The 144179-nt window shown below is 46.7% G+C and overlaps 1 protein-coding gene across 1 annotated transcript; it reads left to right on the top strand.

Moving 5' to 3' along the window:
* The first annotated feature begins 27937 nt into the window (after window positions 1-27937).
* LOC144806614 (uncharacterized) lies at window positions 27938-110834 on the top strand. The gene is given in 3 exon segments (XM_078672941.1): window positions 27938-29838; window positions 29840-30355; window positions 107026-110834. Coding segments are annotated over 3 exon segments (4041 nt in total). The 5' UTR covers window positions 27938-28605; the 3' UTR covers window positions 109318-110834.
* The last annotated feature ends 33345 nt before the right edge of the window (window positions 110835-144179 follow it).

Genomic DNA, 144179 nt, shown 5'->3' with positions numbered 1-144179 from the left:
GATGTTTCCAATTCTGGAACCACCTACTACCTGACCAAACAATCCCTTATGGTGTCTGGTTGTAAGTCAACCTTATTAGACAAGCTATCCTAGGGGTAGCATGGACTAAGCAGCCTAAAGGCTTAACTTAAGAGGTCGTGTTAAGCGAGCTGTTTTACCACATACAATCCTGTAATACCAAATGAAAGGACACCACACAAGTATATATTATAAAAATATATGTGTTTATTACTAAAAACAATCCCCAGTATTCTTTATGAATAAAGGGGCACAAGCGTTAAATCAAAAGCACTGTTTAAACATACAAGTTGCACAATTATGGATGAGGTGGCCCTCACTTGCATGTTTGCGCCTTGAACATGTCACATAGTCACAAACTAAGGTCACCTGTTTAATCACTAGCTGCCAGCTAAATGTGTTTATGGACCTCGCTACTGAAAAGCTTTTACAATTGTAGGCGGATGCCTTATGTTGTTCCCTTATTATTTTTTCCATCTGTACCCCAACAGGCTTCTGCAATTAAAACAGGCAATGATTAATACAGTCCTGATGATGATCCCGGTTTATTAGGAGCCAGGGGATTGAAACGTCGACGCTTAAACAGTTCTGCAGTTAATTCATCTGTATATTGGCCTGTAGATACTGTATGTCGAAGATTGCTGAGATTGTGTAACATTTTGCAAGCGACAGTTGGCTCCAACGTTTTTTGCATGTTAAACCCTTTTCCTGACTTGTTTACTTTGCTTACTATATGTTTTCTGACTTTGGGATAGGTACAGGATTGTGCCCTATCTAAATGTGTGTATGTGACCTCCCCTAGGTCAATTGATTTCTCCATGATCATACATTAAATATTTCCTCACCCGGCTGTGTGGAGAAAATTTTATTATAGTACTGATTTCGGTCTATAATTTCATTGTTTATTTTATTGAACTATCCTTAGGACCTTTGTTCTCTATAATAATTGACTACCCATGGTCCAGGGTATCCATTGGGCTCCCTTGTTTACTTAAAAAACCATCAAGACCATGAGCACAATCCACTCCGGCTCACCGTCAGACCCTTTCCCGCACCACGTCTTCAACAAAGCAAGCAGCTCCATCGCACCCCACCTATGCAACTTCATCAATCTCTCCCTTGAGACCGCGACCTTAACAGAGAGCTGGAAACACGGCGAGTTCACCGCCCTACTCAAAAAACCCAAGGCAAACCCAAGAGACCTCAAGAACTTCCGACCCATCTCTCTGCTCCCCTTCCCGGCCATGGTCATCAAGAAAATTGTTAACAGACAGCTAACCCGATACCTCGAAAACAACCGAATCCTGGAACCTTCCCAGTCAGGGTTCCGCAGCAACCACAGCACCGAGACAGCCCTCATCGCCGCCACCGACGACATCAGGACCCTGCTAGACAAGGGGAAGACTGCAGCCCTCATCCTCCTAGACCTCTCCACCGCCTTCGACACAGTCTGCCACCGCACACTACGCGCATGCCTCCACGCCGCAGGGATCCGAGACAAGGCCGTGGAATGGACCACCTCCTTCCTCTTCGGCAGAACCGAGAGCGTCTGCCTCCCCCCGGTCCATTCCGAAGACTCAGAGATCCTCTGCGGCCTACCTCAAGGATCCTCCCTCAGCCCGACACTGTTCAACATTTACATGGCCCCGCTCGCACACGTCGCCTGACAGCACGACCTCAATATAATCTCCTACACCGACGACACTCAGCTGATCTTCTCCCTCACCAAGAACCCCATCACCGCCAAAGCCAAATTCCATGACGGAATGTAGGCTGTTGCCAACTGGATGAAGATCAGCCGTCTGAAGCTGAACTCGGACAAGACGGAGGTGCTCATCCTCGGCTCCAACCCGTCAGCCTTGGCGACTCCTGGTGGCCAACGGCACTGGGGGCAGCCCCGACCACCAACCTCCACGCACGCAACCTGGGAATCATCCTCGACTCAACACTTCCAATGACCAAGCAAGTCAACATCGTCTCCTCCTCCTGCTTCAACACCCTCCGCATGCTCCGCAAGATCTACAGATGGATCCCGACAGATACAAGAAAGACAGTCACCCAGGCCCTCGTCAGCAGCAGACTCGACTACGGAAACGCCCTCTAAGCGGGAGCCCCAACCAAGCTCATCAATCGACTACAATGCATCCAAAATGCCTTGGCACGACTGAGCCTCGATGTACCACATCACCCCCACCTGAGAAACCTACACTGGCTCCCCGTCAACAAGAGGATATCCTTCAAGCTCCTCATCCACGCACACAAGGCACTCCACAAGAACGGCCCAGCCTACCTCAACAGACGGCTCTCCTTCTACACCCCCAACTGCCAGCTACGCTCCGCCGACCTCACTCGCCACCGTCCGTCGCATCCGAAGAACGACCACCTGCGCGAGATCCTTCTCCGACCTCGCCGCCAAGACATTGAACACCCTCCCACTGAGCCTACGACAGACCCAAGACCTGCTGACCTTCAGGAGGATACTAAGACCTGGCTGTTCGATCAGTAGCGGCCCCCGGCTTAACAAATGACTGATTGATTGATTCTCTAGTTGGCATTTGCCAGGGGATGTTCAGATACATTGGTTGAATTAAACCTTGGAGCAGCACTTGTAGCGTTGACTCTTGGAGTCTTGTAGTGTGTGCTGGAGGCGGTAGAACTGTCTTAATGTTCCATAGAGCTCAGAAAATCCAGACTCTCCATCTCAGAGCTCGACCTCTGTGGCTTGACCAGTAGAACTGCAATAAAGAAGATGACCTTGACCAGTTCTACCTCTCCCAACCTTTGAACGGATCCATGAGGAAATAAGTCCTTGTCTGGAAAGCAGATCCACACAAGGAGCAGCTGACAGAAGACCCTGCCTGGGAGGAAGATCTGCACAAGGCGCAGCTGACAGAAGGTCCTGCCTGGAAGGAAGATCTGCAGAAGGTGCAGCTGACAGAAGCCCCTGCCTGGAAGGAAGATCTGCACAGGGCACAGCTGACAGAAGGTCTGCCTGAAAAGAAGATCTGCACAAGGTGCAGCTGACAGAAGCCCTGCCTGGGAGGAAGATCTGCCCAAGGCGCTGCTGACAGAAGTCCTGCCTAGAAAGGAAGATATGCACAAGGCTCAGCTGACAGAAGTCCTGCCTAGAAAGGAAGATATGCACAAGGCGCAGCTGACAGAAGTCCTGCCTAGAAAGGAAGATCTGCACAAGGCACAGCTGAGAGAAGTCCACCCTGGAAGGAAGATATGCACAAGGTACGACTGACAGAAGTCCACCCTGGAAGGAAGATATGCACATGGCACAGCTGACCGAAGCCCCTTCCTGGAAGGAAGATCTGCACAAGGCACAGCTGACAGAAGTCCTGCCTAGAAAGGAAGATATGCACAAGGCACAGCTGGCAGAAGTCCTGCCTAGAAAGGAAGATATGCACAAGGCGCAGCTGATAGAAGTCCTCCTGGAAGGAAGATATGCACAAGGCACAGCTGGCAGAAGTCCTGCCAAGAAAGGAAGATATGCACAAGGCACAGCTGATAGAAGTCCTCCTGGAAGGAAGATATGCACGAGGCGCAGCTAACAGAAGTCCAGCCTAGAAAGGAAGATATGCACAAGGCGCAGCTGACAGAAGTCCTGCCTAGAAAGGAAGATCTGCACAAGGCACAGCTGAGAGAAGTCCACCCTGGAAGGAAGATATGCACAAGGTACGACTGACAGAAGTCCACCCTGGAAGGAAGATATGCACATGGCACAGCTGACCGAAGCCCCTTCCTGGAAGGAAGATCTGCACAAGGCACAGCTGACAGAAGTCCTGCCTAGAAAGGAAGATATGCACAAGGCACAGCTGGCAGAAGTCCTGCCTAGAAAGGAAGATATGCACAAGGCGCAGCTGATAGAAGTCCTCCTGGAAGGAAGATATGCACAAGGCACAGCTGGCAGAAGTCCTGCCAAGAAAGGAAGATATGCACAAGGCACAGCTGATAGAAGTCCTCCTGGAAGGAAGATATGCACGAGGCGCAGCTAACAGAAGTCCAGCCTAGAAAGGAAGATATGCACAAGGCACAGCTGACAGAAGTCCTGCCTAGAAAGGAAGATCTGCACGAGGCGCAGCTGGCAGAAGTCTTGACTGGAAGGAAGATCTGCACAAGGCGTAGATGACAGAAGTCCTGCCTAGAAAGGAAGATATGCACATGGCACAGCTGGCAGAAGTCCTGCCTAGAAAGGAAGATCTGCACGAGGCGCCGCTGGCAGAAGTCATGACTGGAAGGAAGATATGCACAAGGCACAGCTGACAGAAGTCCAGCCTAAAAAGGAAGATATGCACAAGGCACAGCTGGCAGAAGTCCTGCCTAGAAAGGAAGATCTGCACAAGGCGCAGCTGACAGAAGTCCACCCTGGAAGGAAGATATGCGCAAGGCACAGCTGACAGAAGTCCAGCCTAGAAAGGAAGATATGCACAAGGCACAGCTGGCAGCAGTCCTGCCTAGAAAGGAAGATCTGCATGAGGCGCAGCTGGCAAAAGTCCAGCCTAGAAAGGAAGATATGCACAAGGCGCAGCTGGCAGAAGTCCTGACTGGAAGGAAGATATGCACAAGGCACAGCTGAGAGAAGTCCACCCTGGAAGGAAGATATGCACGAAGCGCAGCTAACAGAAGTCCTGCCTAGAAAGGAAGATCTACACAAGGTGCAGCTGGCAGAAGTCCTGACTGGAAGGAAGATCTGCACAAGGCACAGCTGACAGAAGTCCTGCCTAGAAAGGAAGATCTGCACGAGGCGCAGCTGGCAGAAGTCCTGACTGGAAGGAAGATCTGCACAGGGCGCCGCTGACAGAAGTACAGCCTGGAAGGAAGATCTGCACAAGGCGCAGCTGACAGAAGTCCTGCCTGGAAGGAAGATCTGCACGAGGCGCAGCTGACAGAAGGTCTGCCTGGCGATGACCTTAAAGCAGTGAGAGACCAACAAACCACAAGATCCGTCAAGCCCAGCTAGCCACACTGGACACAATGTACACCAAAGGCCTCATTTAGATTTCAGCGGATGGTTTATTCCATCACAAATGTGACAGGTATCCTGCCCGCTCCATTAAGAATGCATTACATCCTGTGGCAATTATAATAAGGCAGGCAGGATATCTGTCACGTTTTGATAATGCCTTGCCGTCGTTTGCAGAGTTTTACTCCGCGGAACTCCACGAAGTGCCATGGAAACTCTGTCGCACTCTGCAGACTTCCGCTAGTGCAGAGTTTATTAAGTTGCACTGCTCTCACTGATTTTTAGTGCCAGTACTATAAAAGCCTGCTTTAACAATTGCATCATTTAATGATCAAGAATGTCTTTTTTCAATTTTCAATCTTAGAAAACAAATATATATACTGTGTGTACAACAACATAAACAAGTATTATATATACTATTATATACAATAAATATACAACACATTTGAAATGACAAATTTTTCACTTATACCACATCCATACTTCTTTCATCCTTCCCAAACATACTACAAACAAAACAATCCCAAAGGGCACCAAAATCCAAATATAAAATGAAAATAGATTTAAATCCAAATCATCAATGGTCGAAATTATTCTGAAATGATGTTTAAGGCACTTTTTTTGTAACAAATTCTTGACAAAAAAGCGGATTGAGATGAGCTATGGTGATTCCTTAGAAAGGGTGACCTGGGATAATGGTCGACGCGTTTCGAACCCTGAAACTTGTGGGGTTCTCATCAGGACCAAGAAGACTCTACAAAAAACAAAACATAACCATTTGTAGGTGAACTAAAAAATTAACTTAAGTGTGCCTCCCCAATGGCGCTTCCCCTACCTTGAGTCTTTGCTACCATTCTCCTATGTAGTGGTGGTATATGGGAATCTAAAAAAATTGTTGAAAGTTCTGATTAGGTCCTTCTTTACATGACAAACATTGCAGGTTAGTCATATTCATGCATCACATCTCTTATTCTCTCATTCTCTACCCCGACACTTACCCCAATGGGAGGAAGACGATCTGATGGCGGACACACAGCGTGGGCGGCTCGCCTAAGGCTGTTGAGTAGTTTGGATGATCTTTTTCTGTAAGGTTAAAAAAGTAACCACCAATTACGGACTTGTGACCTGCGTTAGCACTTGGTTAGCGCCGAACTGGAAACGCGCTCGCATATTGAAACCTTTCTTTGCTGAGCTGCGCGCCACAACCGGTATTAAAATAGAAGTGATTCCACAATTTTCTTTTGCTTAGCGTCCTGCTTTCTGTTAAAGCAATCTCGGACTTGGATGCAGTCTTACCTGAATCAAGCAAAACTTTCTGAGTTAATCAGAGTCCTAGTTCGACAAAAACGTCCTGGTGAGCCATGGCACAGATTGAATTCAGTCAGTGCCTGAGTGAGTGTGGAAAATTACTTCCTGTATGTCACATGATCGGTCTCACGTAGCAAAGCATTCTGGGACCAGAAGTCCAATGTATATAAAAGGTGGTTCTAAACGAAATGAAAATGTTTTTAAGGTCGTCCTATTGTACCATAGATGGGGCTGTCTGTGTGGGTGTAGAACAATATTCCCTTTATATCGCATAGTCGTTGTTGCGTGAAGCATTGTGGGAACTGAAGTCCTGTATGTCCTGAGGTAGTCCAAATGAAGTGACTGTTGCGCACGGGCAGTGGGGGTTCTTAGAATTCAAGATATTGCTTTAGGTGAATGTTGCGAGGCACAGGTAGGTGGGCAGTTCTCATGGTGAACCCAATATTTAGTATGAAGGAAAAATATAAAGGTTCGCAGTTCAACACTTCTCAATCAGTATTCATAGTGTTAGAAAGGCAATGTATATCTTGATGTTATCATCCAGGGGTGCCTTCTGAAAGTTTTGAGGAGGGCCCTCTCAAAGCTTGAAAATTTCTGAAATTTCATTGAGGCCATTTATTGCGGTATTATATTTCATAATTAACAGAGCTTCCCGCTGGCTCAGTCTGGCATCCAGGTCACTGCCGCGTTTGTCATTTTCGATTTTTGATATTACCGTCCATGAGAGTTCAGATTCCTTATGCTCATTTGACATCCAATGGTTGACGAGTGGTGCATTTGCCACATGTCTTCTTATCCGAGATTTGTGCTGGGTAATCCTTTGACGGATCTCTTGCGTGGTCTTCCCAATATACAGTTTTGGACATGGGCATAATATCCCATAAACTACATTTTTCGTTTTGCAGTTAGTAAAGCTTTCATGCTTCCAATGAGTGCCTTCAAAAGAGAAAACTGATCCTTCTACTGTTTGCTCACAGCATGTACAGGTCCCACATTTATGATGTCCCAATATTGGAGGGAGTTGAAGCATTTGTCTGAGATTGAGTTGTTGTTCATTGGGCAATGCTGCCCTGACCAGATGGTTTGCCACGTTCATATCTTTCTTAAATGCAAACAATGGCAATTCCGAAAAGTCCTCATGTAGATCTTTAACTAAATGCCAGTTGGTATTGATCATTTTCTTTAGTTGGTGTGCATTGGGACAAAAAGCTGTTACGCACACGATTCTAGTGGATTCCTGTTTTTTCTTTTTTTCAAGCAGCGAGTCCCTGGGGACCCACCATGCTCGTTTAAGGGCGTGTCTCACAAGTTTCTTTGGGTACCCTCTTTCAACCAGTCTTTCGACGAGCTGGGAGGCATGTGCAAAGTACTCATCCTTACAACAACAATTCCTCCGTATCCTCAAGAATTGTCCGAAAGGCAAATTCTGTCGTAGACTTCTTGGGTGGTAACTTGTGTAATGGAGGCTTTTATTTCTGTCCGTTGTTTTCCGATATAGAGTTGTTCCTAAGCCGCCATTTAAGGGAAAAACTTTAACATCCAAGAATGTAATTGCTCGATTTGATGATTCCGCAGTGAATTTAATGTCCTGTGTTTTTGAATTAATCCAGCCGACAAATTCCTCCAGAAGTTCTTGGGATCCGGTCCAGATAAAGAAGACATCGTCTATGTACCTCATATATTTAGAAATGCTGTCCGAGTATGGGTTGTTATTGTAAATGAATTTTTCTTCATATAGTCCCATGTAGAGAACTGCCAGCTCAGGTGCAAAGGGGCAGCCCATGGCTACTCCTTTTACCTGGAAGAAGAATTCGGAGTCGAATGTGAAGAAGTTTCTCTGTAAAGCAAATTTTGCTAAATTTAACAAAAATTCTGTGGGGACCCTTCTGGGGCGTGGTCTAGAATCCAGAAAAAACTCCAACGTCTCCAATGCTTGTTCTTGTGGTATTTGAGTATAAAGTGAAGTGACGTCCATTGTCACCAATAATTGATTTGTAATGTCAAACTGTACAGTCTTTATTCGGTTCAAAAAAGCTGTGGTGTCTTTCAAATGAGCTGGTACTTCGTTGACAAATGGCTTCAGAAAGAAATCAATATATTTCGCCACTGGTTCTATGAGAGAATCACAGCCCGAAACAATTGGGCGTCCTGGCAGATTTGTGTCATCTTTATGTAACTTGGGGAGAACATAGAACACCGGTATTCTGGGACTTGTATTTTGAAGGTAGAGAAATTCTTTAGGACCAAGGATCCCACACTCAAAACCACTTTGAATGATCCTGAAAAGTTCGGATTGTAGATCATTTGTGGGGTTCTTTCCGATCCGACGATAACAGTTGGTATCATTGAGTTGCCTAAATATTTCTTCCTTATATTTGTTTACATCCCAGACCACTATTCCTCCTCCCTTATCTGCCTGTTTTATGACCACAGTTTTGTCATTTTTTAATGTCAATAGGGCATCCGTTTCACTTTTTTGAAGGTTGTATTTGATGTATTGCTTTTTATGTTCAATTGCTGATATTCCTGAAAGCAAAGTCCTTTCAAATGTTAAAACCTCTTTTGGAATTTTATACCCAGGAGGGATAAAGGTAGATTTCTTTTTAAGTCCAGTGACTTCCAACATATTGGAAGGGGGAAAATCTTTAAAGAAAGTTCTGAGTCGAATCATACGGCAAAACTCCATTGCTTCCAATTTCATCTTAACGAAGTTTGTAGGTTTTGTGGAAAAGTAAATTTTGCCATGTTGTATGTGCCTACGTGTTCCCCATCTTATGTTATATGTGCATGATCGATATGCATGTATTCCCTCCTGATCGATTAAAGACGCAATTACAGTTGTGTCCATCTCTAGTATGCCAGTTTCCAGTCATCGTGAAAGCAACGAATATTAGGCCTATGTAAACCTACGTTGCCACATTTCACAGTGTGCACGTTAATTCATTGAATTGTCCCCGTTTCTAGGCCTCAAAAGGGCCCGGACTCAGATTCAGCTCCTGTCTCCTGAACCCTCTCCGAGGAGCGATACAGCCCCCACCTGCATCCCTGACCCTTCACTTACTTCATGCCTCGCAGTGCCCGGCCCGGCCTGGCTCTGCATCCCAGTCTGCCAAGAGTATGTTATGCTTCTAGTTATCAGTCCAGCCCTCCTTCTCTGCATTCCTAAGCTACTGCATCGCATCAATAGTTTCCGTCATAGTCTAGCCTTTATGTCTCCATGTAAGAGAAATACTGTATTAATATTCATAGAATATTCCTCGCACACGCAACACATGTAGAATTATGCATGCACCAGTCTTAGTGTCTAGTAGCCTTTGCCCTGATAACTTTTGGATTCTATCAATATGTACTCCAAACACCAGATACCAGATATGCCTTGGGTACATGTCGCTCTGACACTCTAGACTTTAGTCTCCTCTTCTAGCGCAGATGTCATAGCCCCCAGTTCTCCCTGGTAACACGTCATTGCCCGTTTGCGCGCACCACTAGGTTAGAGGTCCCAGCTGCTCAAGTAGCCCCCTCCATGTTTCCGCCCCGTTTATGACATTTCTGTTACGTTTACATCACATGTCTATGTATACGCCCTGTACACGCCTTCTTGTTACATCATTTTGCCCTTATCTTTCGCGACTGCTACGAGTCACGCCTACTGCTACGCCTACTGTATTGAATGTAATGCAATTGTTTTAATATATATATACTGTGGACTGTTACAAAAAGTTACCCATCCTCTCTTGTCCTTTCCCGTTTCCTGGCAGCTGCCATTCCGTTCTATTGCAGGCTGTCCTGTTCCTGTCCTTTATGCCTGATTAAAGCCTGTCGACTCAAGATACCTCGAATCCTGACTCTTATTTATTGAGCTATCTGTTTTATTGATTGTATTAAAAAATAGTACCGGTAATTAATTATTTATTTACCACATAATGGCTCCCGAATAGGGACTTGCCCTTTCCCCACGCGCCGGCGAAGCCACGCAGGCCCCCTGACCCTCTGCAGCCGTGACGGAACTCTACTGCGCACCGGCAGATATTTCTGCTTCAAGTATCCCTCAGGCCCACGGAGGAGACGGAGGTTGCGGTCCAGCATCCAGACGAGGCGGTGAGGAACGCGGCGAGTCCCGACCAGAGCCCAAGCCGAGAGTCCAAGGTCCGAGGTATCCGGAGGCCCACCTGTAACTGAAGTCCGAAGTTCGTAGTCCGTCGTCGTAGCAGTCCAGTCCGAGGCCTTCCGTTCTTGCTGCCCGGTGAGTACCATTGCTGGGGTAGTATCTAGACAGGGTCAATTAATTTGTCTCTGGTCCGTGGGTTTGGGTACGCAGATCCAACACGAAGTGTTCACCTAGGTGGACGCGGGTCCTGACGTGTCTCTTTATGGGACCGGTAAGTTTCGTGCTGTTTTAGCAGTGCATCTAGTCATTCTAGTAAGTTCTGTTCTCGAGAAATTCATGTGTTCTGTCCGAATTGTTATTTTAAATGTTATTTCATGTGTTTTCAATGTCGTGGTATGAGTGATTTGTTTTTCCAGTTATTATTGTGTTTATCGTGTATTGTATTGTGTCCAGATTCCAGCCTAGGCAATGCCTCTATTCTCGAAATTACGTCAGTTAAAAACCAGAAAAGGATTGCTCGAGGAAGCAGTTCCTGTCCCGCCTAGGGACAGTCCAGGTCATTTTATGTATCATAAGCATGGCCTAAGTGCCATATTATATCTAGACTTATGGGTGGATTACACCAAGGAATTAGAAGAGAAATATAGATGGCCCGTATCAGGTACGTGGGATGCCGAGTGCATCATGCGAGTAGAAGAAGTATTATGGAAAAAGAAAGCCAGACAGTCCCAGAAAGACGCCATCGAGTTATGGCGCAAAGAATCTCATAGAAGAACCGAAAAAGAAATCAGAAAAACAGAATTAAGTAGGGAATCCTCAGAAAGAGCCCAAGAAAGGGAATTGATCGAAGTAGGTGAACGAGTTAAAGCCGAACAGTCAGACAGACAGAGAAATGCCCTTATTAAGGGTATGTATCCTCTTCTTGCCGAGGGCTTGCCGAAAGCAACCCCGGAAGCACCATGTAATTTTCCGCCGCCATTAGTTCCGATCAAGCTACGTCACAAACCGACCGCAGCTGATATTTTTCTCTCGTCCTATTTGGACGACACAGTCCCAGAATATGCAAATCCTGTTCCGCCAGCTCCCGTAAATAATGTAATTCCTGTTCCTCCAGCCACCGGGGCACCCGTTACAGCACCTGTTACGGTACCCCCGGTCCAGCCTACAGTACATGTACCCGCTACATCAGTCACTCTCCCAGCACGTACAATACCCGTCGACAATTCTAGTCTAGGGGCCACGGGGGGAAGTCCTCCTGGAACCCCGCCTCAACACAGACGTCTAACGTTACTCGAGCTACATGAACGAGCGTTACAGCGTTCGCCCAAGCTTCAGTCAGTTGCAGATATCAAGCGAGCCCTTACCGAATGCCGTTATGATCCAGTCCCAGGCGATGATGATATGGTCCTGTATTCATTGCGTGTAAGACGGGTGACCGAATATTTGGACACCCTGCCGAATATGAAAGGATATCTAGACAGAATATATCGTTTCATCCGTACAGGAGTAGATCCAGAAAGTATTGGCAACGCCATGGTCCAAAGAAAAGTCGAGATTCAGCTCATGCTTTTAAAGTTTCTAATTAATTGTTTAATAAGGGAACAAGATTATCCGGATAAAGATCCGGAAGAAATGAAAGTCCTGACCAGGTGGAGTGACCATATAGCCGAGGGAAGACACAAGACACAGAACTGTATAGAGAGTATGTACAAGAAAATCCGTAGGGAAATAATAAAGTTACACGAGAAACGAGAAGCAGCACAAGTAACCGAGAAAGAAGACAACTCTGATACTGAAGAGGTAGACGACGAGAATCCCTCCAGAATAGCGTATGTAGGTAGAACTAGACTTCCCGACCGACATTCACGCCTAGAACACAAGAACGTTTTCCCTTCTCCAGCACCAGAACAAAGTTCTCTTGAGCAAGTATTTCAAGTTACCGATCACATTCTGAAATCACGAATCGGTTATAGTGAACTTAGTACCATGCATGAACAAGAACTAGCCCGATCAGCAGTCCGATGGACTACTGATTCTACCACTTTTCCAGACGAAATAGTGGCACGAATGTTTCTGAAACTGCCCCCAGCCGAGCAGCGACTGGTGGGTATGTATATGATCCAGCACCTCATTACACTGTATGAGGGACAGCATTCTGATCCAGGTCCGTTACATGATGTTCTGAACGAGTTACTCCAGTATAGATGGAGAGGTCTAGGTACTGATTTAATTAGTATCATTCTAGAACAGCGCCACAAATATCGAACGTTTCTGAATCCGCATTTTGTTCGTGTCTCACCTCCAGAAAGTAAATCATTTTACATAGATAGACAGCATCCGTTACGAGAAGTACACCCAGTTAGGACAGCGGGTGGTGAGCTAGAACGAGTATTTGTTTACACCCCTATCACAAAGATGGAACTCTTAGAGATGAAAAAGTTAATTCCCTGTCACGACAAAGATCCAGCAGGGTTCCATCGAGAATTAAAAGACATGCTCCGTATGGGAGAATACACGTATCCTGATATCATTAAAATGTTAAAGGTCCTGTTGCCCGCAGGGGTATATGAAAAACTCAAGGAAAAAGAATGGGAGGTGGGAGAGAAAAAGATAGATTGGACAGCTCTAGAAGCTGAAGATAATTCACGAGTACCAGGTACCGGTCTTGGGGGTAAAGTTAAAGAATTGCCCGAGTTATTGATACAGGTTTTGCCAAGGTTACTAGCCACGAAAAAGGAAGATTGGGATGCAATCTCAGCTTGTAAACAGAAACAGGATGAAGACACTAGTGATTTTTATTCTAGATTTGAAAAATGTTTTATTATTATCAGTGGTTTGAAAACAAGTAGTGAATCGTACCCTCATCTTTTTGTTACCAAACTAGTCGAGAATTCAAGTCCACAAGTTAAAAATCGAGTTTTGAAAGTCGAAAGTACCTGGCAAGCTAGTACTCCGTCGCAAATGCTTCAAATGCTCCAGTATCACCAGAACAGAATCAGGGAAGAGCAAGAACACGAAAGGAGACGTATGAAAGACACGAAAATGAAAGTATTAGTTGCACAATCTGTTCCACAAGACAGTCAGAAGAGGGGTCCGAATCAAGCCAGTCATCCTGCAGCTCCCGTTAAAGGGACTTGCAATTACTGTAAACAGCCAGGTCATTTTATAAACGAGTGTGCAGTTCTGAAACACAACATAGCTACTGGCAAGACTAAAGAAAGACCACGTCCGCCTAGACAAGAACAAGTTTCACAGACTTCTCAGCCACCACAGAATGCACAACAGACAGTTCCAGCACCGCAGCCTATCGCTGCAACACAGCATGTTACACAGCAAATGTACCAGTATGCCCAGACAGAGTATCCAGAGTATCAGCAGTATTCATGAAACAGCCTAGAGAGGGAGGTAGGCTTGCCTCTCATCGAGATACCTGTAGATCAAGAGGGTCCCTATGTACACAGTCAAGTATTAGGGAAAGACAGAAAGTTTTTGATTGATACAGGGGCAAGTAGGACTACTATCAGTCATGACGAGGTTCCAGGGGCTCCGCTCTCAGGCTCTAAAAATGTTTCCCTTGGATTTTCAGGAAAGCCGATTGTTAATGAAATTTCGAAACCAATCACTCTAGAAGTTGGTCCATTGTCCCGAACTACTGATTTGTTACTTACGAAATCATGTCCAGAAAATTTGTTAGGCATTAAAACATTAAAATAATTAGGTGCAGTAATTTGCTGCTCCCCAGAAGGGGTCAGATTGTTTCTGAGAGACTTTAAAGATCATTATGTATTACGTGATTTTGATCCAAGATTATTGAATGTACCACAGCATTTATGGGCGCACGGTCCAACTGATGTAGGTTGTATGCATATCACACCCCATCGTGTGACTCTCAAGCAAGGTATAGTTTTGCCACGAATCAGACAGTACAGATTGCCACCTGAGGCTGTAGCAGCCTTATCCAAAATTATTGACGAACTTATTGTTCGAGTGGTTGTAGAAACTGACTCCAATGTATGTAATTCTCCTATCATTCCAGTCCTGAAACGTACTGATCCAAATGCACCTCCAGTATATCGATTAGTGATTGACCTTCGAGAGCTTAATAAATGTATCATACCGCAGTACCCAGTAGTCCCAGATATTTCTTCCCTATTGACAGCCATTGATTCTGAAGCTACATTCTTAACAGTTATCGATCTCAAGAACGCATTTTTCAGTGTCCCCATTCATCCAGACAGCCAGTACCTTTTCGTTTTTTGTTTAAATGGAAGAAGCTATAAATTCACACGAGCTCCTCAAGGTTTCATAGAAAGTCCTAGTATTTACAGTCAAGCACTTAAGAGACAACTAGACAATATTCACATGCCAACTGACACTGCCCTGCTCCAGTATGTTGATGATCTACTGATCACAGCCCGTTCTGAACGTGACTGCGAGCGTGCGTCACTCACGGTTCTGTATTTTCTAGCCGAGCAGGGGCACAAGGTGTCCCCTTCCAAATTACAATTCTGTGTCCAGCAAGTGGTCTACTTAGGACACTTACTGTCCAAGTGGGGTAGGCAGTTGACACCAGACCGTATCCAGTTAATAGCGAGTCTTCCACAGCCCAAGACACAGAAGGAGGTACGAGCTTTTATTGGCCTCACTTCTTATTGCAGACAATGGATTCCTCAGTATGCATTTCTAGCCAAGCCACTGATACAGTTAACGACACAGGAGGCAGCCGTATCGACTGTCCTCCCTTGGACCCAGGAACATACACTTGTTTTCAATGAATTAAAGAAAGCCTTATGCCAAGCACCTGTTCTAGCAACACCGAACTACAGTAAGCCTTTTACACTTTTTGTCACAGAACGTGATGGTACTGCATTATCTGTTCTCACACAAGATCAAGCAGGACAGTACAAACCCTGTGCTTATTTTTTGAGCACATTAGATCCAGTAGCCCAGGCTCTGCCTGCGTGCCTCAAGTCAGTTGCAGCCACAGCTCTAGCTATCAGACAAAGTGATTCCATAGTATTAGGACACTCCCTGACAGTACAAGTTCCACATTCCGTGGAAGTTCTTTTAAACCGAACACAGACTCAGCACTTGACAAATGCACGTTTAACAGGTTATGAACTGACACTGTTTCAGCCACACATAGAAATCAGACGCTGCAACATTCTAAATCCTGCTACACTGTTACCGTCAGTTACTTCAAATCCTGCCACACATGAATGTGTGGAAGTTGTTAACACTATGACAAAGCCAAGACAAGACCTGACAGACATTGCATTACCTAATCCCGACCTGACACTTTATGTGGATGGTTCATGTATGAGAACAAGTACAGGAGAACTAGTAGCCGCGTATGCAGTGACTACTGAAACTGAAGTTATAGAAACACATCGTATTGACACCCTGTCTGCTCAAGCAGCAGAGCTAGTTGCTCTGACCCAAGCCTGCATACGTGCCAAGAACCTGAAAGTAAACATATATACAGATTCACGTTACGCATTCGGAGTCGTACACGACTTTGGAGTGCTCTGGCAGGAGAGAGGTTTCATGACTTCTCATGGAACCAAGATTCAGCATGGTCTCCTCATTCAAGCTCTGTTAGAGGCAATACATTTACCGACAGCTATCGCTATCATGAAGTGCAAGGCACATAAGAAAGTTACTGACATCATTTCCCAAGGTAACTATCTAGCAGATCGAACAGCCAAGCTTACAGCTCAGACCCCAGACATTCTAGTTAACACGACACAGACACTCACTCCAGATCCGACTACTTGTATGACAGTCAAGGACCCTACACAAGATGTCATAGACATACAGTTACACGCTACTCCCGAAGAAATCAAGAAATGGTCCGAACAAGGAGGGGTCCAGACAGATCAAGGATGGTTGACGAAGGGAAAAGCCACATGGTTTCTCCCCGACTCTATGGTTCAAGTCATTATTAATACCGCACATAGTCCAGCACATCTAGGAGAAAAAGCTATGTTAGACAGTATTCAGAACCTTTGGTTCAACAAGCACTTACGAGCTGCAGCCAAGCAGAAAGTCCGTACCTGTATGATATGTTGTCAGTTCAATCCAGGTAAAAGTGTCCCGGTGGAACAAGGTGGATTCCAACCTCCTGACCACCCTTTTGAAGTCCTCCAGATGGATTATATTCAGATGGAGCGATGTCGAGGTTTCAAGTATGTCCTCGTAGTTGTATGCGCTTTGTCCAGGTGGACAGAAGCATATCCAGTTCCAGATTACACAGCCGCGACCACTGCCAGGCAGTTGGTTCGTGAGTTCTTTCCCCGCTATGGACTCCCTAGGGTCGTGTATTCAGATAACGGCCAGCCATTCTCATCTGAGCTCATGAAACATGTTTCCCTTCTGTTAGGGTACCAGTGGAAGTTCCATTGTGTACGCCATCCTGAAGCAGCCGGTCTCGTAGAGAGACATAATCAGACTTTGAAAATCCGCATTGCAAAAGTATGTAGAGAAAAAGGTGTAGACTGGCTGGTTGCCCTGCCAGTTGCTTTATTTTATATGAGGATGGTTGCACATTCCAGGTCAGGTCTGTCCCCGTATGAGGTCGTATTCGGCCGCCCCCCAAACATGTGGGGTACACCTAGACCCCGCAGTATTACAGATGTTTCCAGTAATATGCTGACAGATTACCTAGCTTCCTTGATGTCTGCCCTACACTCTTGTCGTTCACAGGTTGCCGCCGCATTTCCAGACAACACCGAGGTGAAACCGCATGAAGTCGTTCCCGGTGATCACGTATTTGTCCGGAATTTTGATCGTTCAAGTCCGCTGGAGCCCCGCTGGAAGGAGCCTCGCATGGTGTTGCTTACAACAAGGACCGCCGTCAAACTTGAAGGCAGGAAGGGGTGGGTCCACCTGGGCCATATCAAAAAATTCCATGGATTACGAGAAAAGACGTTTGCTAAGGACTGCCTTATTCCTAAAGACTGCCTAAAAACAGACTCTGAACTCAAGCTTCCCCTGTTAGAGAAAACTCCGCAACAGGAGTATAAGGAGAAGCTTCGGTCTAGTAAAAAAAAGTCAGCCAGTTTAATTGTCTAAGTCCCTCTCGGGTGAAACGGTTAGACAGGTTCCTGACATGTATGAGATAGACCCCCATAGTGAGAGAGTTAGTCAAAACTCTAAAAGATGTATTATCATTTTATTTTTCTTGATATTTTTGAGTCTTATGGTTACCTGCACAAGTTATGCTTTACATTTATGTTTTCCAATTTCACATGTACATATGTTTTCTAATGCTACAGTAGAGCACACATTTAGTGATCTGCCTCCTCACGAGCTATCCTATCGTCTTGCTATGCGAAATAACACATTCATTCGAATGTTACACTATTCACACCAGACCAGCAATGCCACTAATTGTTGGGTGTGTGGTCGACTCCCCCCTTTCCAGACACCGAAGGGAGTTCTGCCACTCTTTCCTTATCCGTTTTCACATAATGGTTCATGTGGAGCATGGCCCACTTTAACGTCATCCTCCAATGATATGTCCCTTCTGAATAGAACATGTTTTCCAGACAAGCAAGGTCTCTCCCATAGAACAGGGTTAGATCTAGAAAATGAAGTATATGATTTAGGTAATTATTCCTCGAATTTCATGGTCCTGAATGTTCAGTCTGATACTCCTCCAGATTTGCCTGCTATTTCAGTACTACCGGTCAAAGGCGAATTATGTGTCAGAAAGAATGGTTCCGCACATGTAGGACATAGTGATTGTACTACTACTGTCGAGTATAGTGACAGTGGGAAATCTATTTTTAAAGCCTCACGTCATTCTTATTTTGTTTGTGGTCAGACCGCATATGTTCGTCTGCCCCTCGATTGGGATGGAACATGTTACATTGCCTTCCTACTGCCACCAGTTTTTCTAGCCCCATCTGATTATCACAGAAACACACATCTAGTACACGTCAGACCTAGAAGGGAGATCGAGTCCCCAATTGTCGATCAAACTGAAACTACCCTAGAACAGTATCAAGACTTCAATAAAGGTTTCTTCTTCTTTATAGGACCTATCCAGAATAGTAAGTTAATACGTAGGTTAACCAGAACCCTTGAAGCAGTAGTGAATGAGACTACTTCTGCTCTAGGTAACTTAACTGAAGAGCAATCTGCTATGAGATTTGTCGTGCTCCAAAATCGTCTCGTTCTTGACGTCATACTGGCCGATAGAGGAGGAGCATGTAGAGTCATCGGATCTAGTTGCTGCATTTTCATTCCTAATAACGCGCCGTCTGTTTATTCAGCTATAACCAGACTTCATAAAATTGCCCATCAGTTACACCAGAATCCAGGCACCTGGACATGGTCCGGTTGGCTCTGGAGTATTATATCTGCCTGGGGATGGAAAGTATTGTCATTCCTAGGTATTGCAGTAATGATCATATTCAGTTGCTGCCTCTGTATACAATGTGGCCCTGCGATTTGCGGCATGTGTGCTACCTCTTGTATTCCTAGTCCTAAATCCCGTTCCAAGACAATTCGAGACGAGCAGATGATGCTATATGAAATGATAGATGGTATCATGAATATTGATGTTTCCTGATGGAAACGTAGGGCACAAGGAGGGAATGTGGAAAAGTAAATTTTGCCATGTTGTATGTGCCTACGTGTTCCCCATCTTATGTTATATGTGCATGATTGATATGCATGTATTCCCTCCTGATCGATTAAAGACGCAATTACAGTTGTGTCCATCTCTAGTATGCCAGTTTCCAGTCATCGTGAAAGCAACGAATATTAGGCCTATGTAAACCTACGTTGCCACATTTCACAGTGTGCACGTTAATTCATTGAATTGTCCCCGTTTCTAGGCCTCAAAAGGGCCCGGACTCAGATTCAGCTCCTGTCTCCTGAACCCTCTCCGAGGAGCGATACAGCCCCCACCTGCATCCCTGACCCTTCACTTACTTCATGCCTCGCAGTGCCCGGCCCGGCCTGGCTCTGCCTCCCAGTCTGCCAAGAGTATGTTATGCTTCTAGTTATCAGTCCAGCCCTCCTTCTCTGCATTCCTAAGCTACTGCATCGCATCAATAGTTTCCGTCATGGTCTAGCCTTTATGTCTCCATGTAAGAGAAATACTGTATTAATATTCATAGAATATTCCTCGCACACGCAACACATGTAGAATTATGCATGCACCAGTCTTAGTGTCTAGTAGCCTTTGCCCTGATAACTTTTGGATTCTATCAATATGTACTCCAAACACCAGATACCAGATATGCCTTGGGTACATGTCGCTCTGACACTCCAGACTTTAGTCTCCTCTTCTAGCGCAGATGTCATAGCCCCCAGTTCTCCCTGGTAACACGTCATTGCCCGTTTGCGCGCACCACTAGGTTAGAGGTCCCAGCTGCTCAGGTAGCCCCCTCCATGTTTCCGCCCCGTTTATGACATTTCTGTTACGTATACATCACATGTCTATGTATACGCCCTGTACACGCCTTCTTGTTACATCATTTTGCCCTTATCTTTCGCGACTGCTACGAGTCACGCCTACTGCTACGCCTACTGTATTGAATGTAATGCAATTGTTTTAATATATATATACTGTGGACTGTTACAAAAAGTTACCCATCCTCTCTTGTCCTTTCCCGTTCCCTGGCAGCTGCCATTCCGTTCTATTGCAGGCTGTCCTGTTCCTGTCCTTTATGCCTGATTAAAGCCTGTCGACTCAAGATACCTCGAATCCTGACTCTTATTTATTGAGCTATCTGTTTTATTGATTGTATTAAAAAATAGTACCGGTAATTAATTATTTATTTACCACAGTTTCGAGGGGACGAAGGATAAACCTTTGTTCAATATGGCAATTTCTGATGAGGTCAATGTGCGTGTGGACAGATTGAAAACTGAGTAGGTTTTTAATTCTTGTAATACTGTCAGCGCGTTCTCATTTCCCATGGTTGTTGGTTGTAGCGCATCCGTCCTCGTCCTCTCCGTTGGCCTCTCCCTAAAAAAGTAGTTTGATTTTGTTGTTGTTGTTGTTGGGGATGAGGTTGCTGATCTTGTTGGTTATCCCTTCTGTTTTGTTTGTTCCTTGATCCACCAGAATCAGACTCGCCTCCTGATGAGGATGATGAAGTGTCCGAAAATGTAAGGAATTTGTTCCGTGATCTCCCTTGGTTATCTCCAAGGTAGCGTCTTGATTCTGATCTTAAATAGAAGTCTTTGTGCAGATACGGATATTCTGATTCCAGAGAGAAATTCTTTTTGTCAAGATCAAATGTATTACTTTTCTGATTTACTGTAAAGTCCTTAAATTCTAAAATCTCTTTTTCAATTTTATCCAAAAGGGCTTTTGAGTCCGTAATTAATTGGTTGTTTTGGATTTCAGTTTCCAACACATTGATTTCCTCCAATTGTTTAAGTGAAATTCTGTGTGCCGTTTCAACAGTTAAGACCATGAGGTCTCTGCTGCATTTGGTCTCAATGCAGCTAAAGTTTCTTTTATATTCCGGGTCGTCCGTGAAAACCACTGGAATATTGTGTATTTGCAGTCCAGTTGGTATAGTCCCTGCCTTCAAATGTAACAACAAAAAATGTCCGTGCAAATCCGTCCGGATTTGTTTTTTGCATAATCTAATTAATTTTTCGGATTCGTTCTGAGTTTTAGCTGAGGTGCTCAATGTAGCAGAAGCGAACACCGGGGGGGCACTAATAAGGTTACGAATATGCTCTTCACTATAAGCGAAAGTATCTTTTTCAGCCATACCCAATATTCAGATATTCCACATAAAAATTGGTTAATGACAAACAAACATACAAACAAATGACACTTACTACCACAGTGGGCCCTACTAATGGGACATGTGTATTACGAACCTATAGCAGGGTTCTTAACTGCCTATTTGAAGTGGTAGCTTGTCACACTTCAAAGTAAGCCTCGCGAGCAGCTGCTCGCTCTTAGACCAGAAACCGGGAATGGGCTTTGGCTCTTAACCAGTCAGGCTAAACCGACCAAACTTTAGATAACAAAACGTGTGCCAGGACTGATAGGTTTTTTAGAGACTATTTACTCATGACCTCTATGAACATAACATAAACGTCTGCTTTAACAATTGCATCATTTAATGACCAAGAATTTCTTTTTTCAATTTTCAATCTTAGAAAACAAATATATATACTGTGTGTACAACAACATAAACAAGTATTATATATACAATTATATACAATAAATATACAACACATTTGAAATGACGAATTTTTCACTTATAACACATCCATACTTCTTTCATCCTTCCCAAACATACTACAAACAAAACAATCCCTAAGGGCACCAAAATCCAAATATAAAATGAAAATAGATTTAAATCCAAATCTCAATGGTCGAAATTATTCTGAAATGATGTTTAAGGCACTTTTTTTGTAACAAATTCTTGACAAAAAAGCGGATTGAGATGAGCTATGGTGATTCCTTAGAAAGGGTGACCTGGGATAATGGTCGACGCGTTTCGAACCCTGAAACTTGTGGGGTTCTCATCAGGACCAAGAAGACTCTACAAAAAACAAAACATAACCATTTGTAGGTGAACTAAAAAATTTACTTAAGTGTGCCTCCCCAATGGCGCTTCCCCTACCTTGAGTCTTTGCTACCATTCTCCTATGTAGTGGTGGTATATGGGAATCTAAAAAAAAATTTGAAAGTTCTGATTAGGTCCTTCTTTACATGACAAACATTGCATGTTAGTCATATTCATGCATCACATCTCTTATTCTCTCATTCTCTACCCCGACACTTACCCCAATGGGAGGAAGACGATCTGATGGCGGACACACAGCGTGGGCGGCTCGCCTAAGGCTGTTGAGTAGTTCGGATGATCTTTTTCTGTAAGTTTAAAAAAGTAACCACCAATTACGGACTTGTGACCTGCGTTAGCACTTGGTTAGCGCCGAACTGGAAACACGCTCGCATATTGAAACCTTTCTTGGCTGAGCTGCGCGCCACAACCGGTTTTAAAATAGAAGTGATTCCACAATTTTCTTTTGCTTAGCGTCCTGCTTTCTGTTAAAGCAATCTCGGACTTGGATGCAGTCTTACCTGAATCAAGCAAAACTTTCTGAGTTAATCAGAGTCCTAGTTCGACAAAAACGTCCTGGTGAGCCATGGCACAGATTGAATTCAGTCAGTGCCTGAGTGAGTGTGGAAAATTACTTCCTGTATGTCACATGATCGGTCTCACGTAGCAAAGCATTCTGGGACCAGAAGTCCAATGTATATAAAAGGCGGTTCTAAACGAAATGAAAATGTTTTTAAGGTCGTCCTATTGTACCATAGATGGGGCTGTCTGTGTGGGTGTAGAACAATATTCCCTTTATATCGCATAGTCGTTGTTGCGTGAAGCATTGTGGGAACTGAAGTCCTGTATGTCCTGAGGTAGTCCAAATGAAGTGACTGTTGCGCGCGGGCAGTGGGGGTTCTTAGAATTCAAGATATTGCTTTAGGTGAATGTTGCGAGGCACAGGTAGGTGGGCAGTTCTCATGGTGAACCCAATATTTAGTATGAAGGAAAAATATAAAGGTTCGCAGTTCAACCCTTCTCAATCAGTATTCATAGTGTTAGAAAGGCAATGTATATCTTGATGTTATCATCCAGGGGTGCCTTCTGAAAGTTTTGAGGAGGGCCCTCTCAAAGCTTGAAAATTTCAGAAATTTCATTGAGGCCATTTATTGCGGTATTATATTTCATAATTAACAGAGCTTCCCGCTGGCTCAGTCTGGCATCCAGGTCACTGCCGCGTTTGTCATTTTCGATTTTTGATATTACCGTCCATGAGAGTTCAGATTCCTTATGCTCATTTGACATCCAATGGTTGACGAGTGGTGCATTTGCCACATGTCTTCTTATCCGAGCTTTGTTCTGGGTAATCCTTTGACGGATCTCTTGCGTGGTCTTCCCAATATACAGTTTTGGACATGGGCATAATATCCCATAAACTACATTTTTCGTTTTGCAGTTAGTAAAGCTTTCATGCTTCCAATGAGTGCCTTCAAAAGAGAAAACTGATCCTTCTACTGTTTGCTCACAGCATGTACAGGTCCCACATTTATGATGTCCCAATATTGGAGGGAGTTGAAGCATTTGTCTGAGATTGAGTTGTTGTTCATTGGGCAATGCTGCCCTGACCAGATGGTTTGCCACGTTCATATCTTTCTTAAATGCAAACAATGGCAATTCCGAAAAGTCCTCATGTAGATCTTTAACTAAATGCCAGTTGGTATTGATCATTTTCTTTAGTTGGTGTGCATTGGGACAAAAAGTTGTTACGCACACGATTCTAGTGGATTCCTGTTTTTTCTTTTTTTCAAGCAGCGAGTCCCTGGGGACCCACCATGCTCGTTCAAGGGCGTGTCTCACAAGTTTCTTTGGGTACCCTCTTTCAACCAGTCTTTCGACGAGCTGGGAGGCATGTGCAAAGTACTCATCCTTACAACAATTCCTCCGTATCCTCAAGAATTGTCCGAAAGGCAAATTCTGTCGTAGACTTCTTGGTGGTAACTTGTGTAATGGAGGCTTTTATTTCTGTCCGTTGTTTTCCGATATAGAGTTGTTCCTAAGCCGCCATTTAAGGGAAAAACTTTAACATCCAAGAATGTAATTGCTCGATTTGATGATTCCGCGGTGAATTTAATGTCCTGTGTTTTTGAATTAATCCAGCCGACAAATTCCTCCAGAAGTTCTTGGGATCCGGTCCAGATAAAGAAGACATCGTCTATGTACCTCATATATTTAGAAATGCTGTCCGAGTATGGGTTGTTATTGTAAATGAATTTTTCTTCATATAGTCCCATGTAGAGAATGCAATATAAAGGGAATATTGTTCTACACCCACACAGACAGCCCCATCTATGGTACAATAGGACGACCTTAAAAACATTTTCATTTCGTTTAGAACCACCTCTTATATACATTGGACTTCTGGTCCCAGAATGCTTTGCTACGTGAGACCGATCATGTGACATACAGGAAGTAATTTTCCACACTCACTCAGGCACTGACTGAATTCAATCTGTGCCATGGCTCACCAGGACGTTTTTGTCGAACTAGGACTCTGATTAACTCAGAAAGTTTTGCTTGATTCAGGTAAGACTGCATCCAAGTCCGAGATTGCTTTAACAGAAAGCAGGACGCTAAGCAAAAGAAAATTGTGGAATCACTTCTATTTTAATACCGGTTGTGGCGCGCAGCTCAGCAAAGAAAGGTTTCAATATGCGAGCGCGTTTCCAGTTCGGCGCTAACCAAGTGCTAACGCAGGTCACAAGTCCGTAATTGGTGGTTACTTTTTTAACCTTACAGAAAAAGATCATCCAAACTACTCAACAGCCTTAGGCGAGCCGCCCACGCTGTGTGCCCGCCATCAGATCGTCTTCCTCCCATTGGGGTAAGTGTCGGGGTAGAGAATGAGAGAATAAGAGATGTGATGCATGAATATGACTAACATGCAATGTTTGTCATGTAAAGAAGGACCTAATCAGAACTTTCAACAATTTTTTTAGATTCCCATATACCACCACTACATAGGAGAATGGTAGCAAAGACTCATGGTAGGGGAAGCGCCATTGGGGAGGCACACTTAAGTTAATTTTTTAGTTCACCTACAAATGGTTATGTTTTGTTTTTTGTAGAGTCTTCTTGGTCCTGATGAGAACCCCACAAGTTTCAGGGTTCGAAACGCGTCGACCATTATCCCAGGTCACCCTTTCTAAGGAATCACCATAGCTCATCTCAATCCACTTTTTTGTCAAGAATTTGTTACAAAAAAAGTGCCTTAAACATCATTTCAGAATAATTTCGACCATTGAGATTTGGATTTAAATCTATTTTCATTTTATATTTGGATTTTGGTGCCCTTAGGGATTGTTTTGTTTGTAGTATGTTTGGGAAGGATGAAAGAAGTATGGATGTGGTATAAGTGAAAAATTCGTCATTTCAAATGTGTTGTATATTTATTGTATATAATTGTATATATAATACTTGTTTATGTTGTTGTACACACAGTATATATATTTGTTTTCTAAGATTGAAAATTGAAAAAATAAATTCTTGGTCATTAAATGATGCAATTGTTAAAGCAGACGTTTATGTTATGTTCATAGAGGTCATGAGTAAATAGTCTCTAAAAAACTATCAGTCCTGGCACACGTTTTGTTATCTAAAGTTTGGTCGGTTCAGCCTGACTGGTTAAGAGCCAAAGCCCATTCCCAGTTTCTAGTACTATAAAAGCAGCACAAACGGCACTACGCGTTGTGCCAGAGGGCGCTGCTGCTTTCTGCAGCTCAAATTGACATTCTAATCGAGTAGCAGCTTCATCAACGAGAATGGCAGATTTCTACACTCGAGTGGTCGCGACCTACCGCAATGAGAAATCTCGCCAGGAGGAGGTCTAGTGCATTATATTTTCTCACAAGCGCTCGCCACCTTACCGTTGGAGAACTGCTAGAGAAAAAAACTCAGTTCTGCATTACTTCATGGAGTTTTTTGGAACTCCGCACTCTGGGCAAAAATTCGCGAGCTCCGCCGGCAGAGCTGAATTCTTCGCCCACCCCTAGTTTTGAGGCAATAATCTGTTGGACAAACTCTAAACTAGGACACAATAAGTGTTGTAGAAGAAGTGAGAACCACGGCCTTGTGAGTATCAGGCTGTTATTTGACTTCTGATATACCCCACAGAGTGAGTGAGCAGCCAGAGAGCAGTAGAGGGACCGAAGGCAGGAAATGAGATAAACTAGAAGATGTGAAATATGGAAAGGTGGAAATGCCGCATCACCTGTGGATAACTGAGACCTCCTCCCGCTCTGCCAAATGCCCATCCGGTCACAAAGTGGCATCCTGGGCCCCAAACGGACAACGTCATACCAGATGCCATGTAATGGTGGAAAAGGGGGGAAAAAAAGTAATATGCACACATCTGCTGCGGGGATATGGCAGGTAAATTATTGGGTGTGATGGATTCTCTATAAGTACAAAATGACTGATATTGTTGAATATTAAATTATATGAATCAACGTTTGTTTGCCATATCTGCGCTTATAATGTAAAGGACGGGCCTTACAGTGAACCCCTCGTTCGGTTTTACACAGAAGCCCCGGAAGGAGCTGCATCTTACAGAACTTTATCTACTTTAGGAAGAACTAAAGACCGCTTTTTAAAGTTGTCTTTCAGGCCAGAACCAGGCTCTGTAAGCTGCACTAGTTTCAGGGAGATGGACAGATGTTATGGTGATAGGAACCCCCCCAACCCACAATAATGTTCCAATCTTCTAGGGTAGAAGAAACCAGAAATGCTTCAACCAAGGTAGCTGTTGAAAGTGTCAATGGTGACTTATGAACAGCGAGGTAAAGACAGGAGTTGGTATTTGAGATGATCGTAAGTGAATCGGAAAGAATAAGAAGAAGTGTGTAAATGGAGTTACTTTCGTTGTATACTTCGTAAAGAGTTACTGGAAATTTTGCAGCCCAGCCTGATCCATCTCTTTTTCTAAAATCTATTCTTGTTTAAATTAAATCTTGACCATATGCGTCTATCTTAAGCAAAACCTCAAGCACTTGGGTGCCCCGTGAGCGCCTTTACTTTGCTCAGTTACTCTGTGAACGCTGGTAAATCACCTCCTTTTCAGACATTAATAAGATATCACCTGATCAACAGAACCTTTAGTTAAATATCTGTGTATGATGAAATATTTCTTGCTAATTTTTAAAGGTGGTAAAGAAGAAGAGGGAGATTTACTAATATTTTGCGCCGTATTTGCATCACAAAAGTGGCACAAAACAGCGCGAAATCTTTTTTTCCTAATTTACTTTCCAGCGCTAAATTTTTTTAGCGCTGGAAATAATGTAAAAGTAATGTGAAACTGCGCATAGCACTGCTTCGCATTACTTCACACATTGGGACCTGCCAAGGGGGGTGCATGGGCATTCCCGTGCAACCACCCAAGATTTCTCATGCTAAACCCATTTTACCAAAATCAGTAGATTGGGTTAAGCATGAGAAAACTGCACCCTTTTAAACAAGACACAAGGAAGGAGAACTGAATTAATTTCTCCTTCCTTCTCTGACTTTGCATGTGTGCTGCACTGTGCAACATGCATGCAAAGTGGGAAAAGCCTTCCCTCATGTCTGACATAGTATTTTGTACAGGAACGGTGTCCTTCCTGTACAAAACCGATGCTGGACTCACACACACACCCTAGCGCTCTGGTGCTAAGGTGTGTGCATGGCGCACGGCTGCTGTAATCAGTGCCGACGCAAGGGAAAGGGAAGGAGAGAGCCATATCTTTGAAAATATGGTGCTCTCCTGTTCCCTTCCTGTCACGCCACACAGCGCTGCCTCGCGGGGGGAGGGCTGTGCTGCATTGTGTGGAGATTTGGTAAATCTTCCCCGAAATGTCTTTTACCACTATTGTGAATTCTCATTCCATTATGTTTCAATTTAGTAATTTTAAATATTTTTACATCCAACAGAAAACAAGCCTTGAATGTGTGAAATGACCATCAATAATAAAGCGAATGCTGTAAATCTTCAATAATAGCAGAAATATTGAGCTACAGTATTCAGGAAAACATCAGCGCAGTCTGCGACAGAGGAACCTGCACACAAACTGACAGATCCCGGATCAAGCATCAAGGGCAGTTCAGTGATTGTAAGACGCTGAGCTGTGCACCTCCATGCCACAAGACGAAGAAATGACCTTAGGAAAATTAAGGCAACAACAATAACAAACCGCCTCCTGTATAAACAAGTGTCCAATATCATGGGATCTGTATGGTGTGATTACCGCAGAGCTCTGTTTTATAAAATGATGACAAGCCATCATTCCGTGCTCTAGGAGAATTGTAAACTCTTTCCTGACAAACCACAGTAACCAGAGAAAAGCACAACAGAGCAGAGCCGGACAACTGACGGGTAAAGGAAAGAGGAGTTCTTGTAGCTACAATACAATAGACTGTCCTAATTTGCACCGGTCAGAAGGAAGATACATCTTTACCCGCAATCGTGCATAGCCATAATCCAATCTAAAGGCACAATCGCCTACAAAGACACCTTCTACGTATTAGGAGTGTGGCAAATATTTGGTGGCTATCGCATTTTTTGTGAAAACAGAAATAAAACATGCAAAATACTGCACACATATAAAGTGTGTGAGAAAAACACAAGTGCTTTATAAGCCATGTCGGCCCATCAGGAAATGCAGTCATGGGATGTAGACAAATATGTACCCGACCCACAGACACTAACCAAGAAAGAAGAATCATACACATGCAGCAAGAGCTTTAGTTTGTCATCACTACGCAAGCTTCATCAGCACATGTACACAGGACAAAAACCATTCAAGTGCAGTGAATGTGTAAAGAGCTTTAGTAGGTTATCAGAACTACAAAGTCATCAGCGAACACACACAGGGGAAAAGCCATTCAAGTGCAGTGAATGTGCAAAGTGCTTTAGTCACTTATCAAGCCTTCAAAGTCATCAGCGAACACACACAGGGGAAAAGCCATTCAAGTGCAGTGAATGTGCAAAGTGCTTTAGTAGGTTATCAGGACTACAAAGACACCAGCGAACACACACAGGGGAAAAGCCATTCAAGTGCAGTGAATGTGGGAAGTGCTTTAGTCAGTTATCAAGCCTTCAAACACATCAGCGAATACACCCAGGGGAAAAACCATTCAAGTGCAGTGAATGTGGGAAGTGCTTCAGTCAGTTATCAAACCTCCAAAGTCATCAGCGAACACACACAGGGGAAAAACCATTCAAGTGCAGTGAATGTGCAAAGTGCTTTAGTAGGTTATCAGAACTACAAAGACACCAGCGAACACACACAGGGGAAAAGCCATTCAAGTGCAGTGAATGTGGGAAATGCTTTAGTCAGTTATCAAGCCTTCAAACACATCAGCGAATACACCCAGGGGAAAAACCATTCAAGTGCAGTGAATGTGGGAAGTGCTTCAGTCAGTTATCACACCTTCAAAGTCATCAGCGAACACACACAGGGGAAAAACCATTGAAGTGCAGTGAATGTGGGAAGAGCTTTAGTTGGTTATCACACCTTCAAAGTCATCAGCGAACACACACAGGGGAAAAACCATTCAAGTGCAGTGAATGTGGGAGGAGCTTTAGTTGGTTATCAACCCTTCAAAGACATCAGCGAACACACACAGGGGAAAAACCCTATCATTGTAGTGAATGTGACAGTAGTTTTCGCTTCTCTACAGCATTAAAGGATCATCAGCGAACTCACACAGGAGAAAAACCATTCAAGTGCAGTGAATGTTTGAAGAGCTTTAGTCGATTATCATACCTAAAAGAGCATCAGAGAACACACACTGGAGAAAAACCATATAATTGCACTGAATGTGGGAAGAGCTTTAGTCAATTATCAGTACTACAAAGACATCAGCGAATAAAACACAGAGGGAAAACGCTATAATTGTTCGGAATGTGACAGTAGTTTTCGCAGCTCTTCAGCATTAAGGTATCATCAGCGAACTCACACAGGAGAAAAACCATTCAAGTGCAATGAATGTGGGAAGAGCTTTAGTCATTTATCACACCTTCAAAGTCATCAGCGAACACACACAGGGGAAAAACCATTCAAGTGCAGTGAATGTGCAAAGTGCTTTAGTCAGTTATCACACCTTCAAAGTCATCAGCGAACACACACAGGGGAAAAACCATTCAAGTGCAGTGAATGTGTAAAGAGCTTTAGTCAGTTATCACACCTTCAAAGACATCAGCGAACACACACAAGGGAAAAACTATATGATTGCTGTGAATGTTTGAAGAGCTTTAGTCAGTTATCAACCCTACGAAAACATCAACAAACACACACAGGGGGAAAGCCACTCAAGTGCAATGAATGTGGAAAGAGCTTTAGTCGACGATTAGAGCTACAAAGTCATCAGCAAACACACAGGGGGAAAACATAGAAGGGCACTGAAAGTGAGAAGTGCTTTTGTCAATTTTCAATCCCACACAGCCCTCAGTGAATTCACTCCTTCATTTAACTCACATGGAAATAATCCTAGAGCTGCAGAGATTCCGGAAAGAACTTAAGAACATCAAAAATAATATTGACCCTTGTAAATGTAAATGTAATTTGTACTTGTAAAATGCACTAATACCCCAACTGGGGTGTCATGGTGCTGTAACGCATACCGCTGTGGAACCCTTCCTGGCTTTCCTGTGAAATGTCCACTCCTGGGCACCCCCAGGGTGAAGCCAGTCATCCCAGCGCTGTTGGGGCCGTTGTGGAGATTAAGCAAGCTATTGCCCAGAGTTGCAGAGTGGGACCCATGATTAGAATAGGCACCGAGGCGAGAATTATCAGGTCCGAGGAAATTGAGCCCAAGACCCGCCGAGGCGGGAATTGAACCCAGGTCCCGGGCCAGACCTCTGCATCAGGGTCTGCCGCTCTAACCATTGAGCCACATTTCTCCACTTCTGACCCTTCTGAGGACATAGAAAAGAGCAAAACAGTGCAGTTATTGTGAGAGGAATGAATTACAGAAAAAGATCCAATGCAAATTATGTGGGACATTGAAATACCAGATGATAAAAGACCCGAATAGCAGTAAAGAAGTAAAACAGATAACAGTATTTGCAGGATTATAAAAGTGTTTGTTTCCAGTGATTGTTCACTTCCGTACACATAGCAAAGTGACATTATGTACCAGGATACACAGTGGGAGACAAGCACAATGTGGATTAAAAGAAAAGAAACATTGTTGATTTTTATTTGGTGAAGAAGAGATACAAAGAAAAACATTTAATCGCACCTGATCACACAACCTGTAAAAGCAACACTGAACAATACTGGGACTAACAGTGGTATTTTCAGCTAACTTGTCGGATTAGTGATAAAACCTATAAACCCAACACACCCAGAGTGGACATGTTGTCAGGGATCTGGAGATGAGAAACTTCATTGGTAAAATGCATGTATTACTATTAACAAATGCCACTGCAGTGTAGATAAAGAATTAAAGCGAAGCACAGGTGTTCAAGAAATAACCTATTTTCAGATATAAAAGAGCATATACCTTGTTTTTAAGTAACGTTTGCTGCATCTCTTACACACTGTTTTCGGTCGATGGCTCAGCTCGTGTCTCGGGCCTTATAACTAAGTGTGACCCATGGCTCCTCCCCGACTTGGCTCTCCCTATTCATTTTGTGACTTGCCAAACTCTACTTTTTACCAGAATTGAGCCACTGTAAGCAGTAGACTCTGTTTGAAGAATGTGGTGAAATAGCGAAATCCCACATCAAAAGCATATATGTGCCAGGACAATCAGTTGCACTCCCAGCAACTCATCTTCCACACTTGATTGTCCCTTGTCCTCAAATGTTCTGAAGGATTTGTCGTATGAATGCCAGAAGTGGCAGTGACATTCATGAAGCTAAAGCTAACAGGAGTGTGTGGGAAATAAAGAGGGGGAGAGATAAAGAGAGTGAGAGAGACAAAGAAATGGGGAGAAAAAGAACGAATTGGAAGGAGGGGGAACGTACGTTATTTGTACTCATCTAAAAATAGAAGAAGCAGCCGAATACATGCCAATATGTGACATCACCAGAGAAATGGGCTGAACACCTGTGAATTTAATGTTTATTTTTAATACCTATAGACCCATGTCATGCCAATAAACAGGGCACAAGTAAGGAAAATAGTGAAGGAGCCCATTATCATATGCAAATCACAGTGACGTCACAGGTAGTGACATCACAAGAAGTGATGTCAGGCCCTTATAATTTTCACGTGAAAGGTTGATGGACTGTTTTAAAAACAATAAACAAGAAACATAAAATAATGTAAAAATAAGTTTTTGGTTTCAGTTTTTATACATCATGTGTTTTGCCCACTATTAGTTTGTAACTAAACTCGAAAAAGGACTGAAAGTGTAAATATTTTTAAACAGATATGTGGAACTTGGAAATTAAATTTTTAAACAGTTTTCAGCGAATAAATAAAATATGCTTTTAATTTGCGCTTGTTTCCTGACGTTATTCTTTATCCAGCCAATGTATTAAGCAATAGAAGGACTAATTGTGTCAAGTTCTCTGTTCCTCTCTTGCGCCACTCACACAAACAAACACTCAGAGGCCTGTGTCTGCAGTGCTGGGGCACGAAGTAACAATTACCAGTTGCAGGCTAAGGAGCTATGTGGAACTGAGTCCCGTTTCTAGATAATAGTTGGGGGACCGCTTCAAACTGTGGCTACCCCCCGACTTGTGCCGTGCTGATAAAGCAATAATGAATTTGAGTAATTTGCTTTGAATTGAAATGAGAGAAAGAGAAGAACAGAGCAAGGTGCAGGATATATTAAAGAAAATGAAAAAAAGAGACACAAGACTGTAACCTGTTCTGTGTACTAGCACTTTACGTAAACAAGTTGTGCTGTGCGTTGTGAACAGGCTGTCACCCCCTTTGTATGTAAATGAGCTTCTGTGACCAGACACCCCAGGCTCCCATCTCTTCTAGCGTGGATGATAATGTGAGCACTGTAAGGTAATCACAAACTAGTACTATATTGAGAAACAATCGGCTTCCAGGTCACCCAGCTGTTGTTATGCAGTTCTTTATTATTATTTTTTCATTTACAGCAATCCTCCAGGTTACTTTTTCTCAGTATTACACTTCAGGTCGCTCATTTGTCGGCATGGGTTTTGTCCTCACACTGGTCTAGGACGGGCCTTCTCAAGGTAGAAGGCACTGTAATAGGAATAATAAATCAGACATATATGAAATTGTATGTAAACAAATGTGTGCCTTTCAGTTATCAGGCACCACCAGACTTACATCTACACATGGAATTGAGCACCAAACTAAAGTGACTCCTCCCTGAATAAATATGTGCCATCAGTAATCGGGCTGATCGTTCTACTGATGCGCACAGCAAATACAGTTTCTGGCATTGTGCGCATAGGCCGAAATTTTAATTGCTGAAGTTTCACGCAGTTCCCCTGATGCGCACAGCTTATAAGGTATGTGGATATTGTGCACTGTACGCAGATCACTGAAAATCACCCTTAAGTAGTAACTAGGTCAAACATAGCTCGTACATCATGCAAAATGTCACTGCCCCTCCCTTCTTGTTGACATCTCCAGAAGTTCCTCCTCTCTCGTGGAAGAAGGTTTCCACACATTATGCTCGTGTCTGTGGCACTTCCTTAACTGCAGAGAGAAAAGCCTCATTGTTAATGCATTGCTTGGGCTCTGAGGGACAAGAATTCTTTGAGTACCTTCCTGAACTCTCTGATAGTGACTCCGGCACTCTTAAAGAATACGAGATCTGCTTCAACAAGTTGGACTTGCACCACCTCCCCAAAGTGAGTACTGTCCTTGTAAGATATAACTTCGGGAGAAGGATGCAAAGGCAGGATGAGTCGGTCGAACAGTACATAACTACCTTGTGCACATTGGCTTCCACATGCAATTTTGGTGCCGCTTTAGAGGATCGCTTAAGAGATTAGTTCATGTTAGGATGCGCCCTCGACAAAACGAGACATGCCCTGTGGCAAAAAGAAACACCATCGCCTTAAGAAGTGCTGACCATATCCAAAAGTCAAGGGCATTCAAAAGTGTGTGTTGATATTATACGCAAAGACAGTTCAGGTGATAAAAAGGAGAACATTAATGTCAAGGTGGTGGTGGATAGATTTGTTAAACCCAAATTGAGCACCACTTCAAAGCCCTTTAACACAAAGAATTTTCAGAGGAAGTGCTTCAGGTGTGGCAACTCTGGCCATATGGCCAACTTTAACCCGTTGCGTGCGTCGGACGGCCCCCTAACGTCACAGTGGGCATGTGCGGAGGACGACTAGGGGCTGTCCGAACTGCACCCACTCATTAATATGCCCGCACAGCGGTGAAATTCGCACCACTGTCAACGGGTTAAAGACTGCCCAGGTTGGAAGGCCATGTGCAAAAAGAGAGAAAAGGTCACGTATCAAAGAGCTGCAGATCGGGCCACGGGCATAAAAAAGTCAGGGAAGTTTATCTTTATGAAGAAGATTTGGAAGGAATCAATGTTCTCCCTGTCACAGGGAATGCTAGAGATGGCCCTCAGGAGCTAGTTTTGTTCAATGATGCTCCAGTGAGCATGCTCTTCGACTTTGGGGCCAAGATACTGCTAGTCCCCAAAACATTTTATGAGTGTAATCTGCTGGGCAAACTCACCCTGTTGAAGCCAGACATTAGACCAAAAGGTTAAGGTATGGTGACTATTGAGTTGCTGGGTTATTTCTGGGTCACAATTGATTTCAAAGGGAGAGTCATCCCTGGTAAAATCTATGTCTCGATGAAGCAGGACTCGCTCATAAGTTGCTTCCATCATCGTGATCTACTTAGCTGCCTTTATCCCAATGAGATCTGTCTGCCTAAAATAATTACCACCAGTTAGGGTTGTTAGTAATGCTAATCGAGACTGGATCAAGGAATTCCTTGAGGTCTTTGCTGGTGGACTGTGTTTGTTTCAAAAACTACGTACATTGGATAAAGGTCAAATCTAACTCTGTTCCAAAAACAGCTAAGGTCAGAAATCCACCTCTGTAAGTAAGGGAGAGCATGAAAGTTGAATTAGGCAATCTCTTAGCCAAGTTTATCATTCAAGAAGTTGAAGCAACGGAGTGGGTCTCTCCTGTTGTTATGGCCTGCAAAGCCAATGGGGAGGCTAGGCTCTGTGTCAGCTTGAGGGAGCTCAACAAAGCAGTTATTGTTGATCATTATGCTTTCACCCACATAACTAAAATGCTGTGTTCTCTTGAGTGGGCAAGGCATTTTTCTTTCTTGGACTTGACCTCCGCCTATCACCAGGCCGGCCTTCACTCCTCTTCAGAACATTCAGAGCATTCACACCTCTTCCCAGCACCTTACCTCCTGGGTAACACCCTTTGGTACCTTTAGGTTTCTAAGAATGCCTTTCGACTGATTTCTGCAGCCTCCATTTTTTAGAGGGCGATGGAGGGCATTCTTGGAAGCCTTCAGGGTTTCAAGGTGTACCTAGATGATGTGCTCATCTTTGGTGTGGATCTTGACTGTGGCAGGTTACAATCAGTGCTGCAAGCCCACCAGCAGCATTTGACTTACAGGCCCTGGGCACACGCAGTGCACTGTACTAGGGACTGACATGTAAACCAAATAAGCCAATCATGGAGTCATTAATTCATGACATCAAATTAACATAGGGAGCACTTGCACGTTGGCACTGAATAGCAGTGGCACAGTGCTCACATGCAATGCACCGTGCCCTAGGGCCTACCTTAGGGGTGGCTACCATGTCAAAAAGGGAAGGTTTAGGGACTGGTCAGTGGGTGCACTTACCAAGTCGACATGGCAGTACTAGTGGAAGGGAGTCTCATGCCAATGCTGAAGGCATACAGTGGGCAGTATTGAGGACTGGAAAGAGAGAAAGAGGTGATAAAAAAATACAGATCTTGTATGATAAAAGGAGGGCTGTGAAGAGAACAGTGGTCGACGTGGGAGACTGGGTCAAGATGAAGTCTCCCAAATCCAAATTCAGTCTTCCGTTTAAGGGTATCAAGGTTTTCAAAAATGCAATAAAGACGAGTGAGCCTGATTCGGGCTCTGAGGTGGAAGAGCCTGTTGCAGGAGAAAGGGGCTCTGGGCCACTTCACTTGAAATGTATCCCCGACGTTTGCACGATTGTGTTTCTTAAAGTGAGCTCTTTTCCCATTTGCCATGCACCCCAGTTTTCTCTTTACCTATGAAATCGCTTTGTTGAGTTCTACAAATATCCTACATGCATTCTCTATTATGTTCTTTGTATCCTTTGCATTCATAGTTACGTTTCCTTTTATTTATTTTATTTAAGTTTAGAATGTGTGAGGGGGAGAAGGTGTGTCGTCTGTGTCATGATATTCTGCAATGTGGGGATGGTTGCTAGGGTGTGGGCTGGAATAGAGACATTTGTCATTCGGTCTTAGCTTGATGAACGATGGGGTCTCTGTAGCTGTGATACTTAAATAAACCTTTCTTGACCCCCGTTTGATCTACACTGCTTTCTGGAGGGACACACTTCCACAGACGTCCATGTTAAATCTAGCAGCGCACAACCCACTGAGCATTCCTGCATGTGTGGTACTTGATGACAAAGGTTTATTGTCAGCGGTTTATGCCATAACGCCTAAAACATTGATATTTACAGCACTTAATAAAACAACCACAATTCTTGTTAATTTAAAACGATTTAAGCACAGATCATATAAATACTACACTTTGCGCATAATCCATGATCTGATGTGAAGTGCAAGTGCAAACGGATGACGTACATCACTATTAAAACCAATCAATTAGATAGAGCGGTCATTAGATCTTACAAAGCGTCCCAAATAACAAGCGCATACCGAGGTGCAGACACCGGCGTCTCCGTCTGCTTGTTGCCCACTCAGAGCAATTAAACCTAATAGGAAGCCTGAAAGCTGTCTTATAAACAACAGAAATAAAACAAGAGCACAAGCCTGCTGCGCAAACGTTATCTATTATGTTACAAAAATGAGGATTTGACCAAATAGTTACAGTTTTGCCGACAGCCCTATGGAAATTAACCCTTAGATATGGGCCAATAGACGTCCAACACCTAAACGAGCATTTTATAAAGTGCAGGTGCAAGTAGAAATGTGCAACAATACCTCTCGATGCTCTGTCCAGTCAATAAGGGGCTTCAGATCGTCCATTTTGCCCTAGTGCCTTTAATACCGGAGTCGAGCCACACTCCAGTTTATGAGGGCAGATCTGTCAAAGGATGACCACAGCCCCCAGAGACAACTCGGAAAATGGCAAAACCATCACTACAGTTGGTTTATGGTTTGCACCCACTTTCTTCGCTGCTGTCTATAGCAGGTCTGCATATACGAAGCAACTGCCTAGCAAATCTCCATACGATCAGTTCTATAACATAAGAAAAGTACTGCACTGCAGCATCTCAGATTACGTTTTAGAAATAGAGGACGTAGGTAGTACCTACGGGTTTTATGCGACATATCACACAGCAGCATAAAACACATAAATGACTCAGGGCCCCCTTATGTACTGGGACACATGTTAGATCCGCCTTTAGGGGTTTTACCCATGATTTAGCAAAGGCCCCCACCGGAAGAGTCCCTAAGCTGAACATGAGATATAAAGCCCTTTTCTCAGTCCTTGAACTGCTCCCAGCGGGGTTCACATTGTACTTTCTGGTAATTAGTCGCAAGGATGCCTTTCCTGGCTTCTTGCTTGAGCCACATGAATGGGCAATATTTCTTTTTAACCAGTTCTATGGTTGCCTTATTCATCAGTTCCAGGTTATTCTATTGCTCTACTCAACTAGTGTATGTTAAACGTTCGTAACGTACTTGAACCAGGGTAAACTATTGTAATCCTGCATCGTCGCAGTTCCTTCAGGACCATTCTTTATGAGGGAAGAGCTGGAGTCGACCACAGTCGCACCCGGTGTCTTACGGAATGAGATCCTCCGGTGAACCACAGCTCAGCTCATAATACTGTCATTGGGGTGCCAGGACCCAGGATCAGTACACGTTACCAGAACATTTTCCCAGTTTTTGGTAGCCATGTTTTAATCAGCTTAGTTGGTTTACTATCAATCCTGAATGTCAACAATAACTTTGATTTAGGATTAATTATCATATATTTTTCTCTTTATTGATTATTAACTTCTGTACTTTACAGAATAGCTTGAAGCCTTCCAAAAGTTGATGCATTGATTTTTCAGTATGCGCTAATATTACTGCATCATCTGCAACCAGCGGGATCGTAATATTCTCCTTCTCCAATATCGGAACATCAAGACGAAGATTCCAGAGAGATTCAGTTCCATTGATGTGAATGTTGAATAAAGCTGGGGCAAGTTCGCAACCCTGCCCAACGCCAATGTTTATTTCAAACTTCTCTGTGCATTCTCCTTTTACACTGAATCTTACTCTGGAATGATTGCCTCGGGCCAGATCCTTTCGGATACTGAAATAGTTGCTTGGGAACCTCCTTCCTCCAGAAGACTCAGAAGGACGGAGCGGTGACAGAATCTAATGCTGTTTCTAGGTCTCCAAAGACCAAATAGAGCGGGGAGTTTCCAGGGACACGTACTTCATACAGATCATGTGCAACCTCAGAGCCTGGTCGATTCTACTTTGGCCTTTTCAGGATCCGGCCTGAAGGTTAGAGGGAATATAGTTCTCCTCTGTCCATGTCTCGAGTCGTGACTGTAAGAGTTTCCCAAAGATTTTCCTGATGTTGTCTATGAAGCTGATAGTTGGAGGGGTCCTCTCTCCCCCCTTTCTTGTGAATCGGCACAGTTATGGAAGACTTGCTTGATTCTGGAACCAAACCAAGAGTTATTACGGTGCTAAATAAAGCTGTTAAAGACCCTGAAGCACTGAACGTCTGAACTGGCCATCCCTCCTTTCCTCTGAATCCATGCAATAACGCTTAGTGGAGGTGTGGAGGGGGGAAGCCCATGTCACCGCACAGTAAACAAAGTGATGCTATAAAGAGAACAAAGGTATGCCCAAACTAGTAGACCAGGAACCTGGAGGAACAGCAGGTAACCAGTAACAATGCTTCGCTGTAGACTGATTTCTGAAAAATACCAACTCGATGACTGTGTGGATGCCGCCGCTCTCCACGAACGGTCCATTAAATTTACAGTTTTAACATTTGCTGACACGACTTCGACAATTTGGAAAATACAGTTAAAAAGCAAAGATAGAACAATCACACTTGATTCAATCTATTCACAGAATTTAGCAGATTATACCACCCACCCGTAGGATCATGAGACCACCGTGAGCCAGACCACCCGTAGGATCATGAGACCACCCTGAGACAGACCAGATTACCCCCCCTCCGTAGGACCATGAGACCACCATGAGTCAGACCGATTACCCAACCACCCGTAGGATCATGAGTCCACCATGAGCCAGACCAGATTACCCCCCCCCACCCGTAGGATCATGAGACCACCATGAGCCAGACCATATTACCCCCCCCACCCGTAGGATCATGAGATCACCATGAGCCAGACCAGATTACCCCCTCCAGAAGGATCATGAGACCTCAATAGCGTTTGAGCAAGAAGCAACAGCTGAGACGTAGACATTCGCTGTATCAGAAGTCCACAGTGATGGGTCGAGGAGATGCGGTCATGGAGTGACTTGCGCGTATTCTCTTCCTTTAGCAAGACGCACCCACGGACCCTTCACTTGCCAATCCTGCAAGTTCTCCTGCTCCTGGACCTGTACCGCACCCGCCAAGCCGAGCACCAGCAGCAACCACCTGAAGTGCATCCTGCTCAACACCTGCTCCGTCCACAGACACGCCGTGGAACTCTGGAATCTGCTAGACACCACATCTCCAGATGTCGCCTACCTCACGGAAACATGGATGAAGGCCTCCTCAGCGCCCGACTTCGCCACCGCCATCCCGGACGGATACAAGATCACCCGGAGGGACCGCGTCAACCAGACAGGAGGAGGCATCGCCATCGTCCACAAGAACACCATCCGCATCACGATCAACTCTGACGACACCCTCACAGCCGCCGAACATCTTCACTTCCAAATACACACCGACCCCAGGACCACACTCAGAGGCACCCTCATCTACAGACCACCGGGACCACGCACACAATTCAGCGAAGACATCGCAGACTTCATCAGCCCGCACGCCCTCTCCTCCGCTGACTACATCCTCCTAGGGGACCTCAACTTCCACCTGGAGAACAACAACGACAACAACACCACCACCCTGCTGGACAACCTCGCCAACCTCGGACTCAAGCAACTGGTAAACACCCCCACCCACTACGCCGGACACACGCTTGACCCAGTCTTCTCGTTCAGCAAGTACATCTCCTTCAGCCACTCCACCGGACTCCACTGGACAGACCACAGCTGCGTCCACTTCAGCTTCAGAAGGACCACGACTCACCACCACCCGCAACAAGTTCCCCGCAGGAGCTGGAACAAGATCACCACCGACCAGCTCATCACATCATTTACTCATACCTGTTGCATTATCAGAAAAAGTTTACACTGCTACATGAAGGATGTTCTAATACGCGATCCTACTGGACACTTACATGTGCACCTGGTTATGTTGACTGTGACACCTGCTCTTCCTATGTACATGGTATACATTTGTTTGCCGCTACTGTGGATTGCTTCAATGACCTCAATAAAGTGTGATATAAAAAAAAAACCTTGATGTGGTGCAAAGCAGCGGGAGAGAGTTGATTGTCGGAGGTAGTCATTGCGGCGAGGTCCGGCCCGTACAATTGCTGCTCCTCGAGAGGTATCTGTTTTCTTCAAAGTGTACTTTACATTTTATTAATAGTGCTAGCGCGCTGCCAGTGCTGCCGTTCCTAATACTTTCAGTGCCAGTTTGTGACCTGGGTTGTTTGTACTAAATAGTAAAGGGTTGTGCTGCTTATTCACAGCGAAACCCTCTTCTATGCTGTCCCGGCTATGTTTTTGCTTACTGGAGTGGCATCGTTCAATAAGAATGGAAAATATCTTCAATTTGTAGCGTTCCTTAAAAAGTAAAAATGTCTTTAATTGCAAATTGTCCTTGATTTATGTGTGTTACGACGTTCCTGTTGTGCACTCTCTTTCATCATGTAACTAGCGTGTGTGACATTGCAGGTGTCTTATTCCTTTGTTGTAAAGACAGCGGCCTCATTTGTCACAATTGTCTAAGCCATTCAGCTAAGTTGTGCCAATGTAGCTTTGTTTTTAGACTGAATTAATATATTTAGTAAACAGGTTCCCTTAGTTTCTTCTAGCGAACTTAATTCAGCACAGCTCACGGTCTCAGTATCTCTGTAGTAGCTCTCCGTGACAGCAACTTCTGAAAACAAATGTGTGCAGTGCCCTTCTGTTCACCTGGGCAGTGTGCGGGCTCTGCATTCACATCATAATGTTATGCAATTATTTCATAACCTGTTGCAGAGGCCTGCTTGGGAATTGTTTAGCAGTGATACGAGTGTATTTAATACCGAACCTCTTTTGTTTTGCACGTACTCCGGTTCTTAGCTACATGACTGCGTTTTTGTCTAAACTATTGCATTTTATTTTTCATGGTTGTTTCTTTAGTACATTGTGGCGTCTCGAGGTCACCTAAAAGGGATCATGGGAGTTCTGTACTTCGTTTTCATGTTACACCTGACCTAGCGCTGTCATCCGTACTGGAGTGTGCACGTGCCCTGCTCTCCACATGCGGCCTAAGCAGAATATTGCTTGTAAGACCTGAACTCTTCTGTTTTTATAAATGCCAAAACAAAAACACAGTTTTTGAAAAGCAGAATGAAGACGGAAAAAGGGAGAAGTTGTCCCTTAAAAAAAAACATGCTTGGACGAGTTACAGTTCACATTTAATGCTTCTAAAAATGATTTCTTAATTACCATGATTGTCACTCATAGACATTGAAATGTCACTCATAATTTCACTGAAATTATGAAAATGTCACACATAGCAATCTGAAACCTTGGCAGGTTTGGTTTGAGGATTCACGGCCCTGTCAAATATAAAGAATCACCCCCAGGAAAGGAACATTAGAAACGCTGCTCAGCCTCATTGCAGCAGCTGTGTCTACATTGCACACATTGAATGAAATACAAGTCCTCATTTAAATTCACTTCAGAATGTAATGTCTGTTCCTTTGCAGGCACCAATGCTTGTTTCCAATACAATACCCTGTCATAGACTGTGAGTGTCCACACCTCTGTGACATTTAAAAACCCAGGTCTTTACAGTCACCAAAGCTTGTTTCCCTGCTGGAGCCTGGAGGCGGCGGTTCCGTCAGCGGCCACCAGAGGGCGCTCCTCGCCTGCTGATGAAACCCACTGAGCTGCACATTGTATGAAAGGAGAAGGGTTTCCTCTTCCAGGTCAGCGGCGGCAGAGACAGCACCAGCAGCGGGGGTGACATCACTTCCACCTTCTCCTGGTGTGTCCAGCCTGCTGCAGAGGAGGAAGGAGACCTGTCTGGTGGGCAGATACCTTCATCTTCAGACCCTCACAGACCCCAGATCTGCCCCCCCCCCCAGCCCCAGGAGGAGGAGAGAGCCTGGACAGGTTTCTGCTCAGGTAGGAGAGCTGCCAACTCACATGGCTGCAATGTATGAATCCATGGATCAGATCCCCCTCCCCCCCCTGGCATTCAGGCTGAGTGGGGAGTGGAGGAGGAGAGGCCTGTCCAGAGGAGGGGCAGAGGAGGAGAGGCCTATCCAGGGGTGCAGAGGAGGTGAGTCCTGTCCAGGGGTGCAGAGGAGGTGAGACCTGTCCAGGGGTGCATTGGAGGTGAGGCCTGTCCAGGGGTGCAGAGGAGGAGAGGCCTGTCCAGGGGTGCAGAGGAGGTGAGGCCTGTCCAGGGGTGCAGAGGAGGAGAGGCCTGTCCAGGGGTACAGAGGAGGAGAGGCCTGTCCAGGGGTGCATTGGAGGTGAGGCCTGTCCAGGGGTGCAGAGGAGGTGAGGCATGTCCAGGGGTGCAGAGGAGGTGAGGCCTGTCCAGGGGTGCATTGGAGGTGAGGCCTGTCCAGGGGTGCAGAGGAGGAGAGGCCTGTCCAGGGGTGCAGAGGAGGAGAGGCCTGTCCAGGGGTACAGAGGAGGAGAGGCCTGTCCAGGGGTGCAGAGGAGGAGAGGCCTGCCCAGGGGTGCAGAGGAGGTGAGGCCTGCCCAGGGGTGCAGAGGAGGTGAGTCCTGTCCAGGGGTGCAGAGGAGGTGAGGTTTGTCCAGGGGTGCAGAGGAGGTGAGGCCTGTCCAGGGGTGCATTGGAGGTGAGGCCTGTCCAGGGGTGCAGAGGAGGAGAGGCCTGTCCTCGGGGTACAGAGGAGGTGAGGCCTGTCCAGGGGTGCAGAGGAGGTGAGGCCTGTCCAGGTATGTAGAGGAGGTGAGGCCTGTCAAGGGGTGCAGAGGAGGTGAGGCCTGTCCCGGGGTACAGAGGAAGTGAGGCCTGTCCAGAGGAGGGGCAGAGGAGGTGAGACCTATCCAGGGGTGCAGAGGAGGAAAGGCCTGTCCAGAGGAGGGGCAGAGGAGGTGAGGCCTGTCCAGGGGTGCAGAGGAGGTGAGGCCTGTCCAGGGGTGCTGAGGAGATGAGTCCTGTCCACGGGGGTGCAGAGGAGGTGAGGTCTGTCCAGGGGTGCAGAGGAGGAGAGGCCTGTCCAGGGGTGCAGAGGAGGAGAGGCCTGTCCAGCGGTGCAGAGGAGGAGAGGCCTGTCCAGGGGTGAAGAGGAGGAGAGGCCTGTCCAGGGGTCCAGAGGAGGTGAGGCCTGTCCAGGGGTGAAGAGGAGGAGAGGCCTGTCCAGGGGTACAGAGGAAGTGAGGCCTGTCCAGGGGTGCAGAGGAGGTGAGGCCTGCCCAGGGGTGAAGAGGAGGAGAGGCCTGTCCAGGGGTACAGAGGAAGTGAGGCCTGTCCAGGGGTGCAGAGGAGGTGAGACCTGTCCAGGGGAGCAGAGGAGATGAGGTCTGTCCTGAGGGGGTGCAGAGGAGGTGAGGCCTCTCCAGGGGTGCAGAGGAGGTGAGGCCTGTCCAGGGGTGCAGAGGAGGTGAGGCCTGTCCAGGGGTGCAGAGGAGGTGAGGCCTGTCCAGGGGTGCAGAGGAGGAGAGGCCTGTCCAGGGGTGCAGAGGAGGCGAGGCCTGTCCAGGGGTGCAGAGGAGGTGAGGCCTGTCCAGGTATGTAGAGGAGGTGAGGCCTGTCAAGGGGTGCAGAGGAGGTGAGGCCTGTCCAGAGGAGGGGCAGAGGAGGTGAGGCCTGTCCCGGGGTACAGAGGAAGTGAGGCCTGTCCAGAGGAGGGGCAGAGGAGGTGAGACCTGTCCAGGGGTGCAGAGGAGGAAAGGCCTGTCCAGAGGAGGGGCAGAGGAGGTGAGGCCTGTCCAGGGGTGCAGAGGAGGTGAGGCCTGTCCAGGGGTGCAGAGGAGGTGAGGCCTGTCCAGAGGTGGAGAGGCCTGTCCAGGGGTGCAGAGGAGGTGAGGCCTGTCCAGGGGTGCAGAGGAGTTGAGGCCTCTCCAGGGGTGCAGAGGAGGTGAGGCCTGTCCAGGGGTGCAGAGGAGGTGAGGCCTGTCCAGGGGTGCAGAGGAGGAGAGGCCTGTCCAAGGGTGCCGAGGAGGTGAGGCCTGTCCAGGGGTGCAGAGGAGGAGAGGCCTGTCCAGGGGAGCAGAGGAGGAAAGGCCTCTCCAGGGGGTGCAGAGGAGGAGAGGCCTGTCCAGGGGTGCAGAGGAGGTGAGGCCTGTCCAGGGGTGCAGAGGAGGAGAGGCCTGTCCAGGGGTGCAGAGGAGGTGAGGCCTGTCCAGGGGAGCAGAGGAGGAAAGGCCTGTCCAGGGGGTGCAGAGGAGGAGATGCCTGTCCAGGGGTGCAGAGGAGGTGAGGCCTGTCCAGGGGAGCGGAGGAGGAAAGGCCTGTCCAGGGGTGCAGAGGAGGAGAGGCCTGTCCAGGGGTGCAGAGGAGGTGAGGCCTGTCCAGGGGAGCAGAGGAGGAAAGGCCTGTCCAGGGGTGCAGAGGAGGAGAGGCCTGTCCAGGGGTGCAGAGGAGGAGAGGCCTGTCCAGGGGTGCAGAGGAGGAGAGGCCTGTCCAAGGGTGCCGAGGAGGTGAGGCCTGTCCAGGGGTGCAGAGGAGGAGAGGCCTGTCCAGGGGTGCAGAGGAGGTGAGGACTGTCCAGGGGAGCAGAGGAGGAAAGGCCTGTCCAGGGGTGCAGAGGAGGAACGGCCTGTCCAGGGGTGCAGAGGAGGAGAGGCCTGTCCAGGGGTGCAGAGGAGGAGAGGCCTGTCCAGAGGAGGGGCAGAGGAAGTGAGCCCTCTCCAGGGGTGCAGAGGAGGAGAGGCCTGTCCAGGGGTGCAGAGGAGGATAGGCCTGTCCAGGGGTCAGAGGAGGAGAGGCCTGTCCAGGGGTGTAAAGGAGGAGAGGCCTGTCCAGGGGTCCAGAGGAGGTGAGGCCTGTCCAGGGGTGAAGAGGAGGAGAGGCCTGTCCAGGGGTACAGAGGAAGTGAGGCCTGTCCAGGGGTGCAGAGGAGGTGAGGCCTGCCCAGGGGTGAAGAGGAGGAGAGGCCTGTCCAGGGGTACAGAGGAAGAGAGGCCTGTCCAGGGGTGCAGAGGAGGTGAGACCTGTCCAGGGGAGCAGAGGAGATGAGGTCTGTCCTGAGGGGGTGCAGAGGAGGTGAGGCCTCTCCAGGGGTGCAGAGGAGGTGAGGCCTGTCCAGGGGTGCAGAGGAGGTGAGGCCTGTCCAGGGGTGCAGAGGAGGTGAGGCCTGTCCAGGGGTGCAGAGGAGGAGAGGCCTGTCCAGGGGTGCAGAGGAGGCGAGGCCTGTCCAGGGGTGCAGAGGAGGTGAGGCCTGTCCAGGTATGTAGAGGAGGTGAGGCCTGTCAAGGGGTGCAGAGGAGGTGAGGCCTGTCCAGAGGAGGGGCAGAGGAGGTGAGGCCTGTCCCGGGGTACAGAGGAAGTGAGGCCTGTCCAGAGGAGGGGCAGAGGAGGTGAGACCTGTCCAGGGTGCAGAGGAGGAAAGGCCTGTCCAGAGGAGGGGCAGAGGAGGTGAGGCCTGTCCAGGGGTGCAGAGGAGGTGAGGCCTGTCCAGGGGTGCAGAGGAGGTGAGGCCTGTCCAGAGGTGGAGAGGCCTGTCCAGGGGTGCAGAGGAGGTGAGGCCTGTCCAGGGGTGCAGAGGAGGTGAGGCCTCTCCAGGGGTGCAGAGGAGGTGAGGCCTGTCCAGGGGTGCAGAGGAGGTGAGGCCTGTCCAGGGGTGCAGAGGAGGAGAGGCCTGTCCAAGGGTGCCGAGGAGGTGAGGCCTGTCCAGGGGTGCAGAGGAGGAGAGGCCTGTCCAGGGGAGCAGAGGAGGAAAGGCCTCTCCAGGGGGTGCAGAGGAGGAGAGGCCTGTCCAGGGGTGCAGAGGAGGTGAGGCCTGTCCAGGGGTGCAGAGGAGGAGAGGCCTGTCCAGGGGTGCAGAGGAGGTGAGGCCTGTCCAGGGGAGCAGAGGAGGAAAGGCCTGTCCAGGGGGTGCAGAGGAGGAGATGCCTGTCCAGGGGTGCAGAGGAGGTGAGGCCTGTCCAGGGGAGCGGAGGAGGAAAGGCCTGTCCAGGGGTGCAGAGGAGGAGAGGCCTGTCCAGGGGTGCAGAGGAGGTGAGGCCTGTCCAGGGGAGCAGAGGAGGAAAGGCCTGTCCAGGGGTGCAGAGGAGGAGAGGCCTGTCCAGGGGTGCAGAGGAGGAGAGGCCTGTCCAGGGGTGCAGAGGAGGAGAGGCCTGTCCAAGGGTGCCGAGGAGGTGAGGCCTGTCCAGGGGTGCAGAGGAGGAGAGGCCTGTCCAGGGGTGCAGAGGAGGTGAGGACTGTCCAGGGGAGCAGAGGAGGAAAGGCCTGTCCAGGGGTGCAGAGGAGGAACGGCCTGTCCAGGGGTGCAGAGGAGGAGAGGCCTGTCCAGGGGTGCAGAGGAGGAGAGGCCTGTCCAGAGGAGGGGCAGAGGAAGTGAGCCCTCTCCAGGGGTGCAGAGGAGGAGAGGCCTGTCCAGGGGTGCAGAGGAGGATAGGCCTGTCCAGGGGTCAGAGGAGGAGAGGCCTGTCCAGGGGTGCAAAGGAGGAGAGGCCTGTCCAGGGGAGCAGAGGAGGAGAGGCCTATCTAGGGGTGCATAGGAGGTGAGGCCTGTCCAGGGGAGCAGAGGAGGAAAGGCCTGTCCAAAGGGTTCAGAGGAGGTGAGGCCTGTCCAGGGGTGCAGAGGAGGAGAGGCCTGTCCAAGGGAGAAGAGGAGGTGAGGCCTGTCCAGAGGGGTGCAGAGGAGGAGAGGCCTGTCCAGGGTAGAAGAGGAGGTGAGGCCTGTCCAGAGGGGTGCAGAGGAGGAGAGGCCTGTCCAGGGTAGAAGAGGAGGTGAGGCCTGTCCAGGGGTGCAGAGGAGGAGAGGCCTGTCCAGGGATGTAGAGGAGGCGAGGCCTGTCCAGAGCCGTGAGGAGGAGATGAGACCTGTCCACGGGTGCAGAGGAGGAGAGGCCTGTCCAGGGGTGCAGAGGAGGAGAGGCCTGTCCAGGGGTACAGAGGAAGTGAGGCCTGTCCTGGGGTGGAGAGGAGGTGAGGCCTGCCCAGGGGTGGAGAGGAGGAGAGGCCTGTCCAGGGGTACAGAGGAAGTGAGGCCTGTCCAGGGGTGCAGAGGAGGTGAGACCTGTCCAGGGGAGCAGAGGAGATGAGGTCTGTCCTGAGGGGGTGCAGAGGAGGTGAGGCCTCTCCAGGGGTGCAGAGGAGGTGAGGCCTGTCCAGGGGTGCAGAGGAGGTGAGGCCTGTCCAGGGGTGCAGAGGAGGTGAGGCCTGTCCAGGGGTGCAGAGGAGGAGAGGCCTGTCCAGGGGTGCAGAGGAGGCGAGGCCTGTCCAGGGGTGCAGAGGAGGTGAGGCCTGTCCAGGTATGTAGAGGAGGTGAGGCCTGTCAAGGGGTGCAGAGGAGGTGAGGCCTGTCCAGAGGAGGGGCAGAGGAGGTGAGGCCTGTCCCGGGGTACAGAGGAAGTGAGGCCTGTCCAGAGGAGGGGCAGAGGAGGTGAGACCTGTCCAGGGGTGCAGAGGAGGAAAGGCCTGTCCAGAGGAGGGGCAGAGGAGGTGAGGCCTGTCCAGGGGTGCAGAGGAGGTGAGGCCTGTCCAGGGGTGCAGAGGAGGTGAGGCCTGTCCAGAGGTGGAGAGGCCTGTCCAGGGGTGCAGAGGAGGTGAGGCCTGTCCAGGGGTGCAGAGGAGGTGAGGCCTCTCCAGGGGTGCAGAGGAGGTGAGGCCTGTCCAGGGGTGCAGAGGAGGTGAGGCCTGTCCAGGGGTGCAGAGGAGGAGAGGCCTGTCCAAGGGTGCCGAGGAGGTGAGGCCTGTCCAGGGGTGCAGAGGAGGAGAGGCCTGTCCAGGGGAGCAGAGGAGGAAAGGCCTCTCCAGGGGGTGCAGAGGAGGAGAGGCCTGTCCAGGGGTGCAGAGGAGGTGAGGCCTGTCCAGGGGTGCAGAGGAGGAGAGGCCTGTCCAGGGGTGCAGAGGAGGTGAGGCCTGTCCAGGGGAGCAGAGGAGGAAAGGCCTGTCCAGGGGGTGCAGAGGAGGAGATGCCTGTCCAGGGGTGCAGAGGAGGTGAGGCCTGTCCAGGGGAGCGGAGGAGGAAAGGCCTGTCCAGGGGTGCAGAGGAGGAGAGGCCTGTCCAGGGGTGCAGAGGAGGTGAGGCCTGTCCAGGGGAGCAGAGGAGGAAAGGCCTGTCCAGGGGTGCAGAGGAGGAGAGGCCTGTCCAGGGGTGCAGAGGAGGAGAGGCCTGTCCAGGGGTGCAGAGGAGGAGAGGCCTGTCCAAGGGTGCCGAGGAGGTGAGGCCTGTCCAGGGGTGCAGAGGAGGAGAGGCCTGTCCAGGGGTGCAGAGGAGGTGAGGACTGTCCAGGGGAGCAGAGGAGGAAAGGCCTGTCCAGGGGTGCAGAGGAGGAATGGCCTGTCCAGGGGTGCAGAGGAGGAGAGGCCTGTCCAGGGGTGCAGAGGAGGAGAGGCCTGTCCAGAGGAGGGGCAGAGGAAGTGAGCCCTCTCCAGGGGTGCAGAGGAGGAGAGGCCTGTCCAGGGGTGCAGAGGAGGATAGGCCTGTCCAGGGGTCAGAGGAGGAGAGGCCTGTCCAGGGGTGCAAAGGAGGAGAGGCCTGTCCAGGGGAGCAGAGGAGGAGAGGCCTATCTAGGGGTGCAGAGGAGGTGAGGCCTGTCCAGAGGGGTGCAGAGGAGGAGAGGCCTGTCCAGGGTAGAAGAGGAGGTGAGGCCTGTCCAGAGGGGTGCAGAGGAGGAGAGGCCTGTCCAGGGTAGAAGAGGAGGTGAGGCCTGTCCAGGGGTGCAGAGGAGGAGAGGCCTGTCCAGGGATGTAGAGGAGGCGAGGCCTGTCCAGAGCCGTGAGGAGGAGATGAGACCTGTCCACGGGTGCAGAGGAGGAGAGGCCTGTCCAGGGGTGCAGAGGAGGTGAGGCCTGTCCAGGGGTGGAGGGGAGGCGAGGCCTGTCCAGGGGTGCAGAGGATGAGAGGCCTGTCCAGAGGAGTGCAGAGGAGGCAAGGCCTGTCCAGGGGTGCAGCAGAGGTGAGGCCTGTCCAGGGGTGCTGACGAGGAGAGGCCTGTCCAGAGGAGTGCAGAGGAGGCGAGGCCTGTCCAGGGGTGCAAAGGAGGAAAGGCCTGTCCAGGGGTTCAGTGTCTCTCTTCGGAGCCTGTGCATAGCGCATAGGCTCAGAGCGGAGTCAGAGGCGCTGTATGGGGTGGAATGAACTCTAGGTTCCTCTGTCCTTAATGAAAATCCTTCACCGAGAGGCCTGTCCTGGGGTGCAGCAGAGGTGAGGCCTGTCCAGGGGTGCAGAGGAGGAGAGGCCTGTCCAGGGGTGTAGAGGAGGTGAGGCCTGTCCAGGGGTGCAGAGGAGGAGAGCCCTGTCCAGGGGTGCAGAGGAGGAGAGGCCTGTCCAGGGGTGCAGAGGAGGAGAGGCCTGTCCAGGGGTGCAGAGGAGGTGAGACCTGTCCAGGGGGCAGAGGAGGAGAGGCCTATCCAGGGGTGCAGAGGAGGTGAGGCCTGTCCAGGGGAGCAGAGGAGGAAAGGCCTGTCCAAAGGGTTCAGAGGAGGTGAGGCCTGTCCAGGGGTGCAGAGGGGGCGAGGCCTGTCCAGGGGAGAAGAGGAGGTGAGGCCAATCCAGAGGGGTGCAGAGGAGGAGAGGCCTGTCCAGGGGAGCAGAGGAGGAGAGGCCTGTCCAGGGTAGAAGAGGAGGTGAGGCCTGTCCAGGGGTGCAGAGGAGGTGAGGCCTGTCCAGGGGTGCAGAGGAGGTGAGGCCTGTCCAGGGGAGCAGAGGAGGAGAAGCCTGTCCAGGGGTATAGAGGAGGAGAGGCCTGTCCAGGGGAGCAGAGGAGGTGAGGCCTGTCCAGGGGTGCAGAGGAGGTGAGGCCTGTCCAGAGGTTGCAGAGGAGGTGAGGCCTGTCCAGGGGTGCAGAGGAGGTGAGGACAGTCCGGGGGTACAGAGGAGGTGAGGCCTGTCCAGGGGAGCAGAGGAGGTGAGGTCTGTCCAGGGGTGCAGAGGAGGTGAGGACTGTCCAGGGGTGCAGAGGAGGTGAGGCCTATCCAGGAGTGCAGAGGAGCTGAGGTCGGTCCAGTGGTGCAGAAGAGGCGAGGCTTGTCCAGGGGGAGGAGAAGAGGTGACGCCTGTCCAGTGGTGCAGAGGAGGGGAGGCCTGTCCAGGGGTGCAGAGGAGGTGAGGTCTGTCCAGGGGTGTAGGCATAGAGGCCTGTCCTGGCTTGTCATCTGGGTTCTGTGCGTTTAGACAACATAGACTATAGGATTGGTGTCAGACTGATTCTGGACACCTCTGTCTGGTATGTTGGCCTGTATTCCAGCTAGCTCACAGTGCCAATGGAAACTCCTCTTACCAAGGAGGGAAGAGTTCCTGCAATTATCAAACATGACAACTCTGATCCTCTTAGATAGATACACAGAATAAACGGTTGGGATGTTTTCAATATGTATTTTATGAACAGTCGTTATTCTAGTGTAAAATAGATGTGCTGAGACAATCAATAGACAGTAGAGGATATACATAACTAGAAGCACTAGAAATGTAAAAGGAGTGGGATAGGGGAAACATTTATTAAGGCAATACGTTATATGTTAAACCGGAAACAACAGTTATGATAAATGGTGTGGCATCGGATAATTTTAAAGTGACCAGAGGGAAAAGGCAGGGTTGTCCCTTTTCTCCCCTATTATTTGCCCTATTCATAGATCCGTTTATTCGGAAAATGGAGCAAAATCAAGCTATAAGACCAATGGTGACCCCCAATTGAGCAACTAAAACATTAGCCTATGCTGATGATATTGCTATAACAACAACTAATCCAGAGGAAGCCATTAAATTAATTGAACAAGAGGCCGGGAATTTTGGGGTAGTTCGGGTTATAAACTGAACTCAAATAAAACTCAAATTGTAATTAATAACAACTTAATTATTGTGATAATAGGGTAGTAACTAATGCAGTTTATCTTGGAGTTAATATTACCTCAAATCTTGATAACCTGGTTAAAATTAATCTTAATCCACTGCTGAAACAAACGGATCAAGCTTTGAAGAAACTGCACAACTTACAGCTAACCATTATTGGAAGATGTAATCTTATTAAAATGGTATTTTTTCCAAAATTCCTATACTTTTTTAGATCCATATGCCTAATGTTTGATCAACAAATCTTTAAAGAAATTGATGGAATATTTTCTCGTTTCATTTGGGGATATAGTAAATCTCGTAGAGCCACTAAATTCATCAATCTCCCCAAAGATAGGGGAGGACTTGCCCTTCCAAATTTTAAACTTTATTGGTGGGTGACTATTCTTAATTATAGCAGAGCACTCTTAACCCCAAGCTCGCTATCAGAAGAATTGAGTGGGGTCCCAACTCTACAGGAACTTATTCTAGGTGTAGAGACGCAAAATCATTTTTGGCGTTTGATATATGATTGCCACTTTAAAAAGGTTCGGTTTAAAACCCTAAAGGGTGTCTATATTGCATGGGGTAATATACGTAAAATTCTCGGGATTGGTAGATTTTCGCATTTTACAACCATGTATCGAAATCATAACCTCCCTGAGATTTTTTCTGATGCATGCATGAAACGGTGGGTCAGGCTTGGTATCACGACACTTGGTTCATTTTACAACTCTATCGGGTTTTGTACATTTGATCTGTTAAAAAAGAGATTTGGTCTGGATCATCGTGATTTTTTTAAATACCTACAAATTAGAGATTTTATTTTAAAAAAGGGTGGTGGTAACTCCGCATTTCGAAAAATACAATTAATGGAAAAGATTATACAAAATAATACAATTAAAATTGGAGAAATGTATACTAATCTGATTACCATGCTGCCTGATGATTTGGATAAACATATCCAAATTTGGCAGGATCAATTAGAGATTCCCGAATCCGCTATTCAGATGGGTTTCGATCAGTGTCAATCAATCTTAGTCTCAACAAAACTACAGGCACAATACTACAAGACTTTTTTTCAACTTTATTATACGCCTAAAAAAATAGCTAAGTGGAGTACAGGCAAGGGGACTCAATGTCCGCGATGCTCATCACCAGATGCGGATTTAATACACATGTTAGCAACTTGCAGGGAACTTTTTATTATAAAACAGGAGATATCCACTTTTCTTTCTAAAATCTTTCAAGATAAGATAGAGATAACCACCGCCGACATTGTAATTGGGGCAAGTGTTGACACACGGCCACCGCATGTAAGGGGCTTGATATATGTGGCAATGGCTGTATTTAGAATTTGTCTTGCATCAGCTTGGCTTGCTGCATATCCGCCTACATTCCAACAGTGGCAAACACGCTTACTGGCAACTTATAGCTTGGAAACTGCAATATATAAACGTAAGGGTCGAAACAAGACCAAGTTAGGATTTGAAATTTGGAACCCCTTAGCACAATGGATTGAATATACGGGTTAAATAAGTATGTATAGGATGTAACTACTTCTTAGATCTGAACAAAACATATTTTTGTTTAATTTGTGTTCTCAGTCTGACCTATGCTTATAATTATGTTTATGTTTATATATTTATTTAATTTTCATGCCTGTGCTAGGGAGGGGTGGGGGTGGGGGGATGGTTTGCTGGATTAATGTAAAGCATCAATAAAGACTGTTTTAAAAAAAAACATCACAGATAACACTGCTACGTTAAAGAAAATTCTTTAATTTTAAAATTTTGAATGCAAGAATAGGAAATCTACAAGCAGGTGGCTGAATATCTTTTTTTCTTTTTGTGGCCTGTGCTTGCAATAAAACAAATAAGAATAATTAATCATCACACCAATTTCACAAGATAAGATCCGTTGTCTTTACCAGTGCTTGCACAACATGTGTCATGATAATTTTCTGTGAAGATTATTAATAAAGGTTTAACTTTTGTTGTGATAAAAAAAGAAATGTAAAAGGATGATAGATGTCTACCATTCTGCTAAAATACTGAATGCATACCAGCATATAAAATACATTACAGTAAAATGCGTACTCCTACGATGTAATCCTAGCTAGATGTACCTAAGTGTACCAAGCATGTTTGTAGGTGTTAAGCCAAGAATCCTCCTAGGATAAGTGAAACCCCATTACCTGAATTGAGAGAGTATGGGACCCCCGTTCTGGTCTCGAACTGGACAACCCGCAAGGGATGTTCAGACCACTGCGAGCTGGAGTGTCTGAATGCAGGAACCTCAGCGTCTCGCGACAGTGTGTCGGCATGGAAGTCCTGATCTCCTCGCTCTTAACTCAGTAAGATGTGCTGTATTTATACAAAAATTATCTAGTGTTTCTTTGTCCCTTGTCCCTTGTACTAGCCATTTTTGGATTTGAGCATGACGTAGGGGATGAACCTTGTACATAGGTATTATGCAGGTGGTGTAGCTTCTACCTGGTTTCCAAGAACCCTCATGAATATTAATTCATATGGTATGAGTCCATTGATGAAGTTATAGGAGGCTATTGTTCAGGGAAAAACCCTCCTGCTGCACCCAGGACTTGAACTAGGTAAAGGTTCAATCCTAAAAGGTAAAAGTGTATGATATTACCCGGACCTATATATGAGTACCTATATGGAACATAACAGGTCCTCACCAGGCCATGGTTCATACGGTTTGCTCATTTCTCCCCTGAGGCGGAAGCCGGGGGATCTACAATTCTATCCCTGTACTTTGGTAAAGATCATTTTAAAATTTGTATATATTTTAACAGTCCGTTTTAAATTGCCATACTAACGGGACACTCGAGTGCAAGAATTGCGTTGCACCGAGGCTTGCTGCACACGCCTTCCATCCATCCCCGGCGCAGCCGATTAGGGCGCTGACGACGCGGGGTAAAGGCTGTGGGCGCCATCTTGCTGGGAGGAAGGGTTGGCGGTCCAGTTGCAGGACGCCTCCCGCCCTCCCTGATACTTAAGGGGTGGTGTTTACTTGGCACAGGACTTTGCTCATTTCTCCCCTGAGGCGGAAGCCGGGGGATCTACAATTCTATCCCTGTACTTTGGTAAAGATCATTTTAAAATTTGTATATATTTTAACAGTCTGTTTTAAATTGCCATACTAACGGGACACTCGAGTGCAAGAATCGCGTTGCACCGAGGCTTGCTCCACACGCCTTCCATCCATCCCCGGCGCAGCCAATTAGGGCGCTGACGACGCGGGGTAAAGGCTGTGGGCACCATCTTGCTGGGAGGAAGGGTTGGCGGTCCAGTTGCAGGACGCCACCCGCCCTCCCTGATACTTAAGGGGTGGTGTTTACTTGGCACAGGACTTTGCTCATTTTTCCCCTGAGGCGGAAGCCGGGGGATCTACAATTCTATCCCTGTACTTTGGTAAATATCATTTTAAAATTTGTATATATTTTAACAGTCTGTTTTAAATTGCCATACTAACGAGACACTCGAGTGCAAGAATCGCGTTGCACCGAGGCTTGCTGCACACGCCTTCCATCCATCCCCGGCGCAGCCGATTAGGGCGCTGACGACGCGGGGTAAAGGCTGTGGGCGCCATCTTGCTGGGAGGAAGGGTTGGCGGTCCAGTTGCAGGACGCCTCCCGCCCTCCCTGATACTTAAGGGGTGGTGTTTACTTGGCACAGGACTTTGCTCATTTCTCCCCTGAGGCGGAAGCCGGGGGATCTACAATTCTATCCCTGTACTTTGGTAAAGATCATTTTAAAATTTGTATATATTTTAACAGTCTGTTTTAAATTGCCATACTAACGAGACACTCGAGTGCAAGAATCGCGTTGCACCGAGGCTTGCTGCACACGCCTTCCATCCATCCCCGGCGCAGCCGATTAGGGCGCTGACGACGCGGGGTAAAGGCTGTGGGCGCCATCTTGCTGGGAGGAAGGGTTGGCGGTCCAGTTGCAGGACGCCTCCCGCCCTCCCTGATACTTAAGGGGTGGTGTTTACTTGGCACAGGACTTTGCTCATTTCTCCCCTGAGGCGGAAGCCGGGGGATCTACAATTCTATCGCTGTACTTTGGTAAAGATCATTTTAAAATTTGTATATATTTTAACAGTCCATTTTAAATTGCCATACTAACGGGACACTCGAGTGCAAGAATCGCGTTGCACCGAGGCTTGCTGCACACGCCTTCCATCCATCCCCGGCGCAGCCGATTAGGGCGCTGACGACGCGGGGTAAAGGCTGTGGGCGCCATCTTGCTGTGAGGAAGGGTTGGCGGTCCAGTTGCAGGACGCCTCCCGCCCTCCCTGATACTTAAGGGGTGGTGTTTACTTGGCACAGGACTTTGCTCATTTCTCCCCTGAGGCGGAAGCCGGGGGATCTACAATTCTATCCCTGTACTTTGGTAAAGATCATTTTAAAATTTGTATATATTTTAACAGTCTGTTTTAAATTGCCATACTAACGAGACACTCGAGTGCAAGAATCGCGTTGCACCGAGGCTTGCTGCACACGCCTTCCATCCATCCCCGGCGCAGCCGATTAGGGCGCTGACGACGCGGGGTAAAGGCTGTGGGCGCCATCTTGCTGGGAGGAAGGGTTGGCGGTCCAGTTGCAGGACGCCTCCCGCCCTCCCTGATACTTAAGGGGTGGTGTTTACTTGGCACAGGACTTTGCTCATTTCTCCCCTGAGGCGGAAGCCGGGGGATCTACAATTCTATCGCTGTACTTTGGTAAAGATCATTTTAAAATTTGTATATATTTTAACAGTCCATTTTAAATTGCCATACTAACGGGACACTCGAGTGCAAGAATCGCGTTGCACCGAGGCTTGCTGCACACGCCTTCCATCCATCCCCGGCGCAGCCGATTAGGGCGCTGACGACGCGGGGTAAAGGCTGTGGGCGCCATCTTGCTGTGAGGAAGGGTTGGCGGTCCAGTTGCAGGACGCCTCCCGCCCTCCCTGATACTTAAGGGGTGGTGTTTACTTGGCACAGGACTTTGCTCATTTCTCCCCTGAGGCGGAAGCCGGGGGATCTACAATTCTATCCCTGTACTTTGGTAAAGATCATTTTAAAATTTGTATATATTTTAACAGTCCGTTTTAAATTGCCATACTAACGGGACACTCGAGTGCAAGAATCGCGTTGCACCGAGGCTTGCTGCACACGCCTTCCATCCATCCCCGGCGCAGCCGATTAGGGCGCTGACGACGCGGGGTAAAGGCTGTGGGCGCCATCTTGCTGGGAGGAAGGGTTGGCGGTCCAGTTACCTGATGCCTCCCACCCTCCTCTATACAGTATAAAAAAAAATGCCCTTCCGTCCGCGCAGCGGGCGCGCTGGCTGCGCGCCAAAGGCAAGCCCGTCTGCGCCTGTCCGCGCCGGGACCGGGCCAAGGGCCACAACCCCTGAACCTCATGGCATAGCTCGCCACCTTCCCTATTCACCTCTAATGTTGACTGACCTTCGTCCATCCCCCACAGATAAATGCACCAAGTATAACCTAGGGTCTACCTCAGATATTCCCGCTCTGGAATGCATGCATTGTAAGGCCACCATACCTTTAATGAACACAATTCACCGTATTAAACAGAAACATCCTAAAAGGATGATAATAGCGCTTACTAATGTTCGTTCATTAGGAAAGCATAGACAAGAAATATCAGATTTAGTCATAGATAGGAATATTGACATTTTGTTTATGACTGAAACATGAATGGACAAGTCACCCGATCCAGACCTCGTGATTGCGGTCCCAAGTGGATTTAGAGTCCATAGATATGATAGACAGGGCAAAAGAGGAGGTGGGATAGCTATAATAGCTCGAGATACGTATAATATTCGGACCTCACCGATACCCTCGCTTACTTGCGAAGCAATGCAATTTGATATCCATCTATCCCCCACGTACAATTTTAGGGGACTGCTGCTATATAGACGGCCAGGAGTACGCTCCGGATTCCTCTCTGAACTCGGCACTATTTTGGAATTGCTGGTGTAGGAGAGTAGGGTCTGCTATCCTATGGTCACCCCAAATTTTTGCTTTTTGCTTCACTGGTTTTCGACTACTGAGGCTGTGGGCCTGCTGATCAGACCCCCAGCCTGCTGTTCTCTCACTAAATTAATGACACATGTGCTATAGGCACATACCAATTGGAAATGGACTCCTTGTCAGCCCCTGTAGAATGCACTATAGGTGCACAGGGCATAGGGGCCACCAAGGCCTACCAGAGGCTGCAGCATATCTTTTGCCACCCCTGGCTGGTTCTTAAATTGACACAACTGGCTGATCACTCAGCTGGGGTAAGGTGGTGTAAACACCCCTTGCTTAGGTATAGTATATCTATATCTAAACCTATATCTGGACACATGTAAACCTGTGAGCCACTCCTATAGTAGGCCTCATCAATCCTGGAGGCTGAGTGCGTGGTTTTATGTGAGATGGAGCTCTAGCATGAGCTGAGCCTGTCTGCAGCTGTCGGGAACAAATCCCTAAGCTGTTTCAGGATAATGCCATACCATATACTATTAAGTGCCTTATAATCCTCGCGGTTATTTAGCAACTTTGGTTTGGCTTTATCAAAACATGTCGTGTAAGGTGTCATACGATTTGGAATACCATCCCCTCGCCAGTTCTGGCGACGGGGATGGCATTCCACCCCTCTAGAGGGGTAAGACATGTTCCTTTACTAAATGCGGTTAATTTCTCCAAAGACCTTAAGATCCACAAAATGGATGCCTCTGCCACAGACAAATGTCTGGACCCCTGCAGTTGACCGAAACTCGACCAAATGGGTCCTGGACAAAGGGTTTCCTGTCACAGGAGGGTGTCACCGCCCTCCAGACAGGAGATAGTGTATTGTAGCAGGGAGGTTTGAAAGAAACCAGACACTGCCTGGGGCGCACAAGGCTGCCCCTTGCATAATCCGGCCAAACCGGTTCTGGGGCACTCCAGCCCTCGTGCCAGGGCGGCCTGGATCAAAGGAAGGGGGTGTATCCACCCACTTCCTGGGTCCCACCCATAGGAGGGGACCTAGCAGGTAATCACGCCCCCCAGATTGGAATAAGAGTGGGAGCAGTGCCAATGCACATCAGATTTCCTGGAAGAAACATTTGAAACGCAATTCTGGACCCTTCGCCCTCCATCTCATCGTGGAAGCCCGAAGAATCTCCCTTGTGGTCAAGGAGTGACCACCCTGCAGCAGCAGGCACCATCCAGCCCTCGACGTCTACTTAGTTGCAGTTCCCGCCGGAACTCGAGCGACTGAGATCGACGAGATCAAGCTTGCCTGCCTTCCAACAGCCTGATCCACAGTCCCTGCAGAGCTGAGACCCGTGGAGGCGACCGGAAGCGTGGGGCACGCCATCTTGAATTGACCACGAGATGCTGACCGTGCAGCCCACGAGTGACCCTTGAAGCTGTGCACCGGGGTTTGAGAAGCCCCCACCCTGAGCTGCTCCTGAGCCGAAGTTCAGCCCTCCACACTCGACGAGTGCTGCGTGGGGCCCTTTGGCACTATTTGGCTCAACGCGTTGGCCCGGTCACTTGCCAGCTGGCTAGTGGTCCCTGTGCCGACGAACTACCTAAGAAGACTCGTGAATCTGGTTGCTCCAGATCCACACCAGCTCCCCTGAAAAGGAGCCCCGACTCTGACCTTCCTGGTCCGAGTGAGAAGCAATCTTCCGATCCCGCGTGGATTGCTCTTGCCAAGGCTTGTTTGCTCCAAACTTGAAGCCGACTGCACCGACGGTGAGAGCCTGCGTGGGACAGATCGTGACCTGCTCCTGGACGTCGCAGATGCCCCAGAGCCCACGTGACAGCGGAGAGAAGCTCCTCGACGACCACCTGATTGCGCCCGACATTGCCTGGTTCCGTCCTGGTTCCACCCTGGTCACTGCTGAGTGACCCAGACTCTGTCCCCTCTGCTTTCAGGTACTCTACAACTTGAGTCCACCCTTGGACTCCACCGGACACTTCATCTTTAACCCGCCTGCAGCCCTTTCAGCTTCAAGCACCAAGAGCCTGCGTGTCAAAACCCGACGCCACTTCGACCCTGTGCACCCACTTCCTGTGGGTGAGGTAACTTTGCTCCGCCGGTGTTCCCACACTGGTGCACACCTCTAGGGTCTGTGTGTTAAGTTTTGTTCCTCTAGGTTCAGCGGAAGTGTCCTTAAACTTTAACTCTATGACTTTTACGCACCATTGGTTAACATTGGTGCATGCGTGCGCTTTCCGCACATCTCCCGAATCCCGAGGGCCATTCCCGACTTCAGCATTGCTTGTCCTGACTGCTCCCAGCGATTCCCTAGGCCCTAGGCCTAACCACTGTTCGAGTGGCCTCTCTTATACCACTTGTTTAGTATATGGTTTGAGTGGCCACCCGCCCTCATCCATAATTGTGCAACTTGTATGTTTAAACAGTGCTTTTGATTTAACGCTTGTGCCCCTTTATTCATAAAGAATACTGGGGATTGTTTTTAGTAATAAACACATATATTTTTATAATATATACTTGTGTGGTGTCCTTTCATTTGGTATTACAGGATTGTATGTGGTAAAACAGCTCGCTTAACACGACCTCTTAAGTTAAGCCTTTAGACTGCTTAGTCCATGCTACCCCTAGGATAGCTTGTCTAATAAGGTTGACTTACAACCAGACACCATAAGGGATTGTTTGGTCAGGTAGTAGGTGGTTCCAGAATTGGAAACATCCCCTACCAGGCCAACTTCTCACATTGGTGAGCAGCGGTGCGGATTTGAGCTTGCTGTTGTTTTACCATTGCAATCTTTATATCAAATTGAAAGATCACATCAAGTACCTCTAGGTACATATAAATCAAAAGCTTAGCATATTAAGTTCTACTGAACTTAGTAGTTGTAGGTTGAAGGGATTAGCACACCCTGACTACAACTAACTAGCAAGGTACAGTAGGAAAACACTTAGTGTAGGTAAGTGCACCACTTACACCTCACTAGTAACCATGTCTGACACAGGAAAAGCCTCAGGGTCTGCTCCTGTGACAGTTGACCCTACCCAGGCAACTTTTGGATATGACAAACTAACCCGCAGAGACTTGATTGCCTTGTGCAAAGCAAGAGGGTTAAAAAGGGGCAGAAGCCCCACCTGCCTAATCCTGGTAGAAATCCTAGAACAGGATGACTTAGAAAAGGCAAAGGCAGCTTCCCTAGACACAGGAAGTGGAGGGAACCCCCCTGAAACTGATCCCCCTCAGGAGGAGGAGGATGATGATGACTTAGATGAGGACTCAGATGTTGAGGACTTAGAAGTTCAGGATCAGGGTAGCCAGGTTCCAGTTGGCAGGCTTAGCCAGGCCAACTTGGACCTACTGGGGAATGGAGAGGGCCAGCACCTCCCCAGAACCCCACATGGGATTCTCCCAGGCAACAGAAGAGTGAGATCTCCCTCAGGGGACTCTCATATTTCTAGTGCCTCCAGAGAATCAGAGAGAGGCATGACTGCTTCTCAGAAAGCTGAGCATAGGGCCAGAATGAGGGCTGTCAAACTCCAGATAGAGAGGGAGGAGGTAGCCTTGATTCAAGCTAGACTTGCCTTGGCAAGAGAGCAGAAATTAAGTGGCTTAGATGTCACTGGTGGCAGCAATTTTCCAAGAGAAAAAGACAGGGCCTATGACAATAGAAACCTGACCAAACTTGTGCCCCCCTTTAAAGAAGGGGATGACATCCACAAATGGATGACTGCTCTTGAGAGAGCCTGCATGGTACAGCAGGTTCCTGAGAATCAGTGGGCTGCAATTTTGTGGTACTCCTTTTCTGAGAAAGGGAGAGACAGGCTCCTCACAGTTAGACCTGAGGATGCCAAAAACTACTCTGTTTTGAAGAGTGCTCTTATTGAAGGGTTTGGCCTAACCACTGAGCAATACAGGTTGTTGTTCAGAGACACCCAAAAAGCACAGACTCAAGACTGGACTGATTTCGTTGAGTGTGCCACTAAGGCTTTGGAGGGTTGGTTGCAGGGAAGTAAAGTTTCAGACTATACAGGATTGTACAATCTTATAATGAGAGAACAGATCCTTAATAACTGTACAAACCAGCTGTTGCATCAATACCTTATTGACTCTGATCTGACCTCTCCCCAAGAATTGGGAAAGAAGGCAGACAAATGGGTCAGAACAAGGATTAAGCAGAAACCCCAGAACCAAGGTGGTGACCAGAAGAAAACAGACCAGAAGGGTGGTAACCAGAATCAGAAAGATAAAGAAAAAGACCAGAAGTCTTCAGGCCCCCAAACTAATAGTAAGGAGGGTGGTTCCCAAAATGGTAACAAGAAGAAGAAGAACAAAGGTCCAAAGACACCTTGGTGTAATACCTGCAAATCAGTTTCACACTGGGGCAGTGAGTGCACCAAGGCAAATCCAGTTCCCACCACTACAGCTCCTAAAGCAACTGCAACCCCAAGTACAGTAAGCAGTGGTGGAACACAGTCCAAGGGTGTAGCTGGGTTGACCCTGGGTATTGAAGTAGGATCTGGCCTAGTCAGAATCCCTACACAGGCAGTTCTCCTGTATGATGTGGACATTGAGTTGCCCACTGCAGTAAGCCCCACTAACCTGGGCAAATACAGGCAGACTCCCTTAATTAATGAGAAACTGGCTCAAGCATACAGGGACACATGTGCCAGTGTCACAATGGTGACACCTGACTTTGTGGACCCTGGACAGATTGTACTAGGTGAGAGCTACCTAGTGACCAACGCCAGCAACTCCACTACCTCCCATAGTGTGGCAGTTGTGAACTTCTCCTGGGGAGGGGTTGATGGCCTAAAGAAGGTTGTGGTGAGTGCAGACCTACCAGTAGACTGTCTGTTAGGCAATGACCTTGAAAGCTCAGCATGGTCAGAAGTGGAGTACAGGACTCATGCAGAAATGCTAGGGATTTCAGAGCATGTCCTTGCCATGACAAGGGCTCAGGCTAAGAAGTGCCTTCCTGAACCAGTGGTGGATCTTGAAACAATAGACCATCCACAACCCAAGAGAAGGAGCAAGAGAGGAAAGGCCCAGCCTTCCACCTTGCCCCAGGTTGAGGATCAAGTTTCAGAGGAAACTGATTCTGCAGTCCAAGAGGAGACTGTCTCTGAGGAGCTTGAACCTGACCAGGTTGAGTTTCTGGGGACAGGGGGACCCTCAAGGGCAGACCTGAGGCAGGCTCAATTAGATTGCCCTTCCCTTGAACCCCTCAGACAGCAGGCTGCTGCTGAGGCTGCTGGGGATGCCCAAGGTACCCATACTGTGTATTGGGATGATGGACTCCTTTACTCAGAGGCTAGAGACCCCAAGCCTGGCATGACCAGGAGGTTGGTCATACCTCTGCAGTTTAGGGGGTTCCTTCTTACCTTGGCCCATGATATTCCCCTTGCAGGACACTTAGGCCAGAACAAGACGTGGGACAGGCTTGTTTCACACTTTCACTGGCCTCACATGTCAGAGGATGTCAAGGAGTTTTGTCGCTCCTGTGTCACTTGCCAAGCCAGTGGTAAGTCAGGTGGCACAACAAAGGCCCCCCTAATACCACTACCTGTGGTGGGGGTCCCCTTTGAAAGAGTTGGAATTGATATTGTGGGTCCAATGGACCCCCAAACAGCATCTGGGAACAGATTCATACTGGTGGTAGTGGATCATGCCACCAGGTATCCAGAGGCTATTCCCCTGAGGACCACCACAGCACCTGTGGTGGCAAAAGCCCTCATTGCAGTTTTCTCAAGAGTGGGCTTTCCAAAGGAGGTGTTATCAGATAGGGGCACCAATTTTATGTCCAGCTATCTGAAAGCAATGTGGAAGGAATGTGGAGTAAACTATAAGTTTACCACCCCATATCATCCACAATGCAATGGGCTTGTGGAGAGATTTAACAAGACCCTTAAAGGCATGATAAAAGGATTACCAGAGAAGCTCAGGCGGAAATGGGACATTCTTTTACCCTGCCTGCTCTTTGCTTACAGAGAGGTCCCACAGAAGGGGGTTGGCTACAGCCCCTTTGAACTTTTGTTTGGCCACCCTGTGAGAGGTCCATTGTGTTTGGTGAAGGAAGGATGGGAGTTACCTCTCAAAAAGCCCAAACTAGACATAGTGGACTATGTACTTGGTCTCCGCTCCAGGATGGCTGAGTACATGGAAAGAGCATCCAAAAACCTGGAGGCCAGCCAAGAATTACAGAAAGCTTGGCATGACCAAAAGGCTGTGCTGGTAGAGTTCCAACCAGGACAGAAGGTATGGGTACTGGAGCCAGTGGCTCCAGCAGCACTCCAAGACAAATGGAGTGGACCCTATCCTATTATTGAGAAGAAGGGGTAAGTCACCTACTTGGTAGACTTTGGAACACCCAGGAGCCCTCACAGGGTAATCCATGTGAATCTCTTGAAAGCATTTGTGGACAGGGAGGACATGAGCTTGCTCATGGCCACAGATGGGGAACAGGAGGAAGAGAGTGACCCTCTCCCAGACCTGCTTTCTCAGAACCCTGATGATGGTTCAGTTGATGGAGTAGCCTTGGCAGGCAGCCTCACTGACCAGCAACAGATGGACTGCAGACAAGTTTTGCAGGCTCACAGGCAAATGTTTTCACTCACACCCAGCCAGACTGACTGGTGTACCCATGTTGTGGACACTGGTGACAGTCTGCCTGTCAAGAATAAGATCTACAGGCAACCTGATCATGTCAGGGATTGCATCAAGGCTGAGGTGCAAAAGATGTTGGAGCTTGGAGTGATTGAGCCATCAGAGAGCCCATGGGCCAGCCCAGTAGTCCTGGTGCCAAAACCTCATACCCAAGATGGAAAGAGAGAAATGAGGTTTTGCGTGGATTACAGGGGTCTCAATGCTGTCACTAGGACAGATGCTCACCCCATTCCAAGAGCAGATGAGCTCATTGACAGATTGGCTTCTGCCAAGTTTCTGAGCACATTTGATCTGACAGCTGGCTACTGGCAAATCAGACTAGCTGAGGAGTCAAAAGCCAAAACAGCATTCTCTACCCCTAGTGGACATTATCAGTTTGTGGTAATGCCCTTTGGTTTGAAGAATGCACCTGCCACTTTCCAAAGGTTGGTGAACCAAGTCCTTACTGGGTTGGATGACTTTTGTGCAGCTTATCTAGATGATATTGCTGTCTTTAGCTCCACCTGGGAGGATCACCTGATCCACCTGAAGAAAGTTTTGGAGGCCCTGCAAAAGGCAGGCCTAACTATCAAGGCCACTAAGTGCCAGATAGGGCAGAGTAAGGTTGTATACCTGGGCCACCTAGTAGGTGGAGGCCAGGTTCAGCCACTGGAAAGCAAAATCCAGGCCATACAGGACTGGGCTCCTCCAGTTACCCAGACACAAGTCAGAGCCTTCTTGGGCCTGACTGGGTATTACAGAAAGTTTGTGAAAAACTATGGGTCTATAGTGACACCATTAAATGACTTGACATCCAAGAAGATGCCAAAAAAGGTTCAGTGGACAGTTAGCTGTCAGAAGGCATTTGATGACCTGAAGAAGGCCATGTGCTCTGCACCTATCCTGAAGAGTCCTGACTACTCCAAACAGTTCATTGTTCAGACAGATGCTTCTGAGTTGGGGGTGGGAGCTGTGCTCTCACAACTTAATCAAGATGGTCAAGACCAGCCTATTGCTTTCATTAGCAGGAGGCTGACTCCCAGAGAGAAACGTTGGTCAGCCATTGAGAGGGAGGCCTTTGCTGTGGTTTGGGCATTAAAGAAGTTGAGGTCCTACTTGTTTGGAACTCACTTCCTGGTGCAGACAGACCATAAGCCCATCTTATGGCTTAATCAGATGAAGGGTGAAAATCCCAAACTGCTCAGGTGGTCCATTTCCCTACAGGGGATGGACTTTACAGTGGAGCACCGCCCAGGGACTGACCATGGTAATGCAGATGGTCTCTCCAGGTACTTCCACTTAGAACATGAAGACTTATCTGGTCAAGGTTAGTTTAATGTCCCTGCGTTTGGGGGGGGGGGTTGTGTAGGAGAGTAGGGTCTGCTATCCTATGGTCACCCCAAATTTTTGCTTTTTGCTTCACTGGTTTTCGACTACTGAGGCTGTGGGCCTGCTGATCAGACCCCCAGCCTGCTGTTCTCTCACTAAATTAATGACACATGTGCTATAGGCACATACCAATTGGAAATGGACTCCTTGTCAGCCCCTGTAGAATGCACTATAGGTGCACAGGGCATAGGGGCCACCAAGGCCTACCAGGGGCTGCAGCATATCTTTTGCCACCCCTGGCTGGTTCTTAAATTGACACAACTGGCTGATCACTCAGCTGGGGTAAGGTGGTGTAAACACCCCTTGCTTAGGTATAGTATATCTATATCTAAACCTATATCTGGACACATGTAAACCTGTGAGCCACTCCTATAGTAGACCTCATCAATCCTGGAGGCTGAGTGCGTGGTTTTATGTGAGATGGAGCTCTAGCATGAGCTGAGCCTGTCTGCAGCTGTCGGGAACAAATCCCTAAGCTGTTTCAGGATAATGCCATACCATATACTATTAAGTGCCTTATAATCCTCGCGGTTATTTAGCAACTTTGGTTTGGCTTTATCAAAACATGTCGTGTAAGGTGTCATACGATTTGGAATACCATCCCCTCGCCAGTTCTGGCGACGGGGATGGCATTCCACCCCTCTAGAGGGGTAAGACATGTTCCTTTACTAAATGCGGTTAATTTCTCCAAAGACCTTAAGATCCACAAAATGGATGCCTCTGCCACAGACAAATGTCTGGACCCCTGCAGTTGACCGAAACTCGACCAAATGGGTCCTGGACAAAGGGTTTCCTGTCACAGGAGGGTGTCACCGCCCTCCAGACAGGAGATAGTGTATTGTAGCAGGGAGGTTTGAAAGAAACCAGACACTGCCTGGGGCGCACAAGGCTGCCCCTTGCATAATCCGGCCAAACCGGTTCTGGGGCACTCCAGCCCTCGTGCCAGGGCGGCCTGGATCAAAGGAAGGGGGTGTATCCACCCACTTCCTGGGTCCCACCCATAGGAGGGGACCTAGCAGGTAATCACGCCCCCCAGATTGGAATAAGAGTGGGAGCAGTGCCAATGCACATCAGATTTCCTGGAAGAAACATTTGAAATGCAATTCTGGACCCTTCGCCCTCCATCTCATCGTGGAAGCCCGAAGAATCTCCCTTGTGGTCAAGGAGTGACCACCCTGCAGCAGCAGGCACCATCCAGCCCTCGACGTCTACTTAGTTGCAGTTCCCGCCGGAACTCGAGCGACTGAGATCGACGAGATTAAGCTTGCCTGCCTTCCAACAGCCCGATCCACAGTCCCTGCAGAGCTGAGACCCGTGGAGGCGACCGGAAGCGTGGGGCACGCCATCTTGAATTGACCACGAGACGCTGACCGTGCAGCCCACGAGTGACCCTCGAAGCTGTGCACCGGGGTTTGAGAAGCCCCCACCCTGAGCTGCTCCTGAGCCGAAGTTCAGCCCTCCACACTCGACGAGTGCTGCGTGGGGCCCTTTGGCACTATTTGGCTCAACGCGTTGGCCCGGTCACTTGCCAGCTGGCTAGTGGTCCCTGTGCCGACGAACTACCTAAGAAGACTCGTGAATCTGGTTGCTCCAGATCCACACCAGCTCCCCTGAAAAGGAGCCCCGACTCTGACCTTCCTGGTCCGAGTGAGAAGCAATCTTCCGATCCCGCGTGGATTGCTCTTGCCAAGGCTTGTTTGCTCCAAACTTGAAGCCGACTGACCGACGGTGAGAGCCTGCGTGGGACAGATCGTGACCTGCTCCTGGACGTCGCAGATGCCCCAGAGCCCACGTGACAGCGGAGAGAAGCTCCTCGACGACCACCTGATTGCGCCCGACATTGCCTGGTTCCGTCCTGGTTCCACCCTGGTCACTGCTGAGTGACCCAGACTCTGTCCCCTCTGCTTTCAGGTACTCTACAACTTGAGTCCACCCTTGGACTCCACCGGACACTTCATCTTTAACCCGCCTGCAGCCCTTTCAGCTTCAAGCACCAAGAGCCTGCGTGTCAAAACCCGACGCCACTTCGACCCTGTGCACCCACTTCCTGTGGGTGAGGTAACTTTGCTCCGCCGGTGTTCCCACACTGGTGCACACCTCTAGGGTCTGTGTGTTAAGTTTTGTTCCTCTAGGTTCAGCGGAAGTGTCCTTAAACTTTAACTCTATGACTTTTACGCACCATTGGTTAACATTGGTGCATGCGTGCGCTTTCCGCACATCTCCCGAATCCCGAGGGCCATTCCCGACTTCAGCATTGCTTGTCCTGACTGCTCCCAGTGATTCCCTAGGCCCTAGGCCTAACCACTGTTCGAGTGGCCTCTCTTATACCACTTGTTTAGTATATGGTTTGAGTGGCCACCCGCCCTCATCCATAATTGTGCAACTTGTATGTTTAAACAGTGCTTTTGATTTAACGCTTGTGCCCCTTTATTCATAAAGAATACTGGGGATTGTTTTTAGTAATAAACTCATATATTTTTATAATATATACTTGTGTGGTGTCCTTTCATTTGGTATTACAGGATTGTATGTGGTAAAACAGCTCGCTTAACACGACCTCTTAAGTTAAGCCTTTAGGCTGCTTAGTCCATGCTACCCCTAGGATAGCTTGTCTAATAAGGTTGACTTACAACCAGACACCATAAGGGATTGTTTGGTCAGGTAGTAGGTGGTTCCAGAATTGGAAACATCCCCTACCAGGCCAACTTCTCACAGCTGGCAATTGAGGAGTCAAACAGTACTCGGGGACTTCAATTTCCATTTAGATAAAATTGATGATAATGACACACTTTCTCTTTTGTCTGATATGGAAATCTTGGGCCTTCCTCAATTGGTAAACCGGCCCACTCATGATGCAGGGCATACGTTGGACGGTATCTTCTCCAACCTAGAAGATATCCAGATAACCAATATCCTCCCGATACCCTGGTCTGACCATCATGTAGTCCTAGGTTCAATAATAACTAATGAGACTCCCATTACTAGGACACTTCCTCTTAGTCGTGAACCATTTAAGGCTTGGAAAGATATTAACAACCCAAGCCTTAAACTTCTACTTGACAGTACTAAACCGACTCTGCTAAGCATCCTGATATCGCTACTAAGCAATACCATGACTGGTTAGGTCAGGCTACTAACGAACTGGTTCCGCTCAAATCGATAACCAGAAACAGGAAGGCCCCCTCAGCCCCATGGTTTTCTGAGGAATTAAGGAAGCAGAAACAACTCTGCAGAAATAGGGAAAGGCATTGGAGAAAAAATTATGATGAAGAAAGTAAAAATCATTATAAAGAGATGTTAGTTCAGTACAAATCCATGATTACAGATGCCAAAAAGAAATATTTTAGTGAGCAAATAGAGAGTGCAATAAACTCCAATAAGAAGTTATACGACATCACTAAGCAGTTAGTAGGAAACGCCCCCGACCTTAATCCCCCCGCTTCACAACTCTTTTGTGATGCATTAGCATTATTCTTTTTCACAAAGGTGAATGACATTTACTCAGCCTTTTCCTCCAATGCTAGTCACAGTACAAACATTGCATACCTTTTTTCCCCTAGCAGTGCATTTACTCAGTTTGCTGATATCACAGAGATCCAAACCATTAAATCTGGATCAGCTTTGGATCCATGTCCATTGAAAACCCTTTCCCCGATCATGGATTCTTTGATTCCGGCTATTACACAAATCTGTAACTCCATGTTCAGCACAGGAATCTATCCTAGCTTGTTAAAAAAAAACCCTCCTGAAGCCCCTTTTAAAAAAACCATGCCTAGACAAAACAGAGTTGAAAAACTACAGTCCTATTTTGCAAATATATATATATTTGCCTATATATGCCAATCTTCCATTTCTGGCAAAGGTTGCAGAAAAGGCAATGAATACCCAGTTAGCAGCTTTTATTGAGGAATATCACCAACTTGACGAGACCCAATTTGGGTTCCGCAAGTTCCATGGAACAGAAACCGCTCTGATTAAGGCTGCCGATGACGTTAGAGTCATCCGAGACCAAGGAGGCTCAGCACTACTGGTGTTACTGGACCTCTCTGCAGCTTTCGACACGGTTGACCATCAGATCTTGGTCGACCGTGTCGAAAAAAATGGGTATTTAAGGGACAGCCAAGAACCTACTGGCCTCTTTTCTGATCGATAGATCTCAGGCGGTGACACTGGGACCGTACCAATCGGCTAATTTGTCCCTGCCATGTGGGGTACCTCAAGGTTCATCCCTCAGTCCGACACTATTTAACATCTATGTGTCGGACCTAGCTAAAACCATCAAAGCACACGGAATGGACCTTACCTCATATGCAGACGACACACAGCTGGTTCTGGCTATCAAAAATGATGGAGAAAAAGTGGCCGAGGGTTTCAAAACAGGCATGTTGGCAATTGGACAGTGGATGTCCATAAACTGTTCAAAACTTAACTCCGAAAAAACGGAGGTGGTAACCTTTGGACATCTATCTCCTAGTTGGTCCCCCGTCTGGTGGCCATCGTCTTTTGGAACTTTGCCGAAACCAGCTTCCAAGGTAAGGAACCTGGGGGTTGTCTTTGATAACGACCTTAATTTTGTTGCCCATGCCAATCAGACTGCTGCAAAAACTTTGGTAAGTTTCTTAGTCTTATCTTCGTTAGATTACTGCAATGGCTTATTCGCCAATGCCCAGATTAGGGTAATTAAGAAAATGCAGACTGTACAGAATGCGGCGGCCAGACTTCTCTCGGGAACCCCCAGGTATAAACCCATAGCCGATACAATCAGAAGTTATCACTGGCCCACATTGGAAACAAATCACTGCACCAACAAGCACCTCAGTTTCTGAGAGATCAGTTAATACCATACTGCCCCTCAAGACCACTTCGCTCCTCCACTCTTAACGAACTGGTGGTGCCACGTACCAAGTCGGTCACTTGGGGAGATTGCCGCTTTTTGGTTGCGGCCCCAAAACTATGGAATACACTCCCCAGTTCATCAGGACCAGCCCCTCTCTTATGTCATTTCGAAAAAAACTGAAAACTTGGTTGTTTAATAAGTAATTGCCAGAAGCCCAGCAGTGGAGAAGTTTGCAGTAGTAATAGTGCCAAGACGCCCACGGGCAATTGTTCGCGCTTTATTAAATATTATTAATAAATAATAAATAAATCCTGGTCCTCACAAGGCCCTGGTCCACCAGGCCCCAGTCATATCCTGGTCCACCAGGCCCGGCCCGGCTCACGACCTGGTCCACCAGGCCCGGCTCAGGTCCTGGTCCTCACAAGGCCCTGGCTCACGTCCTGGTCCTCGCAAGGCCCCAGCTCACGTCCTGGTCCACCAGGTTCCGGCTCACGTCCTGGTCCTCACAAGGCCCTGGCTAACATCCTGGTCCTCACAAGGCCCTGGCTCATGTCCTGGTCCTCACAAGACCCCAGCTAACGTCTAGGTCCTCACAAGGCCCCGGCTCATGTCTAGGTCCAGACAAGGCCCTGGCTCACATCCTGGTCCCCACCAGGACCCGGCTCACGTCCTGGTCCTCACAAGGCCCAGATTCACGTCCTGGTCCTCACAAGACCCTGACTCACGACCTGGTCCTCACTAGGTCCAGGCTCACATCCTGGTCCTCACCAGGCCCTGGCTCACGTCCTGGTCCCCACAAGGCCCTGGCTCAAGTCCTGGTCCTCACTAGACCCAGGCTCACATCCTGGTCCTCACCAGGCCCTGGCTCACGTCCTGGTCCCCACAAGGCGCTGGCTCACATCCTGGTCCTCACCAGGCCCTGGCTCACGTCCTGGTCCCCACAAGGCCCTGGCTCACGACCTGGTCCTCACTAGTCCCTGGCTCACGTCCTGGTCCTCACTAGACCCAGGCTCACTTCCTGGTCCTCACCAGGCCCTGGCTCACGTCCTGGTCTTCACAAGGCCCCAGCTCACGTCCTGGTCTTCACAAGGCCCAGCTCACATCCTGGTCCTCACCAGGCCCTGGCTCACGTCCTGGTCCCCACAAGGCGCTGGCTCACATCCTGGTCCTCACCAGGCCCTGGCTCACGTCCTGGTCCCCACAAGGCCCTGGCTCACGACCTGGTCCTCACTAGTCCCTGGCTCACGTCCTGGTCCTCACTAGACCCAGGCTCACTTCCTGGTCCTCACCAGGCCCTGGCTCACGTCCTGGTCTTCACAAGGCCCCAGCTCACGTCCTGGTCTTCACAAGGCCCCCGGCTCACGTCCTGATCCTCACAAGCCCCGGGCTCACGTCCTGGTCCTCACAAGGCCCAACTCAGGTTCTGGTCCTCACAATGCCCTGGCATATATCCTGAGCTTCACAAGCCCCTGACTCACGCCCTGGTCCTCACCAGGCACTTATCACATCCTCATCCTCACTAGACTCTGGCTCACGTCCAGGTCCTCCCCAGGCCAAGCAGAAGAGGGAGATCAATTGGTTTTTGACCCACAATGCCACCTCAAACAGGAAGCACCATATGCAAATCAGCTTTAGATTCCTTCCAATAGAAGCAGTCCAGCCTGAAGAGCCAATGCAGATCTTTTCTGAACCGGAACTCAACCAACCCAAGACCGGTTTCAGCCTATCTGGGCCTTGACTGTAGAGTGCGGCTTGATTCCAGCGGTGCAGCGAGCACTGAACCCACATCTGGGTCCTGACTGTAGGGTGCGGCTTCGTTCCAGTGGTGCAGCGAGCACAGGACCCACATCTGGGTCCTGACTGTAGGGTGCGGCTTGATTCCAGCATTGCAGCGAGCACGGGACCCACATCTGGGCTCTGACTGTAGAGTGCGGCTTCATTCCAGCGGTGCAGCGAGCTCGGGACACACATCTGGGTCCTGACTGTAGGGTGCGGCTTGATTCCAGCGGTGCAGAGAGCACGGGACCCACATCTGGGCACACCTGGCATATTTATGAATACGGAAAATGATGGGTGGAACGTTTGAGTTCATCTCTGCCACTGGTAATTACTCTGGGACACATCCAAGCCCAACCTTCTTGTTCTTGCCCTCCGTCACACCTCAGCATGCAGCCGATTTAAGATCCACAAAGGCAGCATAAAGGCTACCCTTGTTCAAGACCACAGTCTTCGAGTAGAGCATAATAAAACGAAATACCTGATCAATGGTACTAGTACACGCCCTAAAGCCTGCCTGTAGAGGAGATAAGCTATCTGTCTCTCCCACCCAATCCTGCAGTTTGTTCAAAACTAGATGCAGAATTATCTTTTGGAGTGAGTCTCTCAGGCTGATAAGCCCATAGTTGCCTGGCAGGGATTTATCCCCCTTTTTAAAAGCGGGGATAATCTCCGCCCCTTTCCACGAATCAGTAACTGGGGCACCCTGCGCAATTGCATTAGCCACCATCGCGTTGTAGTGGCACCATTTAGATTTTTCATACAGAAATATGTCTGGCGGAATGCCGTCTGGGCCCGGTGCTTTACCTCCTGTTACTGCCCCCAGGGCCAGACTCACTTCAGCATCTTCAAAAACTGTGCCTGTTTAGTACCGGCACGGGGGCTTCTCTTCCGTCCCTTCCCCTGAGCTACGTGCATATTGAGGGTTAAAGTGAGTGACCCAATGCTCCTGTGAAACGTGGTTTTGCGGCTGGGTTGGCAGACCACCCCTGTCCCACTTAGCTATGTTCCAAAATTGTTTGGGATTTTTATTTACGCATGCTAATTTGAGTTCCTGCCATCTATCCTCATCCCAGGATTTTTTTGCCTTAACTTGTGCTCTTTGGTAATTATACCTTAGTTGCCGTACAGCACTGGGATTTCACTCTTTAATTGCAACTCCTAGTTGTCTACGCACCTCTTTACATTCCATATTGAATCACTGTGGGCCTTTCCTAGGATAGACTCCCTTGGCCTTATGGCATCTAATGAAATAAGTGCGTAGCTTGGCAAAAAAGCTAACATGGGTACCGATCACCGGGTCTAGAGCAGCTGAGTTTAGCATGCATACTTCCAACTCTGAAATCACCTCTTCAACGTCTAGGGATATTGAAGCTAAAGCTTCGAGGTGCTTGAGTATATTTGCCCATTTTAGGCGTCTCATGTCGTTTGATGGAACCACATCCTTGTGAGCAAATTACTCTCTGATCTGTGTTCCCGTTGTGGTAACAAATCAAGAGTTGCACACAGGGGGTTGTGGTCACTCTCTGGCCGCTCTCTTACTACCATATCCCTTAAGGGATGCCACAGTCGCAGATTGATTAATAAGTAGTCTATGCGACTAGCACAATTGCCATTGTTGAAAGTATTTGCTCCATGCCTATCGGATGTGGATCTGACATTCGCCGCCCGTGGTCCCTTCTCTAGATGAGCGGCATTGATTTGGATTGCCACGTTAGACCATTTTTTTTTAATTGGTGGCAGTTCTAACTTTAAGATCCCCCATTGTTCATCAGCATCTGCAATAAAATCACAATATTGTATTGTATTGTATTGTAATTGCATTTGTATAGCGCTTACTACCCCTGACGAGGCGTTGAAACGCTTTTTCGACGAGTAGCAAGCTACTACGGGACCTATTGAGGTTTAGTGTTGAATTAGTATAGTAAAACATGCAAGTAACTTTTAAGTGGTGGATATGTTAGTCAGTTATTTGGATTCGGAAGGATAGCAGAAGGATAGAAGAGGAAAGAAGGTTTGTATTTATATAGCGCTTCTAACCCCTGATGGGGGTGTTGAAGCGCTTTTTTTGGCGGGTAGCATGCTATTCCGGAAACCCATAAAGGATTAGTGGTGAATTAGTATGGTGAAACATGAAAGTAATTTGAGCGGTGGATATTAGTCAGTTATTTGGAGTGCGAAGGATAGCGGAGGGATAGAAGGGAAAGAAAGGGTTGCATTCATATAGTGCCTGTTACCCCTGATGGGGTGTTAAACCGCTTTTCTGGTGAGTAGCAGGCTACTCAGGAACCCATAAAGGATTAGTGTTGAAAAATTAGTATAGTGAAATATGAAGTAATTTGAGTGGTGGATATGTTAGTCAGTTATTTGGATTGAGAAGGGTTGGGGAGAGGTAAAAAAGGAAAAAAGTTTGCATTTATATAGCGCTTGTAAGCCTGATGAGGTGTTGAAACGCTTTGATAGCCAGTAGCACGCTGCTCTGGAACCCATAAAGGATTAGAGGTGAATTAATATGGTGGAATATGGAATTAGAGAAGTGAACATGTTAGTCTGTTATTTTGATTGAAAAGGATAGTGGAGAGATAGAAAAGTGAAGGATTTCTTTTTTTAAGTCATAGCAGTAGGAGGAGGCTTTTGGATGAGTAAAAAGTGTTTTTAGAGGGGAAGAGACAGAGGGGAGAGTTTAAAAAGGTTTCTTTTGGGCGATCGGTATAGTAAAAGAGGTGTCAGATGACACAAGAAGGGATAGAGTAGGAGAGAGGATTATTTTGTGGAACATAGTAGTTTTATGGGGTTTGAGATAAAAGAGAGTGGGTGTAGAGGATATATTGATAGATGTATAGGGTGAGACATAGGGGAGTGAATTGGAAACAGTAGTAGAAAGAAGTTTGAGATGAGTCAAAATGTTGGGCTAGAAGATATATTGAGAGAAGTATAGGCTGAGAAATAGGGTAGTGCATTGGATATGCTAAATTAGAAGAAAGTGATAAATATATAGATACATAAGTAAATCGAAAGTATATAGATGCATAAAGGAGGTAAGTAAATGCAGATTAAAGATATTGATAGAGGTACAGGTTGAGAAATAGGGTAGTGCATTGGATATGCTTTTTAAGGAGAAAAGTAACAGACACATAGATCCAAGTACATGGAGGTACATAGATGCACAATGGAAGCAAGTACATGTAGACCAAAGATGTTTTTTGTCTTTTTTGTTGTTTTATAACATAAGTATTGTAAATGTTTATACAAAGCAATACACAAAGATAGGCACAAATCTATAGTGAAAATACATGTATATATACAGAGTGACAAATACGTAGGGTGGGTATTAATGAATGGCCAGCATTCCTGGCACTGGTCCCGGCAAGTCTCTAACAGGTTTAAACAGGCACTCACCCATGTCCTCTCCACCCTTAGCTCTGACTCCCAAGCGGAGATGCCCTAAACCTTGGCTGTTTATAGCCCTAGTAGTCAGGTGACCCCTTCAGCCATTGGGAACCCTAGCCCAAACACTATCCAATCACAACACTAACCCTAAACTCTAGAACCAATTGGAGACCAGGACCCTACAGCCAATCATGACCCTAGTCCAAGCACCCAATCAGTTTAGAAAATCCTGATCTCTACGTCAGAGGCCCTAGCCCTACCAGTAGTCTCAACCCTAGTCCAAGCAACAAATGGCACAGGAAGCCCTAGTTCCTATTTTCAATAGAAAGCCTAACCCTACTCTTAGTCCCACACCTAGTCCAGGAACCAATCACACCAGAAGCTCTAATCGCTACTTCCAATTAAAGGCCTAACCCTAGCCCTAGTAGCACCCTAGTCCCAACAACCAATAACACAGGAAGCCCTAGTCCCTACTTCCAATAGAAATCCTAACCCTAACCCCGACCCAGAAACCAATCAGAACCCTCAAATACCCAACCAATGAAGACACTAACCCTAATCCAATAGAAACATCAGATACAACCACCAATCAGTGTACACATGTACCAAACATTATCAGACTATATTAGGTCCCAGATACCTCAGACAAGGTTTGCTGGCCAGGGAGTTAGAAGCTGCGCCTCTATTCAGAAATCTCCTAGGAGACAGACAGGCTCAATCCACACTTTGTACTTCTGCAGGTAAGGCCCTAACAAACTTGTCCTCTAACAACACTATTTGTATAAAACTTTGCTCCCTCTCCTGGCCAAAAAATGAAGTGCACAGTCCCTATTAAACACAGTTTAAACATCTTACGGCAGATTATTGCTGTCTCATGGGGGGAGGGGGGCTGGTTTCACTTACTTGTTATCACAAAATGGTCACTGGGGGTGCACTGCTTAACATGCTGGTCTTAGCACAGAGCAAAGGAGACATTTGGAGGGGAAAACTGATAGTCACGGGGAATGAGAGGGAAAACTACAGAGTTTGGACTGCAAATCCCACAATTCAACAGGTTAAATGCTTTTAGTCACAAGACTTGAATGAATATGTGAGAAGTTGGCTTGGCATATGCTGTTCAATATTCTAGTGGGCACCTTGCACCAGTCCAAACGACCCTTATTGATGATAGGTTACATGCAACCTTTATTGAAAGCTATCCTTGTGGTAACTATGGAGCAGCCTTCAGGCTATGTATTGGAGGAATGTGAAGCAGCTTGTTTTACCAGTCGATAATCTCGTGAATGACCAAATGAAAGGAGAACCACACAAGGGATATATATAAAATATATGTATTTATTCTAAACGCAATCCCTCTAGTCTCTTTATGAGGCTAGAGGCAAAAGTACATACAGAAAACTTAATAGCACACAGTAAATTAACACAATATATGTTGAGCTCTAGGGGCGTACCAAACCATATATAAATAAAGTGGTATAAGAACCACAACTTTGATAGACACAAGGCCTAGAGCCTGTAGAAGTGCTGGGGCCACCAGGAACCACCCAAGGTAGTGACGCAGGGGACCCACAGGGGACACGTGCAGTGTCTGAACACAGCCACGGATCGCCGTTAACTTCAATGGGGAATGTCGCGGTTGGGAATTTAAAGAAAAGGGACACTTAGAGGAGGACTTTGAGCAAACCCCTTTAGACTTAAGGGGTTCTAGAGCCAACACCCACAGGAGCAATGGAGTACTCAAGTTACCTCACCCCGGGAAGCCGGGTGCATAGGTATCTTTCGGTGTCGGGAATCGTCGCTGTTTCCAATGGCCATCTGCTGCAAAGTGCTATTGCAGTCGAAGTGGAAGTGTCCGCAGTGATCCAAGCCTGGATCGAAGATGAGAAGAACCTGAAAGCAGAGGGGACAGATTGGGTCACTTGCCAGTAACCAGGGGCACGATAGGCAGATACCCACCGATGTTGGGTGATTTCAGGTGAAGGAGGTGAAGCTTGACTCTTCAGCCACGAGGACCCGGCAGCGTCAATGACAACCAGGAGCTAGATTTGTGCTGTCCCATGAAGGATGTCGGGTGCTGCGGTATCGGTGCCCGGATTGGACCCAACAAGCTGTGGCAACAGCAACCCACGCAGAAAGGAGAAAGATACTTCGGTGCGGGCCAGCAAGGTCCGAGGGACTCACCACTTGGTGGGGAGTCAGGGCATATCTAAAGCAATCAGAGAAGCCTAAGGAAAATCAGAGTTGACTTCACAGGGACCCACCAGTCAACGGACTAGGGATCGCAAAGGAGCCTCGAGTGGAAATGCAAGAATTGGGCCCACGGAACACTCATGGAGTGTGGGCCCACAATCTTCAGTGCAGATGGTGCTCGGGGCTAGGGCTACAAGTAAACTAAAGCACGACTTCAAGAGATGTCGAGAAGTCAATGCACTTGCAAATGTGCACGGTGTCTAGGCGTTCCGGATCCACGTCACTCACACTTTGCTGGGGACTCGGGTCAACCTCTGAGAAGTCTGGAAATCCTCTTCCTGGGCTGCAGATACTTCGGAGCCCGTCGGGAGCTTCGGAGATGCAGACCGAAAAATGCTTCGTTTGTGCCTGCCAAGCAGGGGAGTCACTCCTTGTGAGGAAAATCGAATTTTGCCTTGTCATGTGTCCCTACGTGTTCCCCATCATATGTTATATGTGCATGATTAATATGCATATTTACCCCCTTGACCGAATAAAGACGCATTTATAGTTGTGTCCAACGTTAGTATGTCAGTTATCCAGTCCCCGTGAAAGCAACGTGAATTAGGCTTCTAGGCCTATGTTGCCAACGTCTTTACATTGTGCACGTTAAATCATCGAGTTGCACCCGTTTCTAGGCCTCGTAGGGCCCGGACACCAGATTCAAGCCTCAAGTCTCCTGAATCACTCCGATGAGAGATGCACCCCCGCCCGCATCCCTGACCCTTCACTTACATCCTGCCAAGCAGCGCGGTGCCCGGCCTGGCCTGCCTGCCTGTCTGTCAAGAATATGTTATGCTTACAGTTATCAGTTCAGCTCCCCGGTTTCACATTCCTAGCTAACGAACCGCATAAACATCTTCATCTATAGTCTAGTCTTCCTGTCTCCATGCAAGAGAATTACCGAATTAGTATCCATAGAAGATTCATAGCACACGCAATACACTAAGAAATATATGCATGCACTAGCCTTAGTGACAAGTAGCCTTTGCCCTGATGACTTTTAGATTCAAGCAACATGTACTCCAAACATGAGATATCAGATATGCTATAGGTACAGGTCGTTCTGACATCCCAGACTTTAGTCTCCTCTTCTAGTGCAAGAAGTCAGAGCCCCAGCTCTCCCCAGTTACACGTCATGGCCCGTTTGCGCGCACCAGTAGGTTAAAGGTTCCAGCTGCCCATGAAGCCCCCTCCATGTGTCCACCCACTTATGACACTTCTGTGACGTTTACATCACATGTCTCCGTGCACGCCCTGTGCACGCCTTCTTTTCACGCCCATATGTTCTTATCTTCCGTTTGTCACTTGTTACGCCTACTGTATTCAATGCAATTGTACTGTTTTACTATATATACTGTATGATGTTAATGAGATACTAGGCTATCATTCCTGTCCCTTCCTGAACCTTTGCAGGTGATGGAACCCGATGGTCCATTGGCTCGAGCCATCTAATTAAAGCCTGTATGACTCAGATACCACGGATTCTGCCTCTTATTTATTGAGCTATCCTTTTTCAGTTAATGCATAGAAAAATAGTACCGGTAATTATTTATTTATTTACCACATAAATGGCGCCCGAACAGGGACTTGAACCCTGGCCCCCGCGCCGGGGATGTAACGCAGGCCCCCTGACCCTTCTACAGCCGTGACGGACCCCTACCGTGCACGTGCAGATATTTCTGCTTCAAAGTCTCCCTCAGGCCCACGGAGGAGACGGAGACTGCGGTCCGGCATCCAGACGAGGCGGTGAGGAAGGCGGATCATCCCGACCAGAGCCCAAGCCGAGAGAGCAAGGTCCGAGGTATCCGGAGGCCCACCTGTTTCCGAAGCCCGAGGCGCATGCGTAGTGCGTAGCAGTAACCAGACGTCGTAGCAGTCCAGTCCAGTCCGAGGCCTTCAGTTTTGCTTCCCGGTGAGTACCGTTGCTGGGAACGTATCTAGACGGGTTCATTAATTTGTGCCCGGTCCGACGGGTTTGGGTACACAGATCCGGTCCGACGTGTTCACCTAGGTGGATACGGTATGACGTGTCTCTTTAGGAGACCGGTATGTTCTGTACTGTTTTAGCAGTTCATCCAGTAATTCTAGTAAGTCTGTTCTCTGGTATAGTTTCTCGAGAAGTTCCAGTATTCTGTTTTCGAAGTATTGTGTTTTCAATGTATCCGTTCGAACTGTTATTAATGTGTTTTTATGTCGTGGTATGAGTGACTGTTTTGCTATTCATTGACGGTTCATTGTGTATTGTGTTCAAGTTCAAGTACGGTTCAAATATGCCTCTGTTTTCAAAGTTACGTCAGATAGGAACCAGAAAAGCGTTACTCGAAGAATCAGTTCCTGTCCCTCCTAGGGACAGTCCTGGATATTTCATGTACCATAAGCATGGCTTAGATGCCATACTGTATCTAGATTTATGGGTGGACTACACCAAAGATCTCGAAGAGAAATATAGATGGCCTGTTTCAGGAACATGGGATGCCGAGTGCATCATGAGAGTAGAGGAAGCATTATGGAAAAAGAAAGCCAGACAATCCCAGAAAGATGCCATAGAATTGTGGCGTAAAGAATCACATAAAAGAACCGAGAAGGAATTCAGAAGAGCAGAATTAAGTAGGGAATCCTCAGAAAAAGCCCAAGAAAGGGAATTACTAGAAGAAGGTGAACGAGTTAGAGCAGAACAGTCAGACAGACAAAGAAATGCCCTTATTAAAGGTATGTATCCCCTTCTCGCCGAGGGTTTGCCTAAAGCGACCCCGGAAACACCTTGTAATTTGCCGCCACCATTAGTTCCCACTAAGCTACGTCATAAACCGACTGCAGCTGAAATCTTTCTTTCTTCCTATTTAGACGATACTGTCCCAGAATATGCTAATACGAATCCTATCCCGCCTGTTCAACCTCAGCTCCCTGTTAATAATATAATTACTGTGCCTCCAGCTGTTGGTCCCGGGAATCCTGTTAATGTGCCAGTACCCCAGGACCAACCCACATTACGTACTCCTACTGTACCAGTTACATTACCAGCAGCCGCACATTCAGGATTAATTGACGATTCTAGTTCAGGAGGAGCAGGGGGAGGTATTCCTATCACCCCGCCTCAAACAAAATGACTGACGCTGAGAGACGCAGCATTACAGCGCACGCCAAAGGTGGCTACGTACGAAGCCCTCAAAAGGTACCTTACAGATTGTAGATATGATCCAGTGCCAGGCGAAGATCACATGATATTATATTCCGTACGTTTACGACGAGTTGCAAATTTTTTGATTACCATATCAGATATGAAAGAACATCTAGACAGAATATACCATTTTATCCGCACAGGGGAGAAACCAGAAAGTATTCACGAAGCTATGACACATAGGAAAGTCGAGATTCAAGGCATGATTTTGCAATTTTTAATAAATTGTTTAATAAGGGAACAGGATCATCCTGATAAAGACAAAGACGAGATGAAGGTCCTGATAAGATGGAGCGACAATATAGCGGACGGAAAACACAAGACACAAAATAGTATAGAAACCATGTACAGAAAGATTCGTAAAGAAATTATAAGTATACACGAAAAGGAGAAAGCAAGCAGAGTAGCCGAGAAAGAGAATGTCTCTTCAGACGAAGATCTAGACAACGAGAACCCCACCAGAATAGCGTATGTAGGTAGAACGAGACCTTCCGATAGACACACACGCCTAGACTACAAGAAAGCTTTTCCTCCTCCTGTACCAGAACAGTGTTCTCTTGAACAATTATTCCAGGCTACCGATGAAGTTTTGAAACTACGAATAGGTTACAGTGAGCTTAGTACCATGCATGAACAAGAACTCGCCCGAACAGCAGTTCGATGGACTAGTGGTTCTACCACGTTTTCAGACGAAATAGTGGCCCAAATGTTTCTGAAACTGCCCCCAGGCGAACAGCGACTGGTGGGTATGTACATGATCCAGCATCTCATTACACTGTACGAGAATCAGCATTCTGATCCAGGTCCTTTATATAATGTATTGAACGAGTTACTACTAAACCGATGGAAAGGTTTAGGTACCGATTTAATTAGTGTCATTTTAGAACAGCGCCACAAATACAGAACGTTTCTGACTCCGCATTTTGTTCCTGTTTCACCCCCATTCTACATGGATAGACAGAATCCGTTGCGAGAAGTGCATCCTGTTAAGGGAACGGGGGTGAGCTCGAACGAGTATTTGTTTACACCCCTATAACGAAAATAGAACTACTAGAAATGAAAAAGTTAGTGCCTAGTCACGATAAAGATCCAGCAGGGTTCCACCGTGAATTAAAAGACATGCTCCGTATGGGAGAATACACGTATCCTGATATCATTAAAATGTTAAAGGTCCTGTTGCCTGCGGGCATATATGAAAACTCAAAGAAAAAGAATGGGAGGTGGGAGAGAAAAAGATTGACTGGACAGCGTTAGAGAACGAAGATAACACACAAGTTCCAGGTACTGGTCTCGGGGATAAAGCCAAAGAGTTGCCCGAGTTGTTAATACAAGTCTTGCCAAGATTACTAGCCACGAAAAAGGAAGACTGGGATGCCATCTCAGCCTGTAAACAGAAACAAGACGAAGACACTAGTGATTTCTATTCCAGATTTGAGAAATGTTTCATTATTAATAGCGGTTTGAAAACAAGTAGTGAGTCGTATCCACATCTCTTTGTTACCAAACTAGTTGAGAATTCTTTACCACAAGTTAAAAATCGAGTATGAAAGGTCGAGAGTACATGGCAAGCAAATACCCCGTCCCAAATGCTACAGATGCTACAGTATCACCAGAATCGAATCAGAGAAGAACAAGAACACGAAAGGAGACGTATGAAAGACACAAAAATGAAAGTACTAGTTGCACAGTCTGTTCCAGCAGATAGTCAGAAGAAGGGTACGAATCAGACTACTCATTTTACAGCTCCCGTTAAAGGGACATGCAATTACTGTAAACAGCCAGGTCATTATATAAACGAATGTGCAGTTCTGAAACACAACATAGCTACAGGTAAGACGAAAGAGAGACCGCGTCCTCCTAGACAGGAACAGGTTCCGCAGAATTCGCAACCACCGCAGAATGCACAACAGACAGTTACAGTACCGCAGCCTATAGCTGCCACACAACACGTTACACAGCAGATGTACCAGTACGCACAGTCAGATTACCCAGAATATCAGCAGTATTCATGAAACAGCCCAGAGAGGGAGGTTGGCTTGCCTCTCATTGAGGTTCCTGTAGATCAAGAAGGTCCCTATGTACACAGTCAAGTATTAGGGAAAGACAGAAAGTTTCTGATTGATACAGGGGCAAGTAGGACTACCATCAGTCATGACGAGGTTCCAGGGGCTCCACTCTCAGGCTCAAGAAATGTTTCCCTGGGATTTTCAGGAAAGCCAATTGTTAATGAAATATCGAATCCAGTTTCCCTAGAAGTTGGTCCATTGTCCCGAACCACAGACTTGTTACTTACGAAATCATGTCCTGAAAATGTACTTGGTATTAAAACATTGAAAGAATTAGGTGCTGTTATTTGCTGTTCTTCGGAAGGAGTGAGATTGTTTTTACGTGATTTTAAAGGTCATTATGTGTTACGAGATTTTGATCCAAGATTACTGAATGTACCACAGCATTTATGGGCGCAAGGCCCAACTGATGTAGGTTGTATGCATATTAAACCCTATTGTGTCACTCTAAAACAAGGTGTTGTGTTACCCCGAATCCGACAATACAAGTTACCACCTGAGGCTGTAGCAGCCTTATCGAAAATCATTGACGAGCTCATTGCTCAAGGAGTAGTTGTAGAAACTGACTCCAATGTATGTAATTCTCCCATCATTCCGATTCTTAAACGTACTGACCCAAATGCACCTCCAGTTTATCGATTAGTGATTGACCTTCGAGAACTTAATAAATGTATCATACCCCAATACCCAGTAGTTCCAGATATCTCTTCCCTATTGACTGCCATTGATTCCGAAGCTACGTTCTTTACTGTTATTGATCTCAAGAATGCATTCTTTAGTGTCCCCATCCATCCAGACAGCCAGTTCCTTTTCGGATTCTGTTTAAATGGAAGAAGCTATAAATTCACACGTGCACCCCAAGGTTTTACAGAAAGTCCTAGTATGTACAGTCAAGCACTTAAAAGACAACTAGACAGTATTCACATGCCAACTGACACTGCCCTGCTCCAGTATGTCGACGACCTATTGATCACAGCCCGTACAGAACGTGACTGCGAACGTGCATCACTGACCGTCTTGTATTTTCTGGCAGAAATGGGACACAAGGTGTCCCCTTCGAAACTACAATTCTGTGTCCAGCAAGTGGTATATCTTGGACACTTGCTGTCCAAGAGGGGTAGACAGTTGACACCTGACCGTATCCAGTTAATTGCACATCTTCCACAGCCCAAGACACAGAAGGAGGTACGAGCTTTTATCGGCCTCACTTCGTACTGCAGACAATGGATCCCTCAGTATGCATATCTAGCCAAACCACTGATACAGTTGACAACACAGGAGGCAGCCACATCGACTGTCCTCCCTTGGACCCAGGAACATACACTTGTTTTCAATGAGTTAAAGAAAGCTTTATGTAACGCACCTGTGTTAGCGACACCAAACTACGGTAAGCCTTTTACACTTTTTGTCACTGAACGTGATGGTACAGCATTATCTGTTCTAACACAAGATCAAGCAGGACAACACAAGCCTTGTGCTTATTTTTCTAGCACATTAGATCCAGTAGCCCAGGCTTTGCCTGCGTGCCTCAAGTCAGTTGCAGCCACAGCTCTAGCTATCAGACAAAGTGATTCCATAGTGTTAGGACACTCCCTGACAGTACAAGTTCCACACTCCGTGGAAGTTCTTTTAAACCGAACACAGACTCAGCATTTGACAATTGCACGATTAACAGGATATGAACTGATACTGTTTCAGCCACACATAGAAATCAGACGCTGCAACATTTTAAATCCTGCTACACTGTTACCCTCGATTACATCGAATCCTGCCACACATGACTGCGTGGAAGTTATTAACACCATGACAAAGCCAAGACAAGACTTGACGGACATTGCATTACCTGATCCAGATCTGACACTTTACGTGGATGGTTCATGTATGAGAACAAGTACAGGAGAGTTAGTAGCCGCGTATGCAGTGACTACTGAAACTGAAGTTATAGAGACACAGCGTATTGACACCCTGTCAGCTCAAGCAGCAGAGCTCATCGCTCTGACCCAAGCCTGCATACGAGCCAAGAACCTGAAAGTAAACATATATACAGATTCACGTTATGCATTCGGAGTCGTTCACGACTTTGGAGTCCTTTGGCAAGAAAAAGGTTTCCTGACCTCTCATGGAGCCAAGATTCAGCATGGTCCCCTCATTCAAGCTCTTTTAGAAGCAATACATTTACCGACAGCCATTGCCATTATGAAGTGCAAAGCACATACGAAAGCCACTGACACCATTTCCCAGGGTAACGATCTAGCAGATCGAACAGCGAAGCTTACAGCTCAGACTCCAGACATTCCGGTTAACACGACAAAGACAGATGTTCCAGATCAGACGACTTGTATGACAGTTAAGGACCCTACACAAGATGTACTAGACATACAGACACATGCTACCCCAGACGAAATCAAGCAATGGTCTGAACAAGGAGGGTACCAGACAGATCAGGGATGGTTGACGAAGGGAAAAGCCACATGGTTTCTCCCCGACTCCATGGTTCAAGTCATTATTAACACCGCACATAGTCCAGCACATTTAGGAGAAAAAGCCATGTTAGACAGTATCCAGAACCTTTGGTTTAACAAGCATTTACGAGCAGCAGCGAAGCAGAAAGTGCGTACCTGCATGATCTGTTGTCAGTTCAATCCAGGAAAAGGTGTTCCGGTGGAACAAGGTGGATTCCATCCTCCTGACCACCCTTTTGAAGTCCTCCAGATGGATTATATCCAGATGGACCGATGTCGAGGTTTCAAGTATGTCCTCGTAGTTGTGTGCGCTCTGTCCAGATGGACAGCAGCATATCCAGTCCCAGATTACACTGCCGCGACCACTGCCAGGCAGTTGGTTCGTGAGTTTTTCCCCCGCTATGGTTTGCCCAGGGTCGTATATTCAGACAACGGACAGCCATTCTCCTCCGAACTCATGAAACAAGTATCACTCCTGTTAGGGTACCAGTGGAAGTTCCACTGTGTACGACACCCCGAGGCAGCTGGCCTCGTCGAGAGACACAATCAGACTTTGAAAATCCGTATTGCGAAGGTTTGTGCAGAGAAAGGTGTAGATTGGATGGTAGCCCTGCCAGTCGCCCTTTTTTATATGAGAATGGTCGCTCACTCCCGTTCAGGTCTGTCACCGTATGAAGTAGTGTTTGGTCGTCCCCCAAACATGTGGGGTACACCTATGCCACGTAAAATCACCGATGTTGACAGTAATATGCTGACCGATTACCTAGCTTCCTTGATGTCTGCACTACTCTCTTGTCGTTCACAGGTCGCGGCTGCCTTTCCAGACAACACCCAGGTGAAACCGCACGAGGTCGTTCCAGGCGACCTCGTCCTCGTCAGGAATTTCGATCGTTCAAGCCCCCTGGAGCCCTGCTGGAAGGAGCCGAAACTTGTTCTGATGACCACAAGGACTGCTGTGAAGCTGGAGGGCAGGAAGGGCTGGCTACACTCCAGCCACATCAAGCGTTTCCATGGACTGTGTCCAATGACTTTTTTCAAGGACTGCCCCGATACTGACTCTAAACTTCCCCTGTTAGAGAAAACTCCGCAACAGGAGTATAAAATCAAATTGAGGTCTAGTAAGTCCGACAGCGTTTAATTGTTTAAGTCCCTCTCGGGTGAAGCGGTTAGACAGGTTCCTGACATGTATGAGATAGACCCACATAGTGAGAGAGATAGAAACTCCAAGAAAATACGTTACTGTAAAAGTCTGCGAAGCAGATGTGTTGTTACACTATTGTTTATGTTATTTCTGAGTCTTACGATCACATGTATAAGTTACGTTTTACATGTATTTTTTCCTCCTCTTGGTCTGCATGTACATCTTTCTTCTAATGATACAGTAGAGCACACTTTTAGTGAACTACCCCCTCACGAGTTATCCTACCGACTTGCAATGCGCAAGAATACTTTTATTCGAATGTTACGCTATTCACACCAGACCAGCAATGCCACTAATTGTTGGGTGTGTGGTCGACTCCCCCCTTACCAGACACCGAAGGGAGTTCTGCCACTCTTTCCCTATCCGTTTTCACACAATGGTTCGTGTGGAGCATGGTTTACGTTAACATCATCCTTAGATGATAAGTCCATTCTTAATAGAACATGTTTCCCAGACAAGGAAGGTTTTTCCCATAGGACAGGGTTAGATCTAGAAAATGAAGTATATGATCTAGGTAATTTTTCCTCCAACTTCATGGTTTTGAATGTTCAGTCCGAGACTACTCCAGATTTGCCTGCTATTACAGTTCTCCCAGTGAAAGGCGAATTATGTGTTAGAAGGAATGGTTCAGTACATCTAGGACACAGTGATTGTCATACTGTGGTCGAGTATAGTGACAGTGGGAAATCTACTTTCAAAGCCTCACGTCATTCATATTTTGTATATGGTCAGACCGCATATGTACGTCTGCCCCTAGATTGGGATGGAACATGTTACATTGCCTTCCTACTGCCACCAGTTTTCCTAGCCCCATCCGATTATCACAGAAATACACATCTAGTACACGTCAGACATAGAAGGGAGATCGAGTCCCCAATTGTCGATCAAACTGAAACTGCATTAGAACAGTATACAGATTTCAATAAAGGTTTCTTTTTCTTCATAGGACCTGTCCAGAATAGTAAATTAATACGCAGGTTAACCAGAACCCTTGAAGCAGTAGTAAATGAGACTACTTCCGCTCTAGGTAACTTAACAGAAGAGCAATCTGCTATGAGATTTGTTGTTCTTCAGAACCGCCTTGTTCTTGACGTCATACTGGCCGATAGGGGCGGAGCTTGTAGAGTCATCAGATCTAGTTGTTGCATTTTCATTCCTAATAACGCACCGTCTGTATATTCAGCAATAACTAGACTTCATAAAATAGCCCATCAGCTACACCAGAATCCAGGCACCTGGACATGGTCCGGTTGGCTCTGGAGTATAATATCTGCCTGGGGATGGAAAGTACTGTCATTCCTGGGAATAGTAGTAATGATCATATTCAGTTGCTGTCTTTGTTTACAATGTGGCCCTGCGATTTGCGGCTTGTGCGCTACCTCTTGTATTCCAAGTCCAAAGTCCCATTTCCAGAAGATTAAAGATGAGCAAATGATGCTCTATGAACAGATAGATGGTCTCATGAATATTGATGTTTCCTGAAGGAAACGTAGGGAACAAGGAGGGAATGAGGAAAATCGAATTTTGCCTTGTCATGTGTCCCTACGTGTTCCCCATCATATGTTATATGTGCATGATTAATATGCATATTTACCCCCTTGACCGAATAAAGACGCATTTATAGTTGTGTCCAACGTTAGTATGTCAGTTATCCAGTCCCTCGTAGGGCCCGGACACCAGATTCAAGCCTCAAGTCTCCTGAATCACTCCGAGGAGAGATGCAGCCCCGCCCGCATCCCTGACCCTTCACTTACATCCTGCCAAGCAGCGCGGTGCCCGGCCTGGCCTGCCTGCCTGTCTGCCAAGAATATGTTATGCTTACAGTTATCAGTTCAGCTCCCCGGTTTCACATTCCTAGCTAACGAACCGCATAAACATCTTCATCTATAGTCTAGTCTTCCTCTCTCCATGCAAGAGAATTACTGAATTAGTATCCATAGAAGATTCATAGCACACGCAATACACTAAGAAATATATGCATGCACTAGCCTTAGTGACAAGTAGCCTTTGCCCTGATGACTTTTAGATTCAAGCAACATGTACTCCAAACACGAGATATCAGATATGCTATAGGTACAGGTCGTTCTGACATCCCAGACTTTAGTCTCCTCTTCAAGTGCTAGAAGTCAGAGCCCCAGCTCTCCCCAGTTACACGTCATGGCCCGTTTGCGCGCACCAGTAGGTTAAAGGTTCCAGCTGCCCATGAAGCCCCCTCCATGTGTCCACCCACTTATGACACTTCTGTGACGTTTACATCACATGTCTCCGTGCACGCCCTGTGCACGCCTTCTTTTCACGCCCATATGTTCTTATCTTCCGTTTGTCACTTGTTACGCCTACTGTATTCAATGCAATTGTACTGTTTTACTATATATACTGTATGATGTTAGTGAGATACTAGGCTATCATTCCTGTCCCTTCCTGAACCTTTGCAGGTGATGGAACCCGATGGTCCATTGGCTCGAGCCATCTAATTAAAGCCCGTATGACTCAGATACCACGGATTCTGCCTCTTATTTATTGAGCTATCCTTTTTCAGTTAATGCATAGAAAAATAGTACCGGTAATTATTTATTTATTTGCCACATGTCGCTCCTTGACCCCAAGGGAGATTTCTTCAGTCCTCTAGTCTTGAGTAGAGCGTTGAAGTTCCAGGATTCAGTTGCAGAGTTTCGTCCAGGGATATCTAAAGTCCTGTTGCCAGGGGTTCCTTACTTATACGTAAGAAAAGGGTTGGACTAACTCTGGTGACCCACCTAAGGGAGGGTTTGGTAAGAGGGGTGGCTACACCCATTTCTTTTGTCCAGTTTCCTGCCAGAGGAGGGGCTCGTAGCCCTGTGCAACCAATTTGAACTGGACTATGCACAGGGACACCAAATGTGCCCCCAATGCAGACTTCCAAGCACTCCTGGAGTGCACCCACCCAGCCCTAATTTCCCTAAGGCCTGTCTGGGAGGTGGTTACACCGGATCACTGAAAGAATATCGACTACCAAAATATCGACTACCCAAAATATCGAGGAAAAAATATCTACAGCAAAAATATCGAGTTTGTATGTACAAACAGGTAAGTACAAAAATATCGAGTACAAAATATCGTTTACAAAAATATAGTTGTAAAAAATATCGTATTTACTAAAAACAGTGTTAAATTAAATTAATATTAATAATTAATTACTAAAATATACTTAAAATTACTTAAATTAACTTATAATAATTAAATAATTAATGAAAGTTAAATAAATATTTTTTTATTTCATATTTATTAAACATATATATATAGTAATAAAATATAATAAAATAATACCCAAAAACTGAAAACTGACCCTGAACCCTAAAAATACCCCTTTACCCAAAAACTGAAAACTGACCCTGAACCCTAAAAATACCCCTTTACCCAAAAACTGAAAACTGACCCTGAACCCTAAAAATACCCCTTTACCCAAAAACTGAAAACTGACCCTGAACCCTAAAAATACCCCTTTACCCAAAAACCCAAAACTGACCCTGAACCCTAAAAATACCCCTTTACCCAAAAACCCAAAACTGACCCTGAACCCTAAAAATAAAAACAATTTATTTTACTATCTATAGTATATACTTACATATTTTCACTTTCTATATTATTTACAGTCGATATTACTGCACTTACCTTAAAAACGATATTTTGGCTGTCGATATTCTGTCCAGTCGATATTTTGTCCAAACGATATTTTTTCCTCGATATTCTGTCCAAACGATATTTTGGAGTCGATATTATGTCTGTGCACCGGTTACACCACCCTGTGACAGGAAACCTATTATCCAGGCCTCCCCTGCCGGAATTTCGGTCAGCAGCAAGAGGCCAGACTTGTGTCTGTGGCTGCAGCATCCATTTTGTAATGCCAGGGCTCTTCAAACTGGTTATCGGGTAGACCGGTGTGTACATGTCTCTCCCTCTAAAAGGTGGAATTCTACCCACGCCACCAGGACTGGCAGGGGGTAGGATACCAAAGTGTTTGACACCAAACACAACATGTTTCCGTGCAGCCATCCCAAAGTTAGCATTTACTGCGAGGATATAATGCACTTAAGAGTATATGGTCAGGCTGCATCACAGAACAGCCCCAGAGAATAGGTTCCGAGGCTACAGAGGGGCTCTGCTCATGCATAGGCACCCTCTCACATGAAATCAAGCACCCTGCCATCTGGATTGATAAGGCCTGCCATAGGAGTGACTGATATGTCTCTATGTGAAGTGATTTAAAGGTAGATATAGGTAACCTATATCTCAGTACAGGGTGCATGTACCACCTTACCCAGGCTACGCCACCAGTCCTGTGGTGTAATTTTGGAAGGCTTCCAAGGGGTGGCATAATGCATGCTGCAGCCCCTGGTAGGCCTCTGGGGTACCTATGCCCTTGGTACCTATTGTACCATATACTAGGGACTCACAAGGGTACCCCAGTAACCAAACTAGAGTGTACCTATTGTACATGGAATCCATTTTAGGGAGAAAGCAGATAGGCTGGGGTCCTGAATAGCAGGATCCCAGCCAAACTAAGTCGAAAACCAGCAAAACAACAGGAAAAAAGTGGAGGCAACCATGCAGTCAGATAACACCTTCCTACAACAATGTTCAAGAGTGAGGGGCTCAAAAGTCACATTAAAATCCCCCGTGATCAGAATGTTTGAACCACAGAAGTGTAGATCTAATGAGTCGTCCAAAACCGCTATAACGTCTGACTTCTTCCCCTTTGAGCCCCTGGCATAAACATTAGAAACGTCCACAACCCCTTGTTGGCCCCACTTCAACCTGATCGCACCGATATCATTACTCTGTGTTTCAAGGACCTCCATATTAAAACCGCCAGCTTGGCGCACCCAAATTACCAATCCCCCTGAGGGTCGACCCTTACCCCCACATGTTGCAGGGGTATAGACATTTAAGTAACCTAAGCAGTATAGGGGGTCTATTGCCCAGGTTTATTGAAAACAACAGACATCAAACTTAAGGAGGGTGCTTCCCGAGAGGCAGTAGCCTCCCTTCCTGGATGAAGACAAGGAAAATGAGTACCAGCTAAGGGTAAGAGAGGGGATTCTTTAATCATATAGGGAGCAAAAAGACCATCTAGTTTGTTCTGTGTATTACAAAGCAGTCAATCATTAGCCTCAAGAGAGGAAAAGCCTCTAAACCCAGGCAGTGTATTTTCCAGTGTTTGGTGGCACGCACTGCTTGGTAAGAACCGTCTGAATTGGATCAAGGAACCTTCTGGGGACAAGTACGATATTCCAGGGAAAGAAGATTTTCCGCAACATCAACCTCACTCAGTGTAAGCTCAATAAAATCTAGTGATTGGGTTCGGGAGGTAAGTCTGGAAGCCCTTGAGATGTCTTCGCGAATTACAAAGCTAATTACTCGGTCCTGGAGGGTGCTGGAACCACTATATGTGGTATGGCTGCGGGGGGCTAGCTTGCAAATAAATGCCAACTTGGGAGCCTTATCTACAGTGGGTATCTCCCACTCTGGATAAACCACCTGATGAGATGGAGAGTCACTGGGTACAGGGCGAGAGGGACAGGAAGGCTCCTTATTCAATCGCTGATTTACCAGGGAAGTAAGACCCTCAAGCATGGTTCCCATATCCTCGACCTCTAGTCTGAGAGTATTTACCCCTTCGATGCGGATGACAAAGCCAGCTCGTCATGGGCGTTACCTGCGCTACGCGGGTGACGAGCTGGCTTTGTCATAAACAGCGCGATTTTCAAAAATCAGCGCACAGCGGGAAAACGCGGTAGTGCGGTAGCGGTTAATGAGGCTAAGTATTTCTTGGGGAACATTGGTAGGTATACAATCTGGTTCTAGGATACATGTCTCGGGATGCTGTGTTTGATGAGGGGGTTGACACCTAGGCCCCGTTTCGGTGTCCTCCTCCAGCAACTCCACCAGTGATAGAAACCTATTAGTGTACGGGATTTCCAACCCTGTCTTCTGTATGTCACTCCCAGATTACTTATTTGAGGATTGGCTATCACTTCCAGCATCTAGGTTTCCCTCACAGCCTATGTCTGGGCACCCTTTTTAGGTCAAGCCTAGAGCAGCGCGTGTGCTGCTCTAGGAAAACGACCTTTTGGAAATGCTGTGGACTTTTCTCGCCCTTGTGTGTGAGAAAAGGCCTACGGCTTTCGGTCACGAGCGGCGGCGCGCAGTGTGCCATCTGTTTTGTGTCAGTTTTCACACCAGCACACGCGCACCACTCGCAATAGACTCGCAACAGCAATGTCTGGTAAGTGCGACCTAAAAAGGAAAGTGCCCCACTTCAAACATCTACGACTTTCACTTTTATGTACTTTAAATCCATTAAAATTGTACATTTGAAGTGTAGGGATACATTGAAAAAGAGTATTTGGTTGATACCGATTTTTACTTTATTAGTGGTTTTTTATAGCGTACTAAATAAATAGCTGAACCTTTTGAAATGTAATTCACTAAAAGGGCAACCTGAGCTAGAGTCTCGTAAGAAAACAAACACAACAGGACAGTGTCTGAAGTGCTGATGTGGAAGAGGCTATCCGCAGCCTTCTGTGAATGGAAATGGGGCAGGACAGTGAGTAGGCGTTCATCCTCTGGTGGCCAATCATTCTTTTACTAATTTCCCTTATCACTTTGGCTGGTGGAGGGTGATTTTTGCTTCCCATTTCCTCCTGTCCTGCTTGCTGGATTGACAAACTTGGAAGTGATTGTCCTGGCATCATTAGGCCGTCAAGTATTTGCGGAGCTTCTTCCTCTGATGTTGCCCATAAGCCAAGAGCATGGAATGAGATCAGGCCCTGGTGGCAGCCAATGTGCTTCATTCCTTTCCCTTTTTAGCTAAAATTCTGGTGCCAGTCACATCCTTTGATTTCTTCCTAGAGTTTGACTTACGGTGTTTCTTATTCACTATTTTCAAAGTCAGTAGAGTGTGACAGAAAAAGTTGCTTCAAGCACGCCTTCACAGCTTGTTTGATCATCAGAGTAATATGCGCCATTATGTTCAGGGATATCTCATGTTGTTTCCTATTTAAATTAAAGTATCAAACAGTGATGTGCAAAGGGGAATACTTGTAGGAGTTATCTTACTGGATGACTCCCGGTTTTGGAACTGACGCTGTTGGTTTTTAAACTATCCACTGGTACCCTGTCAACCATGACCCAGTGGATGTGCTTTGACCTTTGAAACCATGTGCGCATGCGCTGCTCTAGGAAAACAACCTCTTGGAATCGCTCTGGAAGCATGTGAAAAGGCCTACGGCTTGCGGTTACGAGCTGCGGTGCGCCATGTGCCATCTGTTTTGTGTCAGATTTCACACGAGAGCGCGCACCACTCGCGGGACGCTGCAGCTTCCAAAAGTTCTGAGTTTGCTCCTGAAACTGATGCTCAAGGGACGATCTTTCTTACCCCGGTTTCACCATTTCTTCCACCCTGTTCCTTAAACCTGCTCTTCTGTTTTCCTTATAATGTTCTATTATCTCTTCCCATCTCTTGTCCTTTATTCAAACTAAGCCCCCCTCTCTCTCTAGTTCTCACGTTTACTAATTAGACGCATTTGGTTTGAATTCACTGTAAATCGAGTCAAATGATTCGATTCAGTCACTGCGCCGCAGAAGGTGTCACACACCAGAGTTAGTATTCTGTAAGAACACAGTCAGTTCAGTAAATGAAATGAACCCAACACCACAGAGAATTGGTCACCCCATCCACCCGACGAGAGGCTGCGCACAATGCTCGCACAAGCGAAATGCACTCATTGTCTGACATATTTAGCACTGAACCTCCCTGATTGGCTTTGGTTCAATATTTATGTACATATGTGGTATCTGTAGAGCGCAACCCTACCCTAAAGGCAGCTGAGCACTATACACGGGCAAAGGTAAAGGAAAGTCCATGAGTGATCGGAGGGGTGTCTGGGTTCAGGGAACAGAACAGAAGTCTATTGTTATTGCATTGTGATGTAGTGATATTTTTTAAGGTGACTTGTGTTCTGCACTATACTAAACTCGAGCAGAATTAAGGGTGTTGTCCCCAGATCCTGGGTGCATGCATAGATGGAGTCCACTTTGGGGTATCACGATAGTTACCACATAATTATATGCTACATAATTACACTGCACTAAATGCAACATACACTCCAAATAATAGCACTTAGTGCCACATGATTACATGCCACATAATTACACGCCACATATTTACACTCTACTGAATAAAACATACACTCCACACAATACCACTCAGTGCCACATAATTATATGCTACATAATTACATTGCACTAAATGCAACATACACTCCAAATACCACTTAGTGCCACATAATTACACACCACATAATCACACTCTACTGAATGAAACATACACTCCACACAATACCACTCAGTGCCACTTAATTATATGCTACATAATAACACTTCACTCAATGCAACATACACTCCAAATAATACCACTCAGTGCCACTTAATTACGCACAACATACTTACACTCCTCTCAATGCAACATAAATACACTCCACATAATACCACACAGTGCCACATAATTATTTGATACATAATTACACTGCACTCAATGCAACATACACTCCAAATAATACCACTCGGTGCCACATAATTACTCTACTGAATAAAACATACACTCCCCATAATACCACTCAGTGCCACATAATTACACGCCACATAATTACACTCTACTCTATGCAACATAAATACACTCCACATAATACCACTCAGTGCCATAATAACACGCCTCATATTTATACTCTACTCAATTCAACATTAATACACTCCACATAATACCACACAGTGCCACATACTTATATGCTACACATTAAATTGCACTCAGTGCAACATAGGCTTCAAATAATACCACTCAGTGCCACATAATTACACACCACATAATTACACTACTGAATGCAACATGCCCTCCAAACAATACCACTTAGTGCCACATAATTATATGCTACATAATTACACTGCACTCAATGCAACATACACTCCAATGAATGCCACAAAATTACACTCCACTGAATACAACATACACTCCCCATAATACCACTCAGTGCCACATAATTACACGCCCATAATTACACTACTCAATGCAACATAAATACACTCCACATACCACTCAGTACCACATAATTTCAAGCCACATAATTGCACTCTACTCAATGCAACATAAATACACTCCACATATTACCACTCAGTGCCACATAATTACACACCACATAATAACACTCTACTCAATGCAACATAAATACACTCCATATAATAACACTCAGTGCCACATAATTACACGACATAATAACACTCTACTCAATGCAACATAAATACACTCCATATAATACCACTCAGTGCCAGATAACTACACGCCATATAATTGCACTGTACTCAATGCATCATAAATACACTCCACATAAATGCACTCTATACCACATACCACCAATCAACATAAATGCACTCCACACCATGACACAATTTTACTAAGCATAATTTCACTCCTGGTCGCTCCACCTGCCGCACGGTCCCCATGTGCCACGTCCTCCCGCTACCTGCCGCCTGCCTGCCAGGTCCTCCCGCTGCCTGCCTGCCTGGTCCCCCTGCTGCCTGCCTCCAGCCCCTGCCTCGCACGCTTCCGCGTGCCAGGTCCCCCTGCTGCCGGCTGCCTGACCCCCGACCCTGCCATAGCACGGTCCCCGGGGGTCAGGTCACCCTGCTACCGGTCTAACCCCTGCCCCTGCCTCCTGGCCGCCGCCTGCTAGGGTCAGCCCTCAGGCCTCCCCCTCGCCGCTCCGCCGCTTTTCCCGCCTCTTTTCCCGCCACCCCTCCTCCTCCCGCCGTTCTCTTCCCTCCCTCCCCGCCGCTGCCCCCCTGTGGCACGCCCCCCTCCTTTGCCTGACCCTCATTCACCTCCCCGCTCCCGGTTCCCAGCTGCCCCTCCCTCGCTCCACCCCCCCCACTACGCCATTTATGGCGGAGTCCACGCGTACGCACAGCGTGCACGCGCAGCGGGCGCGCCCTAAGCACGCCGAAGGCGCGCCAAAGGCAAGCCCATCCATGCCTGGACCGCGCCCAGTGCCAGGACCCCTGGCCCCCACCGATGGAAGCCGACCCGACGGACCTACGACGCCACCGAACTCAACGCACTCAACACCGGCCGAACCCCGGGCTGCTACCGAGCCACACCGAGACGCACCCACGGACCCTTCAGCTGCCACTCCTGCAAGTTCACCTGCAACCGGATCCACGCCACACCAGCACCCACCAAGCCGAACTCCAGCTGCACCCACCTGAAATGCATCCTGCTCAACACCCGCTCCGTCCACAGACACGCCGTCGAGCTCTGGAACCTGCTCGACACCACAGCACCAGACGTCGCCTTCCTCACGGAAACCTGGATGAACGCCTCCTCAGTGCCTGACATCGCCATCGCCATCCCGGACGGGGACCGCATCAACCAGACAGGAGGAGGCATCGCCATCATCCACAGGAACACCATCCGCATCACAACCAACACCGACGACACCCTCGCACCCGCCGAACACCTGCACTTCCAGATCCACGCCAACCCCAAGACCACCCTCAGAGGCACCCTCATCTACAGACCTCCGGGACCACGCACACAATTCAGCGAAGACATCGCCGACTTCATCAGCCCACACGCCCTCCCCTCCGCCGACTACATCCTCCTCGGGGACCTCAACTTCCACCTGGAGAACAACAACGACCGCAACACCACCACCCTGCTGGACAACCTCGCCAACCTCGGACTCAAGCAACTGGTGACCACCCCCACCCACTACGCCGGACACACACTCGACCCGGTCTTCTCTTCCAGCAAGGACATCGCCTTCAGCCACGCCACGGGACTCCACTGGACGGACCACAGCTGCGTCCACTTCAGCTTCAGTAGGACCACGTTCCACCATCACCAGCAACAGGTCCCCCGCAGAAGCTGGAACAAGATCACTGCAGACCAGCTCGCTACTTCCCTGAGCAAGAACCCTCCCACCAGCACAACGAACCCCAGCCAAGCGGCCACCAACCTCACGAAATGGATCAGCGACTGCGCAGACGACCTCGCCCCTCTGAAGACCCCGCCGAGCAGACCCGGCAGCAAGAAAGCCCCATGGTTTAACGACGAACTCAAGAGCTCCAAGAAGAACTGCAGAGCACTCGAGAAAACCTGGCACAGAGACCCAACACCGGACAACATGACTGCCCTCAAGCTCGCCACCCGAAAACACCACCAACTGATTCACGCCACCAAGAAAACCGCATTCAAGGAACGACTGGACAACAACGCACACAACAGCAAGGAACTCTTCAACATCGTGAAAGAGCTCTCCAACCCCAACGCCGGAAACAACGACATCACCCCTTCGCAAGACCTCTGCAACTCCCTCGCCTCCTACTTCCACAACAAGATCGCGGACATACACAACAGCTTCAGCACTCAACCGACGCACGCCTCGACCGAACCACCGCTCCCCACCACCACACTCCGCGCCTGGACCCCGATCAGCACCGAAGACACCATCCGCACGATGAACTCCATCCACTCCGGATCTCCGACCGACCCCTGCCCTCACCACGTCTTCAACAAGGCCGACGCTGTCATCGCACCCCACCTGCGGGACATCATCAACACCTCCTTTGACACCGCCACTTTCCCGGAGAGCTGGAAGCACGCTGAACTCAGCGCTCTACTTAAGAAACCATCAGCCGACCCCACCGACCTCAAGAACTACCGCCCCATCTCGCTGCTCCCGTTTCCGGCTAAAGTCATCGAGAAGACTGTCAACAAGCAACTGGCCATCTTCCTCGAGACGAACGGCTCCCTCGACCTCTCGCAGTCTGGCTTCCGGGCCAACCACAGCACCGAGACCGCCCTGATCGCAGCCACCGATGACATCCGAGCCCTGCTCGACAATGGAGAAACAGCGGCCCTCATCCTCCTGGACCTCTCCGCGGCCTTCGACACTGTCTGCCACCGTACCCTAGTGCAGCGCCTCAGCAACGTCGGAATCCAGGAGAAGGCACTGGAGTGGATCATCTCCTTCCTCGCCGGAAGGACACAGAGAGTCCGCCTCCCCCCGTTCAGATCGGAGGCCACCAAAGTCATCTGCGGCGTTCCTCAAGGCTCCTCGCTCAGCCCAACACTCTTCAACGTCTACATGAGCCCCCTCGCAGCCATCGCACGCCAGCACAACCTCAACATCATCTCCTACGCCGACGACACCCAGCTGATCCTCTCCCTCACCAACGACCCCGCCACCGCCAGAGCCAACCTGCACGAAGGGATGACAGACGTAGCCAAATGGATGTCGAACAGCCGCCTGAAACTGAACTCGGACAAGACGGAAGTCCTCATCCTGGGATCATCACCCTCCGCCTGGGACGACTCCTGGTGGCCCCCCGCCGTGGGCAGCACACCCAAACCCACAGACCATGCTCGCAACCTGGGCTTCATCCTGGACTCCTCCCTCTCCATGACCAGACAAGTCAACGCCGTCTCCTCGTCATGCTTCAACATCCTGCGCATGCTACGTAAGATCTTCCGATGGATCCCCACCGAGACCAGGAAGACGGTCACCCAGGCCCTCGTCACCAGCCGTCTGGACTACGGCAACTCCCTCTACGCTCGAACCACCGCCAAACTCCAGAAGAGACTCCAGCGGATCCAGAACACCTCAGCACGACTCATCCTGGACCTCCCCCGCCGTAGCCACATCTCCGGACACCTGAGAGACCTACACTGGCTCCCGGTCAACAAGAGAATCACCTTCTGGCTCCTCACCCACCACACAAAGCCCTACACAACCAAGGCCCAGGATACCTCAACAGCCGCCTCAACTTCTACGCTCCCAAATGCCAGCTTCAATCGACCAGCCACGCCCTCGCCGCATCCGAAGAGCCACCACAGGAGGAAGGTCCTTCTCCTACCTGGCCGCCAAGACTTGGAACTCCCTTCCGACCCACCTCCGCCTGACCCAGGACCACCTCGCCTTCAGGAAGCAGCTCAAGACCTGGCTGTTCGAGCAGTAGCGGACCCCCTCCCCCCAGCGCCTTGAGACCCTCCGGGTGAGTAGTGCGCTATATAAATGCTTGATTGATTGATTGATTGATTGATTGATTGATTGAACACCACAGTTCCAGGCCACACATTTCAACTCCACATTTCCAAAACACACTGCTTAATTACACACCAAACAACATGTTTCAACTCCACAATCCACAACGTACCTCCAATCCACACCATATATTGTCACCACCTGAGCACTAGTCATCATTCACCACCACCATTTTGTATCAGTGCATCACCTAATCATCACGTCAGTCTGCCCTTGGAATCTGGCATCTGTTGATTCTCCCCTAGTGTCCGTCCGCTGCTCGTGTTCTAATTAAATTACTGTTTTCCAACCTGCACTCCCCCGTTATTTATGTCCTGCTTTCCCATAACACAAGAATTATAACAAACAAGCATGAGAACAGGTAGGAAAAAGTTGCCAGCCGTGCAAGTACAAAAAATGTAGAAGACATTTTTTATGTTAAAATCTTTTTCATCAGGTTTTTCAGTTGTATATAATGTTGTCTTCGTTTGTATAAACTTAACAAAAATGCTTAACACTTTTTATTTTAACTTTTCAACAAAATTCACAGCAGCCACAACGCTGTACAACATAGCCAAAAGTTCTGGCTAAACACATAAGGTCCCAAAGGCGAGACCCATTGGCTATGACAACGCTTGTTTTAGTGGGTTATGAAACATAGCTGGAATAGCTAATTGGCGGGTCGTAGTAGGGTTGTTTAAACTAGCTGGTTGGGTAGAGCGTTGTGGGGATTTAGTATTTGCTACATGGGTGGTTGTATCTGTCACTAATATGTCCTCGCACTCGCTAATGCGGGTGTCTATCCTATCCAGTACACAATTACTCCCTGCATGTTTCTGTATCTTCCTAGCCTTTTTTACCTTTACTATCCCTCCCGCCCCTCCCCCAGTGCCCTCCATAGTTTTCCCTTTCCCCATGCTACCTCTATAGTGCAAGATAAGCCTAAAGCAACCTGTCTACACAATCAGCAATGAACAGGCCTCTTGGCCCCGTGGACAATGAGAACCCCCAGGCCACCCTTATACCAGCCCCACAAACCCCTCAGGAGAGAGAGCGTAATTATTTAGAATCAAAGAGAGTAGTTTGGGCAATGCTGGGAGATAACCGCGTTAACAGTACCTTGACTTGTCCACAACAGTTCTTGAATGTCCAGCGAATCTGAGTAGGCAAGATGCCTAATGCCAGTGGAAAGGGGGGTAGCCCTGCCCTGCCTCTTCCTGGCAATGAGGGCAAGGACGGGACAGCCCTTGGCCCGGGCTTCGCCCGCGCGCGTCCTGCGCTGCGGGGGAGAGGCTGCGCTATAAGCGTGGTGACATCAAGGGATGCTGGGGCAGGCAGTCCTCACACTGAGGTTGAGCGCCTTGGTAGGCTGATGGCACTAGCGGCGTTTCCGACGTGGACCCTGGAACTCCTGTGCCACCAGGGTGCTGCGCAGAGCTTGTGGTGTCCGTTGCTGGTGATAAGATAGCTTGCTCCCCTAGTGCCTGGCCTGTGCTATTGCATTGTTTGCATCAGATTCACCTAGTGCCTGGCTTGTGTTATTACATTGTTTGCCTCGGATTCTCCTAATGCCTGGCCTGTGATATTGCATTGTTTGCATCAGATTCTCCTCGAGCCTGGCCTGTGTTATTGCATTGTTTGCCTCGGATTCACCTAGTGCCTGGCTTGTGTTATTGCATTGTTTGCATCAGAATCTCCTAGTGCCCAGCCTGTGTTATTATATTGTTTGCATCAGATTCTCCTTGTGCCTGGCCTGTGTTATTGCATTGTTTGCGTCGGATTCTCCTAATGCCATCGAGCTATCTGCCGGGCTCGTGCGGCCTTCTATGCCAACGAATTCCGGAACAGCCCAAATCCGTCAAAGGCTATTTTCAAGGCCGTAAAACAACTTATGGCGAAGCGGACTACCACTACGACCGTAAGCTCCCTTTCCCACTGTGAATCCCTTGCTTCCTACTTTTTGGGGAAGGTCCAAGCTATTTATAGGACATTCCCTAGCATAGGGTCCACTGCGGAAAGTATTAATCGGGTTCACCATCAGACCACACTGCCTGTTTTCCCCCCCCTTACCTTGGATGGTTTTGACAAACTTGCGTTGCAAGTTAAATCTGGGTCTCCATCTGACCCAGTAAGGCCTGCTCTCTTTCGAGACCAAGCTTTTATGGGGCGTACAGTTGTATGCTCCCTTGTCAATCTCTCCTTGGAAACGGGAACTGTACCATCTAAGTGGAAACAAGCCGTGGTGTCCCCGATTATTAAAAAGCCCACCCTGGACCCCTCTAAGCCTGAAAGCTATCGCCCCATCTCGTTGCTACCTTGGCCAGCCAAGATCACTGAAGCCCACGTCAACTTGGCCCTGTCTGAACATCTGACTCGGACCAATGCCCTCGACCCCACACAAAACGGATTCCGTGCTGGGCACAGTACGGAAACTGCATTACTTGTGATGGTGGAACATCTCCGGGCAAGGTTGGATGCTGGTCAAACGGCGGCGCTTATTTTGTTAGATCTTAGCGCCGCCTTTGATACGGTAGACCACAGCATCCTCCTGCGTCGGCTCGAGGAGACTGGTATTGGCGGTCTGGTATTGCAATGGTTCCGCTCCTTCTTAGACGACCGCTCCTTCTGCGTTGCCATCCCTCCCTTCAAGTCCAGCTACCAACCACTGGCCATGGGGGTTCCGCAAGGGTCCTCGCTGAGTCCCACGTTGTTCAATCTTTACGTGAGACCGCTGGCTGATGTCGCAAGGCAGTGGGGCCTTACCTTGGTCTCATATGCCGACGACACTCAGCTGGCGGTTACTCTCAGCGGGGATGCGGAAACTGAGGCCCCCAGGTTTCAGTCCGGACTGAAGGCGGTGGCTAGTTGGCTGACAGGCAACTGCCTTCAGCTAAACGCCACTAAAACAGAGGTGATGGTCGTCGGGAAGGGAGTGGAGCTGTGGGGTGACCACTGGTGCCCCCCAGAGTTGGGTCCCACTCCGACTCCGGTATCGGAAGTGAAAAATCTGGGGATATGGCTGGATGCGGGCCTCTCCTTCATAGGCCATACTAAAAGAACTGCGGCCTGTTGTTTCGGTCTTCTGAGGGGCTTGAGACCTGTTCTCAAGTTCTTTGACGCCCCGACCAGGCAGCTGGTGATCCAGGCCACTATCATCTCTCGCCTGGATTATGCCAGCTCTCTCCTGGCTGGGGCTAACCAGGCTGAACTAACCCGTTTACAACGGGTTCAGAATGCTGCGGCGAGGGCGATTGTTGGCCTACCAAGATTCTGCTCAGTGACAGGTGTCCTTCGCTCCCTACACTGGCTTCCGGTTAGGAAGCGTATTCTTTTTAAAGTCTTGTGCCTCGCTTTTAAAATCTTGAGAGGTACAGGCCCGGAAATCCTGTCGAATTGTCTTTCTTTTTATGTTCCTGCCCGTTGCCTCCGCTCCCAAGGTCTGGCCCTTGCGGTGGTTCCCAGATTCAGGCTTAGCCGCATGGGAGGCCGTTCGTTTAGGGTAATGGCTGCGTCAGCATGGAACTCCCTGCCTGTTGAAATCCGCTTGCTGGAGGACCTTCTGACCTTTCGGAAGGCGATAAAAACCTTCCTGTTTTAGCTGTTTCTGTCCCTGTTCCTGTTTTAGCTGTTTATTAGCCTCTTTTCTACATCCCGTTGTGTTACGAGCTACCTTGTCTCTGCGCCGGGACGCTCCTTGGCTGGAGTCGCTGTGCGCACAATAAATAGACGTAACATAACATAACATGCCTGGCCTGTGATATTGCATTGTTTGAGTCCCGTTTTCCTAGTACCTGGCCTGTGTTATTGCACTGATTGTGTCATATTCTTGCAATGCCTGGCCTGTGTTATTGCATTGTTTGCATCACTTTTTTCTAGTACCTGGTCTGTGTTATTGCACTGTATGTGCGGCTTTTGGTATGTTATTATTCCAATAGTTGCTGCTTTTCTAACAAACATGGTACCTTTTATCCCAATCAAGTGCATGTGACTGCAAGGACACTTCCTGCAGTAACAATCTATTTCCTATTTATGTGGCAACAGACAGCACAACATGTCTGCCAGAGATGCTGTAGGGTCAGAAACAGTACATAGGTAAGTAGGTATGATGGAAAACAAACTATTGCGTAAGATTTTAAACGAAGAAGCTGCTGTGATAGACGGCAAAAAATTAATGTCAAAACATCAGCATTAGGACAATGGTACATGGAACAATAATGGTAGATATATTTACACTTCTGTGCAGTGCGTGTCACTTAATGTTCTTTTCTTGCACTCTCATGAGATGGTTTTGCAAGCCAACTCTGAGCTCACTGAGTGTGGAGCTTCCACGAATCCCAGAGACAGGCCGTTCCAAAGACGGTAACAGAGAAGGTTGAAAGATCTGAGTCTTCATCCTGGAATATGGAATGGTGATCCCTGAGGGGGTGTGGGTGGTCTGTGTGTTGCCACGGCTGTCCAGGGGGTGTAAGAAAATGTCAGCAATTTGTGGAGGGCCCTCTTTTGCGTGAGAACCACCCAGCTTCATGCAATACAGACTTGAGGGTTTGTGTCTGCGCAGGATGAGTTACATTCTGATAGTAAAATGGAGGACCTTGTCCAAAGGCGATAGATGTTGCCAAGGATTAACATCTTCAGTTACGACAGATAGAGAAAGTCCATGTATCTCGAGGAGCTTGAAAAGCTTTCTGCACTCTGCTGGTGCAGGCAGGATGTTTATTCTCTAGTTGGCATTTGCCAGGGGATGTTCAGATACAGTGGGTTAATTAAACCTTTCAGCAGCACTTGTAGCGTGGACTCTTGGAGTCTTGTAGTATGATGCGGAAGAACTGTCTTAATGTTCTACGGAGCTCAGAAAATCCAGACTTTCCGGGCCAGAACCGGGTGCTGTAAGCTGCACTAGTTTCAGGGAGATGGACAGATGTTATGGCGATAGGAAACCCCGACAAACCACAATAATGTTCCACTCTTCCAGGTTAGACGAAACCAAAAAGGCTTGAACAAAGGGAGCTGTTGAAAGTGTCAAAGGTGACCTATGAACAGCAAGGTAAAGACAGGAGTTGGTGTTTGAGATAATCTTAAGTGAATAGGAAAGAAATGAGAAGTGTGTGAATGGAGTTACTTTCGTTGTATACTTCGTAAAGAGTTACTGGAAATTTTGCAGCCCCGCCTGGTCCATCTCTTTTTCTAAACTCTATTGTTGTTTGAATGAAATCTTGACCGTAGGCATCTATCTTAAGCAAAACCTTAAGCACTTGGGAGCTCCGAGCACCCTTACTTTGCTAAGTTACTCAGTGAACACTGTTAAATCACCTAGTTTTCAGACATTAATAAGATGTCACCTGATCAGCAGAACTTTTAGTTAAATATTTGTGTTTTATGAAATATTCCCTACTAAGTTCAAAGGCAGTAAAGAAGAAGGGGCGATTTACTAAGATTTTGCGTCGTGTTTGCGTCACAAAAGTGGCACAAAAGAGTGCAAAATCTTTTTTTCCTAATTTTCTTTCCAGCAAATAACGTAAAAGTAATGTGAAGCATCGCACTGCACTGCTTCGCGTTACTTTGCACCTTGGGGCCTGCCAATGGTGGGGCATGGGCGTTCCCGTGCAACCACCCATTGGGGCAGATTTATGAGTTCTGGCGCATCTCTGCAAATCAGCAGGGATGCGCCAGAACTGATGCGTCACGCAATTCCCTCCTTGCGGCACCACAGATGCGCCGCATTTACATTGCGGCGCACCATGGTGCAAGGAAGGGCAGATGCGTGACGCATCTTGTGGTGTACGGGAGGCGCATTGCTGGAGTAGCGTCGCAAGTGCGACGCAACTCCTGCAATGTACAGAGGCCACCCATACATAACGTGGTGCGTCACTCCTTACGCCTGCTTCAAGCAGGCGTAAGGATTTGACCCAACAGCGTCGTAAAACTGACTCAGTGAAATCTTATAGATTTCACTACGTCAGTTTTATGGGGCTTTCCTACGAGGGAACGCCCAACCTGCGACAGAACGCCCACATGAAACCTGACGCAGGTTTCATGTGGCGCAGGGCTTTACAACGTGACGCATCTGCCTAGATGCGTCACGTTGTAAATAGGTTGCAGGGATGCGCCACGTTTCCGTGCCGTTGCGTGACGCAACGGCAGCGTAAACGTGGCGCAAGTCTGACATAAATCTGCCCCATTGTTTCTCACGCTAAACTCAATTTACCAAATACAGTAGATTGGGTTTAGCGTGAGAAAACTGCACCCTTTTAAACTAGGCGCTTGGAAGGAGAAATGCTTTAATTTCTCCTTCCTTTTCTGAATTTGCATGCGTGCTGCACTGTGCAACATGCATACAAGGTTGGAAAAGGTTTCCCTCATGTCTAGGCATAGTATTTTGTACAGGAAGGGTGTCCTTCCTGTAGAAAACCTATGCTGGGCTCACACACACACGCTAGCGCTCTGGTGCTAAGGTGTGTGCATGGCGCAGGGCTGCTGTAATCAGTGCCGGCGCAAGGGAAAGGGAAGGAGAGAGCCATATCTTTGAAAATATGGTACTCTCCTGCTCCCTCCCTGTCATGCAGTGCAGCCTCGCAGGGGGAGGCCTGCGCCACATTGCGTGGAGATTTGGTAAATCTCCCCTGAAATGTCTTTTACAACCAGATAAATATTGTGATTTCTTATTCTATTTTGTTTCAATTTAGTAATTTTAAATATCTTTACATCCTACAGATAACAAGCCTTGAATGTATGAATTGACCATCAATAATAACGCGAATGCTGTAAATCTTCAATAATAGCAGAAATATTGAGCTACAGTATTCAGGAAAACATCAGCGCAGTCGGCGACAGAGGAACCTGCACACAAACTGACAGATCCCGGATGAAGCATCAAGGGCAGTTCAGTGATTGTAAGAGTCTGAGCTGTGCACCTCCACGCCACAAGACGAAGAAATGACCTTAGGAAAATTAAGGCAACAACAATAAAACCACCTCCTGAATAAACAAGTGTCAAATACTAACTTTGATCAATGTATCGGTATGATGTGATTACCGCAGTGCTCTATTTTCTAAAATGAAGACAAGCCATCATTCCGTGCTCTAGGTGAATTGTAAACTCTTTCTGGCCAAACCACAGTAACAAGCGAAAAGCACAACAGAGCGGAGCCAGACAACTGACGGGTAAAGGAAAGAGGAGCTCTTCTATCGACAATACAACAGACTGTCCCAATTTGCACCAGCCAGAAGGAAGATACATCTTTACCTGCAAGCGTCCACAGCCATAATCCAATCTAAAGGCACAATCCCCTACAAAGACACATTCTACGTATTAGGAGTGTGGCAAATATTTGGTGGCTATTGTATTTTATTGTTAAAACAGAAATCAAACGTGCAAAATACTGCACACATTTAAAGTGTGTGAGAAATCACAAGTGCTTTATCAGCCATGTTGGCCCATCAGGAACTACAGTCAAGGGATATAGACCATTATATACCCGACCCACATACACTAACCAAGAAAGAAGAATCATACACATACAGCAAGAGCTTTAGTTTGTCATCACTACTCAAGCTTCATCAGCACACGTACACAGGACAAAAACCATTCAAGTGCAGTGAATGTGTAAAGTGCTTTAGTCAGTTATCACACCTTCAAAGACACAATCAAACACACACAGGAGAAAAACCATTCAAATGCAGTGAATGTGGGAAGAGCTTTAGTCGATTATCAAACCTACGAAGACATCAACAAACACACACAAGGGAAAAACCATTCAAGTGCAGTGAATATGCAAAGTGTTTTACTTTCTCGTCACACCTACAAAGCCATCTGTCTAACCACATAGGAGAAAAAAAATTCAAGTGCAGTGAATGTGCAAAGTGCTTCAGTAAGTCATCACACCTACAAATTCATCTGCGAACACACACAGGAGAAAAGCCCTTTAAATGCAGTGAATGTGGCAAGAGCTTTAGTCAGTTACATCACCTACACAGACATCAGCGAACACACTCGGAGGAAAAACCATACCAGTGCAGTGAATGTGGGAAGAGCTGTAATCGATTAGAAAATCTACAAACACATCAGCGAACACACACAGGGGAAAAACCATACCATTGCAATGAATGTGAAAGCATTTTTAGTCGTTACTCAACATTAAGGATTCATCAGCAAACACACACAGGGGAAAAACCATTCAAGTGCAGTGAATGTGCAAAGTGCTTTAGTCGGTTATCAGGCCTAAAAAGTCATCAGCGAACACACACGGGGGAAAAACCCTTTCATTGTAGTGAATGTGACAGTAGTTTTCACAGCTCTTCAGCATTAAGGTATCATCAGCGAACTCACACAGGAGAAAAAACATTCAAGTGCAATGAATGTGTCAAGAGCTTTAGTAAATTATCAGTACTACAAGGTCATCAGCGAACACACACAGGGGAGAAACCATTCAACTGCAGTGAATGTGGGAAGAGCTTTAGTAAATTATCAGTCCTACAAATTCATCAGCGAACACACACAGGGGAAAAACCCTTTCATTGTAGTGAATGTGACAGTAGTTATCGCAGCTCTTCAGCATTAAGGTATCATCAGCGAACTCACACAGGAGAAAAACCATTCAAGTGCAATGAATGTGTCAAGAGCTTTAGTCAATTATCAGTGCTACAAAGACATCAGCGAACACACACAGGGGAAAAACCATTCAACTGCAGTGAATGTGCAAAGTGCTTTGGTCAGTTATCATACCTAAAAAGTCATCAGCGAACACACACGGGGGAAAAACCCTATCATTGTAGTGAATGTGACAGTAGTTATCGCAGCTCTTCAGCATTTAGGTATCATGAGCGAACTCACACAGGAGAAAAACCATTCAAGTGCAATGAATGTGTCAAGAGCTTTAGTCAATTATCAGTGCTACAAAGACATCAGCGAACACACACAGGGGAAAAACCATTCAACTGCAGTGAATGTGCAAAGTGCTTTGGTCGGTTATCATACCTAAAAAGTCATCAGCGAACACACACGGGGGAAAAACCCTATCATTGTAGTGAATGTGACAGTAGTTATCGCAGCTCTTCAGCATTAAGGTATCATGAGCGAACTCACACAGGAGAAAAACCATTCAAGTGCAGTGCATGTCTAAAGAGCTTTAGTAAATTATCAGTACTACAAGGTCATGAGCGAACACACACAGGGGAGAAACCATTCAACCGCACTGAATGTGGGAAGAGCTTTAATCACTTATCAAACCTCCAAACACATCAGCGAACACACACAGGGAAAAAACCCTATCATTGTAGTAAATGTGACAGTAGTTTTTGCGGCTCTTCAGGATTAAGGCGTCACCAGCAAACTCACACAGGAGAAAAACCATTCAAGTGCAATGAATGTGGGAAGCGTTTTAGTCTCTTATCAAACCTTCAAACACATCAGCGAACACACACAGGGGAGAAACCCTATCATTGTAGTGAATGTGACAGTAGTTTTCATGGCTCTTCAGCACTAAGGTATCATCAGCGAACACACACAGGAAAAGAAACATTAAAGTGCAGTGAATGTGCAAAGAGCTTTAGCCGATTGTCACATCTACAAAGTCATCAGCGAACACACACAGGGGAAAAACCCTATCATTGTAGTGAATGTGACAGTAGTTTTCGCAGCTCTTCAGCATTAAGGTATCATCAGCTAACTCACGCAGGAGAAAAACCATTCAAGTGTAATTAATGTCTAAAGAGCTTTAGTCAATTATCAGTTCTACAAAATCATCAGCGAACACACACTGGAAAAACCCTAACATTGTAATGAATGTGACAGTACTTTTCGCGGCTCTTCAGCATTAAGGATTCATCAGCGAACACACACAGGAGAAAAACCATTCAAGTGCTGTGAATGTGCAAAGTGCTTTAGTCAGTTATCACACCTTCAAAGTTATCAGCAAAAACACACTTGGGAAAAACTATTCAACGGCAGTGAATGTAGGAAAAGCTTTAGTAACTTATCAAACCTCCAAACACATCAGCGAACACAGAGACTCTGGAAAGAACTTAAGAACATCAAAAATAATATTGACCCCTTAGAGACAAAGACAAGAGCAGAACAGTGCAGTTATTGTGAGAGGAATGAATTACGGAAAAAAATTAAATTCAAATTGTGTGGGACATTGAAATGCCAGATGATAGAAGACCGGACTAGCAGTAAAGAAGGAAAACAGATAACAGTATTTGCAGAGTTATAAAAGTGTTTGTTTCCAGTGATTGTTCACTTCCGTACACATAGCAAAGCAGCATGATGTACCAGGATACACAGTGGGAGGCTAGCACAATGTGGACTAAAAGAAAAGAAAAATTGTTGATTTTTATTTGGTGAAGAAGAGATACAAAGGAAAACATTCAATCGCACCTGACCACACCTCCTTTAAAAGCAACACTGAACAATACTGGGACTAACAGTGGTATTTTCAGATAACTTGTCGGCTTAGTGATAAAACCTATAAACCAAACACACCCAGAGTGGACATGTTGTCAGGGCTCTGGAGATGGAAGCTTCATTGGTAAAATGTATGTATTGCTATTAACAAATGCCACTGCAGTATATGTAATGAACTAAAACGAAGCACAGGTGTTCAAGAAATAACCTGTTTTTAGATATAAAAGAGCACATACCTTGTTTTTAAGTAATGTTTGCTGCATCTTTTACACACTGTTATCGGTTGCTGGATCAGCTCGTGCCTCGGGCCTTATAACTAAGTGTGACCCGTGGCTCCTTTCCGACATGGCTCTCCCTATTCAGTTTGTGACTTGCCAAACTCTTTCTTTTTACCAGAATTGAGCCATTGTAAGCAGCCGACTCTGTTTGAAGAATGTGGTGAAATAGCGAAATCCCACATGAAAAGCATATATGTGCCAGGACAATCAGTTGCACTCCCAGCAACTCGTCTCCCACACTTGATTGTCCCTTGTCCTCAAACGTTCTAAAGGATTTGTCGTATGAATGCCAAAAGTGGCAGTGACATTCATGAAGCTAACGCTAACAGGAGTGTGTGGGAGATAGAGAGGGTGAGAGATAAAGAGAGCGAGAGAGACAAAGAAAGGGGGGAGAAATAGAGAGAAATGGAAGGAGAGGGAACGGCACGTTATATGTACTCACCTAAAAATAGAAGAAGCAGCCGAATACATGTCAATGAGTGACATCACCAGAGAAACGGGCTGAACACCTGTGAATTTATATGTTTATTTTTAATACCTATAGAACCATGTCATGCCAATAAACAGGGCACAAGTAAGGAAAATAGTATGGAGCGCATTATCATATGCAAATTACAGTGACGTCACATGTAGTGACATCACAAGAAGTGATGTCAGGTCCTTATAATAATTTGTATGTGAAAGGTTGACGGCCTGTTTTAAAAACAAAAAACAAGAAACATAAAATAATGTAAAAATACGTTTTTGGTTTCAGTTTTTATACATCATATGTTTTTCCCACTTTTAGTTTGTAACTAAACTCGGAAATGACTGAAAGTGTAAATATTTTTAAACAGATATGTGGAACTTTGAAATTACATTTTTAAACAATTTTCAGCAAATAAATAAAATGTGCTTTTAATTTGCGTTTGTTTCCTGATGTTATTCTTTATCCAGCCCCTAAGCCCCAAAGTGGTTCACATTTACTGTGTATTAAGCAAAGAAGGGCTAATTTTGTCAAGTTCTCTGTTCCTCTCTTGCGCCACTCACACAAACAAACAGTCGCAGGCTAAGGAGCTAGATGAAACTGAGTCAAGTTTCTAGATAATAGTGGAGGACCCCTTCAAACTGTGGCTACCCCCGACTTGTGCCATGCTGATAAACCTTTCTTGAACCCCACCGTATGATCTACTCTGATTTTTGGAGGGACACACTTCCACAGATGACCATGTTAAATCTAGCTTCGCACAACCCACTGAGCATTCCTGCAGGTGTGGTACTTGATAGCAAAGGTTTATTGTCAGCATTATTTACAGCAGATAATAAAACAATTACAATTCTTGTCGATTTAAAACGACTTAAGCACAGTTCATACAAATACTACACTTTGCACATAATCCATGATCTGACGTAAAATGCTAGTGCAAATAGATGACGTACATCACTTTTAAAACCAATCAATTAGATAGAGCGGTCATTAGATCTTACAAAGCGTACCAGCTAACAAGCACGTACATAGGTACAGATACCGGCGTCTCCGTCTGCTTGTTGCCTACTCAGAGCAAGCAAACCCCTAGCAAGCCTGAAAGCTGTCTTATAAACATCAGAAATAAAAGAAGAGCACAAGCCTGCTGCGCAGACGTTACCTAGTGTGTTAAAAAAAACAAGGATTGTCCAAATAGTTTGTTTTGCTGACAGCCGGGTAGAAATTAAACCCTCAGATATGGGCCAATAGACGGCCAACACCTAAGCGAGCATTTTAGAAAGTGAAGGTACAAGTAGAAATGAGCAACAATACCTCTCGATGCTCTGTCCAGTCCATAAGGTTCTCCAGTGCCTTTCATGTTGGAGTCGAGCTACGCCCCGGTTTATGAGGGCAAATTTATCAAAGGACGAGCACAGCGCCCCGAGATGAACGGAAAATTTCAAAACCATCACTACAGTTGGTTTATGGTTTGAACCCACTTCCTTCGCTGCTGTCTATAGCAGGTCTGCATATACGAAGCAACTGCCTGGCAAATCTCCATACGATCAGTTCTATAACATAAGAAAAGTGCTGCACTGCAGCATCTTAGATTACGTGTTAGAAAAAGTGGACGTAGGTAGTACCTACGGGTTTTATGCGACATATCACACAGCAGCATAAAATGCATATATGACTCAGGCCCCCTTATGTATGGGGACACGTGTCAGATCCGCCTCCAGGGGCTTTACCCATGATTTACTTAAGGTCGGCACCTGAAGAGATCCTAATCTGAACATGAGATGTAAAGCCATTTTCTCAGCAGGGAACAGCAAGTCCATGAACTGCACCAGGCGCGGTTCACATTTTACTTTCTGGTAATTAGTCGGAAGGATGCCTTTCCTTGCTTCTTGCGTGCTCCACATGAATGCACGATATTTCTTTTTAACCAGTTCTAGTGTTGCCTTATTCATCAGTTCCAGATGATTCTATTTCTCTACTCAACTAGTGTATGTTAGAATGTTCTCAGCGTGCTTGAACCAGAGTAAATTATTGTAATCCTGCATCGTCGCAGTATCTGCGGAACCATACTATATGATGCAAACAATAGATTTGACCACACTCGCATCCAATATCTTATTGGGTGAGATCCTCCAGTGAACCCCAGCTCAGCTCTTAATACTGTCAGTGGGGTTCCCAGACCCAGGTTTAGTACACGTAACAAGAAGATGTTTCCCAGTTTAAGAAGAGCCTGAACTTTCGTAAAATCCCACAGTTCAGCACCATAAGCGCAGGCCATACGTGCATTTGTCTTGAATGCATCAGTGCTAGTTTTATTGGTCTCTTGCTGCTTGAGTTAGCAAAATGTAGAATAGTGGCGTCAAGTTTGTTTCCGCCTTCGCCACATGAGCTTTCCAATATAAATGGTCATCCATTCGTATGCAGAGGTAGTCATGTTTTAAGTCGCTTAGTTGGTTTACCATTAATCCTGAATGTCAACAATACCTTTGATTTATGAATAATTATCATATATTTTTCTCTTTATTAATTATTAACTTCCGTACCTTACAGAATAGCTCAAAGCCTTCCAAAAGTTGATGCATTGATTTTTCAGTACGCGCTAATATTACTGCATCATCTGCAACCAGCGGGATTGGAATATTTTCCTTCTCCAATATCGGAACATCAAGACGAAGATTCCCGAGAGAATTCAGTTCCACTGATGTGAATGTTGAATAAAGCTGGGGCAAGTACGCAACCCTGCCCAACGCCAATGTTTATTTCAAACTTCTCTGTGCATTCTTCTTTTACACCAAATCTTACTCTGGAATGATTGCCGCGGCAGATCCTTTCAGATAGTTAAAAGTTGCTTGGGAACCTCCTTCCTCCAGAAGACTCAGAAGGACGGAGCGGCGACAGAATCGAATGCTGTTTTTAGGTCTCTTAAGACCAAGTAGAGCGGGTAGTTTCCAGGGACACAAACTTCATACAGATCATGTGCAACCTCAGAGCCTGGTCGATTCTACTTTAGCCTTTTCAGGATCCAGCCTGAGAGTTAGAGGCAATATTGTCCTCCTCTGTCCAGGTCTCGAGACGTGACTGTAAGGGTTTCCCAAAGATTTTCCAGATGTTGCCTAATTGGGAAATTAGCCGATAGCTGGGGGGTCATCTCTCCCCCCCCCCCCCTTTCTTTTTTTTTTTTTTTTAAACCTTTATTTCGTAAAAAAGAGTACAGTTACAGACCTACAACCACACAGGCCGGTCAGTTACATGCAATAACAATATCAACTCTATACACAGCTCATCAGCCGACAGCCCGAGGGTCCGGCAGCGTAGAAGCACGATGTTATCCGGAGCCCATGGCAAGAGAGGATAAATAAAGGTTTCCATTTTTTACAATGTATAAACAACACAAAGAAAAACATGAAAAAGAGTCGAGGCAAAACCAAGCAATATAAGGACTGTTACGTACGGTAGGGGGAGACAAATGAGTAGCAGGCATCAAGAAATCACGGGAGAGGGGAGTGGGGACCGAGAGTGAGCAGTGCATCACATATAACAGGAAATCAAAGTACCAGAACGTACAGTCAAGGAGATCGTGGAATGTCAGGGGGCTCAGCGAGGGGAGGAGCACAGATCTCTCCTCGATATGAATTCCATTGACCCCATATCTTGCCCCACTTCTTGGGCCTACCACGAGATATGTACACGATTTTTTCTCTAAACATGCACCAGTCCATGTTCTCCTCACAGGTCGAGACCGACGGTGCCCTATGAGATCCCCACAATTGAGCAATATCTCTCTTCGCAATCATGTTACCCAGCGTGACCCACTGAGTCTGAGCAACCGTAAAGTCATTCTGTTTCCATACATTCAACAAACAGCGTCTGGCCTCAGGGAGCAGCTCAACACCCGTCACTTCACCCTTGACCGCATGCACTCGATTCCAGAAAACCACTACCTCCGGGCATTCCCATATAATGTGGAGGAAGGTAGCAAGCATACCACAGCCACGCCGACATGACCCATCCACAGAATAACCCATATGCACCAACCGTGGACCCGTGACATAGACACGATGCAGAATCTTCAGCTGCACCAGTCGGAGACACGCCGGAATCGCAACTTCTTTAGGGGAGGATATTGCAGCTTGCCAGTCCTCGTCGTCCAACTCCAGACCATCACCAATCCACGCATCTCTTAGCTGTATAAGGAGGTCCGAACGGGCATTAATAAGTTTTTTATATATAAGAGAGATAGTGCTGTCAGGGACATGCCCATCCAGCACTCTATCCTCCAGGGGTGAAGACTCAGGAATCGTAGTCCCAACAGGGAAGACCGAATCGAGTGCGTGGCGGACCTGAAGATTTCGAAAATATTCCCTGTCACTCAACTTATACTCCCGTTTCAGTTCGTCGAAAGTTTTGACTCTGCTGGTGGCCCAAAGATCGCCCACTTTGCTGATACCGATAAGGTCTCAACTATCGAATCCCTTCGATGACCACAGACCACTCAATCTCTCAGCAGCAAACAGGGGAGTTGCCCTAGTCAGTTTATCCATCCAGCCCGTGGCCGATGTTGCACTGCCCCATACCCGTACCGCCACAGCAGTGGGGCCCGTCAGATTCCTCCTGGCGGTTCTGGAATAGAGCGCTCTATTGTAATCACCCCCCGGCAGTTGCCACCTGTCCATCTCATAGGCGGGATTCGGGACAGGACCATACATGGCGTTATTGATGGCACTCAACTGAGATGCCCAGTAATAACGTTTGACATCAGGCAAAGCTATACCACCGTCATACCACGGCAAAGTCAATTTTGCCAATGCTATGCGGGGCCGCCCGCCCCAAACCAACTTCCTCTGGAGGCCCTCAATTTCACGGAAATAGCTGGCCGGAACTAGATTGAGCGTATTCTGAATGGCGTACAGGAACCGGGGAAGAGACATCATTTTAAACAAGGCCGCTCTTCCCAAAGGGGACAGAGGCAATCCACACCACGCCGCAACATCCAACCTAAGCCGGACAAGCGGAGGTAGTAAATTCCGCTCATAGTGCACCGTGGGGTCCATCGAAATGTAGATCCCCAAGTACTTGAAGCCAACTTCGGAAACAGGTATAGGGCAAATGCGGGGCAGAGAGGTTGTCCACCCCTAAGTGGGTAAATGCAGGACTTAGCCCAATTGATAACCAAACCAGAGTTCCTCCCGAAAGAACTCAGGACGTCAAACAGAACACCCAACGACTTACGGGGAGAAGTGAGATACAACAATATATCATCGGCATAAAGCGACACACGATCCTCGAAGGCGGGGGACCACCGTATGCCCTTGAGCGAGGGCTCCCAACGGAGCAACGCGGCAAGGGGTTCAAGAGCAAGTGCAAAAAGGAGAGGCAACAAAGGGCAGCCCTGCCCCGTGCCGCGCCCAAGAACAAAAGGTTCCGAGGCCCTTCCGTTGACCACCACCTGAGCCAGCGGTTGCTCATATAAAAGTCTAACCCACCCAATGAACTTAGGGCCAAAGCCAAACTTGGCAAGGGCAGCCCACAGATATGGCCATTCCACCGTGTCGAAGGCCACCGAGGCATCAAGTGAGAGCAAGATGGCCGACTCCTCAAGAGACCCCGCCCTTGCCAAGACACCATGAAGACGTTGAAGATTGAGCGCGGTATTGCGGTGGGGAATAAAACCAGACTGATCCGGGTGTACCAAATCGCCGATCACTGTAATCAGCCGGCTCGCCAAGAGCTTCGCAAGGATCTTGGGCTCCACATTCAAAAGCGAGATCGGCCGATATGACGAACAGAGTTCACGAGGCTTGCCATCCTTGTGGATGACCACAATGCATGCCAGTCTCTGGTCCCGGGGAAGGAGCCCGAGATCTCGCGATGCCAAGAACATCCGGCGAAGATACGGCGCCATTTTGTCAGGGCTCAGCTTATACAGCTCGACCGGTATGCCGTTCGGGCCCGAAGCCTTGCCCGAACGAAGCGAACGGATAGCGAGCGCTACTTCATCGGTGGAAACATCCGCTTCCATAAGCTCCTTGTCTGAGTCCGACAGACTAGGCAACGCTATATCGCGGAGCAACAAGTGCGAGTCCTCCTCCTGTCTGCCAGTGACCGGCGCGTAAACCTTCTGAAAGTGCTGGGCAAAGACCTCCACTATCTCGACCGGGTCCACCACTCGCGCGCCATCCACTCTCTCAATAACAGGCACCACCCGGCTCAATCTATACCTCTTGTCCAGCCAAGCAATCAATTTTCCCGCCTTGTCACCCACATCATACAGACGACCTTGCTGCTCACGATTCATTGCCCTAGCCGCATCAGTCACCAGAGCTCTGTATTCAGACTGTTTAAGTGCCAAGGAGTTCAAGTCCTCAGGCGTAGTCCCAGACCCCATCCGTTCCTCCAACTCAGTGATGTCATTTTCCAGGCCCACCACTTCCATAGTTCTGCGCTTCCTCTCGCTGGCAATCAAAGATAGAGTCTGACCCCGGACCACAGTTTTGTATGCCTCCCATAAAGAAACAGGGGAGGACACCGGCCCTACATTTTCGGCAAAGTAGAGATCCATACACTTAACCACTTCCGTACCAATGTTGGGGTTGCGAAGATGCCATGGATTAATTGGAGCGACCCGACCCCCGGACTCTAGCCGCACGTCAACAGTGAGCCAGAGTGGGGAGTGGTCTGAGATCCCTCTAGCCAAATGCCTAATTTCCCTCACAGAGACCATCTGTGCCGCTGGTACAAGTATGTAATCGAGTCTCAAGAGACTACCATGCGCTCCCAAATAGAAGTTATACTGGAGCTGTCCAGGGTGCAGCTGCCTCCAACAATCCGCTAAACCCAACATGTACAAAAAATTCCCCAGCCATAGCTGCGACGTGGGGAGGGTTCTGCGAGGGCTACGATCCTCTTCCCCACTGACAACTGAATTAAAATCGCCACCCACTACCAACAGACCATCGGGGAGCCCCAGGACCACCCCGCCCAAATCAGAAAACGTGGTGGATTCTAGACCAGGGGGAACATACACAGACAAAATGGAGATCGTCTTCCCCTCCCAACGGCCCACAACAGCGGCATAGCGGCCCCTATCATCCAAAACCATGTAATCTATTTCGAGGGGGAGGGAGTTTCTAACCAGGATGCCCGCCCCCTCGACCCAGTAGTAAAGCCAGAGTGGGCCACCAAACGGTAGCCCCGTCTATTCAACGCATGGCACGTATTTCCTACGAGATGAGTCTCCTGGAGTAAAACGGTGTCGCTTCAAATACTGCAAAACTATCCCCCGTTTTATCCTATCCCCGAGACCATTAACGTTCCAGCTCAGCACCCTCAGCCCCCTACCCCCCATCCCAGAAATGAACAAACAGTCCCCCCCGCCACGAAACAGGCACATAGGATAAAATACCGACCAAATCGTAGCCTCGAAACAAACAAACAAGAAAAGACCCCTCCACCACCCCCCAAGAACCCCTCAACACACATCCCCCCACCCTGCACCCCTGCGGTAGACCAAAAAGCCACCCCAACTTGCAGTGTGCCTGTCGCTCCATTTAACTAACCTACAAGAAGAGAGAGAAAGAAGTCCCCTGAGGAGGAAGAGTCCCAAATCCCCCCCACCATACAAACATAGCTATCACAGAGCCACTGCAGAGCGTCCATAAACTGGCTCGCCGGCGCAGACTCACTACTCCTGTTCTTCCAAGCCGCCCTCGGCGCCCCTCGAACTCTCCGGGCTGGCACGGTGCGTCGTCAAAGTGTCCAACCAGTCACTGGCCACTTCAGGGCGGTCGAAAAAGAATGTACGTTTGTTATGTTCAATCCTCAGGCGGGCCGGAAAAAGCATCGCGTACTTCAATCCCATGTCCCTGAGATGTCTTTTCACCCCCGTAAAGCCCATACGTTGCTTCTTTACCACCTGTGTAAAGTCCAGGTAAAAACTGATCGACACATTCTCAAACTTAGTGGGACCATTGGCACGCGAGGCCTGCAGGATAGCGTCTCTGTCTCGGAAATTAAAAATCCTGGCTATTATAGGCCTCGGAGCGGCTCCAAGCTTGGGCTTCCCACCTGGAATTCTATGAGCACGTTCCACCGCAAAAAGATTACTAAGACCCTTTGGTGCCAAATGGTTCCGAACAAGGTCTTCCACCAGAAGATCCGCAGGCACGTCTGTGGAGTTCTCCGGAACACCTACGATGCGAATGTTGTTGCGCCTGGCCCGGCTCTCGAAATCATCCAGCCGACGGGCAAACAAGTCTCCGGCCTTTCGAAGATTGCGGACCTCGGCTTGGAGATCCGAGACGACCGAAGTCAGGCTTGCGGTCTTGATGTCCAGGGATTTGACCCGCTCATTGGTTTTCCCCAAGTCCGTCCTGATAAGGTTGACCTCGATTGCCACCATGTCTAACTTAGTAGCTAAAGTTTCATACTGCTGGCCCATAGCAGTCCGGACACTGGCAATGGCGCCCATAACATCCTGTAAAGTCGGATCCTCAGTCGCGGGAGGACCGTCACCGGTCTCCTCAGGGATCTTGCTTGCTCGGCCTGGGGATCCCTTCGGGCGAGTAAAGCGATCTATGGTCTGAGAGTGGGCAACCCCTCCTCGGTTCGGGCCTCTGGTGTTGCGCTTCTCGGCATCCGCCCTGCCCGCCATGATGGGCAACGAGCTCCGGCGGGACCTTTGGGATCTGGTCAGAATGATTCCCTCCGTGGCAGGCCTGCAGAGTCGAGAGGTCGAGGATCAACGGCCAGTGTGGGATTGACGACTAGACCAGGGCAGCAGTGTCGATCAGCAGCGAGTCGGCGCCAACAATGACCAAGAGCGAAACCGAAAGTACCACAGGGGCAGCGGAAGTATCTCTCAGCCGTTGTTGTTCACTTGCCACCTGGGTACCTCGGAAACTCAAGCCCCCGGATAGCCTTCGATACAGGCCCCTTCCCCCCTTTCTTGTGAATCACCACAGTTATGGAAGACTTTCATGATTCTGGAACCACACCAAGAGTCATTACGATGGAAAATAACGCTGTTAAAGACCCTGAAGCACTGAACGTCTGAAGTGGCTATCCCTGATCTCCTCTGAATCCATGCAATAACGCTTAGTGAAGGTGTGGAGGAGGGAAGCCCATGTTACCGCACAGTAAATCTCAGCCACAGGAACACCCCTGACAAGTGCTGATGCAGAGGACTCTGCTCTTGGGGACTGAGCGCAGATTCTCTCAGTCAGTTCCTTTGTGAGGCACAAGATGATGCAATGACATAAGGTCCTCTTCTGGGCAGAGGTGCCCTTCTTGCAGCCTCTACAGTCCACACCTAGGGTCAATATAAAAATAGACTTCCTTTTGGGGCTCTTACTGATATGATCATGCCCTTACGTGCCCGCATTGCTGCTCTGCTATTTGTGCTGCTGCCTGGGCCCTTGTTGGGATATTGTGGCACCACCACAGGACTCCGTATTATTTCTTCTCTGCTCCTGAACACGGACCGCGGACTGCCTGGACTCCATCTCCCACAGGGCAGTGCGATCTCGCGTGAGGAGCAGCGCCAGCCAGCCACCGGGTCCATAAAACTCTCTGGGGGGATCCAACAGCGCGGGACGCGTCCTTGCCCGTCGAAGCCCGGAGGAGGCTGGGCTCGGCCCCCCCTCTAACAAGTGGCCCTACATTATACCACCTCTATAACGACCTTCAGGTACAGATTTTAATTATAACTTTCTGTTGATTCGTGTGAAGCGGGATTGGTACTTAACGTCGTGGTGGAGTGATTATCTGACGCATTTATAACGAGGGAAGAATCATTACTATGCCATGAGATAGAACTAACAGGGAGGCGGCTGTCTCTAGACCCCCTATCTCATTCAAGGCGAACCTCATTAGGATTACATAATCCAGCAGGTATCTCCCAAAACTTAACCCAATCCTGCTCATCACCTCATAACTTGGGGACTGTACCAGTGGTCTCGGATTTGTTGGCCCTTGTACATGATGAGCCGCCAGCACTACAAATGGATATCTCTAACGGGCCAAGCATAGCCTCTAGAACCCGGACTTCCAATTCTTCTATTGGGGGCACAAAGGCTAAGCCGAGGGCAAAGGCATCCGTGAACCGTAAGAAGGGTAAGGGTCCATCAAAACAAAAACTTCAAAAGGAATCCGAGTGTGACTCCCAGACCAATACAGCGGTAAAGAGTTGCTCTGTAAGTACTCAGACCATGGATGTTTCATTGTCTACGCAATTCTGCCCAAGGAGGACGGCACAGCCATTAATGCCATTAATATGACAGTATTGGACACTGCCCTTGGTCGGATCAGGGAATCTAGAGACAAAAATGTTGCTTCATTGGGCGGCCGTTTAAAGCTTCTGGAAGGTACATTGATTGATTTGTCTGGGTGCCTGGAGTCTTGTTCCATTTCCGTGATCTCTTTGGTGCCCAGTGAGGGGCAGAGCTCTGGCAATGCCCCATACCATCAACTTTCACTATCGGCCTCGGCCACATCAGAGAAACTGCTGGCAATGACCCTGGCGATCGAGGAACTTTTGAGAAAAATACAGGGTGTAGGCACAAATAACATACCGCCCAGTTGCTTAGGGTGTCTAGGGAGCACATCAAATGGTGGAAATATAGCCAACCCCCATATGGCGGACATCTCACAACCAGCCGTGCAATCTGGGAGGGGTGTTGGACATATGAGTCATTTTAATTTAGATTATAATAAAGCGCCATCTGATATAGCACCCGTTATTAACCAAAGACTGCCCAACCCGGAGATCACATATAGGGTAAGGGGCAGGGTAAATGAAGAAGGCCTGACCTTGAATCTACCTCCAGAAGCCACACCATATACAATAATATTGGCAAATGTACCACAATCCACGTCCAAATCAATTGAATCCTGGGAGACTTTACATAATAAGTCTCTTTGCACGCTCTGGTTTAAAATTGGCTTAACTGATGCCCTATTTAGCGAACTTAAAATGGCAAGGAGAGTGGGGTGGGTGGGGAAATGTGATAAGAGGCTCCCGGGTGATTGCATAGTCCTCACTTTTAGAACACCAAGTTTAACACAAGAAATTTTGAGCCTACAGGGTTCCCTCTATGTGACCAATCATGGAATAAATGTACTCCCGTTGGGTTACTTGTATCCCCCCACTAACTACCTCCGACACGCAGGACAGGAGATGCAACTCCCAGCCCATTTCATGAATAACATTCACCACACTCAATTTAGCATACCTTTGACTAATAGATTTGAGGCCCTTTCTTCCCTGGATGATAACGATTGACTCAGTAACATTAATAGCAATAGGGTACAATGTCAATCAATAAGAACAATCTCGCAATGTACAGCTTTACTTTTAAATACTGAACAACCCGACATTAGGGCAAGAAACGCCGCTAATCAACTGTAATACTCTGAGTGAAATAACTCAGTCGAAGGCCAGCATTTCTTATAGTGAAACACCAAATAGCTCTGGTGGCCCCAACGTAGTCCCTGCCCCCACTGATTGTATATCACAGTCTGGACCTAGAATGAAAGAAATAGAGATCCTGTTCTGGAATGTGGCAGGTCTATAGGCTAAACTGTCTAATGCTGCCTGGCTGGAATTCATCCATAATTTTGACATTAAAAGTATTTAAGAAACTTGGTCTGATAACATCTTACATATTAATGGTTTTAAGACATTTTCCAGTTCAGCGCTGCCATCAAGTAAGGGAAGGAATAAGGGCGGCCTTTGCATCTATGTGTCTTACAGGTTAAATGCTCACAAGATAGACCTCATGAAGTCTAAAATCTATTATCAGGTGTTAAAAATCAACTTAGATAAAAAGTATTATTTAGTCTTGTCAAATTATTATAATAATATGCCCATTGCGGATACATGACAAATCTTGATGCATTTGCAGAGAGATTTGGACAAGACCCAAAGAAGTTCTGGTAAAGACTACTGTATAATCTGGGGCGGGGATTTTAATTGTGGACCGTGCCCATATATCGAGGGAGATGTTTGTGGTGTAGATCCAGATGATGCAAATGATGCGTCCCATTTCTTGCACACTGCTTCTGGAGATTCATTTAATTTGCTAAAATATTCTATGGATTTGGGATTTGCAAATAGTGTGTGTTCGTCCCTAATTCCTTTTAATAGTACCTTTAACGGAGGTGGCTTGTTTTCAGCCATAGACCATATACTGGTATCAAATAGATATGCGGACAGAATACACAATTACATCCTGTTGCTTTTAGCGATCATTAACCGATTAGCGTCCTTTTAAAACTCCCTGCCAAAGCATTAACAAGTAAAACATTGGCAACACACCTGGCAGGAGATGTTGCTATTGATAGACAAAATGGTTAGACAGTCAAATGGGCGGCTGTCAACCAATCTGAACTTTGTACGCACCTCTTAACCATCTGCAAAGATGATTTTACAGCTTATCTCGACATAAACACTAACAAAACAGATATTCCTAGTTCTTTTGGGAAAACAATTCAGACTATACAAAACAGACTACGGGCAAAAAGTAAGAAATGGGCTGACAAGAGAAGCGGTTGGTTTGTTGCCAAATGTTCCCAAACCCATGCAGCCTTGATAACCTCCTTACATAAACCCATAAAAGATCGAGCAGATATAAAAAGGGCAAGATTAGCCTATAAGATATCTCTTAAGGAACGCAAGGCAAACATAAAGTCCGAATTATGGCAAGATCTAAAACGAGCATCAGCCTTGAAAGAAACAAAAGGTTTCTGGAAGGCAGTGAATGCCCCTTTCCTTGCCTCGGGTAACCTGCCTATTATCGAAATAGAGGAGGATAAATGGGTGTCCCATTTTTCTGGCCTTTATAATAATCAGGGGGATCCGCAAAACGAGGCGGCCATACGTTTAATCCCTCCAAACCATCTTCCTATTGAAATCGACTTTGATGCCCAGGATGTAATCTTGGCCATCAATGAAAGTATGGAGGGCAAAGCCCTAGGCTCCAATAGCATACCAGTGGACTTATTTAAATCAGATCCACTGCAATGGGGACCCCTGTTAGCCCTGGTCTTAAAAGCTTGCTTGACCCTGGAATTTACAGCCACTTGGACGGAATCGATACTGGTCCCTATTTACAAGAAGGGCAATCGTGACGATCCGTCCTGCAATAGACCAATCTCATTACTAGATTCTTTTGCAAAGGTGGCTGGGCGTGTTGTTTTAAACTGCCTCCAGTTATGGGCAGAGGAAAACTGTATCATTTCTGAATTACAGTATGCCTTCCTGCCAAGGTGTGGGAACCACCGCACAATGCTTAAACCTGAACTTACTGGTTGGAAAGTATTTAAAGGCTAAAAGGGGGAATTTATTTTTATGCTTTGTTGATTTGAGTTCAGCCTTTGACTGTGTTAACCATCAGAAGCTATGGAGCATTTTAGACGCCATGGGGGTTGATCAACTCATTCTTAACTTTTTAAAACAGTCTTATTTACATGCTAGGGCCCGGGTGCTCTATGGAAGGGGTGGTGAACTCAGTAGGACCCTATCGGTAAAGAAGTGGGTGAGGCAGGGGTGCGTGTTGGCACCCCTCCTGTTCACTCTTTATATTAATAACATGGGAGCAAAATTAAGTAATGATTGTCAGGACTTGCCATGCATAAACGGATGGCCAATAAGAGCTTTATTATATGCAGATGATGCCGTCCTATTGGCTCGTACCCCCATTGGCCTACAAAATGTAATTACCAGATTTTCTGCCTATATGCTAGATCTTGACCTTCGTGATGTGGAAAAGTAAATTTTGCCATGTTCTGTGTCCCTACGTGTTCCCCATCTTATGTTATATGTGCATGATTAATATGCATATGTATTCCCTTATGATCGATTAAAGACGCAATTCTAGTTGTGTCCAACTTTAGTATGTCAAGTTTCCAGTTCTCGTGAAAGCTACGAGTATTAGGCCTATGTAAAGCTATGTTGCCACGTTTCACAGTGTGCACGTTAATTCAGAATAAAGTCCCCGTTTCTAGGCCTCAAAAGGGCCCGGACACCAGATTCAGCTCCTGTTTTCTGAACCCTCGCTGAGGAGCGATACAGCCCCCACCTGCATCCCTGACCCTTCACTTACTTCCTGCCTCACAGTGCCCGGCTCGGCCTGGCTCTGCCTGCCAGTCTGCCAAGAGTATGTTATGATTCTAGTTATCAGTCCAGCCCTCCTTCTCTGCATTCCTAAGCTACTGAATCGCATCAATAGTTTCAGTCATGGTCTAGCCTTTATGTCTCCATGTAAGAGAAATACTGTATTAATGGTCATTTAATATTCCTCAACACGCACTACATGTAGAATAATGCATGCACCAGTCTTAGAGTCTGTTAGCCTTTGCCCTGATAACTTTTGGATTCTATCAACATGTTCTCTAAACATCAGATACTAGATAGTGTTTAGGTACATGTCGCCCTGACACTCCAGACTATAGTCTCCTCTTCTAGCGCAGAAGTCATAGCCCCCAGTTCCTCCTAGTAACACGTCATTGCCAGCTTGCGCGCACCACTAGGTCAGAGGTCCCGGCTCCTTAGGTAGCCCCCTCCATGTTTCCGCCCCATTCATGACATATTCTGTTACGTTTACATCACATGTCTATGTACACGCCTCTTGTTACACCTACTTTATGCCTTATCTTTCGCGACTGCTACGAACTCCGCCCACTGCTACGCCTACTGTATTAACTGTAATGCAATTGTTTAGCTATAAATATTGTGCACTGTTATTAAAAGTTAGCGCGCTCATCCCAGATCCTGCCCCGGCAGCTGCCGGGCCCTGCCATCCTATTCCCGTGCAGGTTGTCCTGTTGCTGTCCTTTATGCTGTATTAAAACCTGCAAACTCCAGCTACCTCGAATCTTGACTCTTATTTATTGAGCTATCTGTTATTGTATATCCTGAAAAATAGATCCGGTAATTAATTATTTATTTACCACATAATGGCGCCTGAATAGGGACTTGCCCTTTCCCCACGCGCCGGAGAAGCCACGCAAGCCCCCTGATCCTCTGCAGTCGTGACGGAATCATCCTGCGCAGTGGCAGATATTTCTGCTTCAAGTATCCCTCAGGCCCACGGAGGAGACGGAGGTTGCGGTCCAGCATCCAGACGAGGCGGTGGAGGAACGCGGCGAGTCCCGACCAGAGCCCAAGCCGAGAGTCCAAGGTCCGAGGTATCCGGAGGCCCACCCGTAACTGAAGTCCGAAGTTCGTAGTCCGTCGTCGTAGCAGTCCAGTCCAGTCCGAGGCCTTCCGTTCTTGCTGCCCGGTGAGTACCGTTGCTGGGGTAGTATCTAGACAGGGTCAATTAATTTGTCTCTGGTCCGTGGGTTTGGGTACGCAAATCCAACACGAAGTGTCCACCTAGGTGGATGCGGGTCCTGACGTGTCTCTTTATGAGACCGGTATGTTTCGTACTGTTTCAGCAGTGCATCTAGTAATTCTAGTAAGTTCTAGTCTCGAGAAATTCATGTGGTCCTGTTCTCAAGTATTCCAGGTAATGTTTCTGTCCGAACTGTTATTTTAAATGTCATTTCAATGTGTTTTCAATGTCGTGGTATGAATGAGTTGTTTCCTCAGTCATTATTGTGTTCATTGTGTATTGTATTGTGTCCAGATCCCAGTTTACGTCATGCCTCTGTTCTCAAAATTACGTCAGTTAAGAACTAGGAAAGGTCTGCTCGAGGAAGCAGTTCCTGTCCCGCCTAGGGACAGTCCAGGTCATTTTATGTATCAAAAGCATGGCATAAGTGCCATATTATATCTAGACTTATGGGTCGAGTACACTAAGGAATTAGAAGAGAAATATAGATGGCCTGTATCAGGCACATGGGATGCCGAGTGCATCATGCGAGTAGAAGAAGCATTATGGAAAAAGAAAGCCAGACAGTCCCAGAAAGATGCCATCGAGTTATGGCGCAAAGAATCTCATAAAAGAACCGAAAAAGAAATCAGAAAGTCAGAATTAAGTAGAGAATCCTCAGAAAGAGCCCAAGAAAGGGAATTAATCGAAATAGGTGAACGAGTTAAAACCGAACAGTCAGACGGACAGAGGAATGCCCTTATTAAGGGTATGTACCCTCTTCTTGCCGAGGGCTTGCCAAAAGCAACCCCGGAGGCATCCAGTAATTTTCCGCCACCCTTAGTTCCGACCAAGCTACGTCACAAACCGACCGCAGCCGATATTTTTCTCTCGTCCTATTTGGACGACACAGTCCCAGAATATGCAAATCCTGTTCCGCCAGCTCCTGTAAATAATGTAAATCCTGCTCCTCCAGTCACCGGGGCACCTGTTACAGCACCTGTTACGGTACCCCCGGTCCAGCCTACATTACAAGTACCCTCTACATCGATCACTCTGCCAGCACGAAGAGTATCAGTCGACGATTCCAGTTTAGGGGCCGCGGGGGGAGGTCCTCCTGGTACCCCGCCGCCACAGAAACGTGTAATATTAGCCGAGTTACATGAACGTGCGTTACAGCGTACGCCCAAACATCAATCCGTTGCAGATATCAGGCGAGCTCTCACCGAATGCCGTTATGATCCAGTCCCAGGTGATGATAGTATGGTTATATATTCATTGCGTGTAAGACGGGTGACCGAGTATTTGGACACCCTACCAAATATGAAAGAAGATCTAGACAGAATATATCGTTTCATTCGTACAGGAACAGACCCAGAAAGTATTGGCGAAATTATGTCTTTAAGGAAAGCTGAGATTCAGTTCATGCTATTAAAGTTTCTAATAAATTGTTTAATAAGGGAACAAGATTACCCGACTAAAGATCCGACCGAAATGAGAGTTCTGACAAAATGGAGTGATCATATAGCCGAGGGAAGACACAAGACACTCAGTAGTATAGAGAGTATGTACAAGAAAATTCGTAAGGAAATAATAAGGTTACACGAACAACGCAAAGAAGCACTAGTAAGCGAGAAAGAAAATGACTCTTCTACCGAAGAGGTAGACGACGAGAATCCTTCCAGAATAGCGTATGTAGGTAGAACTAGACTTTCCGACCGACATTCACGTCTAGACTACAAGAAAACTGTTCCTCCTCCAGCACCAGAACAAGGTTCTCTAGAGCAAGTATTTCAAGCTACCGATCACATTCTGAAATTACGAATCGGTTATAGTGAACTTAGTACCATGCATGAACAAGAACTAGCCCGATCAGCAGTCCGATGGGCTACTGATTCTACCACTTTTCCAGACGAAATAGTGGCACAAATGTTTCTGAAACTGCCCCCAGCCGAGCAGCGACTGGTGGGTATGTATATGATCCAGCACCTCATTACACTGTATGAGGGTCAGCATTCTGATCCAGGTCCGTTACATGATGTTCTGAACGAGTTACTCCAGTATAGATGGAAAGGTCTAGGTACCGATTTAATTAGTATCATTCTAGAACAGCGCCACAAATATAGAACGTTTCTAAATCCGTATTTTGTTCACGTCTCACCCCCAGAAAGTAAACCGTTTTACATAGACAGACAGCATCCGTTACGAGAAGTGCACCCAGTTAGGACACAGGGTGGTGAAATGCAACGAGTATTTGTTTACACCCCGATTACAAAGATGGAACTCTTAGAGATGAAAAAGTTAATTCCCTGTCACGATAAAGATCCAGCAGGGTTCCACCGTGAATTAAAAGACATGCTCCGTATGGGAGAATACACGTATCCAGATATAATTAAAATGTTAAAAGTCCTGTTGCCTGCGGGCATATATGAAAAATTCAAAGAAAAAGAATGGGAGGTGGGAGAGAAAAAGATAGATTGGGCAGTTCTAGAAGCTGAAGAAAATACACGTGTACCAGGTACCGGTCTAGGAGATAAATGTAAAGAATTACCTGAACTGTTAATACAAGTTTTGCCAAGATTACTAGCCACGAAAAAGGAAGACTGGGATGCAATCTCAGCCTGTAAACAGAAACCAGACGAGGATACTAGTGATTTTTATTCTAGATTCGAGAAATGTTTTAGTATTAACAGTGGTTTGAAGACGAGTAGTGAGTCATACCCTCATCTTTTTGTTACTAAACTAGTCGAGAGTTCAAGTCCACAAGTTAAAAATCGAGTTTCGAAAGTCGAAAGTACCTGGCAAGCTAATACTCCGTCCCAAATGCTTCAGATGCTCCAGTATCACCAGAATAGAATCAGAGAAGAGCAAGAACACGAAAGGAAACGTATGAAAGACACGAAAATGAAAGTATTAGTTGCACAATCTGTTCCTCAAGACAGTCAGAAGAGGGGTCCGAATCAAGCCAGTCATCCTGCAGTTCCCGTTAAAGGGACCTGCAATTATTGTAAACAACCAGGTCATTTTATAAACGAGTGTGCAGTTCTGAAACACAACATAGCTACCGGTAAGACTAAAGAAAGACCACGTCCGCCTAGGCAAGAACAAGTTTCACAGACTTCCCAGTTACCACAGAATGCACAACAGACAGTTACAGTACCGCAGCCTATAGCTGCAACACAGCATGTTACACAGCAAATGTACCAGTATGCACAGTCCGAGTATCCAGAGTATCAGCCGTATTCATGAAACAGCCTAGAGAGGGAGGTAGGCTTGCCTCTCATCGAGATACCTGTAGATCAAGAGGGTCCCTATGTTCACAGTCAAGTATTAGGGAAAGACAGAAAGTTTCTGATTGATACAGGGGCAAGTAGGACTACTATCAGTCATGACGAGGTTCCAGGGGCTCCGCTCTCAGGCTCTAGAAATGTTTCCCTTGGATTTTCAGGAAAGCCTATTGTAAACGAGATATCGAAACTAGTTACTCTAGAAGTAGGTCCATTGTCCCGAACTACTGACCTATTACTTACGAAATCATGTCCAGAAAATCTGTTAGGCATTAAAACACTGAAAGAATTAGGTGCAGTCATTTGCTGCTCCCCAGAAGGAATACGTTTGTTTTTACGTGACTTTAAGGGTCACTATGTATTACGTGATTTTGATCCAAGATTACTGAATGTCCCGCAGCATCTATGGGCACAAGGTCCAACTGATGTTGGTTTTATGCAAATCACACCACATCGTGTGACTCTCAAACCAGGTGTAGTGTTACCACGAATCAGACAGTACAGACTGCCACCTGAGGCTGTAGCAGCCTTATCCAAAATTATTGACGAGCTCATTGTTCAAGGAGTGGTTGTAGAAACTGACTCCAATGTATGTAATTCTCCTATTATTCCAGTCATGAAACGTACTGATCCAAATGCACCTCCAGTATATCGATTAGTGATTGACCTTCGAGAACTTAATAAATGTATCATTCCCCAGTACCCAGTTGTTCCAGATATCTCATCCCTATTGACAGCCATTGATTCTGAAGCTATGTTTTTCACTGTCATAGACCTCAAAAACGCATTTTTCAGTGTCCCCATTCATCCAGATAGCCAGTTCCTTTTCGGATTCTGTTTAAATGGAAGGAGCTATAAATTCACACAAGCTCCTCAAGGTTTCACAGAAAGTCCTAGTATTTACAGTCAAGCACTTAAAAGACAACTAGACAATATTCACATGCCAACTGACACTGCCCTGCTCCAGTATGTCGATGATCTACTGATCACAGCCCGTTCTGAGTGTGACTGCGAGCGTGCGTCACTTACAGTTCTGTATTTCCTAGCCGAGATGGGGCACAAGGTGTCCCCTTCGAAGCTTCAATTCTGTGTCCAGCAAGTGATCTATTTAGGCCACTTACTGTCCAAGAGGGGTAGGCAGTTGACACCTGACCGTATCCAGTTAATAGCGAGTCTTCCTCAGCCCAAGACCCAGAAGGAGGTACGAGCTTTTATCGGCCTCACTTCCTATTGCAGACAATGGATTCCTCAGTATGCATTTCTAGCCAAGCCACTGATACAGTTAACGACACAGGAGGCAGCCGTATCGACTGTCCTCCCTTGGACATCTGAACATACACTTGCTTTTAATGAATTAAAGAAAGCTTTATGCCAAGCACCTGTTCTAGCTACACCGAACTACAGTAAGCCTTTTACACTTTTTGTCACAGAACGTGAAGGTACAGCATTATCTGTTCTCACACAAGATCAAGCAGGACAATACAAGCCTTGTGCTTATTTTTCGAGCACATTAGATCCAGTGGCCCAGGCTCTGCCTGCGTGCCTCAAGTCAGTTGCAGCCACAGCACTAGCTATCAGACAAAGTGATTCCATAGTGTTAGGACACTCCCTGACAGTACAAGTTCCACACTCCGTGGAAGTTCTTTTAAACCGAACACAGACCCAACACTTGACAATTGCACGTTTAACAGGTTATGAATTGACACTGTTCCAGCCACACATAGAAATCAGACGCTGCAACGTTCTAAATCCTGCTACACTGTTACCGTCAGTTTCTTCAAATCCTGCCACACATGACTGTGTGGAAGTTGTTAACACTATGACAAAGCCAAGACAAGACCTGATAGATATTCCGTTACCAGATCCAGACCTGACACTTTATGTGGATGGTTCATGTATGAGAACAAGTACAGGAGAACTAGTAGCCGCGTATGCAGTGACTACTGACACTGAAGTTATAGAGACACACCGTATTGACACCCTGTCCGCTCAAGCAGCAGAGCTAGTCGCTCTGACTCAAGCCTGCATACACGCCAAGAACCTGAAAGTTAATATTTACACAGATTCACGTTATGCATTCGGAGTCGTACACGACTTTGGAGTGCTCTGGCAAGAAAGAGGTTTTATGACTTCTCATGGAACCAAGATTCAGCATGGTCTCCTCATTCAAGCTCTGTTAGAAGCAATACATTTACCGACAGCTATCGCTATCATGAAGTGCAAAGCACATACGAAAGTCACTGACATTATTTCCCAAGGTAATGATCTAGCAGATCGAACAGCCAAGCTCACAGCTCAGACTCCAGACATTCCAGTTAACACGACACAGACACACACTCCAGAACAGACTACATGTATGACAGTTAAGGACCCCACTCAAGATGTCATAGATATCCAGTCACATGCTACTCCCGATGAAATCAAGAAATGGTCCGAACAAGGAGGGGTCCAGACAGATCAGGGATGGTTGACGAAGGGAAAAGCCACATGGTTTCTCCCCGACTCAATGGTTCAAGTCATTATTAATACCGCACATAGTCCTGCACATTTAGGAGAAAAAGCTATGTTAGACAGTATCCAGAACCTTTGGTTTAACAAACACTTACGAGCTGCAGCCAAGCAGAAAGTCCGTACCTGTATGATATGTTGTCAGTTCAATCCAGGTAAAAGTGTCCCGGTGGAACAAGGGGGATTCCAGCCTCCTGACCACCCTTTTGAAGTCCTCCAGATGGATTATATTCAGATGGAGCGATGTCGAGGTTTCAAGTATGTCCTTGTAGTTGTATGCGCTTTGTCCAGGTGGACAGAGGCATATCCAGTTCCAGATTACACAGCCGCGACCACTGCCAAGCAGCTGGTTCGTGAATTTTTCCCTCGTTATGGACTCCCTAGGGTCGTGTATTCAGACAACGGCCAGCCATTCTCATCTGAGTTAATGAAGCATGTTTCCCTTCTGTTAGGGTACCAGTGGAAGTTTCATTGTGTGCGCCATCCTGTAGCAGCAGGTCTCGTAGAGAGACATAACCAGACACTAAAAATCCGCATCGCCAAAGTTTGTAAAGAGAAAGGTGTAGACTGGCTAATAGCTCTGCCAGTCGCCCTATTTTATATGCGCATGGTCGCACATTCCAGATCAGGTCTGTCCCCTTATGAGGTCGTATTCGGCCGCCCCCCGAACATGTGGGGTACACCTAGACCCCGAAGTATTACAGATGTTTCCAGTAATATGCTGACAGATTACCTAGCTTCCTTGATGTCTGCCCTCCACTCTTGTCGTTCACAGGTTGCCGCCGCATTTCCAGACAATACTGAAGTGAAACCGCACGAGGTCATTCCAGGCGACCTCGTGTTGGTTAGGAACTTTGATCGTTCAAGTCCGCTGGAGCCCCGCTGGAAACACCCTCAACTAGTCCTTCTGACCACCCGCACGGCCGTGAAGTTGGAAGGCCGCAAAGGCTGGGTGCACCTGTCTCACGTCAAGAAATTCCATGGATGTCGCATAAAAACATTGGACTGTTCCATTTTTAAGGACTGCCAGAATCTTAAAAACTGCCCTATTCTCAAGGACTGTCCCGCTACAAACTTTGATTCCAAACCTCCCCTGTTAGAGGAAACTCCGCAGCAGGAGTATAAAAGTAAGCTCCGGTCTAGTAAAATAAGTCAGCCAGTTTAATTGTCTAAGTCCCCCTCGGGTGAAACGGTAAGACAGGTTTCTGACATGTATGAGATAGACCCCCATAGTGAGAGAGTTAGTCAAAACTCTATCAGATGTATCGTTATTCTATGTTTTCTTCTATTTTTGAGTTTGATGGTTACCTGCACAAGTTATGCATTGCATTTATGTTTTCCAATTTCTCATGTAAATAAGTTTTCTAATGCTACAGTAGAGCACACATTTAGTGATCTGCCTCCTCACGAGCTATCCTATCGTCTTGCTATGAGAAATAATACGTTTATCCGTATGTTACACTATTCACACCAGACCAGCAATGCCACTAATTGTTGGGTGTGTGGTCGACTCCCCCCTTTCCAGACACCGAAGGGAGTTCTGCCACTCTTTCCTTATCCGTTTTCACATAATGGTTCGTGTGGAGCATGGTCCACGTTAACGTCATCCCCAACAGATATGTCCCTTCTGAATAGTACATGTTTTCCAGACAAGCAAGGTCTCACCCATAGAACAGGGTTAGATCTAGAAAATGAAGTTTATAATTTAGGTAATTATTCTTCGAATTTTATGGTCCTGAATGTTCAGTCTGATACTACTCTAGATTTACCTGCAATTTCAGTACTACCAGTCAAAGGCGAATTATGTGTCCGAAAGAATGGTTCCGCACATGTAGGACATAGTGATTGTACTACTATTGTCAAGTATAGTGACAGTGGGAAATCTATTTTCAAAGCCTCACGTCATTCATATTTTGTTTGTGGTCAGACCGCATATGTTCGTCTGCCCCTCGATTGGGATGGAACCTGTTACATTGCCTTCCTACTGCCACCAGTTTTCCTAGCCCCATCCGATTATCATAGAAACACACATCTAGTACACATTAGACATAGAAGGGAGATCGAGTCCCCAATTGTCGATCAAACTGAAACTGCTCTAGAACAATATCAAGATTTCAATAAAGGATTCTTCTTCTTTATAGGCCCTGTCCAGAATAGTAAGCTAATCCGTAGGTTAACCAGAACCCTTGAAGCAGTAGTGAATGAGACTGCTTCTGCTCTAGGTAACTTAACCGAAGAGCAATCTGCTATGAGATTTGTCGTGCTCCAAAATCGTCTCGTTCTTGACGTCATACTGGCCGATAGAGGAGGAGCATGTAGAGTCATCGGATCTAGTTGCTGCATTTTCATTCCTAATAACGCGCCGTCTGTTTATTCAGCTATAACCAGACTTCATAAAATTGCCCATCAGTTACACCAGAATCCAGGCACCTGGACATGGTCCGGTTGGTTCTGGAGTATAATTTCTGCCTGGGGATGGAAAGTATTGTCATTCCAAGGTATAGCAGTAATGATCGTTTTCAGTTGCTGCCTCTGTTTACAATGTGGCCCTGCGATTTGCAGCATTTGTGCTACATCCTGTATTCCAAGTCCTAGTCCTAAGTCCCGTTCCAAGACAATTCGAGACGAGCAAATGATACTGTATGAAATGATAGATGGTATCATGAATATTGATGTTTCCTGATGGAAACGTAGTGACAAGGAGGGAATGTGGAAAAGTAAATTTTGCCATGTTCTGTGTCCCTACGTGTTCCCCATCTTATGTTATATGTGCATGATTAATATGCATATGTATTCCCTTATGATCGATTAAAGACGCAATTCTAGTTGTGTCCAACTTTAGTATGTCAAGTTTCCAGTTCTCGTGAAAGCTACGAGTATTAGGCCTATGTAAAGCTATGTTGCCACGTTTCACAGTGTGCACGTTAATTCAGAATAAAGTCCCCGTTTCTAGGCCTCAAAAGGGCCCGGACACCAGATTCAGCTCCTGTTTTCTGAACCCTCGCTGAGGAGCGATACAGCCCCCACCTGCATCCCTGACCCTTCACTTACTTCCTGCCTCACAGTGCCCGGCTCGGCCTGGCTCTGCCTGCCAGTCTGCCAAGAGTATGTTATGATTCTAGTTATCAGTCCAGCCCTCCTTCTCTGCATTCCTAAGCTACTGAATCGCATCAATAGTTTCAGTCATGGTCTAGCCTTTACGTCTCCATGTAAGAGAAATTCTGTATTAATGGTCATTTAATATTCCTCAACACGCACTACATGTAGAATAATGCATGCACCAGTCTTAGAGTCTGTTAGCCTTTGCCCTGATAACTTTTGGATTCTATCAACATGTTCTCTAAACATCAGATACTAGATAGTGTTTAGGTACATGTCGCCCTGACACTCCAGACTATAGTCTCCTCTTCTAGCGCAGAAGTCATAGCCCCCAGTTCCTCCTAGTAACACGTCATTGCCAGCTTGCGCGCACCACTAGGTCAGAGGTCCCGGCTCCTTAGGTAGCCCCCTCCATGTTTCCGCCCCATTCATGACATATTCTGTTACGTTTACATCACATGTCTATGTACACGCCTCTTGTTACACCTACTTTATGCCTTATCTTTCGCGACTGCTACGAACTCCGCCCACTGCTACGCCTACTGTATTAACTGTAATGCAATTGTTTAGCTATAAATATTGTGCACTGTTATTAAAAGTTAGCGCGCTCATCCCAGATCCTGCCCCGGCAGCTGCCGGGCCCTGCCATCCTATTCCCGTGCAGGTTGTCCTGTTGCTGTCCTTTATGCTGTATTAAAACCTGCAAACTCCAGCTACCTCGAATCTTGACTCTTATTTATTGAGCTATCTGTTATTGTATATCCTGAAAAATAGATCCGGTAATTAATTATTTATTTACCACAGTGACAATATAATTTAAAAAAAAAATGAAATGCTGTAAGCCCAGTACCAAGTGCCTGTGAATTCTTTATTGAAGACAGGAAACTCAAATTCACAGCTCATTTTTCCTACTTGGGCAATGTATTTGAAAAAAGGGGTCTGTGGTCTAAAGCTATTGAATCCAGGAAGTTATTATTTTGTAAAGCCACTGGTGCCATAATTAATTTTGCCAGGAAATTGGGGAGGTGCCCAGTTGCAGATTTAATAACAATCTATTAAGCCAAATGCATTCCTGTTGCCATGTATGGAGCAGGCATCTGGGGTCATGCCAATGCCGAGTGCCTGCAAATAGTTGAAAATAGGTTCCTGAGATATCTTTTAGCTGTACCCAGTAGTACAGCTGCATTCGTATGCCACGCTGAGCTGTGGTTGCCTTATCTCCTAGACTTAATTAAACTGTAGCCCATCTTGTTGTGGCATAAAGTTTGGACTGGCACTTCTACTGGCTTGAACAGGGACCTGATCAATGATTGTCTGTCCCTTGATGGGGCTGATCGAATTTCCTGGTTGACCCATGTTAAACATTTTTTAGAGAGGCAAGGCATTCCTGAATATTTCTCTGAGTAATATTATGAACAATGTTACTAGAAATAGTTTAAAATCACTATGTCTGGACTATTTGGATTCCATTAATCTATCTAGCAACATTGTAAAACCGTCAGTGAGTACACACCAACTACTCTTGACTCAACCAGGAATACAACCATACTTATTAAACACTGCAGGAGCCTATGATAGATTGCTATTGACCTGCCTACGCCGTGGCAGCTTTAACACTAGGGTTACCTTCCCAAAAACTTGTAGTGTAGTTCCTATTATCCCAATAGGCTCTGCGCATTGGAATAATACCTTCAATAGTATAGGCCTAGACCAGACGTTAACTAGGTCTACTACTGTCGATATTAGACTTAAAGTTTTGGGTTTGCCAGCTAGCTCAGAGTTCACTAGAATCTTTCTCGAATAGGCAAGGAGGAGTTGAACCTCCCTGGATAGACAAGAAGGGATTTAGTTTCTGACAACCATAGAACATGACAACTTTGCTCTCCCCTAATCAAGAGTGTATCTCGAGAGTCGTGTGAACAAAAGGCAATTTATTTTACTCAGTCAGTACGTGCATTCTTAGTCTCATCAGATTGTAGAGAAAAGGAAGAGACGGGCGTGTTCAATAAAAGATGTTATTTATTGATCAGTCTCTTTTCTCATACAAGAGAAATGGATCGATATTATTGCAATACTTATAGTTAAGTAAAGTGCATACATTAGAAGCAGAAGTATAAAATAATACTGTAAAAACATTGATATGGTTTCTAAGCCATATGAAGGTTTAAAATGAATAAAATATATTACATACACATATACATTTGACTAAACGTACTCAACTGGTGTTTCTAAATACGCCTACCCCGTGTACCTGACCTAAGCCTAATACGTGGGCGGGAATAGAAAGTTACAGTTTAAGTTAAGTTTGTTTTTGCCAAGTGACTGACTAAAGAATTCTCTGCGAGGGGTTATTCAGTTCTGTACCTGGAATCTTAGGATGAATGAGGGATGGTATCTCTCGTCTCTGGTCTCGATATTCCAGGCTGCCTGCGAGGGCTACCCGGAAACGCCGGAGCTGGATTTCTCGGCAAGAGAAATGGGCAGCTGCTCGTTCTCAGCGCGTCAAGAAGGCGGGGCTGCGCCAGCGGGGTCTGCTCTGCTCTGGGCTTCGGCAAGTCTGGCTGCTCCGTCCTCGTCACCACCACGTGTGTTTGCATAGGGCAATATCGGTAATATTTATACCTTTAAGGTGCCGAGATTGACGTAAGGATGGACATAGATACGTCAATAAAGATGTCATACGACCAGGTCGTTAGCACATTCTTTTGCTGAAGTTCTCGGTGAAATCAAAACAATGGCCGCAGGGTTTTTCCCAGGTTGTCATAGGTTTGATTTGTTATGAGAACTCCGTATGCCTTATCAGGGGCTGGAGGAATATCGCTTGTCTAATTAGATGGCAAGCGTTATGACCTAATCAGATAACACGTTCCTGTGCCGTAGTGTGGCTTTATCAGATAACGGTTCCTGCATCATGGGGGTTTTCTGCCTCATGGGATGACTGCTAGTTAACTTGTTAGTTTGCTAACCAGAATAGGGTCAGGAATAGGGGGATCGATACTGAACCTATAGGAATACATCACTCCCACTCCACGCTAACTATGGACATATTTACTAATCTATGCATAGTAAAACATACTGTAGAGTATTGTGTATACCTTACCACCCCAAAATACATAAATGCATTTTGAAATTATCAAATATACGGAAAAATGCAGTCATATGTATAGTATGCACTCAAGCTGTAGAATAATGCTAAAGTAAGCACGCATTTGTATACATTATTGCTATTTGGTATATGAAAATTTACACATGAAATGGCTCTTAATACAGAAAAAAAGTTCGAGACCATTTCATCACAGAATAAAATATTTATGAACATACCAGCGGGCAGCTAATGTCTATAAGCTATCTAAAATTAGAAATCTTAGTTCTCTAAGAATAGTTCTTACTTTAAGCAGAAGATAGTGTCCCGAAAAATATGCAAAAATATTGTGGGGCTGCTGAAAAAACTGCTGTCCGTGAACTGGAGGGAAAATTGTTCATGTGACTTTATTATTAAAGTTGAAGGCCAAATTCAGGGAACGCCGTGTACGAGCTTTCTCAAAAGTCTCTATTTCTGCTCTGGTGAGAACATCATATCATTTAGGCTTTCGAAAAAGTTGTCAACAGCTTCCTGGGAGAGTTCCACTAACTCGGAAATAGGTGTAACCATGCATTCGTGCGCATGATTGTCTCCATTGACATTCTGATTTGGATTGCTGACAGAAGGTCGTACCTGATCGATGCTGCTTTCATCTTGAACTTCACTACCCCTTAATCGTAGTGGTGAAGCTTCCACGAATGCCGTCATCAGGATTGGTAGCCGTTGAGGGCAGCACAAAGCATGAGCCTTTGTTGGACTCAACAATGTTTCTGCATCCATTGGCGCATCCGATTGTAGCGTCAGACAGGTGTCTAACACGCATTCTTCTCCGCATAGCAGGCACCTTAATACAGGTAAAACACATCGTTGCCACATTGGTCGAAATGATAGAAACCAAGTCATGTTCAGGTCTCCAAGCCGGGATAGTCCCAGGATTTTTTATATCCGGTCCCGGTATCCAATGGCTAGGATTGTTTCTTCCCTTGTCGCAGGTGTTCTGTCTGTGACATGGTTTGCCATAACGAAATATAAGGACTAGGAATAGGATTCCTGCAATCAGTCCTAAAATGAGGGGAAGTCCGCCAAAAATCGAATGGACGAAATCTGGAAAAATACCCAGTATGGCTTTGAATGGTGTTAATGCCATCGAAAATACTGTCTTAAATACTCTTGAGACTCCATTGGTATCAGAAATATTTAAGATTTCATTAAGGATTTCTGCGAAATGTATGGGGGAATTAGTTGATAACAATGAATGTATCTCTGCAGTCGTCCTTGCGACTTGGAGATCATACGTTTCTTTTGATGACGTGAGCCTTGTCGGCGTCTGAAGAAGCACTGTTTTCATTCTGCTTAAAGTATCTACTCGAATAGAAGTAATTTTCAAGTTGGGCCATGCCCTTGCCTCCCTGTCTGGAAAGGAGCTGGGGAACAATGAGTGTCCACAGCACTTGACCTTCGCAGTCGTAGTTACGAGATAAGGAGTCCCGGGCATAAGACTACAACATCTGCGATCTACAATTAGAATGTAACTCCCATTATAGAGTCTTTGAAAGAATGGTTCTATCTCTGTTGCAGGTGCGCCTTGCTGGTGACATGAAAGGTTATTTGAGTTCCCTTCACAGGCTCCATGCAAACTAATTCCGTTACACAGAAGTGTACCGCTTAGTGACATTGCACAATTATTGCCACTAAGAAACACTTTCTGTCCTTTATTACTGACACATGCATGTGAATAGGGCAAGTTCCATGTTGTTTTAATGTACCCTTTTCCTAATTTTTCATACATGCCAGCCTGTATATATTTTTGGCAGTATTGAAACCTGAAGGTTGATATTGGAATATTTATTATCCCATGTATTATCCATTCACTGACAGGTCGTTCTGACATTGTCACTGGTAATCTCTCAAGTTTCTCAATGCTCAGGATTGTATAATCAGCCCCCTTCTGTGCCATACTGATTTGTCTATCAGTAAGGTTAAAGATATAGAATAGTGACGTTGTGTTGATTAAACGCCAAGGCACATAGCCTGAACGCAGATTTTGTAACGTCCAGCCAAGCTGTACAATAGAACGCAATTGGGACTGACCGTGTTGTAATAACAGTAAGTCTTGCGATAATATGTCGATTGCTGAAGACACAATGCTGTCCAAAGAAAAAATTCTGGAGGACAGAGTCATTAACCCATTGTCCACTACAGAAAGTGATTTTTCCAAATTAATACGGTCAATTTCCCGTATCCTTTCTGCTGTCTCAGTTTGAGTAACCTTCCAGGCCTCATTGTATGCTGCATATACAGAGGCTGCTATGAAACGCTTTTGACGCTGTTTGCGTGGTCCCATAGTGAAATCACGCAAGTCAGCACCATCAGTAAGTAAAGTTAGGTGTTGCTTAATTTCTGCCAGTGTGGAAGTTTGTAGCCATTGAAGGCATAATTTGCCCACACTGTAGGTGGTTATTATCCCTGGGTGTTGTCTTTGAGGATATCTAGGGTCTGGCCTGGTCATTTTGAACCCCTGTGTTTTGTTCAGGAATCTGTTTTGAAAGTTATTAGTATCTGTGTGCCAGATCAACCACTTTTTCCAATCTGGATGTGTCCTTTTTTAGTTTAATACATAATTTACGTCTATCTCTTCATCCGTAGAGCTATTGCTGTTCATTGTAGGTTTTGGAATAGACGGTTTATTTAAGTCTTTGATTTTGGCTAGGCCAAGACAGGTGGTTTGTTGAACAGTGTCATTTAAAAATATAATTTGTTCTGGGATCATGCAGGCTCTAAACAAAGATTCTAAGAATGAGTCTGAATATATCAATTTTGTGTTTGTTATAATGGTCTTCGTCCCTGTCTTGTTTGACAATTTGAAATAAAATGTTTCAGCATTACTTATGTTAAAACCTGAAAAGTATGAATATTTGTCGTAAATGGTTCTTGAGCTTCCTTTTGGAGGGGTTGCACAATGTTCCCATTGATTATAATTTAAAACATTTCTAGGTTGTGCAGATCTATGTAAAAAATGGTTACCATAGTGGTTGTAGCAATACATACTATCATAATTTGTAGAACCCTGCAAATAATCATGTTTGGTAAATTTAGCAGACATTAGTAAGTCAGACATCATATTATTAATGCTTTCGAAGTCCCAATCATCAGCAAATGAGCTTGGTTTTACAAAGTCACTCAATGAGATCTTAATTTGGTGTGGATATTTCAGGATTTCAACCGGACCATAGATTTCGTAGTCAGTGTTGTCCCATGCTACCCCACCCGGTATAGGATTGGCTGTGAAGTTGACTGAAGAAGGTTCTCTTTTCTCGACGTGTGAAGATGTGTGTGGTTTGAGGATCAAGTTGATTTTCTGACTTGCTGTGTCCATTTTAGCATATTTTCCCTCAATGAAGCGTCCCAAAGTTAGTATCATGATGAGCCAAAGTATGAGGATAAATGCACCAAAACCCACCCAAAATTCAATCCATGGAGAAATTAGATATGTTTCTTTCAGTTGTTTCAAAAGTTCTTTAGCTTTATCTTTAAAGGTTTTTGATGATGGCTGTGTCTTTGATTCACTGAAGCCTTCAGAGGAATCATCGAAGTTTATGAAGTAGCCGGATGCAGTTCTGTCAATAGTTCCAATTGCTTCAGGATTAATGTTCCTTGCATTATCATTTGGTACTTCATTATAGGTTGGTGTGTCTCTGCTAAATGTTTTTATTTGGGTTTTCAGAGGTCTAAGTTCCATTGCATTGTTGCATAGTCCTTGTTGTTCTTCTGTAGGCGTTTCGAATGTGATTAGCCTCTTTGTTAGGACCTCTGTACTGGTAGCAAACCTTGGTGTTCTGCTACCTATGGGGAGTCCACTTGGCCTACTATTTGTTATCGGCCACATGATTGTGGTTTTACCAGGTCGATGGATACAACTCGGTTCTCCTTTTTACCAGCAAGCGGCGGTAGTACAACTGATCTTGTCCCGTTGACAGACAAGACAGGAACTGCTTTTCTGTAAGAAGGCCCAAATTCCTTCTTTACCGCCATCTTTTCTCTGACTAGATCCCCGACTTTTGGAATCTAGACAGGTCTTGCTGGGACAGGTGGTGGTTCTTCAGTGGTTGTTTCAACTTTATGTTGCTCAGGTCTTTTCTTGTTTCATTTAAGTCCTGTAAAATAGCCAAACGGTCTTTGATATCAAAGCTTTTTTCCTTCACCACTGAAGTTTGACTGTCAAGGTCAGAGATGATCATCCTAGTTCCAAATAATAATTCGTACGGACTGAATCCCTTCAGAGAATTTCTTGGCAAGTTATTTAGACTACGTTGGACACTTATTAGATGTTTGACCCACCCAGCTCCCGAACTTAATATCCTTTCCGTTATAGATTGCTTTGTGCCTTGGTTTTTTCTTTACACCATCCCGTATCCCTCAGGAAGGAAGTGAGAAGATTCCCGCTGTGCTATGCTCATTTGGCCATGTTTCCCCTCAGGCTGGAAGGCTAGAGTGAAAACAATGATCAAACGTAGCATGCTCTTAGCGTATATGCCATTTAGACTCGCAAATCTTTGTATAACAGTCCAGACGTCAGCCGAGTGCTGGTGATCTACATTATAAGTGGAAACTAGCCTGTATATGTTAATCGCAAGCCTTGCTTTTTACTGTTGATTTTTTCTGGAGTGAAACGACACGGTATTACACCGTTTCTCTCACCACTGCGATTTCTGTTGCAGTTTGGGCAGTTTTTTACAAACATGGTGTGATGCAGGCTCATGCCTGGCCACCAGTACCTTGATTGTAAATCTTCCAGAGAATCTTTTAGTTTGAGGTGTCTGAGACCCTCGCCCATATGTGCGTCTGCGATTAACAAGTTTCTCCTGTCCATGTTTGGAATCACTCTATCCCCCACTCCAGGGATTCGAGCAAAAGGGACGGAGTTTGCATCGATTATGTATGTATAATTGAGTGGATAGTTGATCGGTAGTGCTGAGCAGTCGCCTTTTAATGACGTTTTCACCGCCAGCACTGTTTCACCGTCAATGTATTTTAATGTACGCTTTTTTCGAACTACGGAAGCCGAATTAGTTGCTACCGCTGTGGCTGTTTCAGCCAATGAATTCCCTGCAACGTGAACGCCATCACGCTGATGACTCAGTGAGTGTGTCACGTGAGTCTTTGGTAGTTCTTTTTGTAAAAGAGCTATTTGTTCCCAGAGCAGTTTCTGCTTTATTGTTGCATCTGTGTCATCTTTGTGACCGTTTTGAATCCATGTCTGCAAATTGTTGTTAAATGATTTGACGCAGTAATATGAATCGGACACTATAAGTGTCGGGAATTCACGATCCGCATTATCTAGCGCCATTTTCAATGCTATTATTTCAGTCTGTTGTTCTGAATTAGTTTCTACTGAGTGTGTTTTTGTTAATAGAGGTTTTAGTATACCTCCGCGCCACACTTCTTTTGTAATCTCACATGTGGGGTTGTATGCTTGTTCTCCCCAAACGGAGGGTTGAGCATGTCCGTCTGTATAGATTACACAAGCGTAGTGTCGTAAGGGCAGAATGTCGATTGGCTGAGGGAATGTTCTTTCATATTCTAGATTTTTTAATTCCTCTAGTTCTGGATCAAAGTAGTAGTATACTTTGTCCGTTGTGATTGAATTCACCCATTGTATCCATTCCGGATTCAATGTCGTTGTTGGTAAATTACATGGGCTTGTTAATGCCTCAAAGGCTGGTTCTGCTGTTCTGACTGTGATATGTCTACCGTCAGCTTGATCTTTTTCTCTAGCTATTGCGGTTTGAACTGCATGAACAATTTTTTCTTCAATGCTGAATTTCTTTTCAGCTTCTGTGTACAAGTGTGATTTGAATGCAATTGGTACCTTGTCTCCCTCATTAGAGGTCAGGTATGTGAATCCGCATCTCCCTGGGATGACTCGAATCACAAGATTGCGTGTTTCTAATTTTGTTTTAATTAGCATGTCTGTTTGTAAGGATCTCAAAATTTCTGTGTGTATTTGAGTCCAATTGGTTCTTTTAAAATCTGGTTTTATTAGATCATAAAGGGGTTTGACCCTTTCTGCGTAATTTGCAATGTATGTTCTTCCGAAATTTAGGAAGCCTAGAATTGACTGTAGGTTCTTTA

The sequence above is a fragment of the Lissotriton helveticus genome (genome assembly GCF_964261635.1).
Source record: "Lissotriton helveticus chromosome 1_1 unlocalized genomic scaffold, aLisHel1.1 SUPER_1_unloc_9, whole genome shotgun sequence".
Taxonomy (NCBI): Eukaryota; Metazoa; Chordata; class Amphibia; order Caudata; family Salamandridae; genus Lissotriton; species Lissotriton helveticus.
The sequence above is the reverse complement of the archived record's forward strand: the minus strand, read 5'-3'. Positions and strand labels throughout refer to the sequence as shown.